The sequence below is a fragment of the Papaver somniferum genome, chromosome 7 (genome assembly GCF_003573695.1).
Source record: "Papaver somniferum cultivar HN1 chromosome 7, ASM357369v1, whole genome shotgun sequence".
NCBI lineage: Eukaryota > Viridiplantae > Streptophyta > Magnoliopsida > Ranunculales > Papaveraceae > Papaver > Papaver somniferum.
The window spans coordinates 226,581,223-226,725,401 of record NC_039364.1 but is presented as its reverse complement, the minus strand read 5'-3'; the positions used below and the strand labels follow the sequence as shown (position 1 = coordinate 226,725,401).

Below are 144,179 nucleotides of genomic sequence, written 5' to 3'. Positions count from 1 at the left end.
CACAGTTTTTGAAGATCCGTAGCGATAACAATGAGAAAACAAAATGCTCTAAATCATTGTTATACAGTGTCATAGTATTATTACCCAACATCAAAGTTCAATTGTATCACAACTTTGACAATAATACTACGGTGATATGTATCACTCCCCCTTAGTCAATACTTCATCTCAACATGAAAACCACTCCCCCTTAATGATTTGTAAACCATATGTATTTGTAGTATCACACTACACATTAATTCTCCCCCTTTTTGTCAATATAAATTGGCAAAGGTACGAAAACTAGTGGGATCCTCATGAAATTTTCACAGAGATACTTCATGACCAAAAAAGAATACCATATCAACTTATTTAGATGTCATCATAAAGCCAAAGCTAAATGCATTCATCAAGGAGCTTATAAAGATACAAGATAACCCCTAATATTCCACAGCCGCACTCTCCACAAAGATTTGGCAAGTAAGCACAAGTTCAAAATGAACTCTCCCCCATAAAATGTCATTCCCGAAAGAACAACAAAGGAGACCGTACTTTCACAAGAAAATAAGGATTTCTTTGGACAAAATCAAATCACATGAAAACATGAATCTGAATCCAAAATATTCAATTGAATTATCCACAAAAGAATCCATGATTAATCCAATCGAAAAAATACAACCAAATTAATCACAAGAAAACCCATGACAATCGGAATTACACAACTAAATTAACCACAAAAGTGATCAATTCAATTGGTCATGCTCGACATAAGAGAACTTACGGAGCAACAACTAACATAACCAAAAGAGAATGATCAATTTAGTTGGTCATGCTCAAACATAAGGAACCTTACGGAGCAACACAGTGCACAAAGATGTGGATCGGAGATCGACCAATACTGTGGAATAAACAAGGATTCATTCTATTTTCCATCACTATTTGTACAATGACATATAATAGACTTAATCCTTGTAAACAAAAGTTTTATCCTTTCTTCCATCAAAACAATGACATAAAAGGCTTTAACTTTTGTAATTTCAAAAGTTCATTCTATCTTCTATCAAAAGTATGGGACTGTCACAGGTTCACAGACGTAAACAACATATCCCATAACAGTTTGCAATATATAAAATCATAAAGATTAAAATTGCAAAAATCATCTTCCAAAAACTTAGAATTTAAATAAATAAATCCAAAAACATTGAAGATGAAAATCGTTGGACATATCTATGTGTAATCAAAATAATGGTTATTCGAAACCCTAGTTATTCTTCCAAAAACATAAAGAGAAGATTTACTAGACATTGAGACCTCTGAAGAACTCTTTATCGTCCCCGAACTCCTTGTCGTCAACAACCATGGGAATATAAGGTTCATGGAGAAAGGAGTCAATTCCAACAAACCTTCTAGGCTGATGATGTCGAATCAGGGCCTTCGAGAGTTCTCATAAAAAAAGCCTTTATTTGTTGAATCTCCTTCCTTGCTTCCTTCAACTCTTCAAGAACATCAGAAAACTTCTGAGAATTTGAAGGAACGGCTCTTGGTTTCCTCACATTCCTTCTTTTTCTTTTCAAAGTTGGAGGTAACAGAGATTTCTATTTTTCCTTCATGATTGATGGCTTAACAATCATATTAACATCTTTTCCATCAGAACAAATGATGCTTGGAGTCTCCATACGAGTAGGGGCTTGTGAGAGGAAATCACAATGTGAACTCAACAGGCAGTCTTAAGATGAAAAAAGTTTCAGAGAGGAAAAAGGAATGTAGGGTTACGAAACCTTTTAACCACATAGGTTCACGCACACTCAATTCTCGACCCTAAAGAGAGTGGAATTGACGAGAATAACCCATTTTTTATTGAATACACAGGGAAGTCGCTTCCAATATCAATTAGATATGAAAGAATTCCAAAACCTACAGCAAAACTAAGAAAACAAAAAAAAATAAAAACCTTTAAGCCTGAGGTGTGCACAATCTTGTCTCTTTTAATCAGGCACATGAGACAAGATACACTAAAACAACACAATAAAGTTGTGATGTGGTGAACCACAATTTGTCCACCATAACTTCTTTGAAAGGAATTCATAGAACCTGAAAAAGCGGGGGTCTAACATCACCACCCAATATTTCGATTAGCAATCTGTATGAACTAACTCCGAAACACTTACTAGAGAATCAACTAGACAGTCAAACTCAATATAGATAGAAGTATCTCAAGGAGTTAATATCTCTCTCTTGTTTTGATTCACTCAAGCTAATAGAAATCAACGAGTCTATAATAAAACACAAGGAATAACTTGGACGGTACCAAAGACCAATGTCCAAGGATCAATCAATATCAATCAACAACCAAAGGTCGGATTTCCAATTGATTGATTCAAACACACAACCTGTATTATTTCAATTATATAAACAAATATAATGCGGAAATAGAAATAACACAGACACTAGAATTTTGTTAACGAGGAAACCGCAAATGTAGAAAAACCCCGGGACCTAGTACAGATTGAATACACACTGTATTAAGCCGCTACAGACACTATCCTACTCCAAGCTAACTTCGGACTGGACTATAGTTGAATCCCAATCAGTCTCCCACTGATCCAAGGTACAGTTGTACTCCCAACGCTTCTGATCCCAGCAGGATACTACCACTTGATCCCCTTAGCTGATCTCACCCACAACTAATAGTTGCTACGACCCAAAATCGCAGGCTTTAACAATAAACAAATCTGTCTCACACAGACAAGGTGAACATAAACCAATTCATAATCTGGTCTTATATTCCCGAAGAACAGCCTAGATTAATCAATCACCTCACAACAATCTTAATCGTATGGTAGCGAAACAAGATCTCGTGGAATCACAAACGATGAGACGAAGGTGTTTGTGATTACTTTTTATATCTTGTCTATCGGATAACTCTCACGATCTCAAGTCAATCAATATGATTGTACTTTTACGATAGAAGATGCAAGATCAGATCACACAACTACGATAAAAGTAGTATCGGTCTGGCTTCACAATCCCAATGAAGTTAAGTCGTTAACCTGGTTTTAGAAGAAGAAAACCAAAGGTTAAAGGAGAAACGACTCTATCACGCAAACTAGTATCACTCGTAAGGTGTGGGGATTAGTTTTGCACAATACTAGATGTCTCCTTTATACAGCCTTTCAAATCAGGGTTTTTCTTTAGTTACAAAGCAATCAATATGCACCGTTAGATGAAAACCTGATTTAGATTCAAGCTAATATTTCTCAACCGTTAGATCGAAAACTTAGCTTGTCATACACAAATGACTGTACGCTTCTAGGTTTGTTAACCGCACCCAAACGTGTACATTGTTGGTTCAACAATAGTCTACCCAAAGAGGTTAACCATAAGAGAGTTTCATACTAACAATGTTCTTCTTCACCATAACTAGTTCAATTGACTCAAATGAACTAGTTAAGAGAGTTTTTCAATTGCAAGGAAATCTTATGTAACTACACAAGACACAATTGAAGCAAAGATGATTTGATTTACTCGAATCGGTTCATGAACTTTAATAGTTACGGTTTGCAAATGCATTCCTTAGTCTTTTAAGATTAAGTTCAGAAATCATCTTTAGATATATATAACCTTCTCAAGTTCGCAGACTAGGTTCGCGGACTTAAGACACCTGATAGAGTTTAAAAACTCCAGCACAAATTCTCGGGTTTGAGAACTAAGTCGATTCGCGGACTGGGTTCGCGGACTTGGCTCACGCAAGTAGTTTGTCAACTCCAGCAGAAATTCTCGGGTTTGAGAACTTCGGCAGTTCGCGGACTGAATTCGCGGACTTGGCACTTGCCATACTTCCGGTTCTCTTGATCAAAAAAGTTCGAATACTTCGGTTCAAGGAATCCATTGGTTAACTCTCATTCCAATCATTGAGACATTCTTAGAGGACGTTATATAGTTGTTACACTATTTCTCGTCAAAGCAATTTTCAAAGTGATTGAAACATTCATGACTTTCGTCACTAGGTAAAGATAAACTTGGTCGAAGCGAAAAGCTTACCAACACATATTTCGAGATATAGATAGGCGAGGTATACTCGGATCGAAATACCAAATATGTATGATCTAGTCTATATATATAGCATACGACTTTTGTCTCAAAGAGTAGGAGATAGAATAGATAGACTTTTGAGTGACAGATAAGTTCAAGTCTCCACATACCTTTTTGTCGAGAAGTTCCACTGGTTCCTTGAGTAGATCTTCTACTTGTATGATGAATCGCCATGAAGTCCCCGAGCTCAACTACACTTACTATCCTAGTCCGAGACTTAGCTATAAGAGACTAGAAATCAAGACTTATAGTTTTGATCACTAACATTGACAGACATGCTTGAGATAGAAACGCATGCGAGTTTGACCGAGCAGTGCTCTAACAATCTCCCCCTTTGTCAATTTTAGTGACAAAACTATCAATACATATGGAATACAAAAAAGATAATGAAACTTTATTAGCTCCTATTCCACATGTATAATCTTCAACATTCCTCGAAATCTTCGTCACTTCCAAGTACTCCAATGATCCCAAAGGTTGTAAGTTTAGCATCACATTGTTGAAGATCCGTAGCTATAACAATGAGAAAGCATCGGTCTCGATCATTGTTATACAGTGTCATAGTATTATTACACAGTGTCAAAGTCCAATTGTATCACAACTTCAACAATAATACTATGGTGATATGTATCACTCCCCCTTAGTCAATACTCCATCTCACATGAAAATCACTCCCCCTTACACAATGATCCGAAAACCATATGTATTTGTAGTGTGAACTACATATTAATTCTCCCCCTTTTTGTCAATAAAATTGGCAAAGGTACAAGAACGGGATCATAATGAAATTTTGGTAAGAGACATTTCATGACTGAGAGAAAGAAACACACATCATCTTATTTAGATGCAATCATATAGCCGAAGCGAACAACATTCATCAAGGAGTTCAAAGATACAAGATAATCCCTCTAAAATTCCACAGACGCACACCCCTCAAAATATGACCATTAAGCACAAGTTCAAAAGAACTCTTCCCCATTAGATGTCATTCCCAAGGGAACAACAACGAGCGACCTTAATTTCAAGAGAAACGAAGGATTTTATTGGATACCAAGAGAATGATTTTTATATCCAAAACTCAATCAAATTAATCATAAGTAACTCATGATTAATTTAATCGGAATACATAATCAAATTAACCACAAAAGTGATCAATTTAATTCATTGTGCTCAACATAAGTAAACTTACGGAGCAACGACTAAGTTAATCATACAAGAGAGTGATTGGCTTAATCGTTCATGTACTCAACACAAGAGAACTTGTGGAGTAATAACTAAATAACCAACAAGATGATTAATTTAGTTTTAAATGCTCAACATAACGTACCTCACGGGACAACCAACCAAGCTAATCAAAAATAATCAACTTAGTTGTATCGTGCTCAACATAAGACACGTCGCGGAGCCTTACGGTAATACAAAAAGATGGATCAATGAAGATCAATACCGTGGAATACACAAGGATTAATTCTTTTGCACAAGCATATACAATAGCAATAATCCTTGGATACAAAAGATTTTAACCTATCTTCCGTCAAGGGTTGACAATGTAGGCTTAACTTTTGTATATGTCAAAAGTCTATTCATTCTTAAACCAATACATGAATATAGATCATGAACGACTTTACTTTTGACAAAATATGGGACAACAAAGTTCACGGACGTAAACAAAAATATCCCATAACAAGTTGCATATAAAAAAATCAAAAATATTGCAAACCATCATCCTCCAAATAGTTTTAGAATTTTAAACCAAAAAACCTAAAAACAAGAAGATGAAAATAATAGCTATGTGTAGTCACAATCATCGCTATTCAAAGCACTAGTTATTCTTCCAACTAAGCAAAAAAGAAGACATACTAGGAAACGATGGTAAATCAACAAGCTAAAGGAAAACAGACTCAAATACACTTTCCGAACACGAACTAAGATCATATGGACGGTTCAGGAACTACACGAGTCATGGGGTCTTTGAGCTTGTGAAAGACAACATTCATTGCAACATCAGAGGGGTGATTCTCTTTGCGAAGATCATTGATGCATGACTTTATGAGACCAAGGTCAGTAGTAACCTTTTTCAACTCAGTTTTCAAAGCATCAAGATTTTTCAGAGTAGCAATGAGCTCTTGTTTTGCTTCTCCAAAGTACTTAAGAAAGTCGTGAACAACTTCAGCAGAAATCATATCATCCTTTTCAGCATCCTCATGGACGTAGGCAAAGTAACATGAAGCATTGGGATGATCTTCGTCTACAAGAGTTCTTTTCTTCTTAGACTTGAAAACAACTTCTTTGTCAAGGAATCCTCTTGCGAAACCACCATAGCAAGATGAAGAAGAAAACATACTTGATAACCCAGAAACCAACCTAGCGTATGCGTACGTGAATTTTGAAACTCACAAGTTGGTATATAAGGGTCTCTTAGAGAAGAGATTCTAGGGTTTTCTTAACAGTTGACTCGTGCCAGAACACGGGTATTCGTTCGAGTACAACATGACCCAAAAAAAAAAATCCCAGCAAAAAAAAAATGGACATTTTAAAAAAAAAAACTTTTGAACCTGGATGTAGCAAGAACCAAGATTCAACGGAGGAATTCCTAAAAAATGGAGAAGTAACTTTAGCCCAAAACCATACTCTAAGCACAGGAAATCTGCAATCTTTTCGTTATGGACGATAAGAAGATAGTTCAACTTAATAGATGCGCATGCCAAAAGTATACCTGAATATCAACACATCTTACTCAACAGGGTTTTTATGTGTAAGCTCTTTAAACCTTGTGATTAATTAGCACAGGTATGATCAATATGCTCATCAAGAGATTTGTGTTTGTGGCCAAGTTTCTTTTTCCTTCCGAGACGAGGAAATGATCCCTTGTTATGTGAGAAATTATCATAAAACATATTGTCATCAAAATACGAGACATAGTTTAAGTTCTTACCAGAAGAATTTTGGTTTGATGAGGAAGACAACCTGTTGACGAATTATTTATACCCTTCAATTATCTTCTTCAGATTATCTCTCAATTCATCAATGTTTCTTCTTTCATCTGAACTTTCTTTCTGAACAAGAGCAATGTTATTTTCAGATATCATCACACGATGTTCCTTTAGACGATGTTTATTCAGATGTATGTTATGTTCTCGAGTGTTTGAGGAACTCATTGAACTGACTTTCCTGGTAACATACACAGGGTAGGTACGAAAACCAATTGATTTAGACATACGAATGTCAGTTATACCTTTAAGAATCATATCTAAGGTGTGTTGAAGTTGAACCAAGGAGTTCTTATTCAACATAGAGGTTCCCTTTTGTTTCACCGAACTCTTTGTTTCACTGACAAGATATACTTTCTGATCATCAGAATGATTAGATAGTACATCCTTAAAACCATCGTTACAAGATTTCCTCCCTTCATTTGATGTGCAGTCTTTTTGATTGATGGTTACTCCAGGCACATTCGTTTTACAAGAAGGGATTCCTGTTTTTGCTTCTGAACATGAACCATCTTTTGTGTCAGAAGTACTTGGTATATTAGATTGCTTTGAGCATCCTTGAATAGAGAGTTTACTCAAGCGATGTTCAATTTCCAAGGCATCTTTTCTGAGACTAACTTCAAGAGACGTACACGATGACTGAACATCAGAGTTTCCTTTGGATTTGCAATCTCTTATTACACCAAGTAGAACATCGACATGATGTTTTAACCGATTAAATATATCAGCTTGGATTCTAGCGAGGTTTAGAATCAATTGACTCTCTTCAGCTGTTTCCCGTTCAATTGAAGGGTTATCGGAAGAACTCATGTCGGTGTTAGTCTATCTCGTCAGTGTGGAAGGTTTATCTAAGTACAATATAGTAGAATCCTTCTTTTTAGAATTAGACGAGACATAACTCTTATTTCTGGTATTGCGTTTATCAAAGATAGTACTCTTATCCATAAAATCAGATCGCTACAAACACAGACTTGTGAGGTCTTAAACGTGTTTGCCTGCTCTAATACCAATTGAAAAAGCGGGGGTCTAACAACACCACCCAATATTTCGATTAGCAATCTGTATGGACTAAATCGGAAACACATACTAGATAATCAACTAGACAGTCAGACTCAATCTAGATAAAAGTATCTCAAGGAGTTAATATCTCTCTCTTGTTTTGATTCACTCAAGCTAATAGAAATCAGCGAGTCTATAATCAAACACAAGGAATAAATTGGACGGTACCAAAGACCAATGTCCAAGTATCAATCAATATCAATCAACAACCAAAGGTCGAATTTCCAATTGATTGATTCAAACACACAACCTGTATTATTTCAATTATATAAACAAATATAATGCGGAAATAGAAATAACACAGACACCAGAATTTTGTTAACGAGGAAACCGCAAATGCAGAAAAACCCCGGGACCTAGTACAGATTGAATACACACTGTATTAAGCCGCTACAGACACTAGCCTACTCCAAGCTAACTTCGAACTGGACTATAGTTGAACCCCAATCAGTCTCCCACTGATCCAAGGTACAGTTGTACTCGCTACGCCTATGATCCCAGCAGGATACTGCGCACTTGATTCCCTTCACTGATCTCACCCACAACTAAGAGTTGCTACGACCTAAAATCGCAGGCTTTAACAATAAACAAATCTGTCTTACACAGACAAGTCTATCAAAGGATCAATCTGTCTCCCACAAAAAAACCCTAAAAGTTTTTGTTCCGTCTTTTGATAATAATCAAGGTGAACATAAACCAATTGATAATACGGTCTTATATTCCCGAAGAACAACCTAGATTAATCAATCACCTCACAACAATCTTAATCGTATGGTAGCGAAACAAGATGTCGTGGAATCACAAACGATGAGACGAAGGTGTTTGTGATTACTTTTTATATCTTGCCTATCGGAGAACTCTCACGATCTCAATCCAATCAATATGATTGTACTGTTACGGTAGAAGATGCAAGATCAGATCACACAACTACAATAAAAGTAGTATCGGTCTGTCTTCATAATCCCAATGAAGTCTTTAAGTCGTTAACCTGGTTTTAGAAGAATAAAACCAAAGGTTAAAGGAGAAACGACTCTAGCACGCAAACTAGTATCACACGTAAGGTGTGGGGATTAGTTTTGCACAATACTAGATGTCTCCTTTATATAGCCTTTCAAATCATGGTTTTGCCTTAGTTACAAAGCAATCAATATTCACCGTTAGATGAAAACCTGATTTAGATTCAAGCTAATATTTCTCAACCGTTAGATCGAAAACTTAGCTTGTCATACACAAATGACTGTACGCTTCTAGGTTTGTTAACCGCACCCAAACGTGTACATTGTTGGTTCAACAATAGTCTACCCAAAGAGGTTAACCATATGAGTGTTTCATACCAACCATGTTCTTCTTCACCATAACTAGTTCAATTCACTCAAATGAACTGGTTAAAAGAGTTGTTCAATTGCAAGGAAATCTTATGTAACTACACAAGACACAATTGAAGCAAAGTTGATTTGATTCACTTGAATCGGTTTATGAACTTTAATAGCCACGGTTGCAAATGCATTCCTTATTCTTTTAAGATTAAGTTCAGAAATCATCTTTAGATATATAACCTTCTCAAGTTCGCAGACTAGTTTCGCGGACTTAAGACACTGGATAGAGTTTACAAACTCCAGCAGAAATTCTCAGGTTCGAGAACTACGCCAGTTTAGCGGAATTGGCTCACGCAAGTAGTTTGTCAACTCCAGCGAAAATTCTCGGGTTTGAGAACTTCGGCAGTTCGCGGACTGAGTTTGCGGACTTGGAACTTACCATACTTCCGGTTCTCTTAATCAACAAAGTTCGAAAACTTCGGTTCATGGAATTCATTGGTATGTAATCTAAACTCTCATTCCAATCATTGAAACATTCTTAGAGGACGTTATATAGTTATTACACTATTTCTCGTCAAAGCAATTTTCAAAGTGATTGAAACATTCATGACTTTCGTCACTAGGTAAAGATAAACTTGGTCGAAGCAAAAAGCTTACCAACACATATTTCGAGATATAGATAGGCGAGGTATACTCGGCTCGAAATACCAAATATGTATGATCTAGTCTATATATATAGCATATGACTTTTGTCTCAAAGAGTAGGAGATAGAATAGATAGACTTTTGAGTGACAGATAAGTTCAAGTCTCCACATACCTTTTTGTCGAGAAATTCCACCGGTTCCTTGAATAGATCTTCTACTTGTATGATGAATCGCCATGAAGTCCTTGAGCTCAACTACACTTACTATCCTAGTCCGAGACTTAGCTATAAGAGACTAGAAATCAAGAATTATAGTTTTGATCACTAACATTGACAAACATGCTTGAGATAGCAACGCATGCGAGTTTGACCGAGCAGTGCTCTAACAGAACCATGTCTATCAAATTTTTTAAACCATACTCTTCTCCCTAGTGGTCTTGACCTATCTTTGGAAACCAACTTCTTTGAGGAGGATAAAATCTTACATACCTCAACGGTTTTTTGAACAAGTTTGAGCTTGTTTGCTAGACGATTTGCTCTTCGTTTAAGTCTCTTGACATGTCTGATGTTGTGTTTATACTTGTAAAACTTCGAAAGTTCATGACCCTTGAGTGAACAATAAGAACATGTCCCTGGATAAGATGATTCAGACAAACGAGATGTGCAAGCTGCTAGGCACAGAGTGGAAACTGAAAAATCAGACATAGATTTTCCAACAGAAAGGTTAATTTTTATCTTCCAGATTGGTTGAGTTTTCTTCTGGAAGAATATCAAGATTGATATATGTATTGCTACAATTATCAAAATCAATATCTTCACAAAGAAGTGCAACACTTGATTTTTCGTCTTCGTTGGGATCATATTGATCAGACATTTCATCAAGGGTTGCAGCAAGACCTTTGTTTCCAGTGTATTTTCTACGGTTCGTACACTCATTCACAAAATTACCAAAACCTTTACACTTAAAGCACTGTGGCATATCCTCATCATCAGCCTCATCAGCATCCCTGTTTTTAGGAGGAATGCGATTGTGAGGTTTAACTGACGACCTAGGTTTGTCTCCGGAGAACCGTTTACTTCTCTTCAATAGAAGATCTCTAAACTGTCTTGTGATCATAGCGACTGATTTGTCAAGATCTTCATCTGATGAATCAGTCTCAGAAAGATCATCCTCAGAGACATAAACCATATCTCTAACTCTTAATTAAATCCGCAATCAGCAAATAGAAATCTGCGAGCCCGATTGAATATAAGACCAATGTTCAAGTGTCAATCAATGTAAATCAACAACCCAAGGTTGGATATTCTAATTGATTGATCTTAACGCACAACCTGTGATATTTCAATTATATAACAAAATATAATGCGGAAAAGAAATAATACAGACACCAGAATTTTGTTAACGAGGAAACCGCAAATGTAGAAAAACCCCGGGACCTAGTCCAGATTGAACACCATACTGTAATAATCCGCTACAGACACTAGCCTACTACCAATTAACTTCGGACTGGACTGTAGTTGAACCCTAATCAATCTCACATTGATTCAAGGTACAGCTGCGCTCCTTACATCTCTGATCCCAGCAGGATACAACACACTTGATTCCCTTAGTTGATCTCACACACAACCAAGAATTGGTACGACCCAAAGTCGAAGACTTGATAGACAAATCTGTCTCACACAGAAAAGTCTATAGGATTGAATAAATCTGTCTCCCACAGAAATACCCAAGAGTTTTTGTTCCGTCTTTTGATAAATCAAGGTGATCAGGAACCAATTGATAAGCCAGACTTATATTTCTGAAGAACAGCCTAGAATTATCAATCACCCCACAATAAACTTAATCGACTAGCGAAACAAGTTATTGTGGAATCACAAACGATGAGGCGAAGTGTTTGTGATTACTTTTCTATCTTTCCTATCAGAGATATAAAATCTCGAGCCAATTATTTCAATTATACTCAACACGATAGAAACAACAAGATCAGATCACGCAACTACAAAGATAATAGTTGGGTCTGTCTTCACAATCCCAATGAAGTCTTCAAGTCGTTAACCTACAGGGTCTCGAGAAGAAACCCAAGGTTAAAGGATAATTAACTCTAGTTATGCAACTAGTAACACACATGAGGTGTGGGGATTAGGTTTCCCAGTTGCTAGAGTTCTCCTTTATATAGTTTTCAAATCAGGGTTTACAATCCAAGTTACCTTGGTAACAAAGCATTCAATATTCACCGTTAGATCGAACTTAGCTTGTTACACACAAATGAAATGTACCTCATTTAGGTTTATGTAATCGTACCTAAATGTGTACACCATGTTGATTCACAAACAGTTAACCAAGGTGAGTTGTTCAATTGTTATAGAAAACACAATTGAAACCAAATCGGTTTGATTCACTTGAATAAATCATGAACATTATAGCCACGGTTTGAAAAGATTGCATTCCTTATGATTTAAATGTTTAAGTTCATGAACCGAACGATTTGACAAAGTAACCAGCTTAAGTATGCGTACGGGTATGCGTACTTAAGCAACCGGATTTGAGTTTGTTTTAGTTTCCAAACTCAGCAGAAATTTTCGGTTCGAAAACTTCCGCCAGTATGTGTACGGGTACGCGTACTTAAGGTGACTAGTTTAGGAGTTTGTAATTCCCAAACTCAGCGGATATTTTTGGTTCGAAAACTTCCGCCAGTATGCGTACGGGTATGCATACTTATCTTGTTTCCTTCACCAATTTCGTATACACACATATGCATACACTTGGCTCCCGGTTTATGGATTTATACACTAATGTGCGAACACACTATATATGCTTATATCCAAACATGGTTACATTTTAAACTCTTTATTTCAATCATTGAAACATTCTTCTATAATGAGAATAGCCGTTTTCACACACTATTAGCATCAAAGCAATTTTCAAGATATTGAAATAATCATTATCGAAACATTCCAATCTACATCAAATGATTGTATCACACAAACCATGTAAGATGTTACTCGGCAATTTTCTCATGATATAAGATGAACTTGGCCGAAGCGAAAGCTTACCAACACATATTTCGAGAAATATGTAAGTGAGATATACTCAGCTCGAAATCTCAAATATGTATACAAAAACTATATCTTAACACGACTTATGTCTCAATATAGGAGATAGTATAAATAGACTTTCCAAGTGATAGATGAGTTCAAGTCTCCACATACCTTTTGTCAAAGAAGTTCCACAAGATCCCCTTAGTAGTTCTTCGTCTTCAAATGATGAACTCTGTGAAATCTAAGCTCAACTACACTATCTATGTCCTAGTCCGAGACATCTATAAATAGGCTAGAAATCAAGACTTATAGTTTTGACCACTAACATTGACAAACATGCTTGAGATAGCAACGCATGCGAGTTCGACCGAGAAGTGCTCTAACATAATCGTTTTAGGATAAACCTAGGTTAAAGGAGAATCGACTTTAGTCACAAATCAGTTGCTAGAGTTCTCCCTTATATAGTCTTCAAATCAGGGTTTGATAACTTTGGAACAAAGCAATCAATATTCACCGTTAGATGAAAAACTGATTTAAGATTCAAGCTAAGTTTGCTTAAAACCAAAGCAATATCTCTCCACGGTTAGATGGTCTTAGCTTGTTACAAACAAATGAAATACACCTTCATTTATATACAGGTAACCGTACCTAAATGTGTATATTTAGTTGGCTCAATAATAGTTAGCCGAAGTTAGCCATATGAACACTTTTGTATTAATCACATTCATCTTCACACTTCTATATCAAATGATAATCAAATGAATCTAATTGTGTTACTCATACATTTGTTCAATTGTTTATATTCTCATATAAGTATACAAGACACAATTGAAGCAAAATCGGATTGATTCAAAAGAATCAGTTCATGAACACTTTAGCCACGGTTTGCAAAGATTGCATTCCTTAATTTATATTTGTTCATAAGTATAAAATCATACTTAACCGATTTTAGAACTTAAACCAACTCAGTTTGCAAACGTGTACCCAACTAGAGTTCCGGACTTTGATTTTTTGCCAACAGTTCGCAAACGGGTACGCATACTGTCGTTCCAGACCGAACTCAGGTGAAACAGTTTGCAAACGGGTACGCAAACTTGGTCCCGAACTTTAACAGTTAAAACCGTTCGCATACGGGTATGTATACTTGGTTCCCAGCCCTGAATCATTCTTATAACAGTTTGCATACGGGTATGCATACTGTGCTATATCCAGACAATGGTTAATTGTTCTAACCTCCCATTTCAATCATTAAACATCCTTAGAAGACGACAATAGCTTTCTCACACAAACTATTAGCTAAGATATTACAAGGAGATTTTCACATGATCATCTTTTGACTCATTGTTTAGTTTCCAACAAATAAATTGTTTCCAACTAAACTCGTCAAGAATAATGATGAACGTAGTTAAAGAAAAAAGCTTTCCAACACATATTTCGATAAAGATATAAGCGAGTTAAACTCAGCTCGAAATATCAAATGTGCATATTGTAAAGTCTGTATAGCTATATGACTTAGTCTCAATAGGGGATAGAATAGAATATACTTCTGAGTGATAGATGAGTTCAAGTCTCCACATACCTTTTGTTGATGAAGTTCCTCCAAGATCCCCTTAGTAGATCTTCATCTTCAATCGATGAACGCTGTGAAGTCTAAAGCTCAACTACACATTCTATCATAATCCGTATTAGGAATCAAAACTTATAGTTTTGACACCAAATACACCTAAACTTGACATAGCTATAAGTAGACTAGAAATCAAGACTTATAGTTTTGACACCTAAACTTGACAAACAAGCTTGAGATAGCAACGCTTGCGAGTTCGACCGAGCAATACTCTAACATCTATTTATAGTTTTCAAAGACCAGGGGTTGCTTAGAATTCAAGCTAAGATAATTTGAGAATCAAGCAAACACTTCTAGATCTTGAAACTATAATAGAAGAATATACATCTTGGACCGGTTCTGGAACCGTGTAAAATGACTTTTCGATTTGGCAAGTATGCCAAAGAACTAAAAACAATATGATGTTCATTTATACACCTAAAAACTTAATCATGATGCACACTTATAAGTGTTTGAGAGAGTTCTAGCAATGCTAAACATATTTTAAAAATAAGTCTTTAAACATCTGTTAAAATCTTCTGGGACAGTTGGTACAACGATTCTCTTAAGGCTTGTTCATGAATCAAGGTGCAACGGTTCGTTAACCGTATTCGCTAAGCCTATAAGATAACCGAACTCAGTATAAGTGACACCAAGTTATCATCATGAGGAAGCATATATATTGGAACCCGGTATCATAAATTGACACTAGTTCATTAGATGTAGTGAGTTTAAGTGATACCAAGTATTGAGATGTATTAAGTACAAGGGACACCAAGTATTATGTACACTGACTAAACACTTTTAACACCTAGATAACCAATGTGAACATCCACATATAAATAATAAAACACAATCATTGCTTTGAGGATTTTAGGGGAACCATTAGCTAGTTCTTGCTTTAAGTTTCAAATACATTTGATGATAATCTCACGGGGAAAAGATTCTTCAAACATAATGCCCCTTAAAGAAGACTCGAGCCAGCTTGTATGACTAAAAGCTCCAGTGGGCCCTTTTACTTTACATAGAATGTAAAAATGGGCCCATGTTCTCCATCTAGAAACTCCTTCGTCATTTTTGATTAACCCGCATCCGCGAGTCACACTTTGAGTTTGAGTCCTCATTTTGGACTTGACAAATTTCACAAGACAGGTTGTTTGAAATCACAAGGGAAACCAAGAAAATACAAAATAATATCTTCTGTTTTTATGTTTGGCACAATCCTTAAAAACAAGTTGACAATGAAGAAGGAGGTGCATCGTGCATGTGCTGATGTGCTACACTCGAACCCTCGAGCTAAACACTGGGATATTTCGTGTCACTCACTAAATTCTCCTTGCCTTTATGAACGACCACTTTATATTTGCTAACTAAAATTATTTTTGTCGTATGGTACGTACTTATTGGCCCGGTAACAATGTCATCATCACATCAAACTAAGCTTGAAGTCGAAACTTCCTCGGGTTTTTTAAGTTGCCAACTCCACACAACCCCAATCATGCAGTCGCCCATTATGTACTGATTTTAGTGTTTCCAGTTGTAGGAAAAAGGTTAGCTTCTTAGTATACCCATCATGTGCCAATGTCGGTATCAACTGGGACTAGATTCGCTTACTAACTACTAATTAAGGTTTAGCCTTCTCCTCCACAATATTTAGTTCTTCACCGCAATACACCCTGGCTTTGGTCTAGCAAAGTTGTGGCCGTTAAATATGGATAAACTAGCTAAAAAGAAGGCAGATGAGGGAAATGGTGTAGTGTAGCTAGTCAATATATATGCATTTAGCCACTATTGCCCTAGAGTCTAGATTATATTTATTCTCTCATCATTTTCGTGTATAACATATCTAGAACATTTCGAGTGATTCGTGTGGGTAAAATTTGTATCGAACATATCTAAACCCTACTCATGATCCCTTTTTGTTTTGTGGACATATCTTTCTCATAAGATCACTGTTTGATGTGTTACTTTTAAGTTTTAATTAAAGTTTTAAGAAATTTTAGGCCAACAAGAAACCACTCATTGTGTTGTTAGTTAGGAAGAGTTATTCCTGCATAATACCTTAAAATAATATCCAAGAATGTTTCAACATTTCATGTAGCATACATGCACTTAATTATACATTAGGTGGGTGGTATAATGTTAATGCGAATCATAGCTTTTGTTAAGGGGTTGTCCTAATTAGAGGCTTATTTATGTTATACTGAAGGGCCGATAGTCATATCTATCCTTGTTGAGACAACTTTACTTCTATCCTTATAGTTGTTGTGACAATTTTACTTCCGTACCTGTATGATAATTTTTCATTTACTACAAAGTGATATATTAGACATTTATGTTTAATTGCCAATTTATGCAAAAACTTATTGGATTTCCGTGGTTTTGTTCCTTGCAATTTGATTTCATGAGGATCACAAGCCCTTTCTACCAAGATTTACCATATGGTTCGGATAAAGGTTGGGGATGGAGTTGGACTGTGATATATCCTTGTCCTCAAGTTACTACACCAGAGATCAATAAACTTACTATTTCATGCAATCCAGGAAATAAGTTGTTTGATTTTTCTCTTTAGGCATTTCCAAATTTTTCTAGGAAATCTTAGCAACTACAAAAAAAATACCAACACAGCAAAACATCCATCCAAAAATACCTTGAAAACTGTAAGAAAAATATTCATATATAGAGGTTATTCTCATGTGAAAATAATTTTTTCCAAAAATTAAGCCAAGTTGCAAATAACGTGGAGGTTTTACGGTAGACAGTATCCACGTTATTTGCGAAATCTCTCAACATTTTTCTCAACCATTAGTCTAGAGAAGTCTTTAATAGTTGAGTCAAGAAAGCATGCAACTGAGCTAGCCCTTAGCTTGAAATGGGACTCTCCATAAAAGCGGGCTTATTTCCTTTTCATCGCCTACATGCATACATGATAAATAAATGTATAAAGGTGTGTTTGTTTGTTCTTTCCAGTTTTCATAATTACTTAATAAACGGGCCCATTGACCCATAGGCAACTCACATGTGATGATTCAATTCCAAACGCGGAAGGGTCTGGATTAAGACCTACCCTAGACTCAAGACCTCAAAACCGTCAGATCTGTTCTACATCCGAACCCTAGGCTACAGTATAATATAGGCAAGTAGTCCTAACATTTGCCCCTCAAATAACCGACCAGAAAACCCTAGTTGACCTGTAGTTGGTCCCTTTATGTCCCCTTCTATCCTCCCTGGCAAGTATAAGAACTAGCCGTTTGTTTATCAATTTGTTCAAAAACAGTGCTCATCTAAACAAAACAAACAGCAAAGCCCAAAAAAACAAATCTCATAGTTGCAGAAAACAATGGCAGAAAAAGGAGGTTTAGGGTTTGAGATAACAGAGCTTAGATTGGGTCTTCCTGGGGTTTCTCTTAAATCATCATCAGAGATTAACAAGAAAAGGGCATTTTCAGAAACGTTAAACGACGAATATAGCTCGACAACTACAGATCATTGTGAAGATCGGAATAATCAAAGCAAGACACAAATTGTTGGTTGGCCACCGGTATGTTTACACAGAAAAAAGAACAGTAATAGTACGAATGTTATCATTCATGAAGAAAAATGTAATGACTCAGATTCAGCTAAACTATATGTAAAAATCTCCATGGATGGTGCACCGTTTTTAAGGAAACTTGACCTTAATGTCTATGAGAGGTATTCTGATCTCATAGTTGCGTTTGAGAAACTCTTCAGCGGTTTCATTTCCGGTAAGTTATTCATCGGTGAATTATTGTTTCTATCAGTGCACCACGTAGAGTATTCCCACTCAATAAATTATAGTATAGCCATGCAATAAAATATAAATACAAAAAAAATCGAAAAATGAATTATTTTATTGTGGCATTTAAGCAACAAATTTTATATACCTTCAAGTTTTTCTTTCTGTAGTGTAAACTGAGCAAAAAAACTCTAAAATTTTCATGATATTGGTGTTGTTGTACTGATCTAGCTATGTCACAAATTGTAGCTATGGATGATATTTTCATATTTTGGCAGCATATTTAAGTTTTTTTCTTCAAATACAGGCGAGGTCTTAAACGACACGGACAATTCAGAGTATGTACCAATTTATGAAGATAAAGAAGGGGATTGGATGCTCGTCGGGGACGTTCCTTGGACGTAAGTTTACCGATCTTTCACCGGTGACTATATATTGTTCACATCCCTTTCATCCTATAAAAAAAAATCTCCTTTCCTTTGATCAATAAATTTATAGGTGCCATATTCTTGCAAAGAATACTTAAAATGATTTCTTAGTTAATAAATTAATTTTTCTAAGATAGATTAGTTTCATACAAATGAAGAAATAGAAACTGATTCCATTTTGTAACTAGAGGATAAAACAGTCATTATCATACATCCACCCATTTTACTATGCTGCTACTGTCATGGACCCGACCACTTGAATGTCGAATTGTCGATTGCACAGTGTAGACAAATTGGACAGAAATGTCCTCGAGTACTTTGTCGACATAAATAAAGCTAATGAAAGCTCAAAATATACCATTGGAAATGTGTTGAAACTTGGAATGAAACCATCTCTTATTGTCTACCACAAAATTAAGGAGTTGGTGTAATAGTAGTCATTGTACAAGTGAAAGATTTATTTTGTCTCCAGTCCTGACCCAATTTTTTCCAATTTGTCCTTTGGGACCAAACTCTTTAACCCTTCCAATATTTTCTTACCAGTTAGTCCTAATTGATCGGTAGTGGTCCTAATGCATTTGATTTATGTAGAACTAACAACGTAGTTTGTATTACTCAATGCAGGATGTTTACTGAATCATGCAAGAGATTAAGGATAATGAAAAGATCAAATGCAAAACAATTTGGCTTGCGAGATGAGAAATATGAAACGTCGAACGGAATTGATAATTCAAACTGACTGAATTCATCGGCGATTGGAATTTCGTAGTTTTATATATATTGTAATGTGTTTTTAGTTAAGGAACTAAAATACATTTTCGTTAGTTTTAAGCAAAGAATGTTTATGCTCAGAGATATACATACACTGCAGTGTTTAGTTTCGAATTCTTGTAATTTACAAGCAATGGTGTCTGCTTAATCGTTTCATAGCTAGTAATTCATAATATTTTTATACGAGATACTTTGAGTGCAAAAAAAAAAAAAAAAAACATCTACATTGTCTCAAATGCCTTTGAGCATTTACATTACTGTTGTCACAAAAGATGGTCAAATGATCATGAAATGAAAATTGGAGAGAAATTAACCATCCAAAGGATGAATGCAAGTTCTGGCTATACATCATGCACTGTTCTCTTTTTTTCTCGCAATTGTGTTGTGTACCCCTCTTCTTTTGATCATTGAAATTTTTTCCTTTACTTTTATGCTATTCTCAAACAAAAAAAAAAAAAAAAACTTTTCTGTCTATTTTCTTGCAAACTGCTTCGGCTTTAGTTGTAACTTGTATTGGATATGCAAACAGCTGATTGCATAGTTAAAAATCTAGAGATTCAAAGTAGCAGTCGGATGGATAACAGAAGAAGCGTCAAACTGACATTATAAATATTAAAATCTTCTTAACTATATCACTCTATTTATCTTAGTTGTACATAAACCGGATACACAATCTTGGTTCAATGTAAGTGTCATTAACCGTGTACCGTCTAGCTTAATATTAACTATTTGCATCACTGTGTTAGTGTTGGATTAACTTCAACATAGAAGTCACTAACAAGCCGGTTAGGACAAGATTAGGAAATTGATGTAATCCTAAGGGAACTAGAAGTCCATCTAGTTTTAAGAAAAGGAAAGACATGTAATAAGGTAATAGGACTAGGAAAAGGAATTCATAGTTCTATATATATATGCTCACCAAATTTGTGGTTGATCATATAAGCAAGATTAGAGCTTGTGTTTAGTTTTGAGAGATTTTCTAAACATCAATAAAGAGAGTTGTCTTTATATAAGCTAAGTTTCATCTTGCAGTTGTCATTAATTGGTATCAGAGCTTGTTTCTGAGCCATGGAAAACGAAACCACCATTGTGGGTGCAAAACAGTTCACGACACCATCAATACAAGTTCCAATCCTCAACGCCACAAACTACACAGTATGGGCCATGAGAATGAAGTACTGATGAAAATCTACAAAGTTTGGGAAACAATTGATCCTGGTACATTGGATCCAGACAAAAACAATGTTGCTATTGGATTACTCTTTCAAGCAAAACCAGAATGTCTTGTTCTACAAGTTGGTGAACAGGAAACTTCAAAGAAAATTTGGGATGCAATAAAGGCACGTAATCTCGGATCTGATCGAGTTAAAGAAGCCCGTCTGCAAACCTTAATGTCTGAATTTGAAAGAGTGAAGATGAAAGACACTGATACTATTGATAGCTTTGCAGGAAAGCTATCAGAGATAGCCTCAAAAGCTGCGTCACTTGGACAATCCATTGATGAAGATAAACTGGTAAAGAAGTTTCTCAATAGTTTACCAAGATCCAAGTATATTCATATCATAGTTTCTCTCGAACAAGTCTTAGATTTAAAGAAGACTAGCTATGAAGATATAATTGGAAGATTGAAAGCATATGAAGAGAGAATCCTTGATGAAGAAAACAATGGAGAAACTCAAGGAAAACTCTTACCAACAAAACTCTGCGACAAGAGGAACAGGTCGTGGAAGAGGTGGTAGAGTAAACAGAGGCCGAGGAAGGGGAGGAAGGTTGAACTCACAAGATAGAACAACAAGTCAGAATGATCAAAACCAAGGGAAAGAAAAGAAGGATAGATCAAACATTATTTGTTACAGATGTGATAAACCAGGACACTTCTCCTCTGTATGCCCTGAAAGAATACAAAAGATGGAAGAAACAAACAAGAATGAAACAAGGGAAGCAGATACAGCTCTTTTCATGCACGAGGTTGTATTCTTAAACGAAGGGAAACTAATACCAAAGAACTACGAATCAAAGGATGGAGAAGAAGGAATCTGGTATTTAGATAATGGAGCCAGCAATCACATGACTGGTAAGAGACACTACTTTTCTGAACTCAATGAGAAAATCAAAGGACAAGTGAAGTTTGGGGATGGATCTTATGTAGAAATTGAAGGGAAAGGATCAATTATATTTCAGAGCAAGACCGGAGAACAGAAGCTTGTCACAAACATCTACTTCATCCCAAATTTACAAAGCAACATTCTAAGTTTAGGACAAGCTACAGAAGTTGGATGTGATGTTAGAATGCGACAAGATTATCTAACAGTTCATGACCCAAGTGGAAGACTTTTAGTTAGAGTCTCACGCTCCCAAGTGGAAGGCCATTATGTATGAATATGAGACTGGAAGATCAGACATGGAAGTGGAACGCAAGGTTAGGACACATAATCTTTAGAACTTTAAAGGCAATATCTCAGAACAAGATGGTTCGAGGATACCACAGATAAACGATGAATCAAGGATCTGTGAATCATGTTTAGTTAGGAAACAAATGCGTCAAGGTTTTCCAAAAGCAACAACATTCAGAGCCTCAAAGCCATTAGAGCTTCTTTATGCTGATTTATGTGGTCCTATTACACCACAAACCCTTGCAAATAACAAATACATATTTGTTATTATAGATGACTTCTCAAGATATATGTGGTCTATTCTTATGAAAGAAAAGAGTGAAGCATTTGACAGATCCAAAGCTTACAGATTATTCCAACAACGAAAAGAGTAATAGTGAGTCGAGATGTGGTATTCGATGAAAAAGCAAACTGGAACTGGAAAGAAACTAATGATGGACCAAGTAGGGATCCAGGAATGTTTCACATGAGATGGGGTCAAGTAATTGATGAAGGCGAAGGACCCGTAATCATCAATACCAATGGAAACAATGATGTTAATCAAGAAGAAGAAGAGAATAATGAAACCACTGAGAATAACGAAGAAGAAGAAGAAGAAGAAGAAGAAAAGATCGATGAAATAACTCAACCCATTCCACCGTAAAAATCAACAAGACAGATACAAAAGCCACGGTATCTGGAGGATTATGTTCTTCAAGCTGCAGAAGAATGTGAGATTATGCTACTTTCTGTTAATGATGAACCAAGGAATTTTCAGGAAGCAAAGGTCTCGACTAAATGGACACAAGCATGTAGAGAAGAAATTATCTCAATCAACAGAAACAAGACTTGGTTTCTAGTTGATAAGCCAGGTGGGGTAAAAGTGATTGGTCTTAAGTGGATCTTCAAAATAAAACGGAATGTTGATGGTACTGTCAACAAATATAAGGCAAGACTTGTAGCTAAGGGATACGTTCAAGAATCAGGCATAGACTTTGATGAAGCTTTCGCACCAGTTGCTAGACTAGAGATAATTCATCTCTTAATAGCAGAAACAACATCAAACTCATGGGAAATTCACCACTTAGACGTTAAGACATCATTCTTACATGGTGAATTGCGAGAAGATGTGTATGTTGAACAACCAGAAGGTTTTGAAGTAAAAGGACAAGAGCATAAGGTTTATAAGTTATCAAAAGCTCTATATGGTCTAAGACAAGCTCCTCGAGCCTGGAATACAAAGTTAGATCAAATCCTAAGAGAAATCAGATTTGTTAAGTGCTCTAAAGAAACGTCAGTATACATAAGAGAAGAAAAGGGAACGCTTCTTGTGATTGCAGTCTATGTAGATGATCTATTTTTGACTGGCAACTCCCTTAAGGTGATCAATGAGTTCAAGAGAGAAATGTCATCAAAGTTTGAGATGTCAGACCTCGGAAAACTCACTTATTACCTTGGCATAGAAGTCCATCAAGGAGTAGATGGGATTCAGATTAAACAAGAAGCTTATGCAATGAGAATTCTGAAAGAAGCAGGACTTGAAACTTGTAATCCAACTAAGATACCAATGGAGTTTGGAATTAAAGTTTCAAAGGCACAAGAAGAAGCTGAGATTGATCCAACGAGTTATAGAAGAAATGTTGGATGCCTAAGATACTTATTACACACAACACCATACTTGGCTTTCTCTGTGGGAGTAGCAAGCCGTTATATGCAGAGTCCACGCAAGTCTCATGGTGATGTAATAAAGCAGATATTGAGATATCTAAGAGGAACAATCAGCTATGGATTGAAGTATGGTCGAGGAGGATCAAAAGGAATTGTTGGGTATAGTGACAGGAGTCATAATATTGACCAAGATGATGGAAAAAGTACAACTGGTCATATATTTTATCTAGGAGAAGCACCTTTTACGTGGTGTTCACAGAAGCAAGACACTGTAGCCCTCTCATCCTGTGAAGCTGAGTTTATGGCTGCAACAGAAGCAGCTAAACAATCAATATGGCTTCAAGAACTGTTGGGTGAAATCAAAGGAAGAGAACCTGAAAAAGTTCTCATCAAGATTGATAATAAGTCTGAAATTGCACTCACTAAAAATCCAGTGTTTCATGGGAAGACGAAACACATTCACAAAAGGTATCATTTCATACGAGAATGTATCGAGAAGGAGATCATCAACGTTGAACACATACCAGGAACTGAGCAGAAAGCAAATATATTGACAAAGGCATTAGCTCGGATCAAGTTTGAAGAAATGAGACAATTGATTGGAGTACAAGATATGTCACGGGTAAGGTTGAAGCTTAAGGGGGAGAATGTTGGATTAACTTCAACATAGAAGTCACTAACAAGCTCGTTAGGACAAGATTAGGAAATTGATGTAATCCTAAGGGAATTAGAAGTCATCTAGTTCTAAGAAAAGGAAAGACATGTAATAAGGTAATAGGACTAGGAAAAGGAATTCATAGTTCTATATATATATGCTCACCAAAGTTGTGGTTGATCATATAAGCAAGATTAGAGCTTGTGTTTAGTTTTGAGAAATTTTCTAAACATCAATAAAGAGAGTTGTCTTTATATAAGCTAAGTTTCATCTTGCAGTTGTCATTAGTTAGTACATACCTTCATATGCAAATTGAATTAGAAATCAATGGATGCATGAACATAACCGCCCATGGAGTTGAAATGCATATAGAATTAGGTATTTTTTTAAACCAAAGATAGCTATTCTCAACTAAAAACAATGTTCTGAATCATAGATTATAATTGAACCTAAACCTATGTAGCTATGCTACGTAATCAAAAATCAATTTAAAACAAAAATTAAATAAAAATGATCAAGAATGTAGACTGATTCCAAACCCATGTTGCATCTAAAAGTTCCCCTCGTGCATGCATGAATAGACCAAGCACACGTTGCAAATATATACTATCATGCATGGATCTCACTTGCGCACGGTGTGCATGAGTACAACATTGGCGCGCGCGGCTAGCCCTGATAATTTCTGTACCTAACAAATAAAACTAATTTTTGCATTAAAAAAATCTCATCTGTATGATTAGATTAATTAATAAAAATTATCAAGCCCCATGTGAAATTTATTCGGAGGACGCCCTAATCTATGTTCGAGTAGATTGCTCCTTGTAGGTGAGCTATATGAGCTCAACTTGGATATATTATAAGGCATATTTGACCATTTAGATGTTCTTCCTTGTAAAAATATAATCTTCGAATCCCAACTCCCAAGCATATTTTGTGGGGACTATTCCATTTTTCGTTTTGTCTGCCACGAAATAAACACTAAAAACTCTTTCCCCACCAAAACAAGGAATTTTTTTATTGATTTTAAGACTTAAAGTAACAAAGTTAACTTTAAAAAATCTGGTTATAAAATTGGGCTAATTAAAGTGATTATCTTGTAGATTTTGTTGTTTACTAGAGTGGGTTGATTAAGATATTGTTTCACCTCCAACCAGCATCTATTATTTTTATTTTAATCTTGTAATGCCAAAACTGCGATTTTAAGTTTAGCTCTATCCATGAATTATTAGATGTTATTTGGTTCTATGGAGACATTATTTAACTATCACATTTTCAGTTTTTGGTTTATTAGTTGTTCCGGCGGTGTTTTCTTTTTTAAATATTTTTTTGATCGATGTTTGCCGGTGTGTCAATTTAGCTCAAACTTCATTTGAAGCCACTTGATAACTTGGATCCACTTTGGCGAAAAGCTTTCTTTTTCTAAAAATCATTTAGGTCGCATCCAGAATAACTGCTTCTGTATACACACGTTTGATCTTTTCTTTTTTGCTTTAAGCTATAGAGAAACCTACTTTTTAAGACAAAGAATTAGCTAAAAAGGGATGTTTTCTATATCAAGGTGAAGTGCGTTTCTACACGCTTAGTTTTTGCTCCATTCTTTTTGTTGCTGTGCATGAAGAAGAAGAAGATAAGTTTCCTGTGACAGATTATGATGCACATAAGCCCAATGTATTTAGATGAGAGAACGACTTTTTAACCGAAAGATGAGACAAAATATTTACATCCACAAATTCTCGTATTTCACGAGTCACACACAGCTTACAAGGTAGTTCTACCCACCAATGCCGAAACTGCTTAGGCCAAGATTAAAATGATTGATTCAATCTTAGTTCAAAACTGGAAACTAGATATTCGCATAACTAAGGAGAGTAGTTAAATAAGCTTTGTTAGCATGTGGCGTGTGATTCTGTAATGGTTTATATTGGCGAAACACACTTTGGATTCTTCTTTACTTTTAAAAGCAAAATGAGCTACATTTGATACAAAATGCCTTATTCAGCTCTCTTTCTGTAGTCGAATGTTTTAGCTTAATGGCCATAGAAATGTGAATGTAGTCTTCTTAAAGGAAAATAACTATTCTTTCACAATCCAGCCATGTGAGCTTGATGAAGTGTTGATTCAGAGACGCGCTATATGTGGTATAGAAATTGACTAGTCAACTAAAAGATGAGACCAAATACTTACTCCCACAGTCCCACAACTTTCACATTTAAATGGCCAACAATTTTCATGAACCGTATTAAATGTCCCTTCCTTCCGTGCATCCATGACTGAATTTTGTCCAAGTTAATCCTTTGCTTGATAAAATTTTGTCTAAAAGTCAGTATGGCTTTATTGCTGGGAGATCTGTTTTTTGTTCCTTCATTATGTGCAGTGACATTCCATTCTTTTAGAAGGAAAAAAGGGGGAGTGGGGGCCTAGTTAACAATTCGGAATTCTGCAAACATACGGAATGGTAAACATATAAGTATTATCCGGATTCATAAAAGTCAAATTCGGTTAAAAATCCGATCAATGATTCGTGCTTCGGTAGTTATACGAAATTGTATGCATATGTGTATAATTTGTATTAGAAATATGAATTCGATACACAAAATTCGGCATACATTAGTATAAGTAAAAGAGATTTTTAAGAAAGCGATTTGAGGGAAAGTATGATTTTTGTATTGAAATTAATATATGTATATATATGAAATATTTATAGAAATTAACCACAAGAAGACGGCTGGTTCAGCAGTTTACCACTGTGTCTGGTAGTTAAGTGGTCATGTGATCGACTCGCATCACAATTCATTCTTGAATCTTGAAAACTAGGGAATTTGGTGCCAACTCTTCTTGAAAAATACTTGTAATTGGTGAACTTGGTGCTAACTCTGTTCGGTTCTATGCGGTTCGAGATGTAGGTTCTGAACAGTTCCAAATAAGTTAAGGTAAGGCAACCGAACTACACTTTCATATTATTCGGAGAGTTTCTAACTAGGGTGGGGTGTGTTGGTTGGCTCTTAAATACTTATAATTGGGGAACTGGGTGCCAACTCTATCCGGTTCTGTGCGATTCGAGATGTAGGTTTTGAACCAGTTCCAAATAAGTTAGGTAAGGCAACCGAATTACAATGCTGGATAACTCGCGTATTATTCGACGAGTTTCTAACGAGGGTGAGGTGTGTTGGCTGGCTTTAACTTAATTTTGCTCAGCCTACGATAAACTTAGCTGGTCTTTCACTAAAAAAAAGAACTGAATTATTTTCGTTTTTATCATATTTTGAGTTATTATAACGGTTTTTTTCGAGTTTTAGTAAATGGTTCCGTTAGTGAGTCCTACTTTCCTTCGAATGGAATGGTGTGAGACAAAGAGATCTCTTATTCCCATATATTTTATTACTAAACTCGTTCAGAAAGGCATAAACTCTAACGGTATATTTGGTTTCACGATTCTCAGATGTGCTCTTGCTATTCCTAATTCTTTGTATGTTGATGATAATATCATTGTCCGTAATGCTAATTATAAGAATGCTTGTAATTTTCGGAATATTCTTGACAAGTTTAGTTGATGGTCTAGTCGACAGAATAAATAGTTTTGCTAAGTTTACACTTTTCCCATCTAGGAATCTCTCAAAAAATTTGTTGTGGGCATGACAAGGGCTGTCGAGGTGCAAGTCTGTCGGGCTTCAGGAATCCCTAAGAGAAGTCTCCAAATTCTTAGCCTAATACAGTCTCGTAAACAGACTTAGGTTATATACGACGATACTCTCTTTGCAACTGGGGCACTAGAGTGTCAGGGATTGAAAAATCCATCTGCAAAAGTATCTATATTTGTAGTTTTTCAAGGCTACAAGTATCTTTCAATTCAATCTAAGGTTTCTTAGAATCCAAGATAACACTTTCCCAGTTTAGAAGGATTTCCAATTTAGGAATTCACATAAACATGTGAAAAGGTTTTCTTGAAATTACACCGAAAAAATATGCACTATGGTACGGACAATAATGGAACTGTGTACAATAATAGTTCACAAGAATTAAGCAAGTCCATGAACGTCCAAGCAATAATGGTGTTCAAGAGTGCTCAAGACTAAACAATAATATACAAGCCCAATAAAATTTGTGAAAAAAGTTGTCTTATGAGTGTTTATGAGAGATCTGCCAAAATGCAAGGATCCCTTAATAATTAGTATATATGTAAAAGTACAAGGGCTCCTTAGAAAATAGTATTCTATTTTATTCTCAAAAATTATACAGATACATGTCAAATGTGGCATAACATGCATACCAGGTTTACATATAATTAGACATTTCATGAGCCATTGCCTCTGTCAAAGACAAGGTATACATACCTTAGGCAGTTCGTAAACCTTTTTTTCCATTAAAAAGTTACAGAACTATGTCAAAATTAACATGGTATATACACTGGGTATACATTCCCTTGGTAGTTCGTGTAACTTTTCCTTCAAAAAATAAAGGCTATAAAATTATGTCTAAAACGACATGGTATATACACTAGGTATACATACCCCAAGCAGTTCGTATACTTTTGCTCTCATACTCAAATTCATTAACATTACCAATAGCCAAAGATACATACTAGATACGCGTACCCTAAGCATTTCGTGTGCTGTTTGCTTGGGAAATTTTCCGATTTAATTTAAACAAAATTTGTGAACAATAAATTGTTATTAACTAAGATTTATATAGATCTATGAGCTTCCACTGCTCGATCATATTTCAAGAGTTTACACAAGACAAACTTGAACTCGAAATTTCTTCTTTACAATATTAAATCTAGAAAATCATACGACATAGTCTCATAAGATAAAATGGTTTATGCAATGAGTAAATAGAATAAGTCAGTCTTCACGTACCTTTTTTGATGAAGTCTCGCAAATGTCTTTTTTTGTTCTTCAATCTTTAATCTTCGAGGGTATTCGGTGATATCTGATATACTTAACTACCATGCTCTAATTCTAGTCCGAGACTGGACTTCAGTAGACTAAAAATCAATATATAGTCTTGTACATCTAAAATTCACAACAAGCTTGAGATAGCAAAACTTGTGAGTTCAACCGAGCAACGCTCTAAGAATCTCCCAATTTTTCAATTTTAGTGAAAAACTATCAACAAAATATGGATTCAATAAAATAAACCTTTTAGCTCAATCTCCATAATGCTTTATTCTTGAATCTTTAGCATCGCTTGAATTCTTCGTCTTTTAAGTTCTTCCATAGTTCTGCATATGATCCTTTCAACACCTTTGTTGTTGAAGATCCGTAGCATGACAACAACTTATGAGAAGTCAATCTACTCAATGATTTTTATACTGGTGTGAGGTATTTTTAACTACTTCAAAGTACATTATACAAAAACTTTGAAGCAATACCACGGTGGTATGTTCTCCCCCTTAATCTTTACTTGTTCCCTTTGCTTGATATATAGTAAACCTATTCACTCCTAGTTTACTCCCCTTTATGCCGGTATTGTTGTAATACAGTGGTAAAGTCACTGGCAGTGATGATACTAATGGATTGAGTTCTAAATTCGCCGACACCAAATTCTTTATCGATAAAAAAAATCACTCCTCTTACACATTTCCGAGAGAAGACAATGTTTAGTAGAATGCTACTAAATAATTCTCCCGCTTTTTATCGAAAAAATGGAAAAAGTGAAGGAAAACATATGGTTAGATTCCTCACATCCTAAGAAACCCATTCTTGATTGATTGCAACGCAGAAAATTTAATGTTACACTACTGTGTATCTTATTGCAACGTTTGTTCTCCAAAGACCTAAGGATCTTCGTGACCTAAGGTTCATCTATCTTGAATAAAGATAATTTCTTTTCTTGTATCTGTATATGTGTTGCGTATAGTTTTTGTATATTCTAATGTCCTTCTCTTATGATATATAAGGTCATTCAAGAATTGGAGATAACATCCAGATTTAATAGAAAATTTCAAACATGATTGAGTATAAATCTCATTTATTCAAATGTCGTTTGTGATTTTTCACAAGAATACAACTTAGATTAAATTTTAGCTTGTGGTTCTTGTGCAGATAGAAGATTGGGTATCTTTATAAGTTTTGAAGAGAATAAATCCTAATATTGGGATTCAGATTCGTCTAAATCCAGGGAATCAATTTCTACATCCTTGATCTTGATCAGGAAAAAAATCACTAGGAGCCATGTTGGAAGCAGAGTAGTGCTAGACTTCACGACGAACTGTGGAGCAACTCATACAGATGTAGAGGACATCAATAATTATGTATCTAGGTTCTTGAGAGGATTAAGAGATGTCGGGGTACAAATGCAGCAAAGTATCTCTCAGAGGGTTTATTCTGCCTAAACTACATTCCAGACAGGAATCTTGTAGAAGGATAGTGTTCGTAGCGGTTTAAATACAATGTGTGTTTAAACTGGACGATGTCTCATGATTTTTCTGCTTCGCAGTTTTCCTCGTTAACAAAATTTCTGGTATATGCTTTCCTTTACCTTTAATTTCCACATTATGTTAATTTATCTTGATAATTAAAAGTACCGGAAACAAGTTATATGTTAACCAAATCTTATCATTTAAGAATCTCTAATTGAGATTTTCCATGAATATTTCTTGGATACATTTTTTGTGGAATTTCACACAATGAATAATTTTTTAAGTTCCATAAAAAAAATCTGGTGGTGTATTTGGTACAGTTCCCTTTTTTATAATGTGGTTATTTGGATTGGTATGAACAATATAATCCACAAGAAGGTTTAATTTGATCATCTCAAACAACTTGTTGTTGCTACTAGCAGGTGTAGAGAATTTTACTCTCTATGTCGAACTAATAGTAGGAAAATGTTTGTTCAACAAGATATACCATGAAGGTTTCGAAGGAATAAATACTATAAGTTGAACATGGATGGTGCATCAATTGATGGTTTACTTGCACGGGATGGAAGTATCATTAAATATGTGAGTGTTTGTTTGTGCCTTTCTTTGGCAATCATATTCTCCAAAATGGTTGCAGTGTGGGATATCAAGGATACCTTGTCACTTCCTAATTAATTAACCAGGGATAGCTAATTTGGAGGTCGAATGCGGCTCAACATATTCAACTCAAATGTGAAAAAATAAGATCAAGGCACCATGGTGTCTTCAAGGACTAACGTATAACATTCTAAAGACGAAGTATGTGTCTAATAGAATCTATTTTAGACATAACTATAGGGAGAGACTAACTTTGTTGCCAAAAGAAGCTTCGAAGAACTGCAAAAATGGAATTTGATATGGATCAATACTCCACCTCAAGATATAATTAGTTATTGTGATAGTTCGGATCTGTCTTATGCTGACACTTGTTTGTTTAGAGTAGTTTTATTGCCGTTGGCCATTTTATCAAACAAAGAAGCACAAAATAAAATTAGTTCAATAAGTAGAAAATTTGATAATTTATTGGACTTTGATGAGGGAACTATTACATCCTATTTGTTTAGGAGTCATAAAATCATATTTCTAGGAATGATAATAAATGAAGGAACGCAACTCTCCTTGGTTTTAGGTTATTCTAAAATAGAAAAAATTAACACTTACGGGAGTGGTGGGTTTTGGATTCCTCTTCTTCAAGGAATACGATTCTTTTCCCACCCCCAAATATGTCGCTATAATTGGTAAAAGCTGAAGTCTTTTTATCAGTGTAAACTCAAAGATGAATGCATACCAACACATGTAAATACAACAACACATTGATCTCAAAAACCTCAAATTCAAAACAAATGTTCAAGGTGGTCCAAAATGATTCCACCTTGCTACAAACTTTCCGTTGATAAACCAAACAGTCTAAAAAGCACACATTCTTCCGGCACGAGCTATAACCTGAGCTTTAAAGCTTGATTCGTTATTAATAAAAATTTCTTGTAAGATTTGCTTTAGAAAAGGAGTTCGAACTAGATTTAGATTTATTACCCAAGGTTTCGGATTCTTTGAGTTCAAAGTTCTCGGGTATATAGCCCGCACCTAAGGTCTGTGTACATCACGTTTTAGTTTTTATTTGCTTTTTTACTTTAACAAGAGATTCATTTTTAGGTTGAAAATATCGACAATTGTAAAATGTAAAAGTTATCCTAAAATGGTAAATATAGCAACTCAAAATAACTTTTTTTGTACGTTAATCGTAGTGGAAGAAAACAATCCTAAAAAGAAACACTGAAACCAAGGCCAAGGCCAAGAAAAAGTTGAAAAACAACACGGTGTTCAATCACAATCTAAATCTAAGTAACCACTGTTTTGAACACCTTACACTTTTTAGAAGATGTTTCAAATAACGCGTGGTTTTTGAAATACCTCCTAAAAAGTGAAAGGTCTTTAAACCACCAACAATTGATTTAGCACTACTTGAAATACCGCACCGTGTTTCAAACTACAGAAAGTTAGTTGGCGGTTGACCCAGTTTCAAAATCTGCCGGATCGAATATAGGAATTAATATATTGTAAGTTTTAACATAAGTGGTGTATTTTGCATTTTACCATTTCATGTGGCGTATTCTAAACGGTAAGTATGATATTTTACACTATCCATTATGGATGTCCTCTAAGGACGTTTAGATACCAAAAAGAGAAATCAATCTCAAATATCAAAAAAGAAAAAAGTTTGCTTTACAAAAAGTTATTTTTTTGTTCCTTTTAAGTCAATCTCAAATTTTATTGTTAACCTAATTTCTGATTTTTTATTTTGTTCTTCTAGAAGTTCAAAAACTACTCCTAAAGAGTAAGAGTGTATCTAAACACCCATTTAAAACTAAAAAGGGATATTTTCTATACCTAGGTGAAGTGCATTTGTACACGATTTTTCAATTTCTTGATGCAAGTACCTATTGCTATAGGTTCCTAAGTTATTTCTCTTCTTTGTTGCTAAGAAAAAAATAATCTTTCCTACGGGTTAGTTCTCCTTGTGAGTTCAATAATATGTTGATGCTAAATGATGCATATACCCACACTGTATTTGGAATGAAGAATGACTTTTTAACCATATACAATTTCCCATCAACATGCCGAAATTGCTTAGGCCAAGATAAAAATGATTGATTCAACATTAGCTCATAACAGGAAACTAGATAAAGAGATAGCATGTGGTGTGAATTTATAAGGGTTTATATTATTGAAACACACTTTGAATTCTTCTTAATTTTTAAAAGCAAAATGAGCTATATTTGATACAAAATTGCTTAAATTCATCCATCTTTAAGTAGTTGAAAGCGTTAGCTTAAGGACCATCAAAATTTAAATGTACGTCTTCTTCAAAGAAAATACGACTATTCTTTCACAATCTAGTCATGTGAGCTGGATGAAGTATAGATTCAGAGACGCGCTATATGTGGTATACAAATTGACTATTCAACTAAAAGACGAGACCAAATACTTACTCCCACAGCTTTCACATTTAAATGGCCAACAATTTTCATGAACCATATTAAATGTCCCGTCCGTCCATGCGTCCATGGCATTTCCACAAATGCCAAAGTTGTTTGGACAAAGAAAAAGGCTACGAGATTCGGTTTCGACCAAATATGATTCATTGATTGATTGAACCTGTGCTCTCACCTCATGTTGCGTTGAAATTCGTGAGTGTATGTTTGATTTGTTAAAGCATATGAGATGCTTATGAATCGGAAACAACCACAACAACAATTCCAAAATCTTAGTTCATAAATGGAAAGATTTTTGTTGATCGATTGGATATGTTTTACAGCATGTGGTGTGAAATAGTGAACTTGATAGGGTTTTTATTGTTCAATTTCGGATCTCGGCCTGTCTCCGTTGAGATGGACACATTGAGATGACTTTATTTCGTTGAATTTCGGATCTCGACATGTTTCGGTTGAAAGTTGAAACGGAGACACTGAGATGACTTTATCTCGCTGAAATTTTGCATTTTTTATTTTCAAATGTTATACTGCCGTAATACGCATGCCAAATACGCTGCACAATAGTCATATATTTAACTTGTATGAATATCCATTTTATATTATATGAAGGGAATTGGTGTTGTACGGAGCTGTAAATTTTTTTTGCGGTTTAACCGTTCCTATTGCACAGTGGAATACAAGAATAATTGGAGGGTAAAATGATAATAAGGTAAAGCTAAATTTATTGTTCCTATTTTACCTTTATTCTCATATATAGATTAAAGAAATTAAAAACAATTATGAGCGTGTAGAGGTGATTTGGGACCTAGTTAGCAATTTAGCAAGCGGTAAAAATTCAGATCGGTAAAAGTGCGCTCACTAATCGGGTGGAAGAAATATTAGTTCGGTCAAATATGCGTGATTCGGGAAAATACGAAAATGCGTAGATTCGTATTTAATGCATTTAACATATCTCAATTCGACACATAAAATTCGGCATATATTTTACTATAAAAATAATATATTTTATTATTGTCATGTATTAAAAATCGTTTGAGTACTGTTATTTACGATCATTTGTTGTATATTATATGAAAAGCCATGATTTAAAAGATATATATCAAAATTATTGAACATAACCACCAACAAACATGTAAATATAAGAGGATACTATAAACATGGTGCAATCACCGTAAAATAGGGTTGAAATAATGGTCGAATTAATGCGGCAAATAATTCGTAAATTCATATAGTTCGCGAATTATTCGGAAATGCTAAAAATAATCGCGAATATGATCCGGAGTTGTCTATCCGCGAACATACTAACTAGGCTTTGGGATGTAGTTATTTTTAAAACCCTATTATGATAAGTTATATTCGTTGCATGCCATCGGAACACGTTATTTCATTTTTACCATCACTTTCTATATTTCAGCAAACTAAGTACAGGGCATATAATTAATTTAAGCGAATTTTGATAAAGTTTCCAACTCTCAGTTTCCGGTTTAATAATATGATCTCGTTTTTTTCAACTTTTCAAAAGTGCCCTTTCTGTTTTTTTTCCGTCTGGGTCCACCAAATGTTAGTCCTCCTCATTTACCTGAATAAAAAATTGACAGAAATTACCCACATGCCCTGTCTTTTCATCTTCTCTTCTCTAGCCATCGTAAAATTCTCATCTTCACATCCACATGATACAACTACCACCTCCATCACCATTGTTTTATACCTTGTTCAGGCCACGAGCAATCACCACATCAGTTTTATTACTGAGATGTATTGCAAGAATAGAAGATGGTTCTGGGTTTGTTTTCTCACAAAAAAACAAATAGGGGATCTGGAGATGATTTTCATGGGTTTGAGGTTGTATTTGAATCTGATTTTGAGCCGAAAAAATCATGAGGGATGTGTAGTGATGAGTGATGCCATAAATTGCAGGTGAAGAAGATTGGTTAGGTTAAGTCAATTAAACAGTGAAAAACACTTGATCTGAAATCAAAGATGATAGAAGAGAAATTGATGAACAATGAGGGTATGTGGTTTTGTTGAATCGATTTGAAGAATGGTTGGTCTTGGATTCAATTTTGAGAACAAACTGAAGAATGAAGAAGAATAGGAGCATCAATTGTTGTTGTGATTGAAGACTCTGATGGGGTTGCAATCAGATTTAGAATTGGCCAAAGTTCGTGGCAATTAATGAAGATCTGGTACCAATTATTCGAGATGGGTTCTGTTGGAAATGATTAATAGGTTTTGTGGCTCTGAGATCTTATTTAGAATTATGGATGAAACTGCAGTCGTGGGTATAATGAAACTAGGGTTGGTATTGTTGTAGTTTCAGGATTGTACAACGAAGATGAAGGTGGTACTATTGATGCTTCCAATGGGTTGATAAATGGATGACTAAGTTGTAAATTAGATGTATAGTACTAGTTTGCGTGGACGAAAAGAAATACAGGCTTGCAAATGGCTGGAATAGCACCGGAAGCAGACAAGACTCTGCTGATTAATTCTTCACTGAGTCCACTCAGTGACTCGCTGAACCCTAACTAGGTGACTCATCCGAATCAGTCTTATTCACGCCAACTTAATTGAGGGCTTTTGAGACTTTTATCATGTGCCAGCTGGAACTTAACGGCCCTAACAAGCCATCAGCCGTTTTTTGAATAAAACGGTCAAAGAATGGGCATTTTTGAAAAGTTTAAAAAAACGAGAGCACTTTTATTAATGTATTTCAAAACAGAAGCATTTTATCAAAATTCTATGAATATAATTTACATGATAATAATGATTTTACCACTCATTTCCCACCGTTCTAGTAAAAAAACAATATTAATTCTTAAAAAAAGTTGTTTTTTTCTTCTTTTTATTTTTTGAATTTTTAGGATTTAATTTCTACTAATTTTTAAAATAATATGTAAAATTTATTTATCAAGATCGACACTTCACGCTGGAACCCAAATGTTGTAACACGTACCGATTGCTTTACTAGAGTCGTACATCCTTCTAAGATTCTTCCTTGGGTGTGAAATATATGACCGCATATTATTTTCCAAGTTCATATTTAGCTGAGTGTTTTAATTCTTCAGACAAAATACTCATATTTGAGTGTTTTAATTATTTTCTAGGATTTGACGTTTAAATTATTTTTCGGGTTTATATTTTCCTGAAGCAGGATGAAAAAATTTAGATATTAATTTTTTTCCACTAGAAAAACACCATGTTTTTTTTTATAGTTGGAGAAAGGTTGTTGTTGGTTGCTCCCAGAACTAGCAGTTTATCCCTGTTTTACTTGTTTATCACATCTTTTTTGTTTCCCAGGAAAACATGTATATGTTTTTTCCTTTCTATCATCGTAATAGACCATAAATATTGGTGTCAAAATTTAAGGAAGCCAATGTAGACAAACTAATCAGTAATGGCAAGCTGACTACTTTAGCTTAAACCTATATATATCCTTGATACTCATGTTAAGAAATATGCAATTGACAAGCATAAAAATTAAAAGCACTCATTCATGTTCAAGTATATTTCAGCGGATTTAGTGCTCAATGATGAACAATGAGTGTTCTTTTAACGGATCCAAATAAACATGTTGTATGATTGTATTCCATTCGGTCCTTTTTTAATTAATTAAGATTAGGCGTATAATAAGGAGAAGACGACCCTTAAATCCTGGTGATTCATAATGCAAAAGCAGCGTGCCGCGTACTGATTTTGACTGTCAAATTGCCAGTCATCAATTTTAATGAAAAAGCTGAAAAGAGAATATACAAGGGGAACAGGTTCGCGACATAAACAACACATTTCACATGCCAGTCCAGGAAGACGGACCTACCTCTCATATAAGTTTGTCTGCACTTAAAAGCACCTTTGATGTAAAAGTTGACCCTTAACACCTCAAGTATCCGCGTGTGGGTGTCCCTTTTATCACTGGGTCCGATATTGATGCAGCCGTGTTGGTTTTAGCTGTGGATACAGAGTAGCTGATTTCTTCACAGTCTTTTAGTCTTTACTGCCACTCCACCTTCTTTGATCTTTTCTCACACGGCTGTAAGGTACAACACGGGTGCAAGGTACCTCCGGGACCAGAGTCACCTCACCGGGAACACAATTATCTTTTACACATTCATTTATTTGTATTTTAAGATGAGTTAAATATTCACAAAATTTGTTTTAATGGACAAAAATATAAAAATAATCAGGATGCAAACAGTTTCATCTTACCCATTTTCAAATATTTTTCTTATTTTTAATTTACATCAGGATGCATCCAGTTTCATCCTTGCTATTTTTCAAGTTTAAGTCAGGATGAATCCAGTTTCATCCTTGCTTTTTTTTTGGTGTCCATTTCACCCATAATAATTTTTACTCGTCCATTTGAACCATGTTTTAAAAATATTTGGATAAATGACCCATTTTTCGTTAAATATTTGTATTTTAACGAGGATAAGGGATTTACTTTGAAGTTTGGAATTTTAGAAATATATCCCGGTAGAGATAAATAGAAGCATCCATTTTAAAGTCTAACATTACCGGAATAATTGCTCGAGGTTATATGATATTTCTTCCATAAAAATTTAAAGTCTAGCATTACCGTAAATTCAATTTATTGTGGTTATTTTTTTAATGGAACACTTCTTCTCATAGGCAGTATTTGTTAATAGAAAACAATAACTCTACGTTTGTTTTGGAAAAATAATCACCGACTAAGACAAACTCATGGACCCTATTTTTTCACGGCACGCTACCATCCTAACGCCAAGCAAGCTCGAGAAATTTTTGGGTGAAAAATCACGACGTGTCTAGCACCATTCAACAGACAAAAACTTATATCATGCTATACCATGTAAGAAAACAAAGCAAAATACAAAAATAAAGTAGACAATGACGGAGTTGCTTGAGAATTAGACTAGAGAGGATAGTTGTCCTCCTTAGGATCTCAAAATTACTTATTTAGCCTTTGAGTTTGTTATTATGTATTTTGATTAAACTAAAATAATAAAAACTAAATTTACATAAATTTTTATAGTTTTTCTTAGAATGTACCGATCATAGGTTTCAGCAGTATCAAATCTCTTGCGAATATCAAATGTATGTGTAAATAAAATGAAATTACTATAAAATTATAAACAGTTTGCAATTTTCAGGCATTTTTTGGATATAAAAACATCAAAAGAATTTAGGCGACCTATAGCTACCAAATTGTATAGTGGTGTTTCTTTTACTCATCCTGGTTGTCCCCTTTACCAAAGATTTTTGGCTCCATCACTAAAAAGTAGTGGTAGCAAGCTACAAACTATTGAAGGAGGTTCAAAACTCAAATTTAAAACCTCAACCTCCTTAACTACCGGAGACCAAAAGAACAAAAGATAAACGACTTTTTACTAAGGATAGATTACATTTACATTACAACTCTTGCCGCTGAAAAAATCTTGCATTTCGGTCATGCCAGATACTCTACATAACCGTGTTGGATCTAAATTCCAAGCTGTAGAATTTAATTTTATAGTTAAAAGAAGAAAAAATAACATCAGTAATGTCTTGTGGCATTTGAAAAAACAATTGAAGCTTATGCTAAAAACTGACCCAAACATGCTTTGCAAAAGGACAATGAAGCAACATATGTGAACTTTTTTTTTTTTTTTTTTGAATCATGAAATTGTATTAAAGTTAGGAAGAAATACACGAGGGTACATTGTACCATAGAGTCTGCCATTACAATATGATCAATACACGACGGAGTTGTGTGGTCCCAGATTGTTGTGGATAGATTTCCCGTTGTGTTGTCATCTGCCGCTTTGTTTGCTAACCTGTCCGCCGCCTGATTTCCTTCCCTGTAAATATGATTTATGGTGCAATGTGGAATTTGTGACAATCTAAACTTAATTTCTTCTATCATATTGTTTAAGTACCAAGGTGGTTCGGCTGTCGAGGTTAAAAACCTTAAAAGATTTTCTTGATGCTATGAGCATGGCCCGAGTTTCGGAAGTGAGCGTTGTTGTTATCCCTAATGGTTGTGTAATTGCTAAGATTGTGATAGCATTTTCGTTTCGGAAAATAATTCCCGCTCCTGCCAGTCCCGGATGCCCTCTAGTTACTCCACCTGTGTTGGTTTTGATCCAGTCCAGGTGGGGTTTACTCCATCCTACTAAATTTGTGGCTGACTTGGGAATCTGATGCAGAATGTTTGTAGAAGATTGCATTCCTGGTAGTACCGGTAAGAGGTTCTGTTGAGCCCAGGTGTATTCCTGTTGTAGGCGGGTAGCCATTTGGAGTATGTTTGTTTGGGTTTGTTTTCTTTTGGTTTGTTGAGATTATTAGTCCCACATTGTTGGGCATTCTAAGATCCTGCGGTTTATAATCCCTTAGGGCCTCTCCACTCATTGCCAATTGGTTTTGAGTTGGATGCCTGTATTCTAACATGGTATCAGAGCAGGCTATTTGCGAGTCATTTGACCGCGCCTTAACTCCGCGTAACACGATTTAATTGTCCACGTGTTAGACCCAACGAGGCTACACGTGAGGGAGCGTGTTGAGATTATTATTCCCACATTGTCTGGGCATCTAAGATCCTGCGGTTTATAACTCTGTGGGCCTCTCCACTCATTGCCAATTGGTTTTGAGTTGGATGCCCGCAGACTTTAACATGGTATCAGAGCAGGCTATTTGCGACGAGTCTTTGACCGAGCCTTTACTCCGCGTCACCCGATTTAATTGTCCACATGTTAGACCCAACGAGGCTACACGTGAGGGGGCGTGTTGAGATTATTAGTCCCACATTGTTGGGCATTCTAAGATCCTGCGTTTTATAATCCCTTAGGGCCTCTCCACTCATTTCCAATTGGTTTTGAGTTGGATGCTCGTATTCCAACATGGTTGTATACGACGTCATTTCTAGCTAGCCAAAGTGACCAGAAGAGAAAGCAGAATGTGGTGGTGGTTTGGTTACCGATTTTAGCCTGAAGAAGTAGGGATATATATGTCTGTGGTTTTATTGAAGTGGGTATTCCTTGGTGGGTGCTCTGTTGAGTGAATATCCGTGGAAGTAGTAGGTTCCACGAATCCATAGTGATCGGACAATGTAGCAGGATATGATTTGCAGTTTCAGGGTCAGAATTGCATTGGGGGAAAATATTGGAGTTGGCGAGGCGGATGTGATTGAGTAGTTGGAGGGTTGGTAGGCCCCGTTAAGTGCTTCCACAAGAAAAGATGTACTTTTAGTGGAGAGGGGAGCGTCCATAGGAAGTTGGTTGGAGGGGGTGGTGGATTGTGCTGCAATTGATCTGAAATTTGTTAGGCATTTGTATCCTGAAGACATCATGTATTTTCCTGATTTTGTGAAGGGACAGATTATTCTATCTGGCTGGTTCTCATGTGGAAGGTGAAGGTTTACGATTCTTTGCACTGTGTTTGGTGGGAGGATGCTCAACTTTTCGTTGTTCCAAGACCGGGTTAATGGGTCAATGATATCAACTACTGATTTTATGGGGTAGCAAAGTGTTGGGTCTATGTTATTTTCTAACCGAGGGATCCAGTTTGCTTGGATTTGGGTGGTGGATCTGTTTCCTATCAGGTGAAAGAGATGTTTTTTCATGGTTGGTATGAGGGAAGTCAGATTCCTCCATAGGGGGCTTGTGGACGAGGGAGGAGGAGGGATGTTTTTGAGGATTGATTGGTGTTTAAGGTATTTCTCGTTGTACAACGAGGCCACTATAGAGTTTGGTTTCTCATGTATGTTCCAGATTCTCTTCATAAGTAGGGCCTTGTTATGCTCTTTGCTGCTTCGAATTCCCAATCCTCTTTTTGATTTAGGTTTGATGAGTTTATCAAATCCTATTGGATGAAGTTTCCTTACAGTTGAGTCGTGTCCCCAAAAGAAGTCTCTAGTTATGCGATCCATTTTTTGGTGGATATGAGCTGGAAGTAATTGCGTTTGCAAAAGATGATTGGTTGTAGGTGTGAGAGAAGTTTTAATGAGAACTAATCTTCCTGCCTGATTTAGGCATTTCGTCATCCAACCTTTTGGTTTTCGAGCTAGTCGCTGAAGAAGGGGGGAAAAATATGCTGAGATGTTCTTCCTTGTTTAAATTGTACTCCTAGGTATGTGAGTGGGTTTGATGTTATTGGCATGACGAAAGTTTGTTGAAGTTCGATTACCTGATGTTGTTCGAGATTTGGGTGATGAATTATTGTCGATTTTGAGGTATTGATATGTTGACCTGTTGAGGTACTATAAGCTTGCAATAAGTGCTTGAGTTGGTCTGTGCCCTATGTTGTTGCTTTATATGTTATTAGCAGATCATCCGCGTACATGAGATGTATTATTGGGAGTTTTTTTTGATACACAAGCATCACAGAAGAGACAAGTAGTTGGGACATCAATTCCTCTTCAACGTCGTAATTCTCTAGTTGGAAATTTACCATATCCTATTAACCAGATGAAGAACTCTTTGATGGATATTTTTGCCTCTAGATTAGCAGCTAAAAAAAGTTACATGTAAGTTGCTTGTTATTTGTATTACATATTTATTATTTTTACTACAAATTGTATCTCATCTTTTTTCTTCGTATTTCTTATTTTAACAAACAAATTATGGTCTTATTTTTTTCTTCAATATTTGGGCGACCTATTTAGTATTATGTATTTATCCTCTTTAAATTCTTTTATTTTGTACTGAGTTTTTATTAACTATTTATAAAAGTAAAAAATAAAATAAAATGTTTTATAGTACTTTGACGACCCTAATTGTATTTACCACTTCAACACACAGAGTCGTTAATATCCTCAAATAGAGATCTAACGACCATTTTTCTCAAAACATCCAGGAGATGGAAAGAATATTTCTGGATAGAGTCGTCAGTGTTTATAATATTTCTGGATAGAGGCGAAAAAAGACTAACGACTCTGCGTGACCTAGCTGAAAGAGTCGTCAATGTTCATCAAACAACGCTAACGATTTTTCATAACATGTAAAAGTTGCAGGTGAAAGTCATCAAAATAATCTCAAAAAGGCTGACGACTATAGAGAGTCGTTAGTTTATCCTACACCCGACTATAACGACCCTAACACTGGATGTTTCAATGGTGGCCATCAATCGACTACTTGGAGCACCATTCAAACAATTTGAAGAGTATATGAAGTTTACCTGATTGTTTTGGCCTTGGGGTTCCTCATTTTGAGTGTTGGTTCCTTCATCTTGAGCAATGGGATCTTCATTCCAACCATTGTTCATGCCTTCCTCTATCAACATCTCCTCATCAAACATCCAACCCATATCATTAGTTGAGACAATCTTACCATCAACACAATCATTGTTGTTATTTGAAGCTTCACCAATCTCATTCCCTCCACTTGAATCACTCATTTGTAAAAATCCCAGGTTTTCCTCTCAAAACTCCTCCTCTTCTTCTCAACACATAAAACACATTTTCCACAAATTTTTTTCCTAAAATCAGATTTTAATCTAAATACACTTACCACACCAATCAAACTAATTAATTCCTAATACTAATCATATAAGGGCAGTATTGCCATTTAAAAAATACTTTTTAAGGGGTGACCCAAATTAGGATTGGGTGACCTTTTTTGTCCCATAGTGCATGGCCCCCAATTAGAAGTTATGGCTCCCAATTAAGCTAGGTTTTATATCTTCCGACCAAAAAGAAAGGACTAATACCGTCTTTGTACATATTTGAACGCTTTGTTTTTAGCTTAAAAGCCTCCTTACAGAGGTTTTGTAAATGATACTCTATCTTTCTGTTTACAAATCGGCAACTTCTTGCAAATTACCGATTACATTACATGTGACTCGAATTAAACTCGATTCAGGAAGTCAGGATTAGTACGCTTTGTTGCTCGGATCGGACCAATGAATTTAGTCCGTAAAATTGTTGCTCCTTATCTCCATGATCCCTCTCATTCATATTCGCAAACACCAGTACGAATAATTTCGTGTATATCCTCCTCACCCACTACCATTAGTACATCTGTGTATAATATACACCACACTGAATTATGGGACATGTCAGTAAACACAATCAAGTACCACCAGACAAAATGGCCCAAACTTTCATAACCCCCCTACTCACCCATACTACCCACACGCTTCAATCACTTTCACTAGTCAACTATTTCAATAAAATCCAAACCGCTTCTTTGCCATACACGTGTCGATACCTCAATGGTTGATTCTTTGAACTCGTCTCTCTCCTTTCCCTCCTTTATATACTTCACTACAAACAGGAAAGAAATTAGTCACTTCAAAATCACATTTTCACAAAATCACATTCACAAGAATCACAAATTCAACCTCTGAATATTTTTGGAAGAAACAAAGTTAACTAGAAAAGGAAATTTTTTAATGGATACGTTGCCGATAAAGTTACCGGAATCTGATACCAAAGGTTTGATGAATTTCAAGGAGACGGAATTAACTTTAGGTTTGCCTGGTGAATCAAGAACAAGTGACAGGGAAAATCTCAATGGAGAAGGAAAAATGAATAATCTGAAACGTGGATTTTCTGAAACAATTGATCTCAAGCTCGGAACTGATAAAGATTGTCGTGGCGACGATGAAATTCAGTCGGAAATTCAGAGATCTGGAAAAGTTCCTGCTCGCAAGTAAGTTTTTTTTTAATCCTTTTCATGGAACAATTTAATTTGAGTATTTATTTTTAATTTTTTTCTATATTTTTAGTTTAAAGAGATTTATGAGAATTTTGTTGTTGTTTTTTAGGGCACAGGTTGTTGGGTGGCCGCCGGTGAGGTCATTTAGAAAGAATATTACCACGAAGAAGACGAGTTGTACGTATGTTAAAGTAGGATTAGATGGAGCACCTTATTTAAGGAAAGTGGATCTGGAGATGTATGCTTCTTATCAAGAACTTCTTGATGCTGTTGAAAAAATGTTCACCATTACTCGTAAGTAAATTATTTTTTTGGACATGATATGATTTCTGTGAATTATTTATGGTGTTTTAGGGCTAATTTTCTATTTTTCTTGTTGATTTATAGGTAATCAAAATAAATTAATGGATCCAGTAAATGGAACTGAATATGTACCAACTTATGAAGATAAAGATGGTGATTGGATGTTAGTCGGTGATGTTCCATGGAAGTAAGTATAGCTTACTAATTTACAGATCTTACCACTAGTTCAGATGCTTGACTGCAGTTAATTAACAGATAATTATTTCTTAATTTTCAGGATGTTTGTTGAATCATGTAGAAGAATCCGATTAATGAAAAGTTCAGAGGCAGGTTGTTTAGGTAAGAAATTTACGCATTAGATTGTAGACAAGTTTTTGATTTAGATCTTATGTTGTCAAGTAATTAGATTCCTTGGACTAATGATTTTTTTGTTTGATGTGCAGCTCCCAGAACACCTCCTAAATGCACATGAAGAAGAGAAGGAGAAACTAATGATGTTTGCAAAGGTGCAGATTTGTACAGAGATTGGATCTGCCTTTTGGCCTAGTTTTGAGGAACAATTATATTTTTATTGTTCCCAATTCCTTTCTTTTTTGTTTTAGTATATCAGAGGGGAGGAGTAGACTATTATAGAGAGAGTGAGAACTGAGAAGAAGAAAATAAAGACTAATTTAAGATCTGCCTGTAACGTTTAATTAATCTAGGGTTTTAATTAATTTTTTGTTATTGTGGGAGAATTATTCATATATAAATATATGTATGTAGTTATTATACTCAGAAAACATTTTTAAGTTATTGAATTCATGCTTTGGTTAACTTCAATCACCGTCGATCCATTTGAGTGATTTAAGGTTACGTTTTGATTTTCATTGACCATGCTCATTTCTGCTGTTTGGGGGTGCTTTTGATGCCTGAAATTTTGATTTGTGTCCGTTGGACACCCAGCCGATTACGAATAGCTTCTTTTTTTGTTCTTTGCATTAGCAAATTCGTTATCTTTCTGTGTGGGATTAGTTATGGTCAATTGGTGTCAAGCGGGAAAGATTTATAATTTTTATTGTTGCAGAGACATCCATGGCAATAAACTCAAGCTTGGGCTATGAAATACACAGGGTGATAAAAGCAGCCAGATCTTCCTAGGCTTTTGCAATTTTGGACGACTTGGAAAGTTCAAAGCTGCAAACAAGAGTTTCGCAAGTTTTGATTGTTCTAAAAGTGAAACCAAATGGGCATTCTTCCTTGCTTGAACCAAAACTTACTAGGACAGACCTCCTCCTTTAGGAAGTTGATTACGAAAAGGAAAGAAGTCATAGGCTAAGATACTACTGTAGATACTCATACTTCTGAAACATTAGCCATGTATCTTTTATTCTTTCGGTATAAGCTTGTTCAAGTTGTATATAATCTTTTTAACCTTTCAAGAGTATTTTCAGATATTGAGCTGACAAAGTAAGGCGTTAAGCCGTCAACTGAGCCTTAAGAAGCAGACTTTCTACAGCCAAGGAATTAGTCCAATGGCTACGCACAATCGCTGAGTTTTTTTTTTTTTTTTGATTGATCGGTAAAGAACTCATCACCCAGTAATTTTACCTACAGCGACACATAGGAATTAAGATCATTCAGCTCATTGATATCAGGTCAAGATTCTGCTTATATCTGTTTTTCCATCCAAACAAGCTTCACTTTGCTGCAGTGTAACAGTTGTTTTCACAATGACAACCGCTATTCTGTGTTGGTAATAATCGCCTTCTTTCTCTAATATGGGTAATAGCTAAGGATCGTGTTGGGTTCCCTTGTTTTCTAATGATAAAGATCTTGTGTGCAATTTAGTAACTATTCACTGCAAAGTTGGCAATACACCTGCAATCTTGCTGGAGATATACGGGTAAATAATGTATTGAAACCTCAAACCTAGGCAATCCAGGCCCATGTTACCACATTATGGGCTTTAGTAATAGTTCGGGTGTTAACCTTCCCAGTTCACAACCTCACACAATGAAAATTGGAAAAATGATGGCAACTTTAAATAATTTGGTTAAATGTTTGTATGCCCATACTTAGCTCAGTTATTTGAGTCCTACTGTCCTAACATTGCATATTAGCATGATAACAATACCAGGATCATGATCTATCGAACTTTTAGTCTCCACACGTGATATAGAAATTAAACAAATTAACCATGAGGGTTTTAATCAAGTGCATAAAGTCTTATGGATCTTACCAAGTTGGGAAATTTCTCCGAAGTCCCTTTATGACAATCTCCCTTGCGCTAATAAGAAGGAACCATAAATGATCCATCCTGGAGAAAAATCTAGAGGACGGTTACCTTTCCCTTTATTAAATGTCCAGTCATAAACTTATAAATGTGCCTACGTTATTCTCCTCAGTGGCATGAGAAGTGAAACAATGACTCACATATTCATATGGACATACTGTAATGCTCTCTCCTGTGTTTACTTACTTCCCTCTCTAACCCTAGAGAAAACTCAAGCCGTCATCCCCCTCCTGCTCAGAACTAGCTTCATTGGAGTTGGATCTGAGCAGGTTTCTCTCAATTACTTGCTTTCAAGAGGTTAATAAGATTAGGATTTAGTTTTATCGCTTTTCTTTAATGTTTTGTTGTCGTCTCGGCTTTTTCCCTTTGCTTTCACAGCGATGTTATATGCGCTTTTGTAATTTGTTCTTAGTTTTCATGGCCTTCTTGATATTGGATATGTTTTGGTGAAGAGCTTCTTGGAATCATACCGACAAAATTGGATCTGTTTTCAACAAAAAATATCTAAGAATTCTGTTGGTTTTAGAAGTTGTCAAGATTAATATAAGAAACACACTCTCTTGTTTTGAGAGTCATCTCATTTTCAACAAGAATATCTATCAAATAGTGGAACTTGATTCCAATCACCATTCTCTTTCCGATTTAATCGGATCTCTACATGTGTTTGAGACTCTCTTCTCAAAGGAATATTTGAATGTAGTTTTTATCTTTTGTGATCTCTACAAGTTTGTGAAAATAGAGAGTAAAACTATCAGGAGCTATATCAGTTCCCAAAAAGCAATTTGGAATTCTCAATGTCGCTGCCAATGTAACAAACATCTCATGTATTCACTTTGAAATATTATAAGGGTTTTGGTAATAAAAATTAAATAACAAAAATAAAAGTTAATCAATGTCCATGTTCTATAATGGAAGATGAAACATTTCGCCAGTATTATTATGATGAACCAGATATTTTTTCTTCCAGTGCCTCACCCTGGACACTATGACTTCACGATGCGCCACACTCTTGAGTAACCGAACTGTAAAATTTTGCTTCTTAGCAAGCACATGCACATCGATTTGCATTTCCAAGCATGCTTTACGAAAATGATATCTTTAGATATATCTCCATACAATCCCATTATACACTTTGTTCAGCTAAGGATGCAAGGTCACAACGGCCAATAATGATTCATTTTTCACTCAGCACACAATTACAAGTACTATCCAAGCATTTAACATGCCTTGGACTAGTGCATTGGATTTACATATGCTATTACAAGCATATTTTTTGTGCCCTTATTCCGCTTTGTCCATGTGGTGGATGCATACGCTGATCTTGTTCGCCAAGGTTGCAACATCCAGCTACATGGCATCATTTTCGTGCATCATCTTAATGGTGCAAGTCATCTACATAAACTTTATTAACTTTCAATTTAGTTAGCTTCCTATTTTGGACATGTCTTATTCGTAGGTTGGTACATGCCAGCATCGTATAGGTTGATAAGCAGTATGAACAAACAATAAATAGTTTGCAACTACCTCATCAAGTGTGTTAACAATCATCTCTTGTCTCACATGTCGATCCAATATTGCTCTGTTGAACCCACCAAGCTTTTGTATGTCAAGTTTAACTCCAATTTGAAATCTCTTGATATGATTATTAAAGTCAACATTGTTAGATTAGACTAACAACACAGAAATGTTAAGACTTTCTCTAGTTACTCATGCATACCTGAAGACGTATGGAAGAAAACGAAGATATCATCCTTCTGTTTGAGGTTAGCAACTACATACTTGACTTCTTCCATTTTTATCTTTTGTTCTTTGAGGTCTATACTCATTGAAACACTCCATCCGAAGTTAAAATTTGTTACAACGACTTTGTTGGCCATTGTAGTATGATCAAAGTGTCATTAAGAAGTGATATACAATATTTTGTTTCTACAACTTAAGTATATGGATTTATGAAATATAGTTTATCTACGGACTTTGTGTCCTCTAATAAGTAACTATTTATTATTCTGTGTTTTGAGCTTCCGGATAAATCCAAACCTTGGAATTATGTTTGAAAGAAATTTCAAAAATATAGTTTAGGGAAGTAGACTTGCGAAACTTGTTTTGTAGTTGAAATATGTATTCACGACCAATCTTAGGACCAATCCTAAGTATAGAACTGATCTTTAGAGAGGACCAGTCCCTTGTGGCGAGGATCGATCCCAAAACATATCCAAAGTCAGGACCGATCGTAGGAATGACCCCGACTATGCCAAACTTGTTTCGATATTTTTGATTTATCTGTTATCTTCGGGTGTCTGCAGACATGGAGATGTATACGAATTAGACTGGGAATGTTAATAAGTGTAGACATAATGATTTGAATACGTGTCAAACTCAACTATCTTATTGTTCAAGTATATTCCTTTAATAATCAATACAAGATCCGGGAACCCATTTTTCAGTTACCATTTTCGGATCTAATCATATGCTTACCAAACCTCAGAAGTTTGCATATCTTTAGTTAATATTTAGTAAAGTGCATTGATCCGTGCTAGTTATATCTTAATTGTCATGTATGTTAGAAATCGGTTTATTAGTTGGCATACAATTGTATTTACTAATTTTTGAAGTAAATATATATTTCATATCTTAAGAATTTTTGAAATTGGTAATTTTATTTCCAAACAAAGTCGTGGTCATAAAACTATAAATAATGGAGCCTTGTATCTTACAAACTCATCCCTTGAACACACATCTTGTTTGATCTTGTGGGAAGCCAACTTGTTAAGAGATATGAGTAATATAAATAGGTGAAACATCTTGTATTCCTTCGTTTAAAGTCTTATTTGGGATCAAGAAGACTTTATCAGTATCATTGTGGGGAAACGATATCATATTGTTATTTGGTTCTCGTTGATTATTTGATTTGATTAAGAACTAAGGGTATACTTATCTTCAATAGATCAAATTTGTTTATTCTATTCTTTTCTGATATATGGCCACTAAATTTTGATTGAGGATTGACCAGAAAAATCTAAGTGATTCTAGACCTTTTGATAGAACTGTTGATTAATGAATGTTAATAAACTCAGCTCTATGTGTGTTCGTCAATATTGGGATCAAGTTGTTTGCAACTTTTACTTTGAAAAATTGAAGATTTGTCCTTTTAGTTTCGATGTTTGTGTTACTTCTTGCATACTTGATTCTACCAAGTTGTTTATCTTGATAAACATACACAAGACTTGTCGAAAAATCGTACAAATTATTTAGTTATTTAGACAGAGCTTTTTTCACTGAGATTGGTTATTTCGATAAATTATCTTTCACCATAGGAGTTTATTGATATAAAAAGGAAGATCCTTTACTCTACTTTATTAATTATTACTGATCTATAGATTGATTTGGGTGATCGATAAGTGAGTTGGAGACTGAAAAGGGTTAAGCCCTTTGTTATTTTGGGTTCCGGTCCAACGTAGTTGGGAGCGGAAGTACTTACAACTGTGAATCAAGATAGTGGACTCTGTCTTGGGATTCACGTGCGCAGACCAGATTGACATGCAAGGATACTGAAGGAATTCAGTAATGAAGAAGTGTTTATTTGGTCTCAAATATACGAAAATGCGATAGTTAATTTTTATAGTGGCTTAATCTTGAGATTTTTCAAAAATGGATTAGGTCTCGGGGTTTTTCTGTTAGGTTTCTGGGTTTTCTGCTAGACGTTTTCGCTGTTATTTAATGGTAAACGCATTATTCTTATTCTTATATACGCTTGCAAGCCATTGGATTAAAAATATTTGTGGCGACAACCCTACGGTCAAATCTGTTTATAACTGACGTGTCTCAAAGGAAACACAAAATCAAGACTTTTTTTCCAAATAAAAGCATATGCATTAAGCATGTAACCTCAAAAGTTCAATTATTTGTTTGGACAACAATGCAAAATGCAAGCCTATAATAGATGGCCACATTACTAGAGAATTCATAATATAGGATAAGACGTGTTGTCTATGTGCACCTGAAGAAGAATTTTAAATTACATATACACATATTCTCCAATGTAAGTACATAACAAAAAATATGGAACTATTTTGTGAATGATAGTATAACTAGAGATGGATACAGGAAGGTAAACTCAATGATAAAGTATATAACTAAGATGAAACTATTCTGGTCTAGCACGTGAATCCCAAGATAGAGACAATCTTGATTTGCTTCGCTGTTACGAAACTTCTGCTCTCAACTCATTTAGACCATAACCTGAAACAAAAAGACTAAATCTTCTCCAGTAACCAACTCACATACCGATCACGTAAATCTATTTTTCGATCAATGATAAAGTTGAGTAAAGGATATTCCTTTAAAATCAATAAACTCATTTGGTCAAGGGTCAAACTAAGACATTGATTGTCGAAATAATTAATCTCAGTGAACAAGTTTTATCCAAGCAACTTAATGTAATTAGACAGTTTGCTCGGTACTTCTACAAGTCTCATGTATATCTGAACAGAAAACTTGTGGAACCTAGAGAACCAAGTATGGTAAAAGTAACATAAATATTAAAACCAAAATAAAAAATGTTGTCAAGTTTCCAATCTTTAATTTCAATCCTCAAAGTAACTGTTGCAAACAACCTGATTCCATTATTAATCAACATACACAGTGCGGAGACTGTTAATGTTTTCTAATCAACAATTAAATCAAAAGGTTTAGAATCTCTTATATATTTTCTATTCAATCCTCAAACTATATATAAGAAAAGAAAGACCATAGTATGTTTTATTTATTGAAGATAACTATACCCTTAGTTCTTAATCAAATAAATAATAATAAAAAACTAAATAACAATTGTTTCCCACCAATGGTACTACTAAAGGATTCTTGATCCCAAATAACACTTTAAACGAAGGCAACACAAGATGTTTCACTTAATCATATTACTCATATCTCTTAACAAGTTGGATTCCCACACGATAAATCAAGATGTGTGTTTAAGGGATGGGTTTGTAAGATACAAGACTCCATTATTTATAGTGTTATGACCAAGGTTTTATCTGGAAACAAGTATGTAATATATATTTACTTCCGAAATTAAAAAAAAAACAATTGTATTCTGACTAATAAAATGATTTCTCTCATAGATGACAACTAAGATTATTTGGCACACATCCATGTGATTTACTAATATGTTAACTAGAGATATGAACGAAAAAAAGAGTAAGCTACTCCTTGTACATCTCTCGAAGTTAACTTTTGGAAAGAAAGTGGCTTGGGTATCTCAGTTGCTTAGAGCAAATGACCGAAGATCCTTATGTCAGTGGTTCAAATCCACTTCTAAGCAGCAGGCGAGACGTATTTCCTCAAGTTTAGGTAGAGTTCTGGGATTTAATAAGCATATAATTTGATACAATATTAGGTATTGAAAATTCGTTTTCAAGGATATTTCCTTGGGTATCAAATGAATATACTTGAATAATAAGATATTAGAGTTTATCACGTATTCAAATAATTATATTGACAATTATGACATTCCCAGTCTAACTCGTGTGCATCTCGATATCTGCAACAATCCGAAGATAACCAAGAAATCAAAAATGTACAAACAAGTTAGACATAGTCAGAATCGTTTATGGTGTCGTTCATGACTTGGAATCCGTTTTAGGATCAATCCTTGCCACAAGGGATTAGTTCAATATTAAGATTGATCTTAAACTTAGGATTGGTCCTGAGATCAGTCTTGAATCCATATTTCATCTATGCAACAAGTTTCGCAAGTTTACTTTCCTAAATTCTATTTATGAAATTGCTTTCAAACATAATGTAAGAGTTTGGATTCATCAAGAAACTCAGCAAACTAAAAAATAACAAGTTATTTATTAGTGCATTATCGAGAACACGAAGTCCATATATAAGCTATACTTTGTAATTCTGTATACTTAAGTTGTAGAAACAAACATTGTATGTCATTCCTTAATGATACTTTGATCATACTATATTGGCCAAGTCAACTTGACGGACCACAAAATTACGCCTGCGGTGCCCAGCCGCGTAGGCCATAGATCCCAATGCTAGTGACAGGGCCTTAAAACTTCTCTTGCCACCACGAAAATGCATATTGTTTTTTTCCTTACAAGCGTGCTTAGCAAGCATGATGCAACTTCGATACCGTTTCAACTTACCGTTTTTCTGCGAAGGATAAAAATCCATAAAGACTAATGGTGATGCATTCTTGCATGCATCACTGGTTTTTGAGTACTATCCAAACATGAAGTATGCCTTGGTGGACTTGCACATTGTCTATTGCAAGCTTATTTATGCTAATATACTTCACCTTGGCATTGAGATGAGTGTATGTATACTTGTTTTGTTTGTGCCAACTGTACATTATTCGGTCCCGTCCTTATGATGTGTATATCTATTTAGATTTGTTTCCTGGTCGTGATCAATTCGCAATTGGTGAAAATAACTTGATAGGAATTATGAGCATCCAAGAAATGGACTGCAAACTTACCTCATCAAGTATGGCAAAAATCATCTCTTACATCACATTAACGGGCCATATGATATGAAATGAGCGACAAGGTACTGAGCTACCTGGCATTTTTAGGGGCCATTCAAAAGGAATTAGGGGCCAACAATTTATACCCAGCCAAGGGCACCGGTTAAGGGATACCCTATAACACATTGAAGTTACCTAAATGCCCTTACAGTAAAAAGAAAATAAAAACCAAATCAAATTCTTTTCAACCCATTTCAACTCTTCTTCTTCTGCTCTTACCCTTCACTCCCGATTGTGGAGATTTTTCTTTTCCCCTCGTTCTTCAATTAATCTCATCGTCGTCGTGAATCGTAAAATCAAAACATCGTCGATTCATTTTTTCAACGATGTCTACAAAAGATAAACCCATGGGATCTAGAACTAAAAACGTTCCTCGCGGTATCGATCCAAAAATTGGAATTTTAGCAAGAAATAAAGAGATTGTTGGTGACGAAGAACGTGAAGAACCCCACGACGACGGCGAAGGAGTTGCAGCGGTTGGAGTAGTTGATGGCGGGGAATCTGAAAGTCAAACACTCCGGAAACTTCAGATGGATCCAATTAGGTGAGCTTCTAACAATTTTTGGGTTTATGTCGCTTCAATTCGATGAATCGCCAAAAAAAAATCTAGAGTTTTCTGTTTTTAACCAGATTCGGGAGATATGCATGTTTTGTAGACTGCCGAATGTAGTCGTATTCTTCATTTATGAAGAACATCGAGAGTATTGGGGAGATAGTTTGTTTAGGTATACTACCGAATGTCAGGAACCATTTCTTCCTGTAACTTTTATTTGGTTTATTCGGAGTTTAGGATTTATTTTTACTCCCGAATGTATTGATGTAGAGGCATTGTATTCGGAGATTATGTTACCACCGAATGTATCCATTGATAAATAGTCAAAAATGGTGATTTTGGCAAAATCCAATTTTGGGGCCGGTATATATTCGGAAGTTTATCGTATGTGATATACTTCCGAATATAAACTCGTCAAACTGAAAACATTTTAGGGCCATAGTGTATTCGGTTGAAAATATAATTATTTACGTTCAATTATATAGGCTACAAACTTTAGGGTTTCCTAAACTTCAATTGATGCATATTCGGTAGTTAATATTACGTTTTACAGGTCGAATGTTTTGTATTCGGTGGCATTGATTTTCTTTGTGCTTCCGAATGTGTAACTTCGGGTGTTTCGTTTTTACTTTGTTTTCCCATTGTGTAGTTTTTAAAACTATTTCTGGTTTTTTTGTTGTTTAGGAAAAGTCGAGCTAAGCAACATGACCTAGGGGATCGTGTAAAAGGAACAAAGAAAGTTACGGCTAGTGCTAGGAGAGAAAGGAGTGCTAAGGAAACTTCAAGTGCTCAACATAAAGGTGTAGAACCAAGTGGTTGATTAAAGATTTTTCGTGGGTTGTAGTAGTGAAGGTTCAAACTCTCGGATTTGTGAAGGATAATTTTTTTTTAGACTTGATAAAAATAAATAAATAATTTTATATGTACAATATTAAAAAAATATGGGAGAGAATTTTTACCGGGGATCAGGATTCCACCATTCACCAAAATTTATGTGATTCAATAACAATTCTTATCATGCAATTCTAGACAATATAACTCCAATCAAAGGAAATTGTGATTCTAATCATTGCTTAAATTAGATTTTGAAAACATCCACTGTTAATCGCGAGCATGAAGTATCAAAAGCAATTTACTAAGCATACTCCATCAAAAGAAAACACAATTGATTAATAAAAATCATTTACTCCATTTTTATTCGGTGCAATTAATCATAAAAGAGTTGCATAAATAAATTTAAATAAATTTTACCACATAACTTTTGGAAAAATGGCTTCCTCCGTCACCCCTGGGATTGGGTTTAGCTACTCATGATGAAAAACCTCTCAAATTGATTCATTGATACTCAAAAGTTGTTTACAATCAAGAGAAAATGGAGAAAAACGATTTACAACAGTGTTTGCGACACATATAGAGCGTTCAAAAAGAACGATACAACAGAGGTGCTGTTGTTCCAAAGTCGGGAAAGGAATTGAGTATTGTCGCAATTAAGCGACACTAATCAACGACTGTCCCTGAGGGTATTATGTTCTTCGTGTTCTTCCTTGCACTAGCAGCAAGCTTTTCTCCTGCGTGACTTTCTTTCGATTCTTCTCGGCTCCTAAACTCTCCCAAAGACTCTCCAACTCTTCTAAACTCTTTAGCCATGTATTTATAGTGTTTTAGAACAAAAATATCCGACCATAACACCGTATAATCTCCCATTAATCCCGTCATTGCTCGCTGCCCATATTTAACAATAATTTCCATTTTTGGCTTCTACACACGTAAACTTTGATCCTGCACGCTCTAGTTAACCTTCCCCACGCCTCCGAATTCATCAAACTCCTCCAAAACACTCCATGCATGGCAAACACACAATCAAACTCGTGTTACAGGACACGTTGCTCTGTTTTGAGCTCGTGACTCAAACCAGGATTTCCAGCCAATTCCGATCGAATCCGATGCCCACAATGTGTTCCCTATCCCATATCACAACTTCCCACCGAATTTCAGCGATTGAATCGCACTAAAACACCTTCATTTTCTCGATCACAAATCTGCCAGTTTTGAATATATTTTCCCGCCAAAAAGCTGTTTTTGAATTTAAAGAGAAGATGGATGCCCCTTAACCAGAGCTTGGGTGCGAATAGCAATTGTGTGGAAATAGTAATTTTTGGGTGGAAATAGTAATTTTTATGGGTTCCTCCGGGACATTTCTGGGATGCTTCCGGTGCATTTATGGGGTGCCTACGATACATTTCTCCGGGGTGTAAAACACTGCTTTTTGAGCCCATTTCGCCGCAAGGGCTTATTTCTCTAAAAATTCCTACAAAGACATAAAAGAACACAATAAATAAAAAATTGAGCACTAACAATACATACAATAGAGACATATTAGACACATAAATGCGTCTATCAACACCCCCAAACTTATTATTTGCTAGTCCTCGAGCAAATTTATTCTAGAAAGGAAAATCATTTGAACCCCTAGGTGGCCCTAGTGGCGGAGTGTTGTCTCCGGAGGGTTTACCAGAGGTGTACCCACAAAACCTTTACTCCATACCCTAAATATCTACGCAAAACCTTGGAAAGCACTAAAGAACCTCCTTGGTTGGCATAAAATTATTGACTCTACGAGGAAGAACCCTGATGCGAAATTCCAATTGGTGTACACGAGTTTGCACTCAAGCATACTAAAATTCATATAAGTGACAGAGCTCTACTAAGATAGTTTCACGATGGACATCATACTCGGAGTCAGACTAGTCACATGAAAAGATTAAGAAAATGGAAAAATAAAAATGTAGATGGTTGAAAAGCGAACGGTGTTTCCCATATCTGTCTGGAGGCCTCTGCCAAGATGAACCTAACCTAAATGACTGAGATACCGGTCTGACTAATATTAACACACTGGCATATACAAGGGAACCAGTGGTTAATAATCCTAACTCTAGGTCAACACAACTGGCATATACAAGGATACAAGTGGTCGACTTTATTAAACACACATTTATTTAAGAATTAACAACATGATTGGATCTTGTGGACCGAAGCGCATGTTTCTTGTCAGCATATTACATGGTGATTCCCGTGGATCCTGCATTCCACGCTTGTTTAGGCGACGGAGACAGGGAGAACACACACATATTGCTATCCAAGTGTTAGTATTTATTCCGATTGGTCTACTGGTCTGGTCTGAATTTTTTTTTTTTTTTTTTTTTTTTGAAAAGGTAACTCAGTCACTCTATTTCACCCTAGCAAAGGTAACAACTTGAATCGTGTGCCCCACCAAATCACTTGAAATAAAAGAAAACTAAAAATAGAAAGTGAAAAGGACTCGACGAGATATGGCGAAACTATCATGTTATTTCTAACACCTGAGCTATGTGATTTTATGAATAGACTCTTTAGATGTTTCCATCTATTCAGATTGGTTCCTCAACTCCTACAACCAAAATGCTTCCATCCACTTAGATTGGTTAGTGCCATCCTAAATACGCATAAATTTCTAGGCTATGGAGTTTATTTATTGCAACTAAAAAGTTTCTCCCATACCCCCAAACTTAAATCTAACATTGCCCTCAATGTTCTAAAGATGAAACTAAAAGCATGAACAAGGAGAAACTGTTACCATTTGAAGCAGAAGAGTTAAGGAAAGATATTACCGTGTTGCATGAGCATGGGATACCTCCCAAGAAGTGCTAAGTTTAAAGTCTTCAGCCAGACTTAGGAAAGGATTAGTCAACTCGAACCATAAAATAACAGTCGAAAAAATTGTGGGTCTTCAAAACTAAATAGAGCTGACCAAAGGAAACTGCAATGAACCAAGAAAGTGAACAAGACTAGCATGCCCTTACTTAGTTTCCTGATTAAGAAATTTATATCTAATTGTGGTTCAGGTTCAGGTTCTATGAAAGGGTCTAAATAGAAAACTTTCATTGGCTGCGTTTCTTCATAGGTGGGATCCGAATCATTAGGTCCTAGAGTCTGGAAAAACTCAAATATGATCTTAGAAGGGCACAATAATAACCTAAATAACTGAGGATTCTCTAAGTCAATAAGATTTGACTTACATAATTGACCAAAATGAGAGTAGTGGTCATTCTTAAGCAAACGTGTCGATTTTAATTTCCTAAAGCATTTAGGTTTAGTCTCACAACTTAATATTCGACACATTTGGAATATAAACGTTCCCACAGTTGGAAGAAAACTATTTGGTGGGAAAACAAAGTCAATCTGGGGATCATAGCCTGGGCAAACCACATCAACCAGAGGATAGGTTTCTAACGACTGAACTCCTTCATGGACATCATTAGGCTCGGGAAAACGAGTATGAAGGTAATCTTGTAAAATGGTCGAGGCACAGATATCAAGTCCTAAGTGTGGGGACTTTCTGAGAGTTAAAGGTAAGGCACTAGGGAAGTGATAATCACCCCCAAACTTAGAGTTTTCAGTGTCTCTAGATAGACCTCTAATTATTTCTTGAATTTCCGTATCTTCAGAGTCCTTAAAATATTCAAGAGATTCTTCTAAGTTATTATCAGGTAGTGCATCTTTACTCATCTCTACGGGTCTATCTTCTTCTTCCAAGAATATTGTTTCTAAGTCGCTAGACTCTAAAACAGTATTTTCGAAATGAACCTGTTCCTCTAAACCACTATCGGCTTCGTAATCAAAAGGAAAAACTACATCGTCTAAAACGGTGATATCCCTAATCAAATCCTCGTCCTTTTGAATAGGTGAATAATCATAAAAATTATTTGGATTTGAACTAGAAATAATATAATCATTATAAAGCTCAATTGGATTAATAGATTCCTGATCACTATGCCTACATATTTCAGATTCTTCATTACTACTATCCTCATCATCATAATAATACAAAGATGATTGAGCCTTATCTAAATAAGTAGTGTCTTTTATTCTAACCTCGTCCTCTAGATTGGGCAAATATTCACTATTGATATCAAGGGTAGAATTGGAAACACTATTTTGGAGATTTAGATTATTTCGAGCAGCATTAGCTTACTGTTCATTTTCTGCCTCTAAACGTGCTTGAATTTCACTGAGCGTAACACTTATACGTTCACAAGTCTCATTGAATATCTTAGACCGTTGTGTACTCTCTTCTCTTGAACTAACTGCATGTTCATACTCCCTTCGAATTTGTTGGTAGGTTTCTTCTAGAGATTGAACAGGTTTAGAAATGTCATAATCAGGACTAGTTTTTAAGTAATTTTCCAAAAACGCATGACTAGTACTATAATATTCATGATTTTCTTGCTCGTAAGACCAATTCGTGTGTGGATAGTAATTGGGATCACTATGGTATGAACCATAACCTTGAAAAGGTTGGCGTTCCCAACTACTATTCCCACCATGGTCATAAAACTGATGATGTCCATATTCAAATTCAGGTCGATACTCATTGTATTGGCTTCTATCATACCAGTTCGACATTCTTAATTGCAAGGGAATTCTACACAACAACAAACAAGGATGACTCGACCAAATCAAACCTATAAAATCTAGCAAACAACAAGCATGATGGCTCCACTTAGATTGTTTCTAGACTTGCTTCTATCTCTCGAAGGGGAATTCGTTACAATTTAAGCAAACCCCTCTGGAATCAATCCGAGTCAAAGTAAGTTGAATTGAGGCGAGGGAAGCTCAGTGGATCTTTGATACCCAAGGCCTCACCGCTATCACAAGGCGGCGCAGTCACGCATTCAACTCACAGAAACCATCATGAACCTTGAAGTGTGCTTAAAGAGCAACCAATATTTTTCGAACGAGTTTCCTATTAAGCTCGTTACCCTATCGGTCTCGTTCTATTCCAAATTTTAAAGCTTGGGTTCGCGTTAGGTTTCGTTTTCCTAAGGCGGGCAAGAAGGGAGCGGCGATGAAATCCGAACTCTTATCTTGTATTGGACAGGCCTTGCCCTTTACTAGGAATTTAAAAACAGTCCAAATTCGTCCTCAATCAATGAATCACCTTAAGGAATACAGTAAACCCGCTGACAGGAGATTCGCGAGTGTTTCGATGGACTTACCTCCCGTACCAGACGGGGGATGAACCGTTGAAGTCGACTCGGGCCACGACTCCTATGTCATGTACGAACCCGAGGGGCCGGGACGATATAGTAATCGTCTTCCTTCCCTGCACACAGTTTATATAAATTTTTTCTTTTTTAATAATACCCTTCCGTAGGGTTAAAAAAATTAAAGTCCAAATGTCCAGTCCAATTAAAAAGTTCAAAAATTACAAAAATTATGAAAAATAAAGCCTATTTACAAATTCTAAAAATAAATAAATAAAAGCTATATACAAAAAAAAACAAATAATAATAATAAAAAAATTAAATCCTAAAAAAAAATTATGTCTTTTTTTTTCTTCTCTTTTAGCTTTTAGCTTTAAGCTTTTTGTTCCCAAGTCCTTAATATTCCATTTCGAACCTGTAAATCAAAGACACAAAAAGAAACGTAAAAAGGAACAAATAATAGTAAAAAATAAATAAATAATAAACCTAAAAATTCTACCTAAGCACAAATCCGCGTCGGCGGTGCCAAAATGATTTTGGATTTTTCGTGGGTTGTAGTAGTGAAGGTTCAAACTCTCGGATTTGTGAAGGATAATTTTTTTTAGACTTAATAAAAATAAATAAATAATTTTATATGTACAATATTAACAAAATATGGGAGAGAATTTTTACCGGGGATCAGGATTCCATGATTCACCAAAATTTATGTGATTCAATAACAATTCTTATCATGCAATTCTAGACAATATAACTCCAATCAAAGGAAATTGTGATTCTAATCATTGCCTAAATTAGATTTTGAAAACATCCACTGTTAATCGCGAGCATGAAGTATCAAAAGCAATTTACTAAGCATACTCCATCAAGAGAAAACACAATTGATTAATAAAAATCATTTACTCCATTTTATTCGGTGCAATTAATTATAAAAGAGTTGCATAAATAAATTTAAATAAATTTTACCACATAACTTTTGGAAGAATGGCTTCCTCCGTCACCCCTGGGATTGGGTTTAGCTACTCATGATGAAAAACCTCTCAAATTGATTCATTGATACTCAAAAGTTGTTTACAATCAAGAGAAAATGGAGAAAAACGGTTTACAACAGTGTTTGCGACACATATAGAGCGTTCAAAAAGAACGATACAACAGAGGTGATGTTGTTCCAAAGTCGGGAAAGGAATTGAGTATTGTCGCAATTAAGCGACACTAATCAACGACTGTCCCTGAGGGTATTATGTTCTTCGTGTTCTTCCTTGCACCCGCATCAAGCTTTTCTCCTGCGTGACTTTCTTTCGATTCTTCTCGGCTCCTAAACTATCCAACTCTTCTAAACTCTTTAGCCTTGTATTTATAGTGTTTTAGAATAAAAATATCCGACCATAACACCGTATAATCTCCCATTAATCCCGTCATTTATCGCTGCCCATATTTAACAATAATTTCCATTTTTGGCTTCTACACACGTAAACTTTGATCCTGCACGCTCTATTTAACCTTCCCCACGCCTCCGAAGTCATCGAACTCCTCCAAAACACTCCATGCATGGCAAACACACAATCAAACTCGTGTTACAGGACACGTTGCTCTGTTTTGAGCTCGTGACTCAAACCAGGATTTCCAGCCAATTCCGATCGAATCCGATGCCCACAATGTGTTCCCTATCCCATATCACAACTTCCCACCAAATTTCAGCGATTGAATCGCACTAAAACACCTTCATTTTCTCGATCACAAATCTGCCAGTTTTGAATATATTTTTCCCGCCAAAAAGCTGTTTTTGAATTTAAAGAGAAGATGGATGCCCCTTAACCAGAGCTTGGGTGTGAATAGCAATTGTGTGGAAATAGTAATTTTTGGGTGGAAATAGTAATTTTTATGGGTTCCTCCGGGACATTTTTGGGATGCTTCCGGTGCATTTCTGGGGTGCCTACGATATATTTCTCCGGGGTGTAAAATACTGCTTTTTGAGCCCATTTCGCCGCAAGGGCTTATTTCTCTAAAAATTCCTACAAAGACATAAAAGAACACAATAAATACAAAATTGAGCACTAACAATACATACAATAGATACATATTAGACACATAAATGCGTCTATTAGTGGTCAACAAAACACTCAACAAGTCGTGGATCCAAGTGCAACACAAGGCACTGGAGAAGTTCAAGAAACTGGAGCTTCACAGGTCACATTACCAGTTCAAAATACAATTTGCTCAAGAATGAACTCAAGGCACTGAAGATGCAAGTGCTTCACAAGCCACTCAAGGATCAAGTGCCACACAACCACAAGATGAAATTGTTCCAGTAGTACAAGAAAAAGGACAACCAAGTACCACCCAAGAAGAAGGACAACCAAGTACCACCCAAGAAGGAGGAGAACCTAGTGGTACCAAGAGAGACAAAAAATGTGTACAAGGTGAAAAGAAGGATATTGCTAAAAAAGCATCACATGTTGTCCCTGACCACTTGAAGGTGAAGGATATTCCTAAAGGCGTAATCTTTGGGCTATCGGAGGATGGAGGAAGATTGTTATTTGGATACAAAGACTCCTGGTCCAAAGATGTATACAAAACCGAGGTAATATTAATCGTATATTTTTTCATCGTATTGTCTATGTGTTCTATCGTAACATTTACTCTAAATATTTGTCATGTTTTTAATAGTTTCATCAAGATGTTGTTCGTCTGCTCAAACCCACCGCCCCAAAAAAGAAAATGTTGGAACGACCTTTATCCGGTGAATGTGAAAGGTTCAAGATGATTGTAGATAACTCGAGGTTATATCCTGCTGTCGAGAACTATTTGTTGGAACATGACCGTGTGGCTATTTCTGCGTTTGCGGAGAGATTGTATCCTGAGACCGACACCTTCCACATGCCTTTTGGGTAAATGACGATTACCCCGGATGATGTTCTGCAGATTCTTAACCTCCCTATCCAAGGCACAACTGTCAAGTTCAACTATACAAAGCAGTTAAGTTGTCCACAACTTTATGTTCTAACTAAAAAGTGTTTAGGTTGGGATGAGGAGACAACAACAGCTGAGTTCATGAGGCATGCGTCTTACAAAACAAGACAGATCAAGATTAACAAATTGATGAGTATGTACCGAGGCACTTTGGCTAAAGAACAGAAGGGAACATTAACCGATGAGCAAGTGAACCAAGCAGCCACCGCCTATCTCCTTTGTGTATTGGGATGTGTCATTTCCCCCAATACTACTGGAAACCGTATTGACGCCAACCTTATACAACTTCTTGATCCTCTCCATGAAGTCGGTGATTACTCTTGGGGCACGACATGCCTTGCATATTTGATGAAAGAGTTGATACAGGCGTCGAGGCTAATAACCAGCCAAGTTGGAGGGAACGTGTGTCTATTGCAGGTTTTTATCATCTCTATACTCCATTAATAATTATGCTTATTCGGTATAAAATATGATTAACAACTAAGAGTTTTCTGTCTACCAAATAAGGAATATTCGGTAGGAAACATATGTTTAGGTCTTCCGAATGTTAGTATTCGTCAGATACGTTTTCCATTTACTTCCGAATATGATATATTCGGGAAGTTATAGTTAAACTTACCTTCCGATTATTCAGGTTGAACACTTCAGTATATACTGTGTCTAAATGTTGCATATTCGGTAGGTTTATTGTTTTTTTTTTTTTTTCGAATATTGAGTATTCGTAAGTACACGTGTTGTGTTTTCTTCCGATTATACTGTGAAAAACTCAGACTATTCTGTGTCCAAATGTTTCTCATTCGGCAGGTTAAATTTTTTTTATATATCCGAATATGATATATTCGAGGAACCAGTATTTGACTTTGCTTCCGATTATATGTAGTTCAAACTAGAGTTTACTGAGGTACATTTGATGTAGATTCGGTAGAAAAGAAATATGATTGTCTTTCGAGTATGTCGTATTCGGTGGGTGAGTTAGTTAAATTTTTTCCGAATGTATGTATTCGGAAGGATTGTAAATACCTAAGCTTCCGATTTTGAACAATCTTATTAGACTCACTTTCCTAATAGTTGTGTTTGTATGTATACATACATGGATCTATAAGCACTTCCCTATCCTAAAGTTGGCGACCGAGAAAGCTGAGTGGCTTAAAGGTACTCCTAGAGGAACAAGGTGGATGTTTGAAGACAACCATTCTAGGTCAAAAGAACCGCAATTGATTCGCATGAGCGAGGTTTTGGATCAAATGCAGTCCTCAGATGTATGCTTTGATCCATATAAGGAAGACCGATATAATGGACATATAAACGGTAGGTCGGACTTGTTCCTTTATTTTGGACCGTTGTGGCACCCCACAGGGTATATGATGTACAACCATCAAAGGTGACGCGGCAAAACGGTTATGTCCAACAAATACCAATGGAAACCGTTAATGATGATAAATGCCGTCTGGAGTTGGACAAATGCTCCTGTAGTGGTGACACTTTGACGATATTTCACTCAGGTCCACCATCCGTACCAGAACACTGGGATAAGAGGACTGATTACATTATCAACCCTGGTCGAAGAGTTGTTACTAGAGGTTATGAAACTGTTCCCGGATATATTACTTGGTATCGTTCGGTATCCCATCTCTTTGTTATCCGTGAACTGAAGTCAAAGTCTATTTCTGAGGCGGCAACTTATAATTGTATCATCAAAGACAAGCCAAGTGGTTACGATAGACTGGTGCGTATTCTTATTTTATTTTTGTTCAATAATTATGCTATATATCTTATGTAATAACCGTTATGTCATGTATTAAAACAGGTGAAAAGGTTCAAGCGTGTTTCCAAGTTTTTAACATCATGCGTCAGGAATGGACAGCCCGTGCCAGTTGAGAAGGTAAAATAGGCCAGAGACCTAGTTGATAACATTGATAATGAAGAATATTCAGCCAAGTTTGGGGAGCAAAAGAAACGAGTAACAAAGGGTGTTAAAAGAACTAGAGCTTCATCGAGCGCTGCAGCTGAAGCTGAAGGTGCTGAAGATGAAGAAGAAGAAGAAGCTGAAGGTCTTCGTCAAACCCGCGCTAGTCGTCGTAAAGTCAAAGGAAAGAAATAGATGACAATAGTTTAACTTAGATGTGTGTTATAGTTTGTGCTGGATTATGTGGTTTAGATCGGATTTTAAGTTCGTACATTGCGTTTATGGTGTGAATGACTAATTTTATGGTTTGTGAATGCTTTTTAAGTTATCTTTATGATTTCATCGATGACAGCCTTTTAGGGAAAGATAACAGCCTGAAATTGTTGAATGTTGAACAACATTCGGAGAACTACTATTTAAGTTATCCCCCGAATGTTGCAAGTGCAAACTCATATTCGGAAGTATATGTATATTTTTATCTTCCGAATATAACTTGTTCAAAACCAACCATGCCATGGCTCTAGGTGGTTCAAAATGCCAAAACCTCAGCATTATGGCAGGTTTAGAATTTTTGGCCACTCTATTTTCGGAGGTTTGAGAGATTAGATTTACTTCCGATTATTACAAGTTTCTAATTTGAAGATTTTCAACTTTTTCAAAATTCTGAATTTTAGGCCACTATATTCGGTAGACAAATATTTGAATATCGTCCGAATATAGTAGTTAAGCATTTCGAAATTCCAATGCTTATGGTCGTTCCTCAATGCCAAAACCTCAGCATTATGGGAGGTTTGGAATTTTAGGCCACTCTAAATTCGGAGGTTTGAGAGACTAGATTTACTTCCGATTATGACAAGTTTCCAATTTGAAGATTTTCAAGTTTTTCAAAATTCTGAATTTTAGGCCACTATATATTCGGTAGACAAAAATTTGAATATCGTCCGAATATAGTAGTTAAGCATTTCGAAATTCCAATGCTTATGGTCGTTCCAAAATGCCAAAACCTCAGCATTCTGGGAGGTTTGGAATTTTAGGCCACTCTATATTCGGAGGTTGAGAGACTATATTTATCTCCGATTATTACAAGTTTCAAATTTGAAGGTTTTGAAGTTTTAGGCCACTATATATTCGGAAGTTTGAGAGATTAGGTTATTTAACGATTTTCACAAAAAACTAGCCGTTAGAACTATATTCTATATAAGGAGGGTATCCTCATCCCCTATATGCAACATTAATACTTATCAATTCTCTCCAAAGAACCTCATCTTCAACATAATGGCACAACCATTCATTAATCCTACGGAGTTCACGATAGAAGAAGATTTATCTTTATGTAAGCGATATGTTCAATTCTATCCGAGACGAGGAGAAGAACGTAGGCAAGGAGGCATACTGAGTATGAGTTATTTGGGGAGAGTTCATGAAAAGTTTTGCTCCGACACCGGTAACCCGAATAACCGTCACTCCGCTGATCTTTTCTGTCGAATTGGTTCAATAAACGGACACGTCGAAGAATTCGTCCATTTAACTTATCTTGTAAATCAATATCGATTGAGGGGTGAAGCCAATGATGAGGTTATAGAACGATCTCTCGGGGAATGGCGGAGATGGAAAAGATCAAACTTCCGTTACGAAGCTCGTTTCAGAATCTTAAGGCGATGGAAAGATTTAATCCGTTTAGAGCTCGTCCAGGACGTCCACGGCGCTAATCACAAGTCATTGTAATAGAATTGTCGAAGTATAATCGTTAAATTACATCAACGTTTTCAAAATTTTAACAACATTTGAGAGTAACTATGCTATGTAATCTACCGAATATGTATACATTTTCAAAATCGTATCACAGTTTGATTAAATTTGGTACTTAATATGTTAGTTAATCAACCGATTATACTCCAACGGATATATTTTTAAAAAAAAATAGTCGTGCATCGAAATACAAACTCAATCGGTAGAAATAAAATAAACTTGTCAACCGAATATTGTTATTGAAGAAAACTAAAGTCTCTGAGTACAAAAATGCGTATATTCGGATATTAAGTAAACACGTTAGTTCACCGATTAAAGTATTCGGTGGTTAAAAGTATAACATTATCTTCCGATTGTGGTTCATTATTGTGTACACAGTGTACTACATATCCGTACACCCGTGTTACAATGACCTCAACGGCCAAATTTTCAAAATTTTCAAAAAAAAAACATTCGTTGAGACTCTCATATATATAAGGAGGTTAACCTATTCTCATTGTTTCACCAAACTACACACATCTAGTCTTTTGAGCGTTACAAGAAGATCTTTCATCGTCTACTATTTCTAATTCATTCTATATCTCATATTACAATCATGGCGACTTTTGACGCAGCTGAAGATTTGGCCATTGTAAAAACATGGTATCAAGAAACAAGACGTGAAAATGTCATAGCTGGCAGGTTAACACAGGAAATCTTTTGGGGGAGAGTGTATATCCAATTTGTGCGAGAATATGGAAATCCAAAGCAAAGATCGGTCCAACAAGTTCATGATCGTTTCCGGCTTATGCAAAAAGGGGTGAATGATTACATATCGATACAAAAGAGGATTTTTAACACTAGCCACTTAATCTTGTCGATCCAACAATTTGTAAGTATTTGCATAATTCTTTTACAAAACACCGGGTGGCTATATCTTATTACTAAACTATACGAACTTAGCATTCTTTTGTATTTGTTGGTTTATGTAGGAGGCTCTCGCAAAAAGACACTACTTAGAGGAACAAGGAGAAGAATTCATGTATGATGGAAGCTATGAATTCTTGAAGGCCGCGGCCACAGTATAGGGTTTGGCACAAGTTGGACACATTCAGAAGTTTCTGCCTGATATTATCTACCGATTATATGATATTTGCTTTAATCGAAAGTTATTATATTATGTAATCTACCGAATCTAAGACTTTTTTCAAAGTTTTATCTCAGTATAGTAAGGTGATAATCGGAAGTTAGTATATTATTTAAATTACCGATTATGCGAGTGTTTCAATTTCTTCAGGTTTTATGTTCAAACTAACACTATATTTGGAAGACAATAAAAAAAATTACCAACCGAGTAGAATATTCGGAAAACAAAACTATAAATATAACCACCGATTGTGTGTGTGTTCCAGTGTTACAATTTCTTCAGGTTCTGAGTTCAAATAAAATTATATTCGGATGATAAAACTACAACATTATCTACCGATTAAATAATTCGGACAGAATTCGGAAAACATTACCACCGATTACCATATTCGGAAGCCAAGACTATAAAATTGTCCACCGATTATATCATATATCTTCAAAAAAACTTACAAAAAAGTCGGTTCAAATTACATCTTTCAAAAGTAACGATCATTCATCTTCATCATCCGACGGAACCAATTCGAGTAGGCCTTCCGGGAAGTGGTTCATCATGACGCGATCCCAATCCAACATGTTGGTCTCATATTGTTTCAACCAATCGTTACAATGATTCTTTGGGAAATAAACATTGTAACCACCCAACGGAGGTAATGGAAATCTCTCTTTACTCTTAAACAGATAAAATGGAAGTTATTCACAAATGCCATAACAATTCTTCTATCTTTAACCGATTCATCGCAAACCGTCCTTGTAGGTAAAAATGTAAAAGAGTGTCCATACTTAAGAGGAAAAAAAAATGTACCACGCAATTCAAAGTGTCCGCTAAGAAATATCCACATTTAGGCATTGTCATCCAATACTTGTATCCGATTGTCTTCAATCCCTTTCGGCACTTTACACGCGCAACTAATCTTTGAAATCTAGTTCTTTGTCGTGTCTATCTCCTCGTTTCATCATGTTCATATAGAAATCCTTGTCCTTTATAGTTGTACAACCATCTTACTTCTTAAATTTTTCCAATGGGTGAAATTTTCTTTCGCCGCCTCTCCAAAGCAACCAATTTGTTCCGCAGCGACGTGAAACCCACAATTTCCATCCCCATCAACCTCGTCGGTGGACAAAACAAATGGAACAATGAGTGGAGGGAGTTGTCTCATATACTCTTCTATAATCGTATACCTTGATCGTGTAGGTCTTCCATGAAAATCCCTAGGACAACGAAGAGTACCATACTTCTCTTTTATAGTCACCATTTCCGTTGATTGCGTTTGTTGCGAGTCGCTCATTTCATTAATAACTGCGGAGCTAGTTTGGGTCTCCATTAACACAACTTCTTCCACCACCTCATATTGACTTACTTGAGAAGGCTCCGTAGTGACCTTTGGTTTCACTTTTCGTGTGGTTGGTCCACCTTGATCACTTCTTGGACGACCTCTTTTCTTAGGTTGCGGCTCATCTTCAAATTCGGCTTCCGTATACATGTGCCTACTCGGGTCACTTTTGGTAGACAAATACTCCTTCAACTCTTTTCTTTGGATGGTCCTCGACACTTCGGTGTTGGGCCTACTGGCCCCCTTTTGCTTAATAGGTTCATCAGCCTCCCGTAAACAAGGGTGAAGAGCTTCCTCCAAATTGTGCATCAGTATTTGCTTTTTGGTGCCATTTGATGTAGCATAATGCTCGGATATTCGTGCACACAATTCCGACTCAAGGAAAGACGGATCATCAACTGTCGGGGTGCTTGGAGCGGAATTTAATTGCTTCCAAAATGGATGAATATCATTGATGTCAATCACTTCAACATACCTACATCTTATGACGACACGGGAGTCCAATACCTATCATATCCTTGCAAACACAAACCGTATTCTCGTCATCGTAATATTTATAAAGCTTCAATTGTTTCATCATGTGATTGATTGCCCATCTTAAAACTTTATGAACAATGCCCCTTAGAAGCATTTTTTCCTTAACATGTTCCATTGGGAATTGGTGCACACTAAATTACATACATTTCCTAATCTTTACGAGATCACGATTGTTGTATTCATGGATTGCTTCTTGGATCGACATAACTCCATTTTGACTAGAAAGTAGTATTTTCTTTTATCGTCCATGAGACCCCTCCGCAATGCTTGTCGCCTCGTTCTTGAGGTTACGATATTCATATGTCCATGCAAACACAAACCTCTCTTTAAGAGGTAACCATTGTGTTTTACAATACTCAACGGGTTTTGGGTAGTTCGTGCCATATTCATCCTCAAATTTTTTCAAGTTAGATTCATAAATTTCCTCGGTCATCGACCAAACGATCTTGTCCCATGCATCCATGAACATATTCCAAATCATTCCATCATCCTTCCATTTTTAATCAAATAACCTCTTCTCTTCCTTTAGTTGTTCCACGATTAGTTTACTAATGCGCTCATCCTCTTCCTTTGACCTCTTGGCACCCTTCCTTGGTTTTTTAGCTTGGAAATGATGATGGCAATTGGATTTGAGGTTGCATTGAATGTGCCACGTACATTGCAAGTTTCGGGCTTCCGGAAACACTACCGCTATTGCATGCATTAAGACTTGATCGTTATCCGTTACAATAACCCTTGGAAAATTATCACCGTTATAAATGGACCTTAACGTATCCAACATCCAAACGAAACTCACGTTGTTCTCATGATCCATTAAACCCCATGAAATCGTAAACGTGTTTTTGTCCGAAGCGTGGCAAGCAATGTTCAACAACGGCTTGTTATATTTGTTTGTCTTGTAAGTGGCATCTATCAACAAAACTTTTTGAAAGCATTGAGCCAATTGGATCATTTCTGGATGTGCCAAGAAAATACGAACCACTTTACCATCCTTTTCTTCCCTTCTCAACGTGTAGCCATGTAACTCCGCTAACCACTCTGATTGTTGCATCACCAATCTACCATCCCATTCCGTCCTTTTGATCGTATCTAGGGCCACCTTAATTGTGGACAAAGAAGATAAGTTGTCGGGGTCGTCCGCCTTTTACTTAAAATCGCACTCGCTTTTTGGATCTGCATAGTCTTCACCGTCTCCATTTCTTTTGGTTTTAGCTTGGCAACCATTACATGTCCAATAAGAGTATCCGGGTCATCGTGGTTGTGACAACCATTATCAACTTTAAACATTTTCCACTCTTTACCTTCCTTACCTTCGGGCTTATAGAAGACAATCTTAAACGAGCATTCTATTTTCTTTAAATTGCTTCGGTATTTCCTCCGCGTCTTCCTTACGTACTTACTATTCTTTCTCGCGTGACTCTTTCGATCCCCACCTCGCTCACAAATCATTTCAAACCGAGTGCCACTCACATGTTTGTTTTGAACTACAACACACATGTTCTCTTTTGCCTTGTTCATAAGCCATTCCTTTGCCTCCTTCTTACTTCCAAATGACTACACGCGCATATGACAAAACAAATATCATAAGTATAAGCATTTAACATACATATTTGAAAAAATAAATAAATAATAGTAATGGACAAACCAAATCATTTGAATAGCGTAGGGAAGTATCGGGCCTCAAATAGAAATCATCAACAAACCCTACAGCGGCCTGCAAAATGAAGCAACATGTTTTAGTACAGTAATCGGAAGATATTTAGTAAGTAATACAGCCGATTGACCAACAATCGGAATAATACTGCGTGCCCTAAACTACCGAATTCAATAGAAAGAGTTAGACAGTCTCCTGAGTACAAAAAAATAAATAATCGGAAGATATAAATATGATAATACTGCCGAATACTGATAATCGAAAGATAAAGTAATTAATATTCCTCCGTTTTTCAAAGAACAAAATATTTTACAAGTTTGCGAAAATTTTATTTTAGGGACATTTGGTAGACCATGTACTCTACATAACTGCCGAATGTAAATATTTTTTCAAAGAAGAATTAAAATTTTAAGAAGTGTGCGAAGATTTGATTTTGGAGCCATTCGGAAGAAAATATACTCTAAAAGACTACCGAATGTAGATATCTTGGGAAATTTGGAGGTTTTCGCATATTTTGGGGCTAATCGGGAGAAAATATACTTTATATATCAACCGAATGTCGATATTTGGTATTCAGTATGTTGTATTCGGTAGATACTTAGATACATTATCTACCGATTCTGGGTAGTTCATGGCATTCAATGCATGCATTAATCGGGTTTTCTTGTTTACAAACGCATACAAACACATTCAAAGTGGGTATTTGAGTTTCTTAACACAATACCTGTATGTTTGATGCATCACTAGTTTCAATCTCGGGTGATTCGCCGTTTTCTTCCATGAAAGCGTCGTCTAGGGTTTCCTCTCCACAAAAGTTTGGATCATTCAACATATACCCCAAATCGTCTTCTCTTAACGTTCGCGAACCTTCAACATTATGTTCTTCACGATGATTCTCAGCTTCTTTTTCGTATCCATCCATATTTGTTGATTATTAAAAAAAAAGAAGGGGGTTTTCCCTTTTTTCCTTCTTCTTCTTCTCTATGACAACAAATGAAAATAATGAAACAAATTTCACCAATATACTACCCTGACTACATTCGGAGGTAAAGATTTTAATATACCTTCCGAATGCATTCGGTAGATAGAAATCTAATCATATCTACCGAATATGTAAGGGCAATTTTGCCATTACGATTTACGAGAGATAAGGGCTGGCTTCAATTTATGTCTGGGTGACCCTATTTTGTTTTATTGTTGGCCCCTAATTCCTTTTGAGTGGCCCCTAAAAACGCCAGGGTTTTCTAATGATAAAGATCTTGTGTGCAATTTAGTAACTATTCACTGCAAAGTTGGCAATACACCTGCAATCTTGCTGGAGATATACGGGTAAATAATGTATTGAAACCTCAAACCACAACTTCACACAATGAAAATTGGAAAAATGATGGCAACTTAAAATAATTTGGTTAAATGTTTGTGTATGTACACATTTCATCATCCACCACCTGTACAGGAAGAGACACGTGGAAGGCATGCAAAAGAGACATCAAAACATGATAGCAAGTAATCATAACCTAGAGGAACATCTCATCAGAAAATATCACCGGTCAGAATATCTGACTGTCAGAGACTGAGGATCACAGAGGTATGATGGCAAAGAGGAGCACCAGATAATACCCCTTGGGTGTTAGTACATCCTATCCCGAGGAAGATCCCAGATCAACGGCTGAGAGAGAGTTTGACTGACGCAGATGTGACCAGACTAAGAGACACTTGTCTGACACGAGCGGACGTCCAACTGCCCGCATTAAATACCAAGAGATATACACGTGTCAATCAGCTCGTGGAATAAGCGAGGATAGCTCTTCGTATTCAATCTTAGATCGTATCATATGCCGAAGACCTCTACGTAATGGGCACAAAGCACAAGAATATAAGGTTGCAACGACATCTCAGAAGTAGGACCCACGTTCCAACCCTATAAATACCCCTCTCCACTAAGAGAGAGGGGGTCGAAGAATCCAGAGCAATTATAGGAGAATATAGGAGAGAGAAATAGGAAGAGTAAGTAATCCCCCTACTTTCGCAGACCTATGTATACTCTAAAGTCATTCGACTATCTTTGTAATTATTCAATACATAGTGAAACACCAGCCCCGTGGATGTAGGCCTTAGTGCCGAACCATGTAAATCTTTGTCTTATTTACATTTCAGCACTTGACATTCAACGTTTAACTTCATGTGCTTTACATTTATACTTGATTCTATGTTTATTCCTTTATACGAACATTATATATGATAATATTCGACTAGACAATGACAAGCTCGAAGGCTTTGAGTCGATGAATCAATATAATTATCCCCTTTACACATACGACGTACAATTTTAGAATTAGAATGTATGTGAATATTGTTTGTGAACACGTGGATGGCTTCGTGATGTGTTCACAGTTTGTATGCTCATGCATAGCTCGGTTATTTGAGTCCTACTGTCCTAAGAAAGAACGAGCCTGTTGTAACTCTCCTTCCAAAAGGCGCACTCTAGCCTCTAAGTCCGAAGCATGTTCTCGAGCTTCCCGCAGGTTATCACGTGTCCATAGCAGCATACCATTAAACAGACGACGTTCATGGTTGTACTTATTTTGCATATCAACCATTAGTGTTCGCTTTTCACGCCACTCAGCTGCTAAGGCGTTGTGCTCATCAGCACGAGCGTTCCACTTTACGGCTTCTCTTTTAAACTTACCCACCAACTCTGCAATGCGGGATTTCTGTCGTTCACTTTCTTTCCGAAGCCATATCAGCTCGGGGACTCCACCCACTGAAGATAGGGTGGGGAGACTCAGACAGAACACCAAAATACAAATAGGGAATCACGAGGAGTGAAAGATCGGTAAAATACGAACCTGTGAGGGACAAGACATTTCTACGAGTCTGCTCCAATTCGTTGCGGACTATAGCAAGTTCTGAACGAAGACTCTCCTCAGCGTTACCCAGTTGTTCTTTTTCCTTCAGATGGCCCCTCAGTTCATTTATTTCCACTTCAGCCGCAGACAGTTCCTCTTCTCTATGACGAAGCTTGGCCTCCAACTTTAATGACTTTGCTTTGGAGAATTGGTATAGAACATGGTTACAATGTTCGCTCATCATCATCTATGTCACAAACAACAAACATTATTATACCAAAGGGATCAGATATCACGAAGAATACAATGTTCGGATATCATGAAGAAAAAAGTACAAGGATTTACCTCTAAGACACGCTGCTGGGGAAAACCGTATTGGTACCCATCAGCTATGGCCATCATATCAGCAACAGAGGAGGGAGGGTCAACCACTAGGTTAGCTTCCGAAGCTCTAAGATTCTTCTCCCACATCTCAGCAACGCGGGCTTCAGAAGACAATTGCATCATCTGACGAGTATAAGCATCGGAATTCTTCTCACCAGTGACCACTGGGGCAGGGTTAGGGACGAACATCAGGTTCTTTTTCTTAAGCCAATCCAAAATGGCATCTTCACCTTCAGGCATTAGCGAGTAAGGGAAATCCTCTGAAGGAGACTCAACCGCAGACTTCCCCTTGGCGGTTATCTCCTCACCCGCGCAAGTCTCGACATTACCACCCTCAGCATGACCACCTGAGTTCTCAGCTTGCTGACCAGTGGTACCTTCTTTGCCAAGATTCCCAAGAACATACCAATCATCATTTGGGGAAAGCAATGAGAAGTCTTCGGAAAGACCCATGGCAGCGTTTACATCAAAGGATTCCCCCGCGGAATATATTCTACCAAAAGAAAATTCAGGGGAAATAACGGGCAGAATACCGACACCACCAATATTATCGGCAACAGGGGAAGATCCCCCCTCGCCGGTACCACCTGCGGTAATATTACCCTCATAATTACCATCACCACCCGCAGAAACTTCTTCTTCACCATCACCACCCGCGGCAACTTCTTCTTCACCATTGTCATCCTCGTCATCAGGAGGAGAAGTATCAGTACGGTCTTCTCCATCGGACATTTCTTCATCCTCAACATACCCTTCGTTCACAGGACTAGTAACCTCCTCATAAACCTCAGCCTCACCGGTCACAACAGTAGAAGATTGTTTGGGTCCAATTTTCTTTTTCTTCGACACCTACAAACCAGTACATGTCCCAACAAAGGCTCATTTTCTCCCTCACTTAAAAAATGTTTTTTTCAACTAAGGAAAAAGGGGCAAATAGAACAGAGAATATAGGAAGAAACTGTACCTTGGCAGTAGAAGCACTCTTCGGTGGAAGGGTAGCACCAGAACCCTCCTCCTCATCTCCATCAACGACATCAAGAGCGTAAGGAAAATTCATGCCCGGGAAATTTGGACGCCAAGGACAGAAATCTCCATAACGAGCAGGAGGAGTTTCACGAGGCTTGCTGTTTTCAGAAGGACGCCAACCGCACGGACCAAGAATCCAACCATAAGCCCAAGAGCCAACTATTTCATTGACAGTAGCATGCCACTCATAATCATGATCACGCTTAATCCTTTCATGAGCAGAAAAGAGTTTCCGTTTAGCAGATCCCTCAGTACCAGGAACATACTTCAGCTTGGCATCACTCACCTCACTCAAAAGACGAATTTCACCCCGAGGAGCAACAATGTTACGAAGAATAACACTCTGCGGCTTACGGTTCCTACTGTTGACATAATCTCCAAAGGAACTGTTAAAATTTTGAGGAGTGTACCACTCTCTCTCAGCAGGATTTGGAACGTAGCAGGTCATCATAGTCTCCCCCTTGCTCCGCAGGTAACATTCCTTCAGTGCACGAAGATAATTCCCAGACAGTTGTGACACAGAACGATTATGAGTATTTGTGGAAGAAACTTCGCGACTAGCCAGCACATCATAATAAAAGGAATCACCCGACTTATACAGGGGCAACATGAGACCCGCCTCGAAGGCTCCAACCGTAGTCAAGAGATGGAACTCATCAAACTGATACTTAGAGAGGAGTTCGTAAGTGATATCATCGTCAGGGGATAGAATCGAACCTCAAAGGCTTGAAGCTCATGTTTTTCCTTGAACATCTCAAGATCAATATGCTTGAAAGTGACCTTATTCTTACCAACTGAAACGCTGCGTATCACGGGGGCAGCTTCTTCCTCGTCCGCGGAATCTGACGTGGGACTCGATTCTGAAGCTTTCCTTTTGGAAGGAAGATTTTTAGACGGATCAACTTTCGACATAGTACCCTTGGAGTACTTCCCTTTGAAAAAAACCGTTGGAGGAGGCGGCAAAGAACTCTGCAGGGGCACTGAAAGAGGAGCCATTGAACGAAGGGGTGGAACATCCAATGTTTCATTACGAGGAGGAGGAGCCCGCGTACTCCTAGAATCATCACGAGGAGGAGCCTGCGTATTCCTAGAATCTTCACGAGGACGAGAAGGAGCGCGATTAACAGCATATCTAGACCCCGAAGGACCCTTCGGCAGATCCCCTTTCTTAGTAGGCAAAGCCTTCGCACCAGAGGAAGATGAAACCCTATGACCACGAGGATCCGATTGCGAAAATTTATAAGAACCTTCCCCAAGTGGAGATCTCTCAGAATCTCTACGCGGAGGGGATATTGGCGGACTAGACGGCGGGGTCTTGTAAGGAGCCCGCGGACGATCAGACATAGCTACAAGGAAACACAAAAACAGTTTAGAGGAGAATACGAGGAGATCACTAAAGATCAAAAAACCCATAAACTGATGGTTCATCCGGATTAACATCAAAAACCCTAAAAACTGAAAATAACCAGAAATACCCCATCAGACTCCAAAAATGATACTTAGATACAAACTTACAGACTTTGTAACAAAGAACAGGGGCAAGCATATATGCTTCGACATATGTGTTCTTCATCACAAAGCCAAAAGTACAGCAGCAGAAGACAAACGGGTAGATATAACAACAGAAAATAGATGAATCAATGATGAGCAGCTGATGAAAAACCCCATACCTGTATAAAAGAGGACGATAAGAACCAACCACGGTCGAAGATAGAAAGATCAGAGATATCAAAAGCAAGTTATCTTTGATACAGGGGCAGCAACAGTCGAGAGCGAAAGAGTCAGAAAATTGAATGTTGTTATCTTCCTCACAAGAACGACGATAATAAATGACTAAAGAACAAGAATAGAAAACAAAAAAAGGATGAACACTTACAAGAAGAGGATAAAAGTTTTTTTTTTCACATTCTCTTTCCTATTTATAAAGCTAGAGAAGACAATAAATGTCCCTCGTACCAAGGAGCAGTTATGGGGGAAGTTAATGCAAAAGTGAGAAATGTGCCCGTATTTATAGGGGAAGTTATTTCAGGAGAGATAAAACGTGTATGACGACCTTTCTTCTTCTAAACTGCAAAATACGCCCAAGTCAGAAGAAGAGGGGCAAATTGTATGTACACATTTCATCATCCACCACGTGTACAGGAAGAGACACGTGGAAGGCATACAAAGCGAGACATCAAAACATGATAACAAGCAATCATAACCTAGAGGAGCATCTCATCAGAAAATATCACCGGTCAGCAGATCTTACGGTCAGGGACTGAGGATCACAGAGTTATGATGGCAAAGAGGAGCACCAGATAATACCCCTTGGGTGTTAGTACATCCTATCCCGAGGAAGATCCCAGATCAACGGCTGAGAGAGAGTTTGACTGACGCAGATGTGACCTTACTAAGAGACACTTGTCTGACACGAGCGGACGTCCAACTGCCCACATTAAATACAAGAGATATACACGTGTCAATCAGCTCGTGGAATAAGCGAGGATAGCTCTTCGTATTCAAGTTTAGACCGCAACATATGCCGAAGACCTCTGCGTAATGGGCACAAAGCACAAGAAGATAAGGTTGTAACGGCATCTCAGAAGTAGGACCCACGTTCCAATCCTATAAATACCCCTCTCCACTAAGGGAGAGGGGGTCGACCAATCCAGAGAAATTATAGGAGAATATAGGAGAGAGAAATAGGAAGAGTAAGTAATCCCCCTTATCTTCATGTACTTTACATTTATACTTGATTCTCTGTTTATTCCTTTATAGGAACATTATTTATGATAATATTCGACTAGACAATGACAAGCTCGAAGGCTTTGAGTCGATGAATCAATATAATCATCCCCTTTACACATACGACGTACAATTTTAGAATTAGAATGTATGCGAATATTGTTTGTGAACACGTGGATGGCTTCGTGATTTATGTGTTCACAGTTTGTATGCTCATGCATAGATCAGTTATTTGAGTCCTACTATCCTAACATTGCATATTAGCATGATAACAATACCAGGATCATGATCTATCAAACTTTTAGTCTCCACACGTGATATAGAAATTAAAAAAATTAACCATGAGGGTTTTAATCAAGTGCATAAAGTCTTATGGATCTTACCAAGTTGGGAAATTTCTCTGAAGTCCCTTTATGACAATCTCCCTTGCGCTAATAAGAAGGAACCATAAATGATCCATCCTGGAGAAAAATATAGAGGATGGGTACCTTTCCCTGTATTAAATGTTCAGTCATAAACTTATAAATGTGCCTACGTTATTCTCCTCAGTGGCATGAGAAGTGAAACAATGACTCACATATTCATATGGACATAGTGCAATGCTCTCTCTTATGTTTACTTACTTACCTCTCTAACCCTAGAGAAAACTCAAGCCGTCATCCCCCTCCTGCTCAGAACTAGCTTCATTGGAGTTGGATCTGAGCAGGGTTCTTTCAATTACTTGCTTTCAAGTAGGTTAATAAGATTAGGATTTAGTTTTATCGCTTTTCATTAATGTTTTATTGTCGTCTCGTCTTTTTCCCTTCGCTTTCACAGCGATGTTATATGCGCTTTTGTAATTTTTTCTTAGTCTTCATGGCCCTCTTGATATTGGATATGTTATGGTGAAGAGCTTCTTGGAATCATACCGACAAAATTGGATCTGTTTTCAACAAAAAAGATCTAAGAATTCCGTTGGTTTTTTAAGTTGTCAAGATTAATATAAGAAACATACTCTCTTGTTTTGAGAGTCATCTCATTTTCAACAAGAATATCTATCACATAGTGGAATTTCATTCCAATCACCATTCTCTTTCCGATTTAATCAGATCTCTACATGTATTTGAGACTCTCTTCTCAAAGGAATATTTGAATGTAGTTTTTATCTTTTGTGATCTCTACATGTTTGTGAAAATAGAGAGTAAAACTATCAGGAGCTATATCAGTTCCCAAAAAGTAATTTGGAATTCTCAATGTCGCTGCTAATGTAACAAACATCTCATGTATTCACTTTGAAATATTATAAGGGTTTTGGTAATAAAAATTAAATAAAAAAAATAAAAGTTAATCAATGTCCATGTTCTATAATGGAAGATGAAACATTTCGCCAGTATTATTATGATGAACCAAATATTTTTTCTTCCAGTGCCTCACCCTGGACACCATGACTTCACGATGCGCCACGCTCTTGAGTAACCGAACTGTAAAATTTTGCTTCTTAGCAAGCACATGCACATCGATTTGCATTTCCAAGCATGCTTTACGAGAATGATATCTTTAGATATATCTCCATACAATCCCATTATACACTTTGTTCAGCTAAGGATGCAAGGTCACAACGGCCAATAATGATGTATTTTTCACTCAGCACACAATTACAAGTACTATCCAAGCATTTATCATGCCTTGAACTAGTTTATTGGATTTACATATGCTATTACAAGCATATTTTTTGTGCCCTTATTCCGCTTTGTCCATGTGGTGGATGCATATGCTGATCTTGTTCGCCAAGGTTGCAACATCCAGCTACATGGCATCATTTCCGTGCATCATCTTAATGGTGCAAGTCATCTACATAAATTTTATTAATTTCAATTTAGTGAGCTTCCTATTTTATACATGTCTTATTCGTAGGTTGGTACGTGCCAGCATCGTATAGGTTGATAAGCAGTATGAACAAACAATAAATAATTTTCAACTACCTCATCAAGTGTGTTAACAATAATATCTTGTATCACATGTCGATCCAATATTGCTCTGTTGAACCCACCAAGCTTTTGTATGTCAAGTTTAACTCCAACTCGAAATCGCTTGATATGACTATTAAAGTCAACATTTTTAGATTAGACTAGCAACACAGAAATGTTAAGACTTGCTCTAGTTACTCATGCATACCTGAAGACGTATGGAAGAAAACGAAGATATCATCCTTCTGTTTGAGGTTAGCAACTACGTACTTGACTTCTTCCATTTTTATCTTTTGTTCTTTGAGGTCTATACTCATTGAAACACTCCATCCGAAGTTAAAATTTGTTACAACGACTTTGTTGGCCATTGTAGTATGATCAAAGTGTCATTAAGAAGTAATATACAGTATTCTGTTTCTACAACTTAAGTATACGGATTTATGAAATATAGTTTATCTACGGACTTTGTGTCCTCTAATAAGTAACTATTTATTATTCTGTGTTTTGAGCTTCCGGATAAATCCAAACCTTGGAATTATGTTTGAAAGAAATTTCAAAAATATAGTTTAGGGAAGTAGACTTGCGAAACTTGTTTTGTAGTTGAAATATGTATTCACGACCAATCTTAGGACCAATCCTAAGTATAGAACCGATCCTTAGAGAGGACCAATACCTTGTGGCGAGGATTGATCCCAGAACAGATCCAAAGTCAGGACCGATCGTAGGAATGACCCCGACTATGTCAAACTTGTTTCAATATTTTTGATTTATCTGTTATCTTCGGGTGTCTGCAGACATGGAGATGTATACGAATTAGACTGGGAATGTTAATAAGTGTAGACATAATGATTTGAATACGTGTCAAACTCAACTATCTTATTGTTCAAGTATATTCCTTTAATAATCAATGCAAGATCCGGGAACCCATTTTTCAGTTACCATTTTCGGATCTAATCATATGCTTACCAAATCTCAGAAGTTTGCATATCTTTAGTTAATATTTAGTAAAGTGCATTGATCCGTGCTAGTTATATATTAATTATCATGTATGTTAGAAATCGGTTTATTAGTTGGCATACAATTGTATTTACTAATTTTTGAAGTAAATATATATTTCATATCTTAAGAATTTTCGAAATTGGTAAATTTTATTTCCAAACAAAGTCGTGGTCATAAAACTATAAATAATGGAGCCTTGTATCTTACAAACTCATCCCTTGAACACACATCTTGTTTGATCGTGTGGGAAGCCAACTTGTTAAGAGATATGAGTAATATAAATAGGTGAAACATCTTGTATTCCTTCGTTTAAAGTCTTATTTGGGATCAAGAAGACTTTATCAGTATCGTTGTGGGGAAACAATATCATATTGTTATTTGGTTCTCGTTGATTATTTGATTTGATTAAGAACTAAGGGTATACTTATCTTCAATAGATCAAATTTGTTTATTCTATTCTTTTCTGATATATGGCCACTAAATTTTGATTGAGGATTGACCAGAAAAATCTAAGTGATTCTAGACCTTTTGATAGAACTGTTGATTAATCAATGTTAATAAACTCAGCTCTATGTGTGTTCTTCAATATTGGGATCAAGTTGTTTGCAACTTTTACTTTGAAAAATTGAAGATTTGTCCTTTTAGTTTCGATGTTTGTGTTACTTCTTGCATACTTGATTCTACCAAGTTGTTTATCTTGATAAACATACACAAGACTTGTCGAAAAATCGTACAAATTGTTTAGTTATTTAGACAGAGCTTTTTTCACTGAGATTGGTTATTTCGATAAATTATCTTTCACCATAGGAGTTTATTGATATAAAAAGGAAGATCCTTTACTCTACTTTATTAATTATTACTGATCTATAGATTGATTTGGGTGATCGATAAGTGAGTTGGAGACTGAAAAGGGTTAAGCCCTTTGTTATTTTGGGTTCCGGTCGGGAGCGGAAGTACTTACAACTGTGAATCAAGATAGTGGACTTTGTCTTGGGATTCACGTGCGCAGACCAGATTGACATGCAAGGATACTGAAGGAATTCAGTAATGAAGAAGTGTTTATTTGGTCTCAAATATAAGAAAATGCGATAGTTAATTTTTATAGTGGCTTAATCTTGAGATTTTTCAAAACTGGATTAGGTCTCGGGGTTTTTCTGCTAGGTTTCTGGGTTTTCTGTTAGACGTTTTCGCTGTTATTTAATGGTAAACGCATTATTCTTATTCTTATATACGCTTGCAAGCCATTGGATTAAAAATATTTGTGGTGACAACCCTACGGTCAAATCTGTTTATAACTGACGTATCTCAAAGAAAACACAAAATCAAGACTTTTTTTTCCAAATAAAAGCATATGCATTAAGCATGTAACCTCAAAAGTTCAATTATTTGTTTGGACAACAATGCAAAATGCAAGCCTATAATAGATGGCCATAATACTAGAGAATTCATAATATAGGATAAGACGTGTTGTCTATGTGCACCTGGAGAAGAATTTTTAAATCACATATACACATATTCTCCAATGTAAGTACATAACAAAAATGTGGAACTATTTTGTGAATGATAGTATAACTAGAGATGGATACAGGAAGGTAAACTCAATGATAAAGTATATAACTAAGATGAAACTATTCTGGTCTAGCACGTGAATCCCAAGACAGAGACAATCTTGATTTGCTTCGTTGTTATGAAACTTCTGCTCTCAACTCATTTAGACCGTAACCTGAAACAAAAAGACTAAATCTTCTCCAGTAACCAACTCACATGCCGATCACGTAAATCTATTTTTCGATCAATGATAAAGTAGAGTAAAGGATATTCCTTTAAAATCAATAAACTCATTTGGTCAAGGGTCAAACTAAGACATTGATTATGAAAATAATTAATCTCAGTGAACAAGTTTTATCCAAGCAACTTAATGTAACTAGACAGTTTGCTCGGAACTTCTACAAGTCTCATGTATATCTGAATAGAAAACTTGCGGAACCTAGAGAACCAAGTATGGTAAAAGTAACATAAATATTAAAACCAAAATAAAAAATGTTGTCAAGTTTCCAATCTTTAATTTCAATCCTCAAAGTAACTGTTGCAAACAACCTGATTCCATTATTAATCAACATACACAGTGCGGAGACTGTTAATGTTTTCTAATCAACAATGATATCAAAAGGTTTAGAATCTCTTATATATTTTCTATTCAATCCTCAAACTATATATAAGAAAAGAAAGACCATAGTATGTTTTATCTATTGAAGATAACTATACCCTTAGTTCTTAATCAAATAAATAATAAAAAAATAACTAAAATAACAATTGTTTCCCACCAATGGTACTACTAAAGTATTCTTGATCCCAAATAAGACTTTAAACGAAGGCAACATAAGATGTTTCACCTAATCATATTACTCATATCTCTTAACAAGTTGGATTCCCACACGATAAATCAAGATGTGTGTTTAAGGGATGGGTTTGTAAGATACAAGACTCCATTATTTATAGTGTTATGACCAAGGTTATATCTGGAAACAAGTATGTAATATATATTTACTTCCGAAATTAAAAAAAAAACAATTGTATTCCGACTAATAAAATGATTTCTCTCATAGATGACAACTAAGATTATTTGGCACACATCCATGTGATTTACTAATATTTTAACTAGAGATATGAATGAAAAAAGAGTAAGCTACTCCTTGTACATCTCTCGAAGTTAACTTTTGGAAAGAAAGTGGCTTGGGTATCTCAGTTGCTTAGAGCAAAGGACTGAAGATCCTTATGTCAGTGGTTCAAATCCACTTCTAAGCAGCATGCGAAACGTATTTCCTCAAGTTTAGGTAGAGTTCTGGGATTTAATAAGCATATAAATTTGATACAATATTAGGTATTGAAAATTCGTCTTCAAGGATATTTCCTTGGGTATCAAATGAATATACTTGAATAATAAGATATTAGAGTTTATCACGTATTCAAATAATTATATTGACAATTATGACATTCCCAGTCTAACTCTGTGCATCTCGATATCTGCAGAAAGCCGAAGCTCCATCGAGTGACCCGTTCGATGTTATGATGTGAAACTACCTTTGTTAGAACATTTCTCGGTTAAACCCACTAAGTATTGGTATGTTAAATTTAGTTTCAACTTGAAATCTCTTGATGTGATTATTAAGGAAAACTTTCTTAGGTTAGACTAGTAACATAGAAATGTTGAAACTTGATCTAGTTACTCATGAAGACGTATTGAAGACAATCAAGACATCATCTTTCAGTTCAAAGTTAGTAACCACATACTTGACTTGTTCCATTGTTATCTTTTGTTCTTTGAAGTATACTCATTGAAACATTACATGCGAAGTTAAATTTGTTACAATAACTTTATTACTGTTGATGTAACACCCTTTACTTTTCACATAGCGCATCCTCAAGGATGCGTCATTTGCATGAGATGAAGCTCTATCTCAAGCTTATGTTGCTTCCTAAAAAGAATATTGGCCAAGAGCCAATATTGCGCTATCATAGTTAATCACGCCAGTGGGTGGCTAGATAGTAACATTGTTGCACCATCATGGTGCATCAGCCAGTGAAAGGATATCTAAGTGCAATATAGGGCTATCATAGTGTTTCACGTCAGTGTGAGGCTAGCCAGAGCGATATTGCACTATCATAGTGCAATATACAAATGGCCATCAGGGCAGAACGAATATCATCATCATGGTGCAACACTCGTGGGTAGCATGACAACGACCATGAATAGTAAAGCAAGGATGTTAAAGTGCTTCCCAACTATAACTTATGGAAATATTAATTAGACATTAGGAGCGTTAATTGGTTGAAGGTGCATTAAGGGGGAATGCACCGATAGGTTCATAACATAGCTAATAAAGCATATATGATATGAAAGAATCATTACGGTGCATGGGTCACTCGATAGAGCTTCATGATGTTTAGGCATAATCATTGCTATGTTGCAAACTAAGATTTCACCACCATGGCACAACATGAAGGAAAGTCCAATAATGCATATTCGTGCACATCATTTGCAAATGACCCTTTGGCTTATACGGATTAGAATTTGCTTGGATTACCATTTAAAACGATTTGGATTTCTAATTAGTTGATTGCCCAAAGAGGATGAACTACGTTCAGTGCTTGATCCCTTCGAGGTACAAAAGAGGGCACACAGGCAGCCGCAATGAGTTACAGCATTGGTGGTCCAACACCTTGTCTAAACTGTGAACTTTGAGGATTCCTGAATATGCGGTATGGGACGTGCACCTAGATATCCTTTTGCAAACTCTGAGTAAGTGGTATGGGACGCTATATTAGGGGATTTAAATCAATATTCTCGGTTATGTTGGACTCTCTTAGGATTCCTCAGTATGTGGTATGGGACGCTTTCTTAGGGGATCCCAATTGATATTCTCGGTGATGTTGTGTAGTTTCTTAGGATTTCTGGGTATACTGTATTTGGAGGATGCTCAGGAGGCCTTAATTGTTGCTCACAACAAATAGAAACAACATTGCACAATTTCGAGCATCGTGGTATGAGACATATACTCAGGAAATCCATACCGATAAAGCTTGTCCACAATAATGTTTATTTTGAATTTTGGGAGAATAAATTCTTTAAAGGGGTGAATAATGTAACTCTCACATTTTTGGCATGTTGCATGCTCAAAGATGAGTTATTTGCATGACATGAAGCTTCATCATAAGTTTATGTTGCTTGGTAAGAAGAATATTATCCAAGGGACAATATTGCACCATCTGGGTGCATCATGCCAGTAGGTGGTTGGCTAGTAGCATTTTTACACCCTCATGGTGCATCAGCTGATGGAAAGCTGGATAAATGCAGTAAAAATCTATCATGGTGCTTCATGTCAATTCGATGACGCAATATTCAAATTGTCCATCAGGCCAGAATGGAAAATACCACTATCATGGTGTAATACTCGTGGGTTGCATGGCAACGGCCATGAATAGTGAAGCAAGCATGTCAAAGTGTTTCCCAACTTTAAGTTGTAGAAATGTCAATAAGACATATATGGAGGGGGTAGTTGGTTGAAGGTGTATTTTAATATCAGAAACTTATTTGTGTATTTTTTTTATATCAGGAATGCCAAGCCCACCTGATTCCTTGGGGTCGCAACACTTGGTCCTCCTTACCCGACATATTTTCTTCTTCTTCTTTTTCTTCTTCAATTCTTCTTTATTGAAACACGAATAAAGTCTCTCATCAACTTGAGTATTTGCTTCTTGATATGAGTTGGAACATGAAACAAATAAAATAATAAATTGGGAGACTTGAAATACAAATTTTTATTAAGACCAATCATCCAATTTTAGTGAGTATTTACTTCTTCCATGAAGCTGGCCTCTTTTGTATTATTTATAAGAGATCTCTCCAAATAGGAGTGTTCCTAGAGGTACCTCCAAGTGGAATCCAAAAATACTTGATAGGGGAAGATTCCACTTTACAACCCAACAAGTTGGATAGTCTTTGAATTGAGTCATCCGCCTCTACAAAACATAAAATAATCTTTTCCAAGTTTACTTTTAAACCAATAATTTCCTCGAAAACTAGAATAATGTGTCTAATATTGTTGAGTTCATATTTACATACATTTTCAAAATGATTATAACATCCTAGGATCATAAGTAATTTATCAGAGTTTCACTCCTTGCAGCTCCAAATCCATTTACCTTGCCCGCTTGCTTTGCTTTTGTCATTAATTTAGAGACGATCTCAGTTACAGTTTAAAGATGAAAGAGGATCTCAATTGCAGTTTAAAAATTAAAGGAGATAATTAATCACCTTTTATCCCCTCTCAGTGGATCTCACATTAACTAAATTATCAATTTAAACACTTTTATGAAATATTTCCAAATCTCGAAGGAATATGGCGTATACATGTGGTTGGTTGATTCTCTTTCGTCATTGCACAAAACACATGGGTCGCTATCAATGGTTATTCCATAATGATGCAACATATCTCTAGTTGGGAGAGAGTCATGAAATATATCTAAGGATAAAACTAACCTGTGAGACTTTATAACACCGTTGTGAGCTGAAATTTGCCAAAATATCTACTTCATCTTTCATTTCTACCAGTTCGGGAATGTTATGTAAATCACGTCTTAAGAGATCCCATTATAATTGCTCGTTCATGTTTAGAGGCCTCATGAAATCGCAGAACCATAAACCATTGACAATCATGTCTGAAATTGTCGCATCCTTCACCCTTGCCGCCTTGAAAACAACCGGAAAAAAATCTTGTAATCTTCCCATATCTATATATTGGTCCTTACAAAAATGAATGCCCTTCCGATTTCTGACCGTGAACTTATCCATTCGCTGGACTGTTGGCACCATGTTTATGAAGTTCTTCCACAGACTCTGACCTTGTGGATTATTGTCCACACCGGGTAGTAAAATTTCACTATTATATTTGAATTTCTCATTTATTATCTTCCTCCAAAGGTTGTTTTTGGTTTTTGAGAATCTCCAAATCCACTTGACTAGCAAAGAATGGTTTATTTTCCTCAAATTTCGCATACTGATCCCCCCGTTATTCTTTGGCACACAAAGATCCTTCCAAGAAACCCACACTAATTTCTTTCTCTCTACCGCACCCCACAGAAAGTTACGCATAATCCTTATCATACGTTTTTCCACACTTGCCAGAAGGTGAAAAATAAACATATAATAAATTGATAAGCTCGCAAGAGAACTCTTGATAAAGGTTAATCTACCTGCTTTATTAAGTTGCCTCTTCTTCCACGACGCCAACTTTTGTTCCATTCTAATCAAAATATGGTCCCATACATTTGTGCTCCAGTTGGCATTCCAAGGTAAGTGAAAGGAAGCTTCTTTGTCTTACGGCCAAGTTATCTGGATAGAACATTAATAACCCCTTCAGCTCCCACACTGATCATAGTACTCTTATCTAAATTCAGCTTTAAACCTGCAATAGTTTCGAAGACAGCCAAAATAATGAAAAGACGTCTAACTTCCTCCACCAAAGCATCAATAAAAATCAAAGTGTCGTCCACAAATTGAAGATGAGAAATGATAGAGCCTTAATCCATCACTTGGAAACCAGAAAGTTGTCCTCTCTCAACTGCATTATTTATTAATTTAGAAAGGATCTCGACCACCAAAAGAAACAAATACGGGGACACTAAATCTCCCTGTCATAAAGCCTTACTTGGTTTCAATATTTCTGTAGACCCGTTATTCACAAGAGGATATAAATGAGTAGTTACACACCATTTGATCCAGGATATCCATTTTGTCGCCAAAGTCGTTCTTCTGAAATATTGTAAATAATATTTGCCAATTAACGTTGTCAAACGTCTTTTCCATGCCAATCTTACAAAGTATTCCAGGTTTCCTAGCTTTCAACCTGCTATCAACACATTCATTTGCAATAAAAACGCCGTCTAGAATTTGACTGAATTAAGACCGAATTCGGACTAGAATGTAATTAAGACCGAATTAAACCCTCACAGCAATTCAATTACAGTCGCTTCTTACGCCTCTTGAATCCCAGCAGGACTCCGCGCAATTGATTCCATTAGATGACGTCCTTTACAACCTAAGAGTTGCTTCAACTCAATTGAAGACTTCAAAACAATCATCTTTCATAGATAAGCCTATTTGTGTGATTTCCTTTTTGATCGTAGATCAAAGAGAGATTGAAAATCGATAGCAATAGAGAAAGTATAGCTAACCTCAAAATCCAGACTTATGCTTCCCGAAAAGCAACCAAGATTATTATTCACCTCACAAGTATTAAACTTGTAGAATCAACAAAGTTTGAGATGAAGAGAACTTTGATGGTTTCTATCTATCTTGATTGATGGAGCAAGCTCAACAATCAAACAAGATCAGGATACTCGAGCAATCAAGATAAAAATGAAAAATCGGGGGTATAACAACCACACCCAATATTTCGTTTGGCAATATGATTAGACAAACTCCAATATAGTTTCAAGAGAATCAACTAGACAAATAGACTCAATTTAGAAAAAGTATATCAAAGAGTTTTGTATCTCTCTTTCTCAATTCAATCTGTAATCAGCAAATAGAAATTTGCGATCCTGATTGAATATAAGAGAAGTAACTTGAATGGTACCAAAGACCAATGTTCAAGGATCAATCAATTTCAATCAACAACCAAAGGTTGGATTTACCAATTGATCGATTCAACGCACAACCTGTGATATTTCAATTATATAACAAAATATAATGCGGAAAAGAAATAACACAAATAGCAGAATTTTGTTAACGAGAAATCCGCAAATGCAGAAAAACCCCGGGACCTAGTCCAGATTTGAACGCCATATTGTATTAAGCCGCTACAGACGCTAGCCTACTACCAATGAACTTCGGACTGGACTGTAGTTGAACCTTAATCAATCTCACACTGATTCAAGGTACAGTTGCGCTCCTTACGTCTCTGATCCCAACAGAATACTATACACTTGATTCCCTTAGCTGATCTCACCCACAACCAAGAGTTGCTACGACCCAAAGTCGAAGAATTGATAAACAAATCTGTCTCACACAGAAAAGTCTATTGGAATAGATAAATCTTCCTCCCACAGAAATACCTACTAGTTTTGTTCGGTCTTTTGATAAATCAACGTGAAAAGGAACCAATTGATACACCAGACTTATGTTCCCGAAGAACATCCTAGAAATATCAATCACCTCATAATAATCTTAATTGTATGGTAGCGAAACAAGATATTGTGGAATCACGAACGATGAGACGAAGATGTTTGTGACTACTTTTCAATCTTGCCTATCGGAGATTAAATCTCGAGCCAATCTTAAAGAAGATAATACTTAAATATGATAGAAACAGCAAGATCAGATCATGCAACTACAAAGAAAATAATTGGGTATGGCTTCACAATCCCAATGAAGTCTTCAAGTCGTTAACCTACGGGGTTTCTTGAAAAACCTAAGGTTAAAGGAGAATCGACTCTAGCTTATAAAACTAGTATCACACATGAGGTATGGGGATTAGGTTTCCCAGTTGCTAGAGTTCTCCTTTAGATAGTTTTCAAATCAGGGTTTGCAATCTAAGTTACCTTGGTAACAAAGCATTCAATATTCACCGTTAGATGAAAACCTGATTAGATTCAAGATAATATATTTCAACCTTTAGATCGAACTTAGCTTGTTATACACAAATGAAATGTACCTTTATTTAGGTTTATGTAGCCGTACCTAAACAATTTTGTTGAGAGTCATACCTTGCATCGGTTTCTGCAAGTCTTTCTTTCAACTCAAAGAGATTTTGACGAAGTTCATCGCATTCAGAATTTTTTGAACATATATCTTCCTCACGATCTTTAAGAATAGATTAAAGCAAACTATAACCACAGTCATATCCCTTAAAGTGTTTTCTCATTTTCCTGTTTTCAAGACAAAGAGGAGTCAGAAATTCAGCCAAGCAAGAAGTTGCCTTTTCTTTCTTTAGGAGATGATCGAAAAGCTTAATGTATTGTGATACTTCATCATCAACATCTTGTCTTTCTTCTGAATCACTTTCATCAGAAAGTTCATCCAACTGTTCATCTAGGCGTGCTTCCCAGTTGTACACAGTTTTAGAAAATCAAGGAGACATTTCTTAGGAAAAACAAGACTTTGCACCAGGTTAGAATGTTTTTGAACTGGTGATGCGTTGTCAGAGATGTTATCGTCCATACTCAGATCACTACAAACATAGACTGATAAGGTCTTAATATGTTTGCTTACTATTATACCAATTGAAAAAGCGGGGTTCTAACAACCACACCCAATATTTTGTTTGGCATTCTAAATAGAAAAACTCCAATATACTTTCAAGAGAATCAATTAGACAGTAGACCCAATCTAGAAAAAGTATGTCAAAGAGTTTTGTATCTCTCTTTCTTAATTCAATATGCAATCAACAAATAGAAATTTGCGAGACCGATTGAATATAAGAGAAGTAACTTGAACGGTACCAAAGACCAATGTTCAATGATCAATCAATTTCAATCAACGACCAAAGTTTGGATTTACCAATTGATCGATTCAACGCACAACTGTGATATTTCAATTATATAACAAAATATAATGCGGAAAAGAAATAACACAGACACCAGAAGTTTTGTTAACAAGGAAACCGCAAATGCAGAAAAACCTCGGGACCTAGTCCAGATTTGAACACCACATTGTATTAAGCCGCTATAGACACTAGCCTACTACCATTGAACTTCGGACTGGAATGTAATTGAACCCTGATCAATCTCACACTGATTCAAGGTACAATCGTGCTCCTTACGTCTTTGATCCCAGCAGGATACTACGCACTTGATTACCTTAGATGATCTCACCCATAACTAAGAGTTGCTACGACCCAAAGTCGAAGACTTGATAAAAAAATATGTATCACACAGAAAAGTCTATTGAATAGATAAATCTGTCTCCCATAGAAATACCTACGAGTTTTGTTACGTATTTTGATAAATCAAGGTGAACAGGAACCAATTGATAATCCAGACTTATATTCCCGAAGAACAACCTAGTATTATCAATCACCTCACAATAATCTTAATCGATTAACGAAACAAGATATTTTGGAATCACAAATGATGAGACGAAGGTGTTTGTGAATATTTTTCAATCTTGTCTATCAAAGATAAAATCTCGAGCAAATATTAAAGAAGATAGTACTCAATCACGATTGAAAACAACATGATCGTATCACGCAACTACGGAGAAAATAGTTGGGTCTGGCTTCACAATCCCAATGAAGTCTTCCACTCGTTAACCTACAAGGTTTCGTGAAAAAACTAAGGTTAAAGGAGAGTCAACTCTAGATTATGCAACTAGTATCACACAGGAGGTGTGGGGATTAGGTTTCCCAGTTGCTAGAGTTCTCCTTTACATAATTTTCAAAACAGGGTTTGCAACCTAAGTTACCTTGGTAACAAAGCATTCAATATTCACTGTTGGACGAAAACCTGATTAGATTCAAGCTAATATTTTTAAACCGTGAGATCGAACTTAGCTTGTTCTACAGAAATTAAATGTACCTTCATTTAGATTAATATAGCCGTAGCTAAACGTGTACAGCATGTTGGCTCAACCGTAGTTAACCGAGGTTAGCTATATGAACACTCTCATATCAACCTTATTCATCTTAACCATAACTAGTTCAAATGACTCAAATGGAACTAGTTAAAGAGTTTTTCAATTGCTATATTCTCATAGAAGTATACAATAACACAATTGAAGCAAAATCGGTTTGATTCACTCGAATCAATTCATGAACATTATAGCCACGGTTTGCAAAAAATGCATTCCTTAATATATAAATGTAGTTCATGTACATAACCGATTTTAGAACTTTAACCTTCAAGTATGCAAACAGGTACGCATACCTCCAATCCCAGCAGAAAAACTCGGACATGAACCTTACGCCAGTACGCATACGGGTACGCAAACTTAGGTTCCCAGACTTCTCAAACCAACAGGTACGGGTACGGGTATGCATACTATGGTTCCCAGACATGGATAACATATGTGCAAGAGTACACAACATGTCATAATCCAATAATGGTTAACTGTTCTAAACTCTTATTTCAATCATTGAAACTTTCTTAGAGGATGACAATAGCCGTTTTCACACACTATTAGCATAAAATCATTTTTCATAACGAAACATTCCAAATGTAAACCAAATGATTGTATCACATAAACCATGTAAGATGTTACTCGAAAATTTTCACATGATCGTCTTTTGACTTTCGTTAAGAATATAAGATGAACTTGGTCGAAGTGAAAGCTTTCCAACACATATTCCGAGAAATATGTAAGCGAGTTAAACTCAGCTCGAAATCTTAAATGTGTATAAGTTGGTAGAAAAGTATATCGTAATACGACTTATGTCCCAATATATGAGATAAAGTAGAAACAGACTTTCCAAGTGATAGATGAGTTTCAGTCTCCACATACCTTTTTGTTGATGAAGTTCCACAAGCTCTCCTTAGTAGTTCTTCGTCTTCAATGATGAACGCCGTGAAGTCTAATGGTCAACTACACAATCTATCCTAGTCTGAGACATCACTATAAGTAGACTAGAAATCAAGACTTATAGTTTTGATCACTAACATTGACAAACAAGCTTGAGATAGCAACGCTTGCGAGTTCGACCGAGCAGTGCTCTAATAAAAATATAACTAGATTAGGAATCAGGAATCACGAATCCCTATGAAGTCTTTGAAGTCGTTAAACCCTAAAGTTTTAGCTAGGAAGAGGATGACTCTAGTTTATAACTAGGACACACAAATGTAGTGTCTGGATTCAAAGATCCCAGTTGTTTGAGGTTCCCCTTTTATCGATTTTCAAAGCATAGGTTGTTTTAGGTTTAATCTAAGATAGCTTTCGAACCAAGTAAACAATATCCACAGTTAGATGAATCTTTGAAATGTAATTTACATATCAAGACATACACTCTGGTTAGGATTAACCGTAACCGAATAGTGTACAAAAACATTGTTCATAAACGGTTAGCCGAACCTAGCCTATTAAACTATAAGCTTAATTATTTTCATAAACACTTAAGACTTTTAAGTTTGAGTCACACACATAAGTTATAATATGATCAATCATGTCTATATAGTGTTCTTAGAGATTTATTCAAATGCTAATTATCTCACAAAAATAATTTTATGTGCATCTGAAAATATTCGACAGGATAAGTACGTGTACTTCAACCTTGTTTGTGACTATATTCGTCATGGTAAATGTACCGGGTATGTGTACCATTAAAACAAATATAAGTTCCAGAACATAAATAACTTTTTCGGTTTGCTACCGGGTATGGATACCACACCGGTTTCAGAACCCACTTAACATTTATTTTTCGGTATGCATACTAAGTATGTGTACCATTCCAGGTTCACGAGTTCACAGACTTTTTGTAGTATGGATACTGGGTATGCATACCAGTAAGTCGCTGCCAAACTATAGCTACACCTGTACGTGTACTAGATACATGCCCTACGGCTTCGGACCTATTTTTCCAGTTTGTGAAACTGGTATGCATACTGTCATGTATCCAGATTTTCAGTAGTTCTATATTTCTCTCTAGATCAATTCGAAACATTCCCAAATAACATCAATGATACATATCACTATTCCAGGCTATTTTCGAATGATAATCTTGAATCATAATTTAGATTACGAACAATAAATTTTCCTTATTCATCAAGTACGAACAAATGTTCATTAAGCTTAGTCATTTATATTTCGAGAACTAATTACCGAGATAAACTTGACTCAAAATTCTTGATATGCTTATAATAGTCCAATTAGTTACGCGACAACGTTTCATAGATAGAAAGATGAATATAACTTGAGAAATAGGTGGTTCAGTCTTCACTTACTTTTGTTGAAGAAGTTCTCCAAAAGCTTCGGTTGATCTTCGCCTTCAAGCGGTAGAACACAATGATGATTGTTGTGATGTCCGTTTCTCAACTACACTTCTATCTGACTTAACTAATTGTAGACTAGAAATCAAGATATATTTTTGACAACAATCTTTAGATAGCAACACCTTTGATTTCGACCGAGCAATGCTCTAACAATAAACATCTGGTTTGCTAACTCTTTTTCGTCATTGCAAAAAATACACTGGTCACAATCAATGGTTATTCCATAACGACGCAAAGTACATTTATAGACCAAGCTTCAAACGATTGAAGAAAAGTACTTGGCATAGGACAAGCTATCTTAAGCGTTGTTATGAAATATCTCCAAACCTCGAAGGAGTATGGACAATGCATAAACATGTGGTTTGCTGATTCTCTTTCGTCATTGCACAAAACACACTGGTCACTATCAGTGATTATTCCATAATGACACGGAATATATCTAGTTGGAAGAGAGTCACGAAATGTAGCCCAAAGGATAAAACTAACCTTGTCGGCTATGTTGCCTTTCCAAAGAAATTTGTCAAAGTCGCACTCCTACATTCTACCTGTGAGAGTTTCGTAACACCGTTGTGAGATGAAATTTTCCAAAATCTACACTTCGTTTTCCATTTCTACCAGGTCAGGAACGTTATGTATATCACGTCTTATAAGATCCAATTCTAATTGATCGTTCATGTTTAGAGGCCTCTTGAAATCGCAAAACCATCCACCATTGACAATCATATTTGAAATTATCGCATCCTTCACCCTTGTAGCCTTGAAAACAATCGGAAACAAGTCTTGTAATCTTCCCCTATCTAGACATTAGTCCTTCCAAAAACGAATGTCCTTCCCATTTTTGACCGTGAACTTCGCCATTCGCTGGACTGTTGGCACCATGTTTTTGATGTTCTTCCACAGACTCCGACCTTGTGGCTTATTTTCCACATCAGGTAGTAAAAGTTCACTATTATATTTGAATTTCTCATTCACTATCTTCCTCCAAAAACTGTTTTTGGTTTTCGAGAATCTACAAATCCACTTGCGCACACCGAGCCCCCCGTTCTCCTTTGGCACACAAAGATTCTTCCAAGAAACCCACACCAATTTCTTTTTACCTTCCACCGCACCCCACAGAAAGTTACGCATAATCCTTATCATACGTTTTTCCACACTTACCGGAAAGTGAAAAAGAGACCGATAAATTGGTAAGATCGCAAGACAACTCTTGGTAAGGGTTAATCTACCTGCTTTATTAAGTTGCATCTTCTTCCACGATGCCAACTTTTGTTCCTTTCTAATAAAAACATGGTCCCATACTGTTGTTGTGGATGATGAAATTTGGATAAGGGGAAAAAGTGGCATTTCAAGACCATAGACAAAATTTAACTCTTACGGGAGAGATTAAGCCCTTGTCCCTCAAGGCATCCTTAGCAACGGTTTCTAGTATACGTCCCCGCGGGACACTGCTGGTCGTAATGTCGTGATTCCTAGTGCACATCCTCAACGAGATACTTCTGGTCACGTAGGTTCTGTAGAGCGTAAAACATCCTCGGCGTACTTATGAACCAGAACAACCACAATTTCAGCATGTCTTCAAGAGATGCGGCTGATTGTGATGCCATGATTCCTAATATACATCCTCGACGAGATACTGCTGGTCATGTAGGCTTTGTAGATGCGTAAATACGGCCCCGACGGACTTATGACCAAGAACGGAGATATGCATGTCTCTTGTAAGAACGACTCACCCTATTTGAGATCAAGGACTGATTACATTATCGCGAAATACATTGGTCATGTCTGCTCTAGGCTCTGACTCGACTTACTGAGGTTTCTGAATAACTCCTTGGACATCCCCGCGAGATACGCTGGTTATTCTGCCTCCTGGCCCTTTCGACGGACTCCTAGAACATCCTTTCGAGATACACTGGTCTTGTTGGCCCATCATATGGACACACAGTTGATTCCTAGCACATCTCTGCAAGATACGCTGGTTAATCAGGCGGACAAAGCCTTTTCTCTCTTTCTAGGGCGAGTCCCATCTGAACACAGAGAGATTCAGATCCGTTAAGAAAATCTCCTGAGATATTTTTGATCCGTATGCAAAATCTCGGAGAGGTTCAAATATCTCTGCACTATCTCTGAGAGATTCAAATCTCTCTGCAAAACTCTTCAAAATATCGGAGAGACTCAAATCTCTCTGCAAAATCTCGGATAGGTTTAAATCTCTCTTCAAAATCTCGGATAGATTCAAATATCTCTGGAAATCTCAGACAAGGATGAATAATCCCCATGGTAGGCACGAGCCTCATGTAGGAATCGAATCTCCTTTTCAGACTCTCCACACGAATTCTGAGGCATTTCATGCCTTTTCACGTGACTCATCCTAGTCATTCTTACAAATCGGAGAATATCTCTCTATCTTGGACAACTCAACTAAAGAGAATATTTTTATCTCTCAACACATCATCACAAAGGCTGACTCAGCTTCACACAAATGGGGGGATAACAATTAGGATTTTTGTCTGGCAGTATACGCCACGTGTGAGAAATACCCAGCTTATTTCTCACCGCAGAAGAGAGTAAAGGCGGTGGAATAATGAGATAAACTCAACCTAGTTTATCTATATTCCTGAAGAGACGGGAGAATTGCTCTTCACAACACGGAAAGCAATCCTTATATTCACCAACCTAAGATTAGAGAATTCATCTATATATAGGTCATTTATTTCTCCAAGCTACGACCATCTTTCTCACAACCTCTCGGAGAAATTCTTCTTCAAACCATAGAATTATCTGATCTCTCTATTCATCTGCTTCCCTCCCTAAGACCAGCCCTAAATATCTTCCTTGTGACTGAAGCAGCCTTTGAGTGGCCATTGTGCGTGGTTTAGATGAAGACTGTTCGTGGTTTAGGCGAAGACTGTTCGTGGTTTAGGCGAAGACCTGAGAACTACCGGAGACTCAACAAAATCTTAAAAAATCTCAGGTAGACATACAGACTTATCTGAAAAACGACTTTAGAGTTACCAGTAGGGATAGATAAAATAAATTAGATCGAGTACACGTTTCCTAAAGAAGGAGTACAAAAACTAATGATAATAGCATGGACGGGATCCATTATGTCTGCAATCGACCTCACCGGAGAAGATGAAGCTCGTTACGAACGCGACAGAGTAAAGGAGCAACCATCCAGCTGACCCCATATCTCTCCAGGACCATATGATGATCTAAACTAGGATATACTAATGAATATTTTCTCCAAAATGCGTTTAGGTCAAGGGCCCTCAACCTGATCACATGACACTCTGGAAGTTTACTTCACTTTACTATTTTACTTATAACTTTTTCATTATGTATCCGATTGACCTAGTTCTTTTTCCTTCGGATTTGTCTTTTCGTCATCTATATGATAAATTTAGTGGAAACTTGGAAAATCTCCAAAAAATTCGTGACCTAGTCTAAAGTGTTGCAGAGCCACATAGGGTCATAAACGGCCAACAAATATACATCTTATCTCCCTTCCTGCTTCAGAGGATCATGACAAGAACGCGAAAAAGTATGAAGCAAAACCAGATCGCAAGACAAGGCTCAACCGAAACTCAGCCTTATCCGAAGACGCAAAGTTGCTAGTCGATATGCTACCTCAACACACATTCTGTCAAAAAGAAAAAGAACTAGACCTAGGGGTTACGGCCAATCCTCGATGAGCCTCCACAACTTTACCAAAAAATATCACATTTCATTTTCCGATGGAACCTCAGTTCACCCAAGATGGAGAAAGATAATTTCTTTACAAGTGAATCTATCAAGGGAAATGAAATCCGAAACGATACTCGTGAGGCTAACAATTCAGATAAAACTTCATTACTCGACATACAGCCGCAACCAAGTACTCTCAATGAAGTAAACAAGGGAAGCATTCGAGACCGTTGCTCCAGGGCACACGCTAATCATCTAGACTCCTACTAGCGGTCCCCTCATCCAAAGACTCTTTTATCGAAAAACCGGCTCAACAAACTGCCTATGTGTCAGAGTCGGACAGGATGACTGAAGGACAAGATATATCTCCCCCAGTCCCAGAAGGTGTCTACTACTCTCAAGTACGGTTAACCATCTCCTAGAAGAATAGATCTCAGCAGAAAATTTACAACAGATGTTCGCATGAGTCTCTGTGAAGACACCTTGTAGAGGCGGAACAAAAACTTTATCTTGTCCACAAAGATACATCAGCAGTATCTCGACATGACTCTCCAACCCACAGATTATCGTTTGCCCCTTTGAAGACTCAATCTTGTATGTTACAAGGGTCTTACTTCATTTTACAAGCGTCCCAAAGTCAATGGAATCCCTAGTCTTATATCAAACTGGGGACTAACGAAGAATCGTGTGTCACACATATGCATGGCCAACAGGAGGTGGCCCAGACATCCAGTTTTCATATAACATATTTAGAAACGATCAGCGCGAGAGTATCAAAAGATCGGGACACATCAAGACTATTCAACTCCCCAAACCCACAACACAACATGTTATTACTTGGGATTAGGTGACTAGAGATCGGCCTTCAAAATCGTGAAGGGGACTTATCTGTGACTCGAGAAATACCGCATCTCTCTCCGGTCTCGTTGAATTATCCTCTATCAGCATCTTCTCTGTACTTAGCAATTGCAACTATGTCCCGGATCCTGACTGAAGACAAGATGTTTTAGGGTTTTATACGCGTGTAACATGACTATATAAAGTAGACGAAGCATTCAAATTATCCTTCGATAATAAACGCATGCAGGAGACAAACTAGGGTTCGCAATCGGTTTGAGGAGGAGTCTATAGTTTTCACTCTACTCAGACGCGACTCATACTTTAGTCACATAACTCGACGAACTAAGACAAATTGGTAGAGATTTGGACAACACCCCCTTGATGAAAAGTATCCGTCCATTTCTTTCCTACCATGTGTTAAAAGGGAATGATGTTTCGAAATATGGTCCAAGAGATATCATCAAAACACTTGAAGGAATATATAGCTGCTGTAAAACCATATACTTCCGAGTTCAACTTCACGTGGACTTATCACCTGAAAACAATGTCCAGATCTTAAATTTTCTCTATAATATATGAAAGGCATATCTTTTTGTTCGATAGTTGGGGTCAACCACTGAAATCGGACGTCAAACGAAGTTTCTACAACCTCTGGAGTGAAGATCGCGCAAGGAAGGACTTCCTATTACGAACTTTACTTAGGGTTTTCACATACTCGCATATGCAACAGAGCCATCTAGGGTTTGAACAAATTAAGAATTCGTCAGGTCTTCTTCCTTTACTAGATGCATACGGAAAAGGTCCAGAAAAAGAAAGTATCAACCCTAAAGAACAAAGACCCCTAAAAAATATATCTTGCTTCATGTTCAGCTGCTTCACTTTGGCCTCTGCATCTCGAGCCACCTGCTTAGCATGTTCCAGCTCTTCATCTACCAGGATTCATTCCAGATTAAGAAACTCTTTAAAATACGAGGACCTGAACTCAACTTACCCCGACGGATCGTGACAGAATTGAGCCACTCGCAACCACCTCATATTGAAAGCAAAGATGATCACGGGTTGTCACCAAGTTTCCCAGGTTTACAAGATCATCAGAAGCAAGACCGTTCGGAGTTATCTTTCTCACGATATAATCCGTCGCCCGCCTCATCCGCATTTTTCCAAGGTCGAACTCGTTCTCACCATAAAGAGTACTCTATAAACAAAGAGAATATCAGATAAGGCTGCAAAGTTCAAACTACATAAGTTAAAATCAAGGGAGCAACAACACAGGATTATGGTTTGATTTACATGAAGACCGGTCTTTTCCTCTAAAACCTTGTCCCCATACAATCCCTTCAAGCCTTGTCATCTCCTAATCCCTTCAATAATTGTCTTCTCCTAATCCCTTCAAGCATACCCTCATACCTAGATTCTTATACTTATAAATAAATCCATCTAACATATCAATAGATACTCGTGGATTTTTTGGATCCACACTTTAACAAAGGATCAAGGAAAATACGTTTTCTTCACGACGAAGGGTATAAACATAAAATCAAATGATGGGCATGTCTCTGACCAAGGAGGCAAAAATTACGACCTATACTAATCTAAGGAGTATTAATAAGGTCATAAAACTCCAAGAGATCATTTTATAAGAGTCTCAATACATCAAGAGTTCAAACGCAACAAGGACTCCTTTCGAAAACAGACATTCGCATATTCCAACGCAAAGACTTGAAAACTGATGACAATCCATAAGGAATTTCGTGGTACATTCTGAAGAAAATATGTTCCTCTATATCTTCCCAACAACATACCAAAATGGCGCCTCAAATGGATAAACAAGCTAGGATATTTGGTCCCAACACCGAAGTAAGTGCAATCTCAAAAACTCCTGAAATTTTTACACGAGACTTCTGAAGTCAAAAGTGTAAATGGATTTGATTGACTAAACGAACTCGGAATCAAGTGATTATTTTTGCACTATAAATATTATCCTCTTACCTTTCAAAGTTGAGGTCGGTGACTCAAATAGGAGTCTCTATGAAGATTCTACATCCATTCTCCCTAAGTGTCTCAAATCTGAAGTTTTATGACAAACATCTAAACAAAGAGAATCCTTGACAAATATGACTACTTCTATTTATTCAATGGTTGAAGAAGTATGCATCAGAGATGATTAAGGAGAGATAAATCTCAAGACTTATCGAGGATACCTCAATGAAGAACGAATGATGGGTATATACATCAGCAAACTCAAGATCATCAGTACTTCTGCTAACTTTTATATCATCAGTTTGAAGATTAATATCGATCGTTTTCAAAGATGAATAGAGCTATCACTTAAGGAAATAAAAATATTTTAATTAAGCAACATTCATTCCATGATTAAAACTCATGGATCAAGAATTACACTGATCTTGTTAGCATATCATATGGACACACAGTTGATTCCTAGCACATATCTGCAAGATACGCTGGTCAAAGACAAGTGAGCCAAAGTCTCGCAGAAGCATTAATAGGGCGTACAAAGCCTTTTATCTCTTTCCAGGGCGAGTCCCAGCTTACCACAGAGAGATTCAGATCCGTTAAGAAAATCTTCTGAGAGATTTTTGATCGCTCTGCAAAATCTCGGAGAGATTCAAATCTCTCTGCAAAACTCTTCAAAATCTCGGAGAGATTCAAATCTCTTTAAAATATCGAAGAGATTCAAATCTCTCTGCAAAATCTCGAAGAGATTCAAATCTCTCTTCAAAATATCTGAGAGATTCAAATCTCTTTAAAATCTGCAAAATCTCGGAGAGATTCAAATCTCTCTGCAAAATCTCGGAAAGATTCAAATCTCTCTGCAGAATCTCGGAGAGGTTCAAATTTCTCTTCAAAATCTCGGAGAGATTCAAATCTATCTGGAAATCTCATACAAGGCTGAATATTCCCCATGGTAGGCACGAGCCTCATGTGGGAATCGAATATCCTTTTCAGACTCTTCACACGAATTCTGAGGCATCCCATGCCTTTTTACGTGACTCATCCTAGTCATTCTTACAAATCGGAGAATATCTCTCTATCTTGGCCAACTCAGCTAAAGAGAATATTTCTATCTCTCAGCACATCATCACAAAGGCTAACTCAGCTTCACACAAATGAGGGGATAACAATTAGGGTTTTGGTCTGGCAGTCTACGAAATGTGTGAGAAATACCCGATTTATTTCTCACCGCAGAAGAGAGTAAAGGCGCTGAAATAATGAGATAAACTCAACCTAGTTTATCTCTATTCCTGAAGAGACGGGAAAATTTCCCCGCACGGCACGGAAAGCAATCCTTATCTTCACCGACCTGAAATTAGAGAATTCAGGTATAAATAGGTCATCTATTTCTCCAAGCTACGATCATCTTTCTCATAACCTCTCAGAGCAATTCTTCTTTAAACCCTAGAATTCTCTTATCTCTCTCTTCATCTGCTTCCCTCCCTTAGACCAGCCCTGAATCTTTTCCTTGTGACTGAAGCATTCTTTGAACGGCCACTGCGCGTGGTTTAGACGAAGATTGTTCGTGCTCAACCTCCCGTAACTCACTTTCAAAACCCTAGAACACCACTTTTGGCCTCTCACCGATTTTAGGTAACTACAGTTGTGCTTCGCCAATGTGCTCCAATTGGCATTTTAAGGTAAGCGAAAGGAAGCTTCTTTGTCTTACAGCAAAGTTATCTGGCTAGAACATCAATAACCCCTTCGCCTCCCACATTGATCATAGTACTCTTATCTAAATTCAGCTTCAAACCTGTAATAGTTTCGAAGACATCCAAAATAATGAAAAGACTTCTAACTTCCTCCACGAAAGCATCAATAAAAATCAATGTGTCGTCCGCAAATTGAAGATGAGAAATTATAGAGCCTTGATCCACCGCTTGGAAACCAGACAGCTGTCCTCTCTCAACTGCATCGTTTATTAATTTAAAAAGGATCTCGACCACCAAAAGAAACAATTACGGGGACACTAAATCTCCCTATCATAAACCCTTACTTGGTTTGATTTTTTTCTGTAGACCCTCCATTCGCAAGAAGAGATAAATGAGTAGCAATTACACACCATTTGATCCAGGATATTTATTTGTCGCCGAAGTCGTGCTTCTGCAATATTATAAACAATACTTGCCAATTAACGTTGTCAGACATCTTTTTCATGCCAATCTTACAACGAATTCCGGGTTTCCTAGCTTTCAACTTGCCATCAACACATTCACTTGTAATAAAAACGCCGTCTAGAATTTATAAGCCATTTACCATTTAAAGGAAAAAAATTCTACCGAGGATGGCTTATAGGTCGGTAATCATTAGAAGTGCATGTATCCTCTTTCCTAGTGATTAAGATTAAGAAAGAGACGCTACACCTCCGATGATTCAAGACTACCAAACTGATGGAACTCATTCGACGCCTTCATGAAATTTATTTTCATGATATCCCAGGCTCTCCTATAGAAGTCCATAAAGAATCCATTCAGAGATGCGATATACAAAAATACGCTGAAAATGAAATAGACATACGGACAATACGACCTTGATAGAAGGAAAATAGACATACAGCCTACCAAATTGAAAATGCACTTCTTCCCTTACAGCTTGCATCATCCAAAATCATTTTATTTTATTTTTTACGTTTTTTTGGCAAGGGTTGGTGAAGTATGAACCTCAAAGTCTACCAACTGCTACAGCCAAAACATCAGCCACGAATTTCCGTTAGCTATGTCTTTCTTTTTCTTTGGTAAGCTCCCCAATGAATGCGATTTGAAATCCCAACAATGTCAAGACTCAAAGTCAAGAAACCTTGAGATTACTCGCATCTTTATCAAGTGAGTACTTCAAGTAAACCCAGACACCCCTTGTTGTAGATGGATGGCGTATCTTAGATTCCCTACCCACTTCCAGTACTCTTCGGTCTGCCACTCTTCCAACAAGCTCTGGATCCCTGCCGCTGCCAGCTCGAGCGAGACCTTTCATGCACCACTTCAGCTGCATTATCTTGAAGATGTGATTGGTATATCTAGACGCCTCCAGCCAAACAGTTACCGGTATGATCTCATCCAATATTATATTAACTGACTAAACGGTATTATCGATTAAGCAGAGCAGAGCAGACAGACACACCCCCACTAGAGAAACTTTAATAATATTCAGATAGTTTTTAGTGGGAAACTAATCAAAAACCCCATGGCCTCACGTTACTGCCAACTTTGGTTTTGGTACGGAAAAAATGAAATTAATTCGTAAAACCTGCAGCAGCACTATATACATAGTCTTTGGTCTGTTCTTTAGTAACGTGTTATGTTTTGCTTTTCCAACTGCTCTCATGTATATTCATGTATGCATCACATCAAATCACCCCCCACAGAGAATGATCATGGATCATAATCTCTTTTTTCCTACTTTTCTTGCTTACCTCCCCTGATTTGATCCAACCGTGCAAAAATGTATCTGCCAGTGCCTGGAGTTCTCTCTATAAGTGACTGATTTGTCTGGTAGGAGGAATTATCAATCCCTCCATCAATTTGTCCCTCGCATTGGATTCCTTTAACTGATTGATTATTTGATTGTCTTTCGTTCTTGATTTTAACGTGGAGAGTGTGGAGATCTCGTGGGTGGTTTCATTCTTAGTTAAAAGTCTGCTCACTGCTGCATTGGTTAATGACATCTTTATTAACTAGTACCTCGATCTTTTTCTTCGCAGCTAAACAGCATTCCGGTTACAAATGAACACCCAAACCTGCCTGTTTTTTAGAGACAGATGTAGCAGTAGGTAAAGAAACGTTTTTGAATAAATAAGTGGGCAAAGAGCATTTTTCTGGTTGCGCATTATTTATTTTGTTTTAGGAGAATAATTGAAATTTGAGCTAATATAATGCTCTGAATTGAACTTCAATAAATTTACGGAAAATGGGTCATTTGTCCAAATATTTTTAAATCACGGTTTAAATGGACGAGTAAAAAATAGTTTAGGTGAAATGGCCAAAAAAAAAATAAAAATAGTAAGGATGAAACTGGTTTCATCCTAGCTTAAATTTAAAAAATAGCAAGGATGAAACTGGATACATCCTGTGTAAATTAAAAATAAGAAAAAATATTTGAAAATGGGCACGATGAAATTGGTTACATCCTGCCTATTTTTACATTTTTGTCCATTTAAACAGTATCAAAACCTAACTGTCCATTTCACACAGAAATTGTTGATTTTAGTCTTTTTAACCAATTTTTTGATAAATTTATTAGAAAACAGAAAACAAACAATGAATCAAACAAAATCATATTAAACAGAAATCACTATGTTTGAAGTATCAAAATATTATGCATTAATGGGAACTGGGAAGGGCATCAAAAAATCGTCGGCTAACCAATCCCACTAATATTTAAAATATTTTCAAGTACATTGTAATGCTAATGCAAATGGATGATCTTTTTAGTCGATACAAGTCAATGTTCTTATATATTATCTTCTTTGTCCACTAATTGCTTCTTTCTTTCTATCGTATTATTAGTATTTTATACTGTACGCAAGAACTCAAAATCCACACATGATAGAAGTGAAAACATAAATTGGTTTCGGTTTAACATCCCCAAGAAAACCTGCAGTCACGATTTACTTTTTGTTTGTTTCTTTGAAGGAAATCTCTTAATTTCATTAACATACCAAGGAAGAGTATATCATTCTCAAATACATGAAAGAAAATTAAACAGCGGATCGTTGGCCAATCATGTGGCAAATGGAAGTCAAATAAGAAATTTATCAAGTAAAATCTGGGATCAGACGATTCGACTTTTATTAGTCAAGTTATTTTGCATGACTCGTTGGGTACCATATATCCACGTGAAATTGTAATCTAATCTTATATTGATAAATACATGCTTCAAAAAAAAAAAAACTGCTCAAATATGATAAAAATAAGATAAAAGTATTTATTTCAAAAATAAAATCGGTGATATTTGAGAGACAAGTTACTTAATACTTCACCACCAAATTTGTCTTCTTCGATTAGATTCAAGCGTCCCAAATGAGAGTAATATGCTTAATCTATCATTGTCACAGTTCTTTCCGGTGGCCATTGATCTTGATCGAACCGTAGAATCTCCTTCGGGAATTACCTTGATGACATATATATTTCAGATGATTGTAGCAATTAAATAAAATGCGGTTTAATAACTAAAGCATCATGTAATCTGCAGACATAAGCTATGCGAGACAAAGCCAATTAGAAAAAAGATAACTAAAAAACTTAAAATTGCTTTAAAGCGGTTGTTTTAATAATAGTTATAACCAGGTATGTCTAGATTCAAGAAGACGTTAAAATTATGCTCAGATTTAGTTCATAACTGGAGAAATCAAAAGACAAAGGGGGGAGAATTTTTTTTTTTAATAAGTTAATGGATTACAACAACAATCGTTGTATAATTATTTCACAAAAATGTATTACTAGAGCATCCACAACCACGAAATGTGGAAGCTATTTTAAATTGCTAAATAGCACCTCAAATAACAATTATGGGTTATTTCTCTGTGTTAAAATATTATGCTTAAATAGTGAAAAATTTGAATCAGGCTCAAGTAAAATTTAAAACACTCCACGGTGTTCCAACACTCACTAAATTTTTTGAAGGTTTTTTCTTTTAGTTGGAAGAGGGGATTTTATCTATGTAAAAAGAATTTATAGAAAGTAAATACTAACTACACAAATAAACACAGAATGGAGAAAACTAAAAGAATCAAAAAGAAAACAGAGGAAAAAAAGCTAGGTCCGAGAGACGAAAAAGCACATAGGGTAGTGGTGCTCTAATTCAGCTTCGAGCTTCCCTGACTCCACTCCAACAATAGCACAATAAATTTATTCATCTGAACCAAATATCGTGAATACCATGAAAACATTATCACTATATCTATTAAATACTACTCCATAACCACATGAACCAAATCACAAAATGAACAATATCCATTATTATTCAAATATTTTCGTATAATCGAAGAAGACCCGACATCCTCAACGCCTTAAAAGCAGAAACAATCCCAAAAGACCTGATGTCTTCAACGCCCACAAACCATAAGCAACGGTGTATGCTTCAACAAAATTAGAATTATCAACTCAATAACAAAAGAATCCTACCAGAGTCGGGGAATATCGCCTACACACCGTCATCTACATAACCAAGTTGTTGAAGAAAATCATTTGTTTCTCAACCACCAAGTTTGCATCTGAACTGAGCACCACCAATTAACCCTTTTAAACCAAATGAGATGAAACCATAGCTATGCCACCATAGTGGTGATCTAACCATCGTATAATCATTGATCAAGACCATCTCTTCCACAACTGATAAAGCATGTTTCACGCCTAGTATAACCATTGATAACGTGGACAAGAAAAATTATAAGCTAAACTTGATCTAGGTAAGATTAAAAAAAAAAACGATCACTAAGGAAAGAAAGACCTTTCCTCGCATCTAGTATGAGAAGCAGACTAAATAAAGTCGAGGAAAGTAACAGTGACAATTTTAGGTTGGGATTTGGAAAAGAAATTTTGGACGATATTTTAACACGCACCTTAGTTTGTGAGTAGGGTTTTTATTCTCGTCCGTTATTTCAAACATCATATGCAATAATTGTTTTAGCTAAACTATAATGGTAAATACATTATTCTGAAGATGAGATTAATTATAAAACCAGCACATGAAGGTATAAATTCTGACAAGATAATCTCTCTAGAATATCATATTCTGGAAGCCAATTTGTCGTCGGATAAGGTTATCCAATCCATTCAAGAATTAGGCAATAATAAAGCGCCTGGTCCTGATGGATTTCCTATCATTTTCTTTAGCAAAAGTTGGAGTTTTATTAAATCTGATATAATGGATATTGTTGCTGAATTTTGCTCTACAGATTATATTGGTGTCATAGATCTACCTTCATCACCTTGGTGCCAAAGAAAGATTACATAAAGACTACAAAGGATCGCAAGCCAATTTGTCTCTTGATAAGTGTTTATAAAATCATAACCAAAGTACTTGCTATCAGATTCAAGTTGTTTATGGATAAGCTCATCTTACCGGTCCAATGTGTTTATATTGAGGGTATGAATATTATTGATGGTACTCTTATTGAAAATAAACTTGTTGTTTCAAGACTTGGGTCTGGGAAGGCTGGCATCATATGTAAAATTAACCATAAGTAGGCTTTTGACAAAATAAATTGGAAGGACTTGGATTCAGTACTTCAACAAATGGGATATGGTAGCAAATGGTGTAAGTGGTTACGCTTTTGTTACTCAACCTCAACTTTTTCTATTCTTATTAATGGCTCAGCATTTGGATACTTCGGTAGCTCCGGATGGGTTAGACAAGGTTGTTCGGTCTCTCCTCTACTTTTCACTATTGTATTGGAGGGTTTTTCAAGATACTTGAAAATAACTGCACATTTGAACCTCTTTAGTGGTTTTTATGTTATTTTAACAAGCCTTGTCATAAATTACTTACACTATGCAGATGGCACGATCTTCTTCATCGATCAAAGTAAAAAAGAATTACATAACATATTCTCTACATTACATGGATTCGAATTCATAAAAGGTTTGAAGGTAAATACCTCTAAAACTAGATTGATAGTTATTGGTAATGTACCTGAAACAACTACTTGGGCTGCCGAATTTGGTTGTGTTATTCATAACCTACCATTCATGTATCTTGGAATGCATGTTGCTGCAAAGTCAACATCCACATAAATACGTAACCCAATTGTAAAAAAGTTTGATGCAACACTATTCTGAAGACACATATCTCTTTCAAAAGGTGGTAAACTTGTTCTTCTGAAATGTACCTTTCTTCATTACATATATACTACTTCTCTTTGTTTAAAACACCTGCCTCTATAATAAAGATTCTATAGAAAAATACGAGAAATTTCCTTTCAGAATATTCTGTTGGTTCTCAAACTTCTCATCTAGTTTACTGGAATCTAGTTTGTGCTGACAAGGAGAAAGGTGGATTTGGTGTTTGCAATCAGAAAAAGATGAATATGACAATGCTACCTAAATGATGTTGGAGATTTGGTATGAAGAAAAACAAGTTATGTTACATAATTATTGTTGACAAGTATGGTGCTAATTTTTCTTGGTGGGTACCTAGTAAAGTAAATCATTCTCATGGAGTTTCTTGTTGGAAGACTATAACGGATTCAGCTCATCTGGTAAGTGATAGTTCAACTCCTTTTATTCACTCTGGTAAACAAATAGGTTTTTGTAATGATACTGACAGGAAATACTTCTCTAACTTCCACATTCCGTAATCTCCACAAATTATCAAGTGAGAAAAACAATAGTATTGCAGACATGGTTACTATGGGTGTTAGATGAAAGTTCGTCTTTAAAAGAAATCTCACGGGTTCTGAGACAAATTTGTTAGTTGAGCCCCTGTTTCTAACTGGAGATTCCCTCCGACACTTGACAGCCTATCAGACACAAAAAGATGGTCCCTGCATAATACGAGTGCTTTCACAGTAAAATCATTATATTCAAAAATGGTGGCAAATTCTTGAGTGAATGATTTCCCTCATGCTTTTATTTGGAAACCGGTTATCCCTCCAAAAATCGGTTTCTTGATGTGGTGTCTATTACATGCCAAGCTTAATACCATATACATTATGCACCATAAAGGTATCGAGATCTACAATTCTTATGTGTTTTTTTTTTGGAAATGATATTGAAACCCAATACCATATTTTATTACACTGCAAAATTGTTCATAAAGTATGGTCAATGTTTTACTGAACAAATGCTAGTCTTGGGTTGTGCCGATGAATATGAGAATGTTGGATCATGGTTGGCATCATAAGCACTTATCCAATGTTGGAAATTACATATGGAGTCATATCCATGTTGCAGTTATATCTACACTTTGGATGAAAACGAATTGTCGTATCTTTGAGAAGAAACATTGCTTCAAAACAGATTTGGATTTAGGTGTTGAAGTAAATTCCTTGGTCTTATCCTGGGCTTGTGTTGTTGGTAAAATAATGCACTTGAACTTTATGAGTTCAGTCCTCAATGAATAGGATACTATCTTCCAGTAATCCTTGTATTTTTCTCTCTCTACCAATGGTAGAGATCTTGTACATTCTTTTCATCTAATATATCTGCTCTTCTGATAAAAAGAAAAAGTAAATACATCATCCCACTTTACCATACACGGGATAAATATCTTTACACGATTTCCATTTTTACTCCCAAACATACCACATTAACTCACACATTTGTGGATGTTCTTAAAAAAAGATATAACAACAATATTTTATAAATGATTTACTTTTATTTTTATGTTATGCACAAATGTTGGGTATGCATATTTTTGGTGGTCTTGTTTTTTTTGGAGGTTGAAACTTTGGATTATTTGTTTTCAGATTGCTCCTTCGCTCATGGTTTATGAATTATTTTAGTAATGAGTGCAGCTACTTCTTTGGTCTTCTCATGTCGACAAAGAATCTTTTCTCCACTTTGACTTGCGAAAAATCATAATAAGTTGTAGAAGCATTTATGGGAATGATCCTTGCGATGATTTCTTTGTCTATTTGGTTGAAGAAAAATCCAAGCCTCTTTTCAAATAAGAAGCTGGATTTACCCGAGATAATCGATAGGGGAGAGTTTTGGTTCTTTTCCCGGGCCTTATGCTTTACTGATTTTCAGGAAGTGTCTTTTGATGTTGTTTTAAGAAAGTGAAAAACCCTGTACTTTGAACTTCCACAAATTTAGTTTCTTTTAGTTTGCCTGGCTTGTTTGGGGCCTAGGCCATTTAATCGGGGCCTATCAAATTTCTCTCCCACCTTACACAAATGGCTATGGGGTGCCAAATTTGACAAAAAGACTAATTTAACACCAAATTAATTCCTAAAACTAACTGATATAAATACTAATCCTTATTATTTTCAGTAAATAAATTAAAAATTAAACCTAAAAACTAAACCATTTTTTTTTATTCTTATATAATCCTTCCAAATTCCACAAACCCTAATCAATTTTTTTTCGATCTTCTTCTCCAATGATATCTGATCCAACCAAGAAAAGTTTGTTATGTACCTAGATTACAATAACAGGGTTTGGATCATCAACACTGTTAATATCTCAATTCTCACGAATCAAGCCTATTGGTTCCGAAGAACACAACCTAAAAATCGAATAAACGATTCAATTGATTATAATTTTCTTAAGGTTTTCATTATAGGCTATCAATCTTTATAGCTATGTTTCCCTAACTAGATCTAATGATCACTAATCACACAGATGGTTACATCTCAACAGTCTATTACAATTACTCATTAACTATTAATTAACTCTAATTAAACAACTAATCAACAATTAAGATTAAAGACTAACTACCACCAGGATTATGATAAGGTGCACCCTCTTCTATTAGGCAGGTACATGACAATCCCCACTCCTTGGAAACATCCTTTTCCTCAAGGATGTCAACTGAGTCGCCAGGTCCGCTGTCTGAAAAAAAACGGCAAAGGAGAATGACCACAATGAAGGATTTCGTTCTGTAAAGTTCATCATTGACCTGAACCTAGTTGTGCTGTGTTTTCCATGGTAAACTGCAGCCCCATAATCAGCAACACCTCTAGCTGTATAAGTGCTCATACCAATACCCCCACTCATATCAGCGTTGGATTTGAGGTGAGATTAACTGGTGCAGCTTCTCCACTCCACCTATAGCTACCTGAAAATGATAGGGAGTAAAACTCTTGGCTGGAGTCTGCCAGCGTTGAAGAGTCATCTGTGGTAGCAGCGGTAAGAGCAACAAGGGAATAGTGTGAAACCCACTGAAAGGGTTGTGATTGTAAATTGTCATTAGGTGAGCAAGACTAGTAACCCTGAGAAGAAGCTGACCAAACAGGTCTGGTGTACTTCCAACCTCCTTTTTCCGTGCCAGTTGAAGTATCAAATTAAACCAGAGAATATAATCTTGTTGCGGGATTTCAGTAACCATCTGACTAGCATCATACCTTGCTTCATTTATAACAAACTCAAACACATGAAAGATTCCAAACCACACAACCAAATGGTACTCAAATTCCAAAATCAGTTCATGAGCAGATTTTCCATCATAAGCATCCATGAAAATCAACCCATTATTAGCAATCAAACAAGATGTAATGTAGAATATGGATATATTTCTAGCATAAGAGGACCACCACTCCACATGTGCAATTTCTTTACCACGGTCAAATAAGAGACGAATATACACAACAATAGGTAAACTAGCACATATCGAAGTAACCAAAATCATGTATATGAAGAAGTATACCTTGGTGAAAACGAATGCGCAAAAAGGAAATTGTGTAAGAAGCATATAGAAATACTCAACATTGAAGTTCTGATTTCTTGTGTTGCAATGCTTCCCCATGTAATATGCAATGTTGTCACCAACCGAAAATCTCTCATAGAACTTAGATGTAAGCAATTTCAACAGGATATGAGCATCAGTATAAACAAGCAGGGTAACTCCCATCAGAAGAGACTCTGCCCGGCTATAATTCAATGTTGGCGAGAACCGAAAATCCCACAGTTGGGTGAAAAGAAGTTCATGTCTTGGCAAGCGAACTGCTGTAAGGTGCTGAGAAGCTTCAGTGTCCTGTAATGTAGTGGGTCGCAAAAACCAGATGGTGGCAAGGTATATATCTAAAGCAAAATCTAAATCAACCCAAGTAATGTTCTTCACAGTCCAGAAACTAGTTGAACACACATTATATTTCCACCTGAATGAGTCCACCAACATCCACACATATCGAAAGTGAAACACTATGCACAGGGCATGAGTTCTCATGCTCCGCATAGAAGATCGGGACCAAGTAGAGTCTGCCGTCGCGTGAGATGTCGAACCCAAAAGTAACTAAAACCTGGATGTAAGTAGACATAGGAAATAAAAGAATACACCCCCACTACATAATTGTAACCATAAACCAGACAAGGAACGCACTCATATATTTTCAAAGAAATCCAATGGGACTGCAAAATTTCCTGCATAAACTTCTCGCAGATAGAAATACTCCCATAAACTAGCATTGATTTTGGAAACCACTTCTTGTGCTCATGTTCACGTGGAAGAACCTCCAACCATTCAGCAAGTAGGAATGATGTAGCATTATCACTATTCAATCTCCCCACTACAACCTCAGATAATTTACCCAAAATTACATTTCTCGCAGCCATTGTGGAAGTCAGTTCCCTCTCAACAAAAAATGGAGCATCATGAACACACAAAGCTCAACAGAAAAATCAAATGCTCAGAAACATAATCACAACCTGAACTGACCATTTCAATAGGAAGTATTCTAGCCAATAGAATATTGTCTTTCTCATACATTGTGACCAACATCAGATTACCATTTCCAACTTCGATATCATTAATGTATACATGAACTATTAGTCACAAAGACGACAAATCAGATTGGTACCTCCAGCTAGTAATTGATAGAAAAATAGATATATCATTATAAACATCCATTAGGATTAGCCAATTAATAATACTCGAGCAAGAAACAAATGTATTACCACAGAGGGTAAAGCTTTTCATGCTTCTACAAGGATACCTTCTAGTAAATGCAGAACATTCTTGAGCAACTACTGTAGACATTATGAGTAACAGAATGTTATTTTTCTTTGAGATTTCAACAAATACTTTCCCTGCATCATGAATTTCAGTATTATTACCACACAATCGAACAAACAAATTGATAAACCACAAATCTGAATCATACCCAAAGCTATGAATCAATTGAAGAAGCAATCTCGAATAAGTAATTGAAGAAATCTGAACACTCTTACCTTGATCGAATAAGGAACGAGCATCAATAAGATGGAGAGAAAAATAATCCAGAGAGAGTAACTTGCTGTGATGAAGGAACAATTCCTTCAAGTATGCAGTATTTTCTAAAGTTATCCCAAACTTATTGGAGTGAAAATACATGGCAGAATTATAAACCTCATCAATTTTGATTTGATTCAACTCAGAGGAGTCTATCATCTCTGGTGGAGCAACTTCTTCTGATTGAAATCGCACACCATTAAGTAAATCAACATCTTCGTTTTCAACAAAGAAAAATTGGGGAATTAAATCCAATTCGATAGAATCATCATCTTCTTCAAAGAAATAAGAATGAATCAACTCAAATTCTGAAGATTCATCGAATAAAAATGAAGAAATCAAATCCTCTAGAAAATCAACTTCTTCATTGTCGACAAAGAAAAAAGGAGGGATCAATTCCAACTCAAGCGAATCATCTGCTTCTTCATCAATACCCATAGGAATTGGTATTGCCTCTTCAGATTTAACAACCTTGAAATCGCTAATCGGTGTAGTAGGTTCTCCAATTTTTGATTCCGAATCTAAAAACCCAATTGAAGCAGCAGTGTTGTTGGGGTTAGGGTTGGGAATGTTGAAGAACTTGATAATAAACTCCAAACTGCGGTGTATACTTTGCAAGGTTTGTTGAAGTTCCGCTATTGAAAAATTTAACCCAGGAAAGTGAATCTGATGCCAAATGTTATGTACCTAGATGTACAATAACAGGGTTTGGATCCAACACTGTTAATATCTCAATTCTCACGAATCAAGCCTATTGGTTCCGAAGAACACAACCTAAAAATCGAATAAACGATTCAATTGATTATAATTTGCTTAAGGTTTTCATTACAGGCTCTCAATCTTTATAGCTAGGTTTCCCTAACTAGATCTAATGATTTCTAATCACACAGATGATTAAATCTCAACCGTCTATTACAATTACTCATTAATTATTAATTAACTCTAATTAAACTACTAATCAACAATTAAGATTAAAGACTAACCACCACAAGGATTATGATAAGGCACACCCTCTTCTCTTAGGCAGGTACATGACAAAGTTAAATCTCGATCAACCCATTCTATGATTCACATTTCTTCATTGATTTACATGTTTAAAGCTTCGATTCTGAAAAATCCAAATGTCTGATTTTCCCAGAATAGGTTTATGTTGACATATCGAATAAACCGATTCAGGGTTTTGTTCTTTGGCCATGAAGAGCATGCAGAGAATCGGTTTATATTATGACTATCATCGACCGATTCTGGGTTTTAAATCAGAATATGAAAAGCCATCGCCAGAATCGGTTTATAAGTTCATTAGCATAAACCGATTCTGGGTATAAATATTTTTTGAACTCTGCGATCCCATAATCAGGTTTTATTTTCTTGTTAATATACCGATTGTTGAATTGTCTCTTCAGATTCCATTTCATAATCAATTTTTATATACGTATCACATAAACCGATTCTTAGGATTTCATTTTCCTGTGTATTTTTGTAGTCAGAATCAGATTACATGTATTGTTTTATAAACCGATTCTTTGGTTTGATTTTTATTTTATTTTTTTGTAGTAGATAGGGATTTCAGTCATCTGAGCTTGTTTAACCGCCCCATGGAGAAAGAGGATGGTGTCAGAAAACCGTAGATCATGGAAAGGAGCATGTACAAGTTCGCATTTGGAAGGGAGACCAAGTTGGAGCAGGCGTTCAAACTTTTGGACCAGCTTTCAATGAAAGAGTTGATTGAGGTCAGCCGATTTCTAGAAGGAGGATGGATGCAGTTGCAGCACGGAGGGAGGCGAACGCTGAGGATGATATCCTATGAGAACAAATGTTCACTGCTGTTGCAGCATGTGCTGCTGAAGATGCTGCTGCTCCTGCTTCTGATGCTGCTGCTCCATGATGTTGATGCTCTCTTTTAGATATTATAAGTTTTAAGTTTTTAAGACTTTTGTTGGTTTAAGTTTTAAACACTTTTTTTTTTGATGGTTTAAGGTTTATTTCTTGGATGATCAGTGTTGGAACTTAAATGCACTTGAAGTGTTTTAATTATAATGATTTGTATAATGGGTATATCGTAAAGCAAGTTTATGCATGCTCAAAATTCTGTTTGGCAAAGACATGGCAACAATCGGGCTATACGACTTTTGATATAAATTGTTTGTCGAGGTTCCATAAAGAAATCGGTTTATGTGGGGGTTAATATAATATGATTCTTCATGCCTTAGAAATGCTTTTTTACTGTATCTTTTTCTAGCGAGAATCGGATTATATCTGCATTTATATAAACCGATTATTTTGGGTGAACAATTCAATTTTTTTACATGTCTTTAACCGGTTTATATTGGCAAACCATAAAGACCGATTCTTGGTGGCATAAAAACATAATCGGATTTTATGGACCTTCGAGAAGACCGATTGTTCCAAATTATTTCACTTTAAAAAAAAATAGCCGCCGGGATCTTCCTCTATATATAGAGACCTCATCCTTGAACCCAATTTCCCCCAAAATTGCTCATGTAATTCCCTCACACTCCATATACTCCACAACTACTCATTTCATACGTCCTCATACAAGAAATGACATCGTTTGACTCCGCGGAAGACTTGAAAAATCACCAAAACGTGGTACACCAAAAGTCGAGTTCAAGACCACTCCTCGTCTGAAAGATTTTGGGCGAAGATATATGACAAATTTAGGCAAGATTATGGAAACCCGAATAGAAAAAGTCTTCAACAAATCCATGATAGGTACAACGGATTTTGAACGCTAGCCACTTTAGCATGTCCCTTCAACAATTTGTAAGTATCTTTATGGTTTATTCTACACAATCTACTTTTATAAATTTGTAACTAACAAGTAAGTTTGTGTCGTGATTTTATAGCACGAAGCTATGAAAGCGCGCTACTTGGAGGAAAATGGGGAAGCATTCACATTTGATGCAGGCTATCACTTCATAGTATCCAAAATTCATGAGTATGGCACGGACTTTATGGTGGGTGAATCGGACTCGGATTCCTCCGACGACGATTGATAATTTTAGAAGTTTTTGTGTAGGTTTTGTGGGTAGATCTCTATGTAAACTCTCACGAGACTATAACTCATCCACTAGGGTCACCTAGGGGTTCAAAGGCATGATGAACGTGCTAAGTGCATCTGTGATTCCTATGAAAATGAGTAGATATGAAATGAAATAAAAAAAATTCTTTGAAAAGGTAACAATTGGTTTATATATGACTCAAAAAAATCCGATTATAATGATCGGATTGTATCTATGCTTACTTAAACAAACTCTGTAAGTCCCCTGTTAATTTCAAAAACACTACCCAAAATTTGTTTAAAAGTACATGAACGTAAACCGATTACTGGTTGTGTTTTCGATTTTTTTTTCCAGTTGTTTGATGTTTTGAAGATCGATTTACATTATTCGATCTCACATCTAACACAATTAATTAACACCTAATACGATCAATCAATTAATCAGAGATAAAATGGATAGTAAGAGAAAAATTAGATAAGAGGTTGTGTGAAATTTATTTCTAATGACTTTTCTTTGTCATCTAGTAACAGGCGCCAAATAATTGGACTAGCCCCAAAATAGCCAGGCTAGTTTGGTTTAGGTTGATTTTCTTTCGTCTGTTCTTTTCTTTTTTGTATTCTTTTTGGGTGGTGCAAGTTCTTGTGCTTCCTTTTCTTTCAATGGAAATTCTTCTTTATTGATCGGATTTTTCTTATAGTCACGACTTGATTTCAAAATTTACTTTTACCATAATCCTTGGTTTTTCATTGTTGGGTGATTATTTCTATGATTTTTCTGTTTTCATCCATATGAGATCTTTGCTTAAATCAATATATTTCTTTTTCTTTTCCAAAGTTTGAGATAATATAGTAAGTGACCGTTAGTGCTCTAAGAGCAACTGCAGTGGACGACTAAACTCAAATTTTTAGACGAATAGGCCGGCGTAGTGGGACGGACCATCGATCAAAATTTGATCAAAGAGTAAAACCCAGACCAAATTTGGTCGGCGATCAAGACCAAACCCAAATATAGTCGAGCGGTCGTATAGTTCACGCCCCACCACCAGGCGGTTATATAATCTACGTCCCACACCAGGCGGTTATATAATCTACGTCCCACACCAGGCGTACGTAAAGTCCCCGCACCACATCAGGCGTACGTAAAGTCTACGCTCCACATGGGGCGTACGCAAAGTCTACGCCCCATTTTTTTTTTCTTTTAATTTTGTATGGGGCGGGCATTATACCCCTGCCCCATTCTTTGTTTTCCAAAACAATTTTAGTGGGACGGGCTTTATACCTCCGCCCCACTTCTTTCTCTTTTTTTTTTCAGAATCTCCGCAATCAGGCGGACGTATAGCCCACGCCCCACACCAGGCGAATATATAATGTACGTTCGATCAAATTTAGTCTTCCACACGTAACGTCACACACCAGACTAAACTCAAATTTGATCGTTTGTTTTGGTGTTTGATCTTTGGTTATGATCGTACCACCGTGGACGCTCTAAATCACTCATTCGGGTTAGAAGGCTATTTCTAATCATTGTGATTTGTGAAAAACAACTCAAATAGTCTAGCTCCATTATCTAGAACCCCAAAGCTAGATTTGTTAGAAAGGAGCCTATTTTAAGTTATTAAAAATCTTACTTGAACAAACCAAATGAAACGGAACCGGATCCAGGCTATTCTCAGTTGTCACAAGATTCAAAACACCCACCCACCCTTTAACTTTAGACAGTGAGTAGACAATCCTTCTCAGCTTCCAATAATTTCTTTTGTTATTAACAATAAATAAATAATTTATTTTGAATTATTATTTAATAATTAATATTCCTGCTTTTTTATTTTCCATTTTTCAAAAACAACTCTGCAAGATCCTCTGTATTTCTCAGAAAATGCCATCCTTTTTTCTCTTCAATCGAGAGAAGAAGAAAAAGAAACATTTCTTCTTATTTCAATTTCTTCTCCATTCGTCAAAATCTAAACCCTAGAAATCAAAAAATCATCATCTCCAACAATCACAAACAAGAGTCATTCTCATCACTCAAAACAACAACAAAACATTACCTCCTCCATTAATGCTGCTGCTGCTGCTCCTTCTGTGAAACAACCTCAAAACCGTATATTTTTAACTGTCTTTCTCAGTTCTTCTCTCTTTTTCCGAGATCTGTTGTTGTTCTGGTTCTCATTTTCATTTTTCGTTCGTTTTTGAAGAATTTTTCTATATTTATTCATTAGATTTCTTAAATTTTAATAGAATTAGAATGAAAATGTTTTGTACCATAATATAATTTGTCTAAGGTGAAATTAGATCTATCTAGTTGTTCTATATGAAACAGATCTACGAATTTATCATTCAATTTCAAAATACAAAGCCAAGATCTAGGATTTCTAGGTCTAGGTGTTGTTGTATGTTTTAATTATTAGGGTTTTGAAATTGTTTGTATCGTGATGATGATTTTGATCTAGGGTTTAAATCCTGATTTGAGCTATACACATTGATTGAAGTTGAAATTGGCACAATGTTCAAGCAATTTCTCAGTAAATTCCCAAGGAAATCTTCGTCGAAAGCTGAAAATAATGGTGATTCTACTGGAAATAATAATTCTGTAAACAATAATGCTGTTGGAAATGGAATTCAGAGGACTAACAGTTCAAATTCAAGTACTGTATCGAGTCGATCGAATGTGGTTAAAAGAATGTCTTCAGCGGTTTTTCCTTCGAGTGTTGTAGCTGGTATTGAGCCGCTTTTATCATTTAAAGATGTTTCGAATCCTGAGAAACAGAATTTATTAATCAGTAAGTTGAATTTATGTTGTGTGGTTTTCGACTTCAATGATTCCAAGAATGCTGCTGAGAAAGATCTGAAACGTTCGACTTTGATTGAACTTGTTGATTTTGTTGCTTCTGGATCTGTTAGATTTAATGAGCCTGTAATTGCTGCGGTTTGCAAAATGACTGCACTTAATTTGTTCAGAGTTTTCCCACCTAACTATCGGTCTAATGGTGGTGGTGAAAATGACGATGATGAACCGATGTTTGATCCTGCTTGGTCTCATTTACAGTTGGTGTATGATTTACTGCTTAGATTTATCACATCGAGTAATCTTGATGCAAAGGTTGCAAAAAAGCATGTTGATCATTCATTTGTTTTGAAATTGTTAGACTTATTTGATTCTGATGATCCAAGAGAAAGGGATTGCTTGAAGACAATTCTACATAGGATCTATGGGAAGTTCATGGTTCACAGGCCGTTTATTCGTAAGTCTGTAAGCAATATCTTCTATCGATTTGTTTTCGAAACGGAACGACATAATGGAATTGCTGAGTTGTTGGAGATTTTTGGGAGTGTGATAAGTGGGTTTGCATTACCATTAAAAGAGGAGCATAAGATGTTTTTGTGTAGGGCATTGATTCCTCTTCACAAACCGAAATCTGTGGGTCTTTACCTTCAGCAATTGTCATATTGTATAGCACAATTTCTAGAGAAGGATCCAAAGTTGGTTAGTTATGTGATAAGAGGGTTATTGAAATACTGGCCTGTGACAAGTAGCCAGAAGGAAGTAATGTTTTTGGGTGAGTTGGAGGAGATTTTGGAAGCAACTAATATGGCTGAATTCCAAAAAATAATGGTCCCGTTGTTCAAAAGGATCGGAACAAGTCTCAACAGTTCACATTTCCAGGTAATTTCTTCCAGACATTCGTTTCATTGTTTTAATCCCTACAGTTTAGAAGCAGGGCTATTGCTTGAGGTACACATTGGTTACGCTTTTAAGGGTGTTTTTGTTTTCACCTGTTGTATAATCCAGATGTAGTTAAAAATCTATGTAAATACGTCCAAGTATTTGGTGCTTCTTTCTTTATAATGCAAACGATTAAGGGACTCAATAGAACTTATGATCGTTTTCAAGTTAACTGCAAGTTAAGTAGAACCATCTCCAGATACATTGTACAAGTTCGTTGAGTTAACCTAACAACGTAAGGAATGCTAGGCGAGTTACTTAGTCATAACCTTGTTCACTTCATTTGGTGGTTATAGAATTCCATGTTAGTTCTGTGCCATGAATTTATAATTTAGTTAAATGGGTAATTGTTGAAACCGTGAAAGTTTGTGGTGTGCTAAAATGTGAATACATGTCATTGGATGATGATGTCCCTTTATCATGTTAAAAGTTAAGATGATTTTTCATGCCACCCTTCCCTGTTTATATGCTTCATTGGTACATCTCAGGGTCCTTTCAACTGAATTTCCTTGTTCCAATGATTATCCAGGGTTACCAGTTTCATGAGTGTCCACATTCATTGGATAGGGTAATTGTAGTTTCTGAATGGATACTGCTGTAGGAAACATCTGTTACGGAATCAAAGACGCGCGGACTATTTGTTCACTTAAACCTTGTCTGATCTTCTCTATTGCTCTTGTGTTATCTTCTAGACATAGTTGGGGTTAATTACCTATCCTTCCGCTGCTAATTGCGCATGCTTGTTGTTTGGACCTGCATAATAAGGTCCTCTTTGGTGATCAACTGATCACATGACAGTAACAATGTAATCTGTAAGCATGTTTTAAGTTTCAGTTATCTTTCATATTTATTTCAAGCGGGAATTTATCTTGTCCCCGTCTTATATCTCCAATATTTATTCTTAAATGTGTATGAAACAGTTTCTTAGTGTTGATTTTTCTTTTCTAATTTTGAATCAGGTGGCTGAAAGGGCACTCTTCTTATGGAACAATGATCACATTGTGAGTCTGATAGCACACAACCGACAAGTGATTCTGCCTCTGATATATCCAGCACTAGAGAAAAATGCCCAAGGCCACTGGAATCAAGCTGTTCTCAATCTCACTTTAAATGTTCGGAAGATGTTCGCAGAGATGGACAACGATCTTGTCCTTTCATATCAGGAAAAGTTTGAGGATGAAGCAGCGAAGTTAAAAGCGGCATGTGAGAAGCGAACTGTAATATGGGAACGTCTGGAGAATGTTGCTAGCTTCCAACCGGTAACGGGAAACACTGCAGTTCTGGTAAAACAATGAGTTTTCTCTTCATATAAAACTTGATGTAGTCTTAAACCAAAGAAGCATAATATATATATATGTTCCCATACTTGTGCTTGTGTTTTTTATATGAATATAGTTAAGCAGAGAAAAGTCATGTTTGGTTAACTCAGATCACGAAAAAGGACATCTGTACTTGTATTCATGTTTGGTCAACTCAGGTCAAGATTAATCCATTTGAGTGGATTTTCATTGTACTAATTCTTCTCTTGACCATGTAATGCCTGGTTTGGCCCACTAGTGTTTTGATGCCTGAAATGTATTATGTGCTTTTGGTGCTCAAATACCAACTAGTCATCCAAGCAAAAGGGATGTGTTTCAATAAGTTTTAAGCTTCGTTCTGCATGACTGGTCCTTGAAGGATTATAAGATGAGTTGCAAATTGCAATTTTACATAGGATTTTCATGTTAAGCTCCACAAAGATCACCACTACTGTACCACCTTAACCTACGCCACGGCTATCAACCTGCCTCAGATTCTTATAGCTCCTGCACAAAGGGAAGGGAAGGGAGGCAGAACGGAAGAAGATAGGAAATCTGAAAACTATCACCAAAAAAAGAAAATCACCCCAAGCAAAAAAATATGCACTACAAGGAATCACCTCAAGCAACTAAAATGGTGATCAATTCAACTGGAGAATCACATGTTGTGAGCAGGCTCACGAGTAGCCATAACACTCATTAGTTACACAGGAAATACTATGAACATAGTTTTAGGTTTCAGAACTCGAAGTAAATGAGATAGCACATTCACGGTTACGGACAATCATGAGTGAAGGTGTATTTATGATAGTGATTTATGTGCTCGTGCTGTCTGCCCTCCTTTTCATCAAATCCTAAATTTTGCAGCCACTGATGGTCGTAAGTCCCATTCTTTGCGCTCATGCACAGTTGCACATTATATATACAGTTCTTAATTCCAAAGCCAGTGGTAATATACCTACCACAAATTATGTTATTTCATTCAAACAGCCAGTACTCAGGATTCTGATTCCAGCCTTACATTTTTGCAAGCTCAGCAGCTGCACGGGCAGCTGCGGATGCACGATCTGCAGCAACAATTGCAGCTCGTGCGTTCTCCATGATTTTTGATTTTGTGCTCGTTCTAGTATCTCCAGTTGTACTAATTACCAATTTATCAGTTTTATCGGGATCAACGATTATTTTCTTGCTGACAAGGGGAGTTGAAGGTTGAAGCTGTTGAGTCCCTTGATTTTGATTCGTTCTGGCAACCAGATCTGCTTCACTGCTAGAGGACAAGCTAAGCGAGCTCTCTACGACAGGTCTTTGATACTCTGCAGCTCGACTGCGAATTTGCCTTGATCCATCCTAGCACATAAATGGATGAATGGTAAATTGCCAGTAACAGTAGGTGTTTTATAGAGAGCTGAAATATGAAAACTGAAAATGTTCACATCTTATTTAAACAACCAGTGATTTACAGACCATCAAAGTATAATCTGATGTCATTTCAGTTTTTATATAAGAAAAATATTGTACGCAGTTTATATGTAATAATGTTTTCAATAGATAAATTGATATGTAGTACTCGTGTGTTGATGCTCGATGCAAAGATCAACTGTATACTCGAGTTTAATAGTTCTTGACTAACAGTCTCAAGCAAGACACCTACCGTGAGGTCAGCAATTAAGAAAACTAATTTGACAAGTTTCTAAGATCACACATATAAATTTAATAAAAACATAAACTAAGGCTTCAAAATAACTGACGTGAAAGCTTAAATAAAAGGAAGCTTAAATATAAGGAAATATCTATCAATGTAATGAAGGCTGTGTTATTGATTCATTTAACCCAAGAAAAACCCAAGAAAACAGAACGTGAGACAGAATTAGTTTGATCATCATTTAAGAAAATGTTGGTGTTGTCAAGAGTTCAGACAAAATAAAACCAATGTGAGAAGTGGATTAAGATATATAAATTACCAGAAGATCTTCATGCTTTTTGCTGAACTCTGCTATAGCGGTTGAAGGATCCCATTGCAGATTGTACTTTTGAGCAATTTCAATCAGAAGACTGAGTTTTACTTCAGCAGATGGTGCTTTTACAGAAAGCTTTTCAATTATCTACATATTTTAATAAATCAAAAGGAAACAGGAAATTACTAAAACTCAAGTTATGAAGAGATTGTACAACAAGGTTGTAGTTTGAATCGCAAACAAGACGTAATGGATCTACTTTACAGTGCGATTAACACTGGTGCCAGGTTTGAGCTCAGCAGCGGCAGAAATGAACTCTTTTCCATATTTTGCAGTAAATAGACTCTGAATCTGCAATAGCTCTGGCAAATCTGAGCATCTAGGAGCAGTGAAGATTATACTCGCAATAGCTTCCTTCAGTTCTGATGGACATTCCCTGGCATGTGGGAAAGGGTTAGACACAACATAAATGTTTTAGACGACTAAAAATGATGTAGAAAATATTAAACATTAAGGCTGGTTTGAGGCATATTTAGACTTGGCACATAAATCCAATTGCTTCTCCACTTGTCCCATCCATTCCATACTTGGGAAATCCCACGTGACAACCCCAGATTCACTTTCAAGCAAGCATACTGAAAGACTAGATGCCATGAGGCAGACCTACTATAGGAAAGATTCGTAACCCCACAAAAACGGGACACCTGTGAACACTACATGAATCTAAATAAACCAATTTAAATTAATTCACTAACATACAAGTCTACGACTGAGTAAGTCTGCCACATGGGAATTTAGTCTATCAGTATTCATGAAAGTGAATGTGGTGTTGCCATGTGAGATTTAAAAAATTCCCTGATAGTATAGAGAGCTAGAAAATAGAATAGGATAGAATAGATCGCATGGTATTTGCAATTTCAAGCAAAAGGATTTTGTGCTCACTTTTTTCTAATTCCAGAATAAACATGCTTAATCACAATATATGTGCTAGAACCGAGAATGTCAACATGATAACACAAACCAGCCTAGGCCATCAAACGATGAAAGAACTTGGGTTAAAACCTAATATAAATTTGAGAACATCATGCACCATGTGAACATTACGGCTGTGACTTGATTGCTCCTAGAAGAGCACTGTGGGGAGAAAACTCTTAGGGGAAAAACATGCTGATTAAGCAATATACGTCCTAGATATCAACATGATTGCACAAACCAGTCGAGGGCACCAAACAATGAAACCCCAATTGATACTTTCAGAACATAATGAATAACATGTGGCCATTACAGTTGCAACTTGTTTGGCCCAAGAAGAGCATGGAGAGGACTAACCCCTCCGGGTCAAAACCTGGCTCCTTGTGGTTTTGGGAGACTATTCCGGGAGCTTGACAGTGATGTATGATAAATGCTAACCGCAACTAAGCGCTCACTTTTATGTGGGCTCTCTGTCAGGAATGAAGCCCTGTATTATCAACTGTTTACCTGATAAGGGTACCACTTACTTTGTTATTCTATGTTATACTTTCTACAAGGAGCCTCCAACATCATTTGACAAGTAGAATCACATCTATCACCGAGCACAACAGAATATGAGGTTTCGTTTAAGAAAGAGTAATGAAGATGAACAGATATAAAAAACATAGAACCAGAATAGGTGAATACAGAAACAGCAACAGTTCCTAGAACATAAAGGAGGCGCCATTCGACTAGTCAGCCAGCTAAACTAATCTGTAATGCTTCTCTGCTTTATTACCCTGTTACAAGGTTCGGAATTTTGTTACCCCAGTCTAAATTTCGGGTTTTCAGAACCCTATAAAATGTTTGTTTTTGAGGCCATGTGGAATGCAGTGAACTCCTAGTAACATAAGCATAAAACTTTTCAGGAGTGTCAAACTTAACCAAACATAACCAAAGAAGAACTGCGTCTATGGTGTCAAAATTCGAAGTGCTACCTGGTCAAAAAATACCCATAATGGACTGAGGTCCAATAAACCTACTTTGGGGATCTGATTTATTACTTGGACATAATCCACAATTAAGCCAAATCAACTGCACTATCTAGATTTCGAATAAAAAAAATGTATCATCATCCAAGTATGAAACAGAGCAAATTTTAAGATATAATGGTCCAACAGTAGATACTGAATGAGGTTCACACGCACCAAACTCTCTTATGGATCATACTGATGGTAAAGGCAGCTGTTAGGGTTTAGGTAACATGCCTTACTATAAATAAGCAAGTTAGATCTGATCTATGCGTCTGTTTCTCCCATCTTCGCCGTTTTCCCCAAAATCCCTCTCCATCTCCATAGTCAGAATACACTTTCAGTTTCATTTTTTTTTTGATTAATCAAGGATGGCTTATGATGTTGATCTTGAATGTGATATGCAGAATCATCCATGTCATAAACAAGTTACTCAACAACCACAAACAAGTATTACGATATGGATAATTTTGCATACGACATCCAGGATCAACATCCGAAACCATCCTTGATTCAACACCAAAGTGTTTTCACTTATGTTGTCATTTTTTCCGTCAGATCTAAACAAATTGCCAGCTATCAAATTGCCCCGTTCATGCTATCTTAACGAAAGTGACATTATTCTAAACAGATTTGACTGAAAATATGAATCATTGTGATTGGCCTATGTATCTGCTAAGTTTTCCTTTTAAACCTGTACGTGACTTTATGCAGAACCTTGAATCTTAAACAAGTTTGCTTCCGTTCCGTGATCATATCCGAAAACAGTAGTACACAAGCACCTCAAATTCAAAAAGTGAACACATTCTAAATTACCTTTGGCTATCCAGAATTGGAATACGTGCCAAAACAAACTCACAGAACAACTCCAAGATACTATATGCCTCCCATATGTTCGTTTCTCTTATGATACACTCCACCTAACAAATATATGAAAAATAAAATATCATTCTCCACTCCTGCAACTAAGAAAGACAAACCTTTATGAGTCTTTAGAAGTTACCCTGATTTGTACAATAGCTTCTTCGCCATTTCGAAGGAATTGTGCAATCTCTTTACGCATATTATTCAGCTGTAGCTCCCTTTTATTTTGTACAAGCTTGATACGTGATATGGCCAAGCTCACACATGTTTTGCTAGAGCAATGCACATTGGTAGTTGGACAAAAGAAAGTAAATTAGAAGGAGAAGACACAAAACATTATACAATCAAATATTACAACAAACAAAAAACACCACTGAAGGGTCAAAATTGCCATGTTTGCATTCAAATACTAGATTCTTTGTTTAGAAATTTGAAAGAGCTTCTAAACCAAATTGATCCAATTCAAAATAGACAGACCAAGCTTGCTTCTAGAAGACTATAACAAAGATCCCAAATTTTGCAACCACTGCCACTTCCATTGGAGTCAACACACTAATTTATAGGTGACAAAGCCTGAGCACAACATCATGAACTCCAAAACAGTTTCAAGCACCCAACAAAAACAAAGCATGAAAAACTATTCACCCATCAAAAAATTAACAAAGGGGGAAAGAGGAACTAACCATTTTGCACCAAAAAGCCCTCTGTTAAATAATCGATTCAACATTGACATATTGATTATAAGTTTGAAAACAGAATCAGGGTAGCGTTCACTCAGATCCAATTCTCTATTGACATATTGATTATAGGACAGACTTCAGGAAAAAATTCTCACAGAGATTGACATATTCTGTGCTCCGGAAGAATTAAAAAGTCCTTACAGAATTATTTAACGGAGGACGGAGAAGTTAAAAGGCAGGTAGATGATTCGCGTGGACGAAGAAAAAGAAGTAGCTTTTGGACTCGATAGAAGTGACGTTTCTTTTTCTTTTTCTTTTTTGATGGGAACAGAAGTGAAGTTGGGAACCCAAGGGATGGTCCAAATGTGACCATTCCCCTCAGCCATTCAGATCTATAGGATGGGGTCTTAAGTAATGCTGTTAACGGGGTACCATTTTGATTGGGGGTGTACCAAATTGCAAATAAGACAAAACATGTTTTGGTAAGGGATTGGTACATCCCAAGCAATATGGTACTACCATTAGCAGCCATGATCCCAAGAGTTGAGTTGTACCTTCAAAAACGTTTTGCATGGTAACCTGTTACAGCAGTTCCTATGGAATGAGTAAACTTGGAGTTTGTTCATTTTGCTCCCATTTTGGACTCAACAAACATGAAAAATGGATGTACAAACCAACAAATTTGTTGGTTTGTTCATTGAGTTGGATGATCAAGCGCGCGCGTGATGATAGGCTGGACGAGCGTGGGAAGACTGGGCGTTGGAAGGAAAATCGCGGGCGTTGGAAGAAAAAATTTGCTGGCGTGTATTCTTCCCTCGCCCAGTACGATTTTAGATTCCCAACAATTATTTTTTTATTTTTTTATTCCTTTATTTTTTTTTATCTCACTTTATCCCATTTTATCTCATCAAATATATTATTTCAATAATTCTTTTCAGCCCACTTTCACAATCCACCGTCAAACCCACCACTTATGTGGCATCGACGTGGTGTTTATGTGGGCAACTCATCTGGCACAATCTGCCGATTAATATGCCTGCATTGAAATGGCCGTAGATTTAAGTGAGATCAACACGAGTCACCTGATCTTAGAACATCTTTTCTCTCTTGCACTCCCTCTTTTGGCGCAGCTAAAGATTGATTATCTCTTTTCTATTGTTTTTTACTGCATCAGTTTATTAATGGAGTTTTGAATATTAAAATCAAGCACTACAACCACTTCAAAGTGTTAAGTTGGGTCATCTTTTAGGGTCTTTTGATTTGAAAGAAGCTTCATTTTTCTTCTCGTTAAGTCATGCAAGGATTAAATGAAATGTAGAACTTGAATCATCGTTGCAGAAAAACTTACTCATGTCTATGGCTTTATCAATAATTTTCCGTTTTGGTAAACGGTAATTTACTTTATGGATCTTGAGGGTTTGTAAGGATTACCTTTCTAACATTGTAACAATAAATCTTATTTTTACAGCAGAGATGAAGGGAATTAAAAAAGAATTTTAATTTTTCAGTTGAAGAAGAAAAATAAGATAATGAATGGGAAAAAATACATTCAATTTTCTCCGGTTCATCGTTGTGTTTCGATCTGGACGAAATCTTCAATATACTCTGAAATTATGCATGCACGGCCACCTGGTCACCACGTCACTGACACATCAGCAGCGGGATTGATCGTGGGTCTTTGACGGTGGGCTGAGCAGAATTACTGTTTATCTTTTCTTAATAGAATTTTTTTTAAAAAATTTATTATCGATTATAATAGAATCGGTATACATGTCCTAGCATATGAACCGATTCTGGGTCTCAACCTTCTTGAGTTTTTGAATCGGTAGTAAATGATTTCTCCCTCAACTAATTAATGAATTGATGACTAACCAATGATTAGTTCCCCAACGAAGGAATGCTTAAACAAAGAAGAAGAAAAAACTAATGATGATATATAGGTCAGTGTGGATAACGACGATGAAAAAGTGGAGGAGTCACTACTTGATCAATGTGATTATGATTCAAAATGAGTTTTCCAAAATGTAATCGTCTTTTTGGTTAGAGAGAATGAAGACAAAGAACAAATGGAATATCATTAAATGTATATTTGTGTGAACACATGGAGTTGTTAGAATAGGCCAACCAGAATCAATTTGTACACAGATTATAGACTTGGAAAAAATGTAAGAAGTAGAAATAACATGTATTTATGGTGCAGTTGAATCAGAAGAAAAAATAGCTCAATGGTCTAATATTCAGAGTTTAGCGGGACAAGTTCAAAAACCATGGGTCCTAATTGGTGACTTGAATATAATTTTGGATCCAAGAGAAAATCAAGGGGGAAATGTTACAAGCTCAAGTAGTAAAACTTTCGTCATACATATAATAGACTCTCTGGGGCTCCAAGACGCGGGTTATAAAGGTGCTCCTTTCACATGGTCGAACAACAGAAGCGGAGAGGCTAATATCTGCGAAAGGATCAATAGAGCTTTAATATCATATCAATGGATTCAATTATTCCCAAACACAAAGGTAAGTCACCTAACCAGAGTGGGCTCTGACCACACTCCCATTCTTTTGGACTCCAACCCTGAAATATAGACTTCATAAACCTTTTAGATGCCTTAGATCCCGGTTTTCCCATCCATTCCTCTCAAAGGTCGTTCAAGCGTCTTGGAGTTTACACTCTTCCACCTCTTCGCCCAAAAACCTTGTTTCTCATTTGAAATATCTTTCCTCGGATCTTTCCCAATAGAATTCTGATGTCTTTGGTAATATTCATAAAAATATAAAAAACCTCAATAGGAAAATAGATAACATTCATAATTCTGGACACATTTCCTCCAAGATAGATATCCTCAAAAATCTATAAGCTGAGCTAGGAAAATGGTACGAAATTAAAAATGATTACTACCACCAACTATCAAGGGATAAATTCTTTAAAGAGTTTGACCAAAATACATAATATTTTCATGTCTCTGCTTCAAATAGAAAAAGAATTAATGCAATTCATTCTCTCAGAGAACCATCAGGGCTCTGGATTTCTGACTGGGACCAAATTAACTCTCTCCTAATCAGTCATTTCACCCAAATCGGGAACTCCCGAATACAGACTTACAATGTAAACCTAGTTGAATTTATAAATCCTTGTGTTTCTGATTCGGAAAATGTAGCTTTAACCCAAACTCCTTCAAAAGAATAAATCTGGACAACTCTTTCCAACATGAACCCTTGAGGTGCTCCAGGCCCGAACGGCTTCCAACCGGGCTTTTTCAAAGCTAACTGGGACACCTTGGGCCCGGATATAATTATCTCTATTCAGGAATTCTTTAGGACTGGATTTATGGATAAGGATTTTAATCATTCATTACTCTCATACCAAAAATATCTACTCCCCAAACCCCAGCGGATTTTCTTCTCATCAGCCTCAGCAATACTATTTATAAACTCATCTCAAAAATTCTCGTGAATAGGCTAAAACTCATCTTAAATAGATTAATCTCCCCAAACCAATCTACCTTTCTTCCTGGTAGACAAATAACAGACAATATCATCATAGCTCATGAACTTATTCATCAATGAAGACGTCCAAGAAAAAAAAAGGGTTTCTAGCTCTAAAGATAGATCTATCAAAAGATTTTGATAGAGTGGAGTGGTCGTTTATTCAGAAAGCCTTAACTTCTTTTGGTTTTAGCGATTGTTGGGTAAATCTAATTTACCAGTGCATATCCACAATCTCCTTTTCTATCCTTCTAAATGGTTCCACGGGCCTATTTTTCTCCACCTCTAGAGGTTTAAGACAGGGAGACCCTCTATCCACGTATCTATTCCTAATTTGCATCGAGGTCCTCTCAAGACTTCTTGAAAAAGCCACAGAAGAAAATAAAATTTCGGAGATTAAAATAAACAATCATGCCCCCGTTATATCTGTTAGAGCATTGCTGGATCGAACTCGAAAGTGTTGCTATCTCAAGCTTGTTTGTCAAATTTAGTTGTCAAAACTATGTGTCTTGATTTCTAGTCTACTTATAGCTAAGTCTCGGACTAGGATAGTTAAGTGTAGTTGAGCTCCAGACTCCATGGAAAATCATCTTACGAAGACGATGAACTACTCAAGGAACTAGTGGAACTTCATCCGACTAAAAGGTATGTGGAGACTTGAACTTATCTATCACTCAAAAGTATATCTACTTTATCTCCTACTTTCGAGACAAAAGTCGTATAAGTATGATAGTTTTCATACATACACATTTGCTATTTCGAGCTGAGTTTACTCGCATATCTTTTTCTCGAAATATGTGTTGGTAAGCTTTCGCGTTAAACATTTTTCATCTTTACCCGTGATGAAAGTCATGATGACTTTTCAATCTTGAAAATGGCTTTGATGACGATAGTTGTGAATAACGACTATTATAACATTATAGAAGAATGTTTCAAAGATTGAAATGTAGAGTTGAGATTACCATCTATGGATATAAGCATATATAGTGTGTTCGCACATTAGTGTATAAATCCATGTACCGGAAACCAAGTGTGTGCGTATGTGTGCATACGGTATTGGTGAAGGAGACAGGTTTGGTACGCGTACCCGTACGCATACTGGCGGAACTTTTCCTCCCTGAAAATTCTGCTGAGTTTGGAGTTTACGAACTCATAACCAGTCACCTTAGGTACGCGTACCCGTACGCGCACTGGCGGAACTTTTCTACCCGAAAAATTCTGCTGAGTTTTTAGAAACAAAAACCAACTCAAATCCGGTAGCTAAGGTACGCATACCTGTACGCGTACCCAAGCTGGTTATTTCTCAAATCGGTATTTCATGAACTTAAAAACAATAAATTACAAGGAATGCAATCTTTGCAAACCGTGGCTATATTGTTCATGAATTGATTCAAATGAATCAAACCGATTTTGTTTCAATTGTGTCTATGAATAAAGACCTAAGCAATTGAGAAACTCTTCAACTAGTTCTTATGAGTCATTTGAACTAGTTATGAGAAAGATGAATACGGTTAATATGGAAGTGCTCATATGGCTAACCATTGGTTAACTATTTGTGAACCAACTAAGTGTACACGTTTAGGTACGGTTACTTAAACCTAAATGAAATACATTTCATTTATGTGTGACAAGCTAAGTTTCGATCTAACGGTTGAAAGATATTAGCTTGGTTAAATCAGGTTTTTCATCTAACGATGAATATTGAATGCTTTGTTACTAAGCTAACATATATTGCAAACCCTAATTTGAAAACTATATAATGGAGAACTCTAGCAACTGGAAAAACTAATCCCCACACCTCCTGTGTGATGCTAGTTGGTTTTCCTAGAGTCGATTCTCCTTCAACCTTAGGTTTCTTCTCAAGATCCTGTAGGTTAACGACTTAAAGACTTCATGGGATTGTGAAGCCAGACGAAACTACTTCTCTTGTAGTTGAGCAATCTGATCTTGCTATTTTCTATCGTACGAGTTCAATTGAATAATTGACTTGAGATTATATCTCCGATAGGGCAATATAAAAAGAAATCACAAACATCTTCGTCTCATAGTTTGTGATTCCACAATATCTTGTTTCGCTACCATACGATTAAGATTATTGTGAGGTGATTGATAATTTTAGGCTGTTTTTCGGGAATATAAGTTCGGGTTATCAATTAGAACCTGTTCACCTTGATTTCATCAAAAGACGAAACAAAATCTTAGGTTTATCTGTGGGAGACAGATTTATCTATTATTGTAGACTTTTCTGTGTGATACATGTTTGTTCATTCGAGTTTTCGACTTTGGGTCATAACAACTCTTAGTTGTGGGTGAGATCAGCTAAGCGAATCAAGTGCGTAGTATCCTGCTGGGATCAGAGACGTAAGGAGCGGAATTGTACCTTGAATCAGTGTGAGATTGATTAGGGTTCAACTACATTCCAGACCGAAGTTAGTTTGTAGTAGGCTAGTATCTGTAGCGGCTTAATACCTTGTGGTGTTCAATCTGGACTAGGTCCCGGGGTTTTTCTGCATTTGCGGTTTCCTCGTTAACAAAACTTCTGTTGTCTGTGTTATTTCTATTCCGCATTATATTTTGTTATATAATTGAAATATCACAGGTTATGTGTTGTATCGATCAATTGTGAAATCCAACCTTTGGTTGTTGATTGTAAATTGATTGATCCTTGGATATTGGTCTTTGGTACCATCCAAGTTTATATCTCTTGTATTTGATAAAGACTCACAGATTTCTATTTGTTTGAGTATAGATCAAATCGAGAGATAGAGATATTAACTCCTTCATATACTATTTATTAAGATTGAGTCTGACTGTCTAGTTGATTCTCTTAAAAGTATATTGGAGTTAGTCCATACAGATTGCTAATCGAAATATTGGGTGAGGTTGTTAGACCCCCGCATTTTCAATATCCCACCTATTCTTTGCAGATGATTGCTTTCTTTTCACCAAAGTAGACTTAGGGGAGGCAAAAAATTTATTGGATATATTCAAGGTAGTTAATATCGTGTATCGGTATCGTATCGGTCAGGTCCTATACACCTATACAAATGATAATATCTGTTTTTATATGCGATACATCATTATGATTTTTTTAGTATTTATTATTTATCAAACAAAAAAATATATTGATATAACCATAATATAAAATAATAATTGTAGTAAACATACTTCAACCTTACAAAATAAGAGGTGGTTGATTAGAGCCTTATACTATCAACAATGAAACCAAGCATTGAATGTTTGTTATCCCACCAACATCACATTTACAGTAATTACATCCACCATAATCATATATGAAGTTACCAAAATTAGTGGAGTTACTTTGTTGAACTAAAATTTCAAGAAATCATAATCAAAAGACAAAATACATTAGTGATATATCAGTGTACAAGTGAAACCTATATTATCAGTGTACAAATGAAACCGATATATCCGTCTGTACAGGACGATACAAGCGTTTTTATCGTTTCTTCTTCGTATCATCGATATTTTTAATATCGTAAAGATTTTTTCCGATATCCTATAAAAACCTTTAGTATCGGCCTATACAACCGATATTGACTACTTTGGATATATTATCGAATTTTGGGGAAATTACGGGGCAAGTTGTAAATCTTCAAAAATCTGGGATTTACTTTAGCCCTAAAATCCACCCAAGACATTGCAAGATAATTGCAAAAATCCTAAAAGTTCCACTGTTGACAAAAAAAAAGACAAATATTTTGGTACCCCCCCCCCCCCCCCCCCCCCCCTCTTTAATAAAAACAGAAAAGAGAATTTTGAACCTCTCCTTAAAAGGTACTATAATACTCACCAAGGTTGGAAAGCAAAGTTGTTATCGCAAGCGGGAAGAACTGTCTTAATCCAATCAGTTCTACAGTCTTACCTAACATACCAAATGCAAATGCTAGCTTTGCTAAAAGAAACTCTAGATAAACTTGATAAGATTCAAAAATATTTTTGGTGGAATAAAGACAGGTCAAAAAGAAAAGGTGGTTATAAAAAGCCTGGAAAGGTACGTGGAAACCAAACTTTCAAGGAGGGTTAGGTATTAAGAATCCCCACCTTTCAATATTTCCCTCCTAACGAAACTAGCAAGCAGAGTTTTGACAGAAAAGGATCAATTGTGGGTAAAGTTATTAGAAGCGAAATATTTTCATAACTCAAATCCTTTTCAACCGACCAGAAACTATGAACTCTCGTGGATTTGGACAAGCATTCAGAAAAACCTCGATATTATTAAAGGAAGTTATGTTTGGCAAGTGAAAGATGGAGAAAATACGAAGATATGGGAAGATAATTGGATACCCAATACAAATATAGTTTCCCAACCAAGTGATATCGCCGATCCTCCGCCTCAAAAGGTACATGAGCTACTAAATAATGATGGGTCTTGGGACATTGAAAAAATAAAGGAGTATTTTTCACCATAAGTCAAGAAAAAAATTCTAGCGATTTCCCCGAATAAAAACAAGAGAGATCAAATTAGATGGAAACACCATATTCTGGGGGGGTTTTCGGCAAAAATATTTACAACTATCTCATCAATCAAAATACTAACGATGAGGAGGATATTGCTTTTCTGTGGGAAAAAATTTGGAATTTGCGGGCTATCCCCAGGATTAGACTGTTTATTTGGAAACTAGTTCAAAAGGCGCTCCCTACTAATAGCAGATTAGCAACTCACAATTCAGAAATCTTCCCTGAGTGTCCTTTTTGTGATAACCAAGTGTGGGAAACAGAAGATCACCTTTTCGGGAAATATCATTTCGCTCGATCGATCTGGTTTGGTTGTGATTTGAACATAGTCAACTCCCACATTAACACAAACTCAACGGTTAAGTGGGTTGAAATTTGGATTTCAGACCCGAAATTCTCGAAACTCCGTGATAAAATTGCTACAATCATCTGGTTCATTTGTAAATATAGATGCGAGTGATTTTTAGGAAAACAAATCCAGACCCACATGTTTTGATTTAATAGATTAAGAAATTCTTACAAGCTCAACCGTACAAGGAGATTTTGAAGAAAGATATTCACAAAAAGAAAAGTACTAAATATACTTGTAATAATCTCAACACGGATTGGATAATTTTTACAGATGCTTCGTTTAACAAGGAAAACTTATCCATGGGTTATGCTTTCATTCTAATTTCGCTCGAATAAGAAGTTTTTATGCATCTCTCTGCAGGTTCAGATTGGGCGTCCTCAGCTTTACATGCAGAAGCAAAATCTCTTTTAAAGGCTTTAAAGTGGTTAGAAGACAATATTCTCTCCAGCGTCTGTATTGCTACAGATTGTAAAGTCCTATCAGATTGCATTAACAAAAAAGAAACAACAGTAGCTTGGGTTGCGGAAAATACTATAGAAAAAATTACCGCCATTCTTGACAAATTACCACAAGCTAAGGTAACTTTTATAAACAGGGAACACAATGCAGCAGCGGACTCAGTAGCAAAAGAAGCAAGAATACGAAGACTACAATACATGTCGTCACATTTGCAACAACAAGTGTAGAAAGAAAGTATCCTTTCTAATGTATTTGCAAAAAATGAAATTGTAGACCTTCTATATTATCTTGATTAATTAATATATTATATCCTCCTATCAAAATAAAAAAAGGTTCTCTGCCAGTTTTAATACCCATAATTGGATCACATTGAGATGAATATATGCCGATTCTGACAAGGAAAAAAATAAAATTAATAGAATCGATACATATGTACCTCAATAATTCCTGATTCTTATAATCGGTCTTTGTAGCGAGTAATATGTATCGATTATGGGTGTTTTTCGTGTTTGATGAATATCAGCCCAGAATCGGTATACATTAGTGCATATACCAACCGATTCTGGTTGATTTTCAGAAAAAATTGATGAGGAAATTTCAAAGTTTCATAGTTAAATCATTGACTAAAGGTGCGGATTAAAGAGATTTAACTCAATTGCTCGAACTGAATTGTTGTTTGGGATTAAGCTTTAGTTTTTTATCATCATGGAAATTGAAAAATAAATAAGTCTAGAACTAAAATTATTAAGAGTAGTGCAGAGGGTAATTTAGTATTTTTCAAACACTTTTGTCATGTAGTGATAGGCCCAAAATAATATGTATAGGCCCCAAACTAGCCTGGATTTATAAGGGGATACCATTATTAGCGGGGTGATACCAAACGAGGGATCCGACGGTCAGGATCTATTAACAATTATTTGTCCTATATGAAATGGATCAAATGGTATCACCCCCCAGTAATCCTGGCATCCCCCTTTATAAATCGTGCGTATTTCAACTGATGAAGTTAAGGAAATATCGATATGGGCCACCATGTCAAATACTAAGTATGAGCGTAGAAAAAGCCATGAAATGATAAGATTAATTTCAAGTAAGATCGGAAAGGTATCAAGAGTTTGCAAAGGTAGCGAAACAACAAATTTCCAACCTCGATTATTAGTTTGGATAAACATAGAAAAACCTCTTATAAATCATCTCTTAGTCAAGGTGGGAAGATTCCCTGTCACTTCCATCTTTTTCAACTACCTAAACCTTCCTTATAAGTTTTGCTCTCACTGCATGCGTCTTGGACACAAAGTAAAAAATGTGTTGTTATTAAAGGTAGACCTTTATAAGACATCTATAACATCTCAGTAGACTCACCTTATCCAAGTGATGACATGAACTGGTTGAATGATGAGCTAGTTCAAATTTGGAATCCAAAGGATAATTTTGACTACCATGGGAAGACAGTACCAGTTGAAACCTACCTTTCTCAGCCCGGTGTACGTGACAATTTTACTGACATCTTTAAACTCATGTAGATGAATAACTAGGCCTCCGTGATACCCATCAATCCTATGAAGTGCTAGGACCTTTTGTTATTGAAGAAGATATCCCACAAGCAGCTCCTACGGTCTTGAGAAAAGGGACTTTTCCCTTTAACTTGCCGGAAAACCTTATTCCTCTTCCTGAATCACAAGAAGAATCGTTCCGATACGCTAATTCGGAAACATTCAGAGTCATTGCTGAGTCAAGATCGTTTGAATCGGTTCTTCAGAATGAGTCTGGACTTCTACAGGATATTGCTAATCCGTCTCAGCAATCTAGGATTAATTCTACTTCTCCTGTGAGAAGAAGACTTTCCTTTTCTAATTTTGAAAATGCTAGGGATTCTTTCGAATCCCCAATTTCGCAGTTGCCTTTATCTCCTAAAAATTTCGTTATTGCTTCTTCACCTAATCATGAGGAACAATTTTTCATTGCATCAAACTTTCAAACCCCTTTAACTCAGCCGATATCAGCTTTCAAAATTTCAGTCTCAGATTTTTTATCCACATCTTCGTCGGAAAATCTCTGCTCAATTCCTTCGATTGATGAGGAGTCTTTACAATTTGATCAATATGGGTCTAACATCATCGACAACAAAGATCAAACAAGTTCCTATCAACCAATTCCATTCCCTGTCTTAACCCCTTCGACGCAACAAGAGGAGACACAGATCATAAAAATCAAAATTTTCTTTCATACTTTACTCAAATATTTGCATAATAATATCTTTCTGTATAACCTAGTAGATTTTACAATTGCAAGCTTCTTTTTAGTGTTTTTTTATATAAGTCTCTATTTTCTTGTGAATTTGCTTTCATCCCAAGACAACCTACAGTCTTAGACCAAAATATTTTGCTATAGTGATTAATTTTGGTTTAGATTTTCCCTTTGTTATTGAAATGAAAATCTTAGCTTGGAATATCCAAGGATGCAAAAATCCATTGAAAGAAAACCATTTGAAAAATCAAATTAACACAGAAAAACCTGAAATCATTTTCTTCTCAGAAACTAAAAACCAAAGACAGTTTGTTAAATCACTAGTTTCCTCTTTTCCTAACTACCATATAGTATACCCAATAGGTACAGCAAGGGGGTGGGGGGGTGGGGTGGATAGCTTGGATTGATGGGTTTCACTTTGAAATAGTTCAGTGGAACATCAATATGATTAATTTTATTGTAAACTCATCTTTTGACACCACACAGTAGGCTTTAACATGTTTTTATGGTAGACCTTACCCCTCTAATAGAAACATAGCTTGGAACTTTCTTGAAGAAATCAGTATACAAATAAATAAGAGAAACATTCCTTGGATAGTTCTACGAGACTTTAACATGATCTTCAGACAATCTGAGAAATTGGAAGGCTTGACATTTAATAAATCTAACAGTGATTATTACAACAACATTTTAGAAAGAGCTGGCTTATATGAATTAGGTTACTATGGTCCTGACTTCACTTGGGATAATCATAGATAGGTAACCAAAACATTCAGGAAGGTTAGATAGAGCAGTAATTAATGCTGATTGGCACTCTAAATTCCCAAATGCTTCACTGAGACATCATGTGGCCATAGATTCAGATCATTGCCCTATTCTACTTTATGCTGACAACATAGAACCAAAATTAGAATGGATATTTAAGTTCTATGATACTTGGTTAAAGGAAGTTCCTGCATTTAAGTTATCAAAAACATGGAATGATGACATAACAGAAGATATTTCTCAAAATTTGGTCACAAATTTGACTACCCTAGGAGTTAACCTGCTTGATTGGAAAAGAAATATCTTTGTATTACCCTCTAAGAAAATTAAAAAACTGCTTAAAAATATTGAGAGACTAAAAGCAAGCAGATATACTGCGCACCAACAGAAAAAATTGAGAGACAAATTGATAGAATTAGAACTACTTTATGATACCCAAGAAATCATAGCAAAGCAACAATCTAGTTAAAGAAACTAGTTAAATGACTCAAATGAAACTAGTTAAAGAGTTGTTCAATTGTTATATTCTCATAGAAGTATACAAGAACACAATTGAAGAAAAATCGGTTTGATTCACTCGAATCAATTCATGAACATTATAGTCACGGTTTGCAAAGAATGCATTCCTTAATATATAAATGTATTAATTCATGAGCCAACCGATTTTAGAATTTTAACCACTCAAGTATGCATACGGGTACGCATACCTAAGTAGCCGGTCTGAGTTTGGGTTCGCTTGTATGCGAACGGGTACGCATACTTAAGTACACTTCCAAAACCCAGCAGAAATTCCTGGACCTATACCTCACGGAAGTATGCGTACCGGTATGCGTACTTGGTACACGGAATTTCACAACTACAAGTACACATACTTTAGTTCCGGTCATTGATCACATACATGCAAGAATGCGCACTATGTTTATAATCCAATGATGGTTAAGTATTCTAAACTCTATTTCAATCATTGAAACTTTCTTAGAGGATGACAATAGCCGTTTTCACACACTATTAGCATCAAATCAATTTTCAAGTTATTGAAATAATCATAACGAAACATTCCAAGTCTACAACAAATGATTGTATCACACAAACCATGTAAGATGTTACTCGGTGATTTTCACATGATCATCTTTTGACTTTCGTCAAGAATATAAGATGAACTTGGTTGAAGCGAAAGCTTACCAATATATATTTCGAGAAATATGTAAGCGAGTTAAACTCAGCTCGAAATCTCAAATGTGTATAATCGACAACTATATAGTAATACGATTTTTGTCTCAATATAGGAGATAGAGTAGAAATAGACTTTCCAAGTGATAGATAAGTTTTAGTCTCCACATACCTTTTCGTTGATGAAGTTCCACAAGCTCTCCTTAGTAGTTCTTCGTCTTCAATTAATGAACGACGTGAAGTCTAATGCTCAACTACACAATCTATCCTAGTCCGAGACATCACTATAAGTAGACTAGAAATCAAGACTTATAGTTTTGATCACTAACATTGACAAAAAATATTGAGATAGCAACACTTGCGAGTTCGACCGAGCAGTGCTCTAACAATTTTCCCATCTGTCAATTTTAGTGACAAAACTATCAATACATATGGATTACAAAATAAATAAACTTTGTAGCTTCTCATCCAAATGCTTGATCTCCTTGGTTCTTCAATATTACTCGAAATCTTCATCCCTTTCAAGTACTCCAATGATTCCAAATGTGTTCAACTCATCATCATAGTTGTTGAAGATCCGTAGCAATAACAATGAGAAAATAGTTGCTCTCAATCATTGTTATACAATGTCATAGTATCATTACACAACATCAAAGTTCAATTGTATCACAACTTTGACAATAATACTATGGTTGATATGTATCACTCTCCCTTAGTCAATACTTCATCTCACAATGAAAACCACTCTCCTTTACATAATGATCCGTAAACCATATGTATTTGTAGTGTGAACTACACATTAATTCTCCCCCTTTTTGTCAATATAAATTGGCAAAGGAACGAAAACTAGTGGGATCCTCATGAAATTTTCATAGATATACTTCATGACCAAAAGAGAACAACATACCAACTTGTTTCGATGATTTCACATAGTCGAAACTTAGTGTATTCATCAAGGAGTTTATAAAGATACAAAAATCCTATAAAGATACAAGATAACTCCTATAATATTTCACAGCCACACTCCCCACAAAGATTTGAAAATTAATCACAAGTTCAATTAAGAACTCTCCCCCATAAGATGTCATTCCCGAAAGAACAACAAGAGCGACCTTACTTTTACAAGAAAAGAAGGATTTCTTTGGACATTAACAAATCACATGAAATATGATTTTTATCCAAAAATCACAATTGAATTAACCACAAGGAAAATGATCAATTCAATTGGTCATGCTCAACATAAGAATACTTACGGAGCAACGCAGTATATACACAAAGATGTGGATCAGGGAAAGACCAATACTGCTGGATAATCAAAGATTCATTCTATTTTTCATCATTATTTGCATAATGACATATAATAGACTAAATCTTTGAAAACAAAAGTTCATCCTATCTTCCATCAATACTTGCATAATGACATAATAGGCTTAACTTTGTAGTCAAAAGTCCATTCTATCTTTTATCAATACTTTCATACTGACATATAATAGAGTTAACTTTTGAACAAATATGGCACAGTCAAGGTTCATGGACGTAAACAACATATCCCATAAAAATTTGCAATATATAAAACCATAAAGATTAATACTGCAAAAATCATCGTCCAAATAAACTTTAGAATTTAAATAAATAAATCTAAAAACATTGCAAGATGGAAATCGTTGGCGATAGCTATGTGTACTCACAATAATGGTTATTCCAAACCCTAGTTATCCTTCTTAAAATCATAAGAATAAATTCTCATAAGAAATTTCCTAGACACTGTAGAGCTTTCTCAGGGCATCTACTGAGAATTCCTTCTCATTATTGAAAAACCCATTGATAATGGGATCATTCAATTCCTCCATATCTTCAGAGATATCAGTTAACTCACTAAGTTCTCTTTTTAGTCCAATCAGAGTGTTCTTTGTTAGAGACAACATTCGTTCATAGTGAGATATTTCTTCCAAAGATGAAACGATTTGAGATTTTAAATCATTTCTTTTTCTGATGAAATCTTTTACCATAGCCCTGAAGTTATTATCATAATGACAAACAGACAAAAGGCAGTTAGAGGAGAAACCTGAATCACTAACTGTAGTCTTCACGTTTCTCTTCCTTGAGGACATGATTCCTTCACATAGATACACATTGATAGCTTCTACTGCATATCTTTTTGTAGTACCTCTAGTTATAGGTGCCATGAGACTGTATCTTTCAAAGAAAAAAAAGTGAAGTACAATTCTGATCACAAATGAACATAAAGAGACTTATTAGGAAAACTGACCCTAAAGAAAATTTGAAAAAGTCTCCACAGTTCACGTTCCATTATCTTCATATTTTATTTGTTTATATAGTTTGAAATCTTAACAACAAAATATTCACTTGCTCAAAATAACTTTTAGTTATAAATGGAATAACGAGAAATAATACCATATTTTACAGGACTTGAGCAAGCTTGATGTGATCCTTATTCCAAGTCAAAAATAAGGATTCATCACATTACTATGATTAGATAGTAATGGAGTGAAAAAAATGTTCACTTCTTCTGTCGCAAGATGACATATCAAGGCTTGTTGGATAAGCAGACTTACCTCTCTGACTCTGATTCTTTTAGACATTTTCTTCTTGTACTCAGAAGTTTGTTGGTTCTCCAGAGTCAGGCTCATCCTTTGCATATTATTTTGAAGTTTGGTAATTCTTTTGTTGTTCTTCTTGAATTTCCAACACTTACTTTGAACATGACTTGAACTTCCACAAAATGAGCAAAACAATGAAGAGTTTTTGCTTTGTAGAGATGACTCCTGTTTATCACAACTCACAATATCAGTTGTTCCAGAAGCGGCCGGAACAAATGAGTTGATTGTGCTCACAGTCTTATTTTTGAACCCTAAACCTTTTGTGTTTCCAAAAGCCTTTTGACCAAATAACATTTCTGAAATTTTGTCGGAGCTTGCTATTAACCTTTGCAGGTCACACTTGAGAGAATTAATCTCTTTTTCTTTCACAGATAGGGTTCTGGTGATTTCATCATTAAGACAGTCAATCTCAAGAGATTTCACCTGAAGTGATGATCCAAGTTTCTCCAACAAAACTTTTAGTTGAAGATTTTCCTTGTGAATTTCTTCATTTTTATCCAAAAAATCTAGAATCTCAGCGTCAGACTCACATTCCGAACCAGAATTTGAGTTAATGGAAACTTCTGCCGAGAGGGCTGAAAATCCTGAACATACTTCAGGAGTATGTATATCATTGATACAGTGAGATATTTCTTCTTGAATGGAATCATCAGAGAGAGAAAGCAGTCTCTCGGATCTCTTGCTTTTCTTCACAATATCCTTGATCTTTTGTGTAATCAGCGATCTGTTAAGATCAGATTGATTATGACAACATTCGTCAGCCCATGACAAGTTAGAAGCTTCACTTGTAATGGTCACAACATTGAATGCAAACGTTCTGACTGTATTCTGATCATGATCAAGTAATTTTAACTTTCCAAAAAGAGTATTTCTGGAAAGAGTATTTCTGGAAAGAGTTGCAAGGTTATTACCTTCAACGATGGTATGCTT

At 36.2% G+C, this 144,179-nt stretch overlaps 5 protein-coding genes and 1 non-coding gene across 8 annotated transcripts; 5 read left to right on the top strand and 1 right to left on the bottom strand.

Moving 5' to 3' along the window:
- The first annotated feature begins 17,981 nt into the window (after window positions 1–17,981).
- On the top strand, window positions 17,982–19,960 carry LOC113299717 (auxin-induced protein 22C-like). Its single transcript, XM_026548791.1, has 3 exons — window positions 17,982–18,468; window positions 18,787–18,880; window positions 19,532–19,960. Exons 1-3 carry the CDS (start codon window positions 18,063–18,065, stop codon window positions 19,644–19,646), a joined length of 615 nt encoding a protein of 204 aa, XP_026404576.1. The 5' UTR covers window positions 17,982–18,062; the 3' UTR covers window positions 19,647–19,960.
- Window positions 19,961–44,007: 24,047 nt separating this feature from the next.
- LOC113299716 (auxin-responsive protein IAA14-like) lies at window positions 44,008–45,495 on the top strand. The gene is made up of 5 exons (XM_026548790.1): window positions 44,008–44,370; window positions 44,486–44,670; window positions 44,764–44,866; window positions 44,957–45,018; window positions 45,123–45,495. Exons 1-5 carry the CDS (start codon window positions 44,111–44,113, stop codon window positions 45,149–45,151), a joined length of 639 nt encoding a protein of 212 aa, XP_026404575.1. The 5' UTR covers window positions 44,008–44,110; the 3' UTR covers window positions 45,152–45,495.
- Window positions 45,496–83,999: 38,504 nt separating this feature from the next.
- Window positions 84,000–84,073, top strand: TRNAF-GAA. Its single transcript has one exon. It is a non-coding gene; the product is annotated as a tRNA-Phe (tRNA).
- Window positions 84,074–104,130: 20,057 nt separating this feature from the next.
- On the top strand, window positions 104,131–115,790 carry LOC113293437. 2 transcript variants are annotated; one of them, XM_026542073.1, is made up of 3 exons: window positions 104,131–104,325; window positions 108,177–108,367; window positions 115,706–115,790. In XM_026542073.1, exons 1-3 carry the CDS (start codon window positions 104,150–104,152, stop codon window positions 115,774–115,776), a joined length of 438 nt encoding a protein of 145 aa, XP_026397858.1. In that variant the 5' UTR covers window positions 104,131–104,149; the 3' UTR covers window positions 115,777–115,790. The 2 variants fall into 2 exon arrangements, with proteins under 2 accessions (XP_026397858.1, XP_026397857.1); XM_026542072.1 differs by lacking the exon at window positions 115,706–115,790 and having other exon boundaries at window positions 108,177–108,779.
- A 3,183-nt stretch (window positions 115,791–118,973) lies between these two features.
- On the top strand, window positions 118,974–122,468 carry LOC113299713 (serine/threonine protein phosphatase 2A 57 kDa regulatory subunit B' kappa isoform-like). 2 transcript variants are annotated; one of them, XM_026548788.1, is made up of 2 exons: window positions 118,974–120,834; window positions 121,424–121,810. In XM_026548788.1, exons 1-2 carry the CDS (start codon window positions 119,674–119,676, stop codon window positions 121,493–121,495), a joined length of 1,233 nt encoding a protein of 410 aa, XP_026404573.1. In that variant the 5' UTR covers window positions 118,974–119,673; the 3' UTR covers window positions 121,496–121,810. The 2 variants fall into 2 exon arrangements, with proteins under 2 accessions (XP_026404573.1, XP_026404572.1); XM_026548787.1 differs by lacking the exon at window positions 121,424–121,810 and adding an exon at window positions 121,854–122,468 and having other exon boundaries at window positions 118,986–120,834.
- A 314-nt stretch (window positions 122,469–122,782) lies between these two features.
- On the bottom strand, window positions 122,783–127,935 carry LOC113299715 (IST1 homolog). The gene is made up of 6 exons (XM_026548789.1): window positions 127,677–127,935; window positions 127,133–127,265; window positions 126,946–127,049; window positions 124,412–124,583; window positions 124,154–124,294; window positions 122,783–123,539 (listed from the first exon to the last, which is right to left on the bottom strand). The coding sequence occupies exons 1-6, from the start codon at window positions 127,724–127,726 to the stop codon at window positions 123,210–123,212; spliced, it is 930 nt and encodes a 309-aa protein (XP_026404574.1). The 5' UTR covers window positions 127,727–127,935; the 3' UTR covers window positions 122,783–123,209.
- Between the last annotated feature and the right edge of the window lie 16,244 nt (window positions 127,936–144,179).

What these genes read in the sequence shown, in the direction of transcription:
- LOC113293437 (XM_026542072.1), top strand. Translation starts at nt 104,150, where the DNA reads ATGGCGTATCTTAGATTCCCTACCCACTTCCAGTACTCTTCGGTCTGC. An exon ending in CTCCAGCCAAACAGTTACCG is followed by an intron (nt 104,326 to 108,176) that starts GTATGATCTCAT and finishes TTTGCTCTACAG; the next exon opens with ATTATATTGGTGTCATAGAT.
- LOC113299717 (XM_026548791.1), top strand. Translation starts at nt 18,063, where the DNA reads ATGGCAGAAAAAGGAGGTTTAGGGTTTGAGATAACAGAGCTTAGATTG. An exon ending in CTTCAGCGGTTTCATTTCCG is followed by an intron (nt 18,469 to 18,786) that starts GTAAGTTATTCA and finishes CTTCAAATACAG; the next exon opens with GCGAGGTCTTAAACGACACG. An exon ending in GTCGGGGACGTTCCTTGGAC is followed by an intron (nt 18,881 to 19,531) that starts GTAAGTTTACCG and finishes TACTCAATGCAG; the next exon opens with GATGTTTACTGAATCATGCA.
- LOC113299715 (XM_026548789.1), bottom strand. Translation starts at nt 127,726, where the DNA reads ATGTCAATGTTGAATCGATTATTTAACAGAGGGCTTTTTGGTGCAAAA. An exon ending in CCAATTCTGGATAGCCAAAG is followed by an intron (nt 124,584 to 126,945) that starts GTAATTTAGAAT and finishes CCCACATGCCAG; the next exon opens with GGAATGTCCATCAGAACTGA. An exon ending in AAAAGCATGAAGATCTTCTG is followed by an intron (nt 123,540 to 124,153) that starts GTAATTTATATA and finishes TTTATGTGCTAG; the next exon opens with GATGGATCAAGGCAAATTCG.
- LOC113299713 (XM_026548787.1), top strand. Translation starts at nt 119,674, where the DNA reads ATGTTCAAGCAATTTCTCAGTAAATTCCCAAGGAAATCTTCGTCGAAA. An exon ending in TCAACAGTTCACATTTCCAG is followed by an intron (nt 120,835 to 121,853) that starts GTAATTTCTTCC and finishes ATTTTGAATCAG; the next exon opens with GTGGCTGAAAGGGCACTCTT.
- LOC113299716 (XM_026548790.1), top strand. Translation starts at nt 44,111, where the DNA reads ATGGATACGTTGCCGATAAAGTTACCGGAATCTGATACCAAAGGTTTG. An exon ending in GGAAAAGTTCCTGCTCGCAA is followed by an intron (nt 44,371 to 44,485) that starts GTAAGTTTTTTT and finishes GTTGTTTTTTAG; the next exon opens with GGCACAGGTTGTTGGGTGGC. An exon ending in AAAAATGTTCACCATTACTC is followed by an intron (nt 44,671 to 44,763) that starts GTAAGTAAATTA and finishes GTTGATTTATAG; the next exon opens with GTAATCAAAATAAATTAATG.